The sequence below is a fragment of the Phyllobates terribilis genome, unplaced genomic scaffold (genome assembly GCF_046119375.1).
Source record: "Phyllobates terribilis strain yellow unplaced genomic scaffold, ASM4611937v1 Scaffold_2__4_contigs__length_985480577, whole genome shotgun sequence".
NCBI lineage: Eukaryota > Metazoa > Chordata > Amphibia > Anura > Dendrobatidae > Phyllobates > Phyllobates terribilis.
This window is the reverse complement of record NW_027362762.1, coordinates 465,373,546-465,517,724: the sequence shown is the minus strand read 5'-3', so window position 1 is coordinate 465,517,724 and position 144,179 is coordinate 465,373,546. Positions and strand designations below refer to the sequence as shown.

General features: G+C 44.9%; 1 protein-coding gene across 1 annotated transcript; it reads left to right on the top strand.

Annotated features, from left to right (window-relative positions):
- The first annotated feature begins 52,183 nt into the window (after positions 1-52,183).
- Positions 52,184-130,739, top strand: TINAGL1 (tubulointerstitial nephritis antigen like 1). Its single transcript, XM_073665724.1, has 12 exons — positions 52,184-52,378; positions 76,369-76,697; positions 93,429-93,492; positions 113,350-113,442; positions 115,337-115,451; positions 117,310-117,430; positions 118,371-118,521; positions 119,301-119,484; positions 121,512-121,557; positions 122,151-122,274; positions 126,609-126,654; positions 129,620-130,739. The coding sequence occupies exons 2-12, from the start codon at positions 76,394-76,396 to the stop codon at positions 129,761-129,763; spliced, it is 1,392 nt and encodes a 463-aa protein (XP_073521825.1). The 5' UTR covers positions 52,184-52,378; positions 76,369-76,393; the 3' UTR covers positions 129,764-130,739.
- The last annotated feature ends 13,440 nt before the right edge of the window (positions 130,740-144,179 follow it).

Genomic DNA, 144,179 nt, shown 5'->3' with positions numbered 1-144,179 from the left:
AGGTGCAATTACCGGTAGGTAAGAAATAAACCAGAGCCCTGATAGTGGACTTTGGCCGCCATGATTGCAAGAAATACTTTTATATAGAATAGAGAGACTGTATTGTATGGACAGCATTCTATTGTTAGTGGAACACAATTGAATTTTAACTTTTAAGTGTTATAATAAAATCTAGTTTTAATAATATTTTCCGACTTTTACCAGTGATATTTTCAATATTTGGTGGACAGTACACATCTTGCTGCACGTGTGCTTCATCAGTGATCTTTTTTATAAATATTATATTCTAAACATATGCTGCTCTGATTAGATATAAGTGAATCTTGACATTCGAATTTGTCAGATATGACAATTCTACCAGGAATTTTGATTTGCAGCAAATTGATTTGCTGTGAATCAAAATTGTTCCAAACTTCCAATTTCTTGGAAAAACATGTATGGCACTATTATTTTTTCCTTACCCAGTAATCTTGTTAATTACTGTGCTGTCACTCACTATCTGTATAGTTTCTTCTGTGTTTTAGGGTTTTCTTTTCCTATAACTATGCCTAAGCTGTGAGCTGTGACGTCCTCTCACTTTCCAGATTCACCACAAAATAGCTGCTGCATTTCCTGCTTCTGCTTTTATAAAGGCTATTATAGTCCCTCCAGATTGGCTGTGCTATGACATGATGTGATAACCGCAAACAGGGCCGGCATTAGGAGCAGGCAGACTAGGCATTTGCCTAGGGCCCCCCCTCTCCCAGGGGCCCTGGGCAGGACTCTGCACAGTGGCGTGCCACTAATAGCGGCATATCCCGCAGCCGCTCTGGGGCCCGGTGCCAGGCCCCCCTCCCCCGCATTGCGTATTCAACTGTATCGGTACAGTTCAAAGTAATGATGAAGAAGAGAACGTCATGTGATGCTCCCTCTCCCATCATTCCCCTTCTGCCTCTGACGCAGTGGGCGCGATCACGTCATCGCGCACCACGCTGTGCAGGGCAGTGGAGCTACTGAGACGCGCTGCAGAGCCCAGAGCAGCTGGGGAACAAGGAGGAGAGGTAAGTATTGTATTAAATTATTTTTTTAACTCACTGAGGTCAGAATACTGGAGGACTGGGGGCTGCATTATACTCTATATGGCTGCACTGAACTGTATGAGGGCACTGCATTATATTATATGGAGCTGCATTATACTCTATATGGCTGCATAATACTCTATATGGCTGCATTATATGCTATATGGCTGCATAATACTATATATGGCTGCATAATACTCTATATGGCTGCATTGTACTGTATGGTGGCGCTACATTATATTATATGGGGCTGCATAATACTCTATATGGCTGCATTATATTCTATATGGCTGCATAATACTCTATATGGCTGCATTTTACTGTATGGGGGCGCTATAATATATTATATGGGTCTGCATAATACTCTATAGGGCTGCATAATATTATATATGGCTGCATAATACTCTATGGCTACATTTTACTGTATGGGGGCACTACATTATATTATATGGGGCCGCATTATACTCTAAGGGGGCTACATTATACTATATATACTCTGTGGGGTGGCATTATAATCTATCAAGGACTATGGGCTGTGTATTATACTGTATGTACTATATGGGGGCTGCATTATACTGAATCTAATGCTATGGGGTGCATTATACTGTATGGAGGACTATGGGGAATGTATTATACTATATGGAGGACTATGGAAAGTTTATTATATTATATGGAGGACTATAGGGAGGGTATTATACTATATGAATGACTATGGAGAGTGTATTATACTATATGGAGGACTATGGGGGTGCATTATATTATATGGAGGACTATGGGGTGTGTATTATACTATGTGAGGGACTATGGGGTGCATTATACTAAACGAGGACAGATTGATCTGTTAGTGACTGTTCTGTCCCCATCATTCTGCTGGTGTAAAGAAGTCTGAAAATAAGCAGTGAACGACTTCAATATTGTTGATCACTCTTGTTTAATGGCCTGAACTCAGCGCATGTAAATACAACTAAAATGTTTCTCTGTGATGGTGCAATATGTTAGCATTTGGGGCCCCACTTTTGCCCCCGGCCCTGCTTTGTCTAAAACCGGCCCTGGCCGCAAAGCATTATGGTAAACCCGGCTTAGCCACACCCAAGGTCCAATGATCCTTCTCTGGCTGATGCAATCTTCTGTAATTTGTAAAATGACGGTGGCCATCTTAGACAATTCATGTGATGTGAATCACAGATTGTTCAAATTTGCTCGGTTGAAGGAACTAATAAAAATTCAAAACAAATTTGATTAGTATCAAATCAATCCACTCATCTCAAGCTCTAAACCAACATCCATTAAAAATGGCTGCGTTTGCATGGTACAGAAGGACTTTAGATCTTCTGACTAGAAATAAATGGATGAAGAATCATACTGTAAAAGGGAAAGTCTTTGAGAAAATCATCAGTGGCTAAAAATATCAATAAAACTAATACCAACTCCATCATTTAAGAACTTGCTGACAAGTGTTTAGCCGAGCCTAATTAGTATCCAAGCCATTCACATGCCCTGATGGATTAGTTTTACGTCGGATCACACCAAGCAGCTTTAATGCTTTATGAAATGAGACAGTATCTCATACAAAGAATTCATTGCTGGCCTGCTCCCAGAATTCTCCTCTGCTGCTAAGCCCGTGTAATATCATGTAGTCCAAATGAAAACATGAATTACGGTATGTGAAAGTAGTCCATCTAGTTATTATAGGCAACAATGGTGGCTAAAGATATTTTCATATTACCTTTTTGAATAAAGTTTAGGTCTGATATTTTTTTCTTCCTGAAAGGCGAATGGCCAATGGTATAAAGAGAATCAAATGGGGTGTATGGACAAAATTTACTGTGTTTAACGTACAATTTAGGAATCTTCGTATACACTCAGATATCTGTTCACGTCTATGGAAGTTAGCCAAGTAAAGTGCGATCCACTGATCCTTTGTTTTTGTTAGTCCCATAGAGAAAGTGTGGATATGTTATACACAGCAAGTTTAAAGCTGGTTTACGGAGGTATTTTTGCCCATATTGAGCACTTGATGATTTAACATGCCAATCAGAACTCATTTAAAGGTTTTATCCACTACTAGGACAACCCCTTTTCCTCTCCCATGTTTGCCCCATTAAAATAAAAACACTTATACTCATCTCCCATGCGTCGTTCCAGTTGTGTCAACACATGCATTCCTGGGGCTCACAATAGGTTGTCATGTCACGCGAGCCCTGTGCCCCATCAGCTCCGGCCCCCATCTTTGGACATATCGAACATCAGCAGGAAGCCAGGGCTGCTGTCTGACTTCCTCTTGATGTTCAATTTGTCCGAAGGTTGGGGTAGTGAAGCCGGCGCTGATTGGGTGCAGGGCTCACATGACGGAGCAACCTCATGTGAGCCTGTGACCTCGAGTGTTGACACTGCTGGAACGGGGTCAGCACAGGATTTGAGTAAAGGTGTTTTTATTTTAAAAGGGGGAAACATTCAGATTGAGAAGGGGTTGTCCTAGTATTGGACAACCCCTTTAAGACCAATTTACATAAGTTGATGCAGACTTTATCTAGAGCAGTTGATCATTAATTTGATTGTTTGATTCCCATATTGTTGGCAGCACATCTGTTTACACTGGGAGATGTACCATTGACAACTATGATTTTAGGACGCATAAATGATCCACTTAACTAGCAAATGGGTATTTTGCAGCTCAACTAGCTTGTTCATCTTTTGATTGGTGGTATGATTGCACAAGGATCAGCAAAAAGGGTTCTTATGAACAGTTCTTCAGAAAATTAACAGGCTTTATATGGGAATACCTCTTTGAGATGGCCATACCTATAAGATAAATCTTCTGACTTCCCATTAAATCAGGACACTTTATCGAATTTGGGTTTGTTGCAGATTTGCAACATTTTTTTTCCTTATAACTGTAATGAGAAATAACACATTGGGGCTGATTTACTAAGTTACAGTATATGCACCACAAATTTTACTTCTTTTGTGCCAATTCATGCTTCTTGCCACATTTATTATGTACATGCTAGATATGTATTTTGGCATATGCTCCAAGTTGGCATGGCCTGTTAAGAATTGACTGGAGGAAGAGTGCACCAAAATTGTCCCAAAATTGTAATTCATGGATCAAAGCAAGCTTGCTAACAAATGGATATAGTAAGAGAAAACAATCTAAAGATACACCAGATTTATCAAAAGTTCACCTTGACGTGGTTAGTTGACTTTTGCGCTCTTTGATCAAAAAACGCAAAGTACCCTTACGTTTTTAACATTTGCAGCAATATTGGAGTTCATGTATTCATTAGTCGCAGTGTGCTGACGCATTGTGTATGTATATGTGCATACATTTAATACTAAAGGAGTTTGGTTCCTGTGCGCTGGGAGGATTCCCGAGTACTGTAGCAGGGAGTGGGTGGTCATGTGACTGCAAGTATGCAATTTGCAAACTTCTGGCCACATTCTGACTAGATGTGTCTGGCCTCACACAATACACTTGCAATGAGCGAGGCCACGCACGTCTAGCCAGTACGTGACTGTATGTATGCAAATCACATACTTGCGATCACGTGCCCGCCACTCCTAGTGCGCATGATGTGAGCATTCACAAGTGCACAGTCACATAGAGTGACTTCAGATTTGAAGCTTAAGGCCATAAAACTCATTTAAATTATATAAAAAATAAAAATTAGAAATTTCCATACATGCCACTAGGGATCCATAAGACTCTAATTTACTATTGTTTCAGGAAATCCATGTACATTTGCATCATTGAACAGACTCAAACCCTATCTTTTTTATTGAAGCATCTAATGAGCATGTGTGGCGCCCCTGAGGGTTCAGTCGCCACAGAGGTACTGCATCTCACCCAGAGGTGTGGTATCTCACTCTCAGGTAAGGAAGGAGTACAGCTCAGGACCCTAACTCCTGCATTCACTACACCACATTTCCGGGGGACAGGGCGAGATTGCTCCTACGGGAGAGCACAGTCCCTAGTCCCTGGCTGGAGTGGGGGGGGACCACCTAGAGAGGGGGAACCATGGAGGAAGTAGATCCTGGGAGCACTTGAAAGGAAGCTGTATAAAATATGGAACCATCTTAGATCAGTGTTTAGTCAGAGGAGGAAAGTGACAGGAGCAGAGGCTCTGCATGAGCTCTGCTCCAGAGGCGGGCCTGGACAGTGAGGCCCAAGTCTGAAAGGAGAGGAGAGAGGAGAGGGAGCGGGAAAGGCTCCAGGAGAAGAAGAGAAGTGATCCTAGGGGTACGGGCAGTGCTGGAGGCCACCCGTACGCCCGAATCTACAAGACAGTGGAAGGATCTAGCCACAGAGGGGACCGGCCACTTAACTAGCACGGATACTTCAAGTCCATCTAGCAACCGGAGGTGGCTGTACTTTCAGGGTGCATTTGCCCACTACCACAGTTAACAATCGCCGAAAAGGTGGCCACATAGGGCCCAGGGGACTGCAGGTCGCCCGCCAAGACCCAAGGCCACCGGATTGGGACACTGACTGTGAGGCGCAGGGCAGGAGGGTGAGAGCCAGCGCAGAAAGACGGCTGAGGAAGGCGCATAGAAAGGGGTCCTGTTAAGTGCTCTGGAAATACCTGAGGGTGGACTGAGCCCCACTCTGAGTAAGCGCAGAACGACGTGGGAAGTTATGATCTGCAGTTATAACTTGGAAAGCAATAACTGTGAGTAAAGACCCTGGGGCTGCACTATCTTGTCTCTGTGTTCCTTGCTGCGCCATCCCTCACTGCACTACAACGCCCAGCACAGCCTGCACAACCACCATCATCCACACACTGCCCTGAAGCTAACTCTTCCTGTGCGGAGTTATACCATCATTGCTGCAACAACCACCAACTTCAGAGGACTGATCCGATGCGGCAGCCCCCTTTAGCCGCACTCCACAGGTGGCGTAGTTGGACTCTTTAATAAAGCCCCTATAAATACCCTTGGATTGACTGCCCTGGGTCACGGACCTGGTCACCGCCACAGTGACTACAACCCCCAGCATCTATCGGCGCGGCACCGGGTACCCCACGGCCCAGGAGGCGCGTCAACTTTGGCGTAGTCGGCAGGATACGTAACCCACCCGTTATCATCAGGTATTGTGCGCCTAAAGACTGTTTTACTGTACTGAATGTAGCGCCCGCCCCAGAAGAGCGGGGGCCATTATGTGCGCGACCAAAAACAACAATACCGAACCTCCCATCGTGGGCCGGGTTCCAGAATGGCGCAAAAAGCGGAGCCCGCCCCAAACAGCAGTGATTATGTATGTGGATGTATCCATCGATGTGGGGGGGCTGCCCCTGGGAGTGACCGACAGCAGACTGCCCTGGAACCGCCCCCCGAAAGGGGAGAGGAGAAAGGAAAACTGGGAGACAGGGTGTGGTCTGGACCAGTTCAGGCAGACCGCACCCGGGAGAGGATATGGAGCATAGCAGCACCAGCGCCCCTGACAGCAGCCTGCTGCGGGCCGAAGCACCCTATACCCTGGAGGAGCTAGTGGCCAAGCTCCCCCGGGGGGATACAGAATTGCTCCGCTCCGGCATGGAAGACCCAGCGGGATGCCATCGAGGAATGGAGAAGAGAGATGGAGCAGAGGATGGCGACTCGGCAGCCAACAACGCTGCCCAGCACCGGCAGCATCCCGGCCTCCGAGGACCGAGACCAGCATCAGGAGGCAGCGTGTGACGAAGGAGCGACCGCAGGAGCAGGTAGGAGGAGTCTTCCTGTCCCGGGCACTGCAAGTGCCGACCTGCTCCTGAGTCCCCTGGTGGAACCGCTAACCCCGGCGAAGCCGCTGCCAGCTCACCCCACTCACACCAGAGCAGCCCTGTACCTTCGAGCGCATCCGTCCTAGACGCCCTCCAGACCACAGAACCGTCACCTCCGGGCACCCCGCGACACCGGCCTGCTCCTAGGCCCTCTCCAGGAACCGCCCCCTCCGACACCCGCATGGGTGTACGGGCGTCACCCATGGGACTGGTCCGCGGAAGTAGAGGACCAGCGGCCCTCGCTCCTACCCGCACCGCAGCCCGCCGCCGTCGACCCGAAGCCGGAAGACGAGACCCAATTTGAATGGGATCACTCTGGGGAAGACCTGATGGGGTTTACCCAGGAGTCAAGGGCAGCAGCGGCTCGCAGGAAGGAGTTCTGCCACAAACAGCTCGCCCAGTTAGAAAAGGAGCACAAATTACGGCGCGTGCGATGAGAGAAGTTAGAGGCCAGAAATATGGAGGAGAAGGCCCGGGCCCGCAAAGACAGCAAGCAGCTCGTGGTCCCAGAGTCACCGGGACCGTAGTCAAATTCAATCTAGACGCAGGATGGGGGTTCATCCGGGACCCGCTGTCCGACTTCAGAGGACTGTTCCGCAGCGGCGGCCCCCTTTAGCCGCACTCCACAGGTGGTGTAGTCGGACTCTTTAATAAAGCCCCTATAAATACCCTTGGATTGACCGCCCTGGGTCACGGACCGGGTCACCGCCACAGTGACTACAACCCCCAGCATCTACCGGCCCGGCACCGGGTACCCCACGGCCCAGGGGGTGCGTCACATGTACAAAGGTCATTGTGAACTGGGGGAGAGTAGAGTAACTGTGATCACCTATTGTGATTGGTGGATCTTGCATTATCAGCTGTGTATAAAGGTGTTACCAGACATTGTAATCCTGCCTCTACTGATAAATTTATGTTGACACATTCCCTTTAAACAGGAATATGACTTTAAGCTGGCCATTTCGCTATCATTTAATTTAAATGCATTTGTAAGTGATTGATAGCAGCATCACTGCTTTATTACAGAGCTTTACTGTTGATTTATTACAGAGCTGGCCCCTGACATGTGCATAGTGTGCTCGGCTCCTGAGCGCCCCCCACAATTGCGGACCCCAGCGCTGAAATATAGTTACATCCATTTGCGTTAAGAGGTTAAATCAGAACCTGGTTTGGTTTTGTAGCAATATTTACTTAGTAACTGCAATAAAAAAAAGGAAACAACATTAAAGCAGTTATCCAGGACTTGATATTGATGACTTATCCTGACAACCAGAACCCCCACTGATCAACTGTTAAAAGTAAACACCACAGCGCCACACACTGTGTAGTGGCCATTTTCAGGTACTACAGCTCAGCACCTTTTGAAAAGAAAAGACACTACACAGTGTAAGGCGCTGTAGTGCTCTGGGTCTGTTATCTTCTGGCCACCGCAGGATCTCGTAACAGTTGACTGGTGGGGTTGTCTGACCCCCACTGATCAAATTTGGATGATTTTGCCTAAAAATAGATAACCAGGCAATACCTCATGAATGTACAAAAGCTTTAAAGCATAGCTGTCAGTAGAAAACCATGCCCATCTAAGATCAACACAGTGTCAAATTCAGTATACACTACTCACAGTGCTTGTTGGAATGTTTCTAGACTCCTTCCATCCTTTAAAAAACATTTATTCATGTTTTCTTACAAAATATGTAAATCATATTAAAATGGTGATTCAGCATGCAATTGCTTCATCAAAATTCAGTTTAATCTCTTCCCTCCTATCCTTAGGAATGGGCAAATGTAGCATAGATATAATGTACAGATATGCAGAGTTAGGCTATGTGCGCACCATGCGTATTTGAACCTGAAATTTCCTGAGAGTTTCTGCATCTCCTTGGCAGGAAAAATGCATGCGGATTTTACATGCGCTTTTTTGATGCGTTTTTTTTACATCAATGAATGCTTTTTGGAGCTAAATAAAGTTATTTGGTGGGGCATTGCTTAAACCTTGGATTACCATCAGAACTGGGGTGAGTATATTGGTTAATTTGAATGATTAAAGGATGTGTCTGTTGTATTTCAAATAAAGAGTTTACTCTGTGTCTGTGTGTTTATTTAACTCTTTACTTTACTTTAATTATGTTTGGTCATGAATAGGTCTAATTGACACCTTGTCATAGCTAAACAAAAGAACTAGGTGTCAGCTAGTCCCATTTACCCAATCTTCATCAGCATTTATATTCATGTAATTTATGCGGCGGCTGTGAGCTGGTATTTTTAGCCTGAGAAGATGCCATTTGAAAACATGGTCCCTGGCTATAATTAACATCCCACAGCTGGTTTGTTAGCTGATACATCCACCCGATCAGCAGTCAACAGCGATTTGGTTGCAGCATATTTTTGTTGCGTCCAAAACGCGGTGTTCTAATGCCGCACTTTTGTTGTCGGTTCATGTGAATCCACCGCATATAATGACACTTCAATCGGTCAAAATCTGAAGTGGAGACTAGTGTGTCCGCTACAGAAATTGACACGCTGCGGGTGAGTTTTTCCACGATCAGGAGCCGCTGCAGGTTTCACGCTGCGTGTCGATACAGCGTCAAACCCACAGAGTCCAGATGTTACAGCATAGTGGATGGGATCTCTAGAAATCCCATGTCCACTATGCGTGCATCAGAGGCTGCGAATCACCTGTGGACATTGACATGCGGCGTGTCTTTCAGGACTGCAGCATGTAAAATGTTCTTGCGGAGTTGCTAGTCTGCGCATCAGAAATTTGACTACTAGAAAGTATTGAATGCAGTAAACTGTGTAGTAAAATGGTCGCCACCTTTTCAATAAAAACACGGCCAGAATAAAGTATTCGTTCGCGGAAACACTGAGAAAACACTTGTTAAAAGGTCTGCCATGCATAGCAATGCTAATCCGGATGTGCTGTGCACATGATGCGAAGATTTCCGCTCCGGATTCGCATTGCATTAAAAAACGCAGCAGGACCATTTCTAGCATGATCCCGCAGCGAATTTGCGCCCATTGAGGTCCATTGAAATGCAGCAAACCCACAGGTATATGTGGATTTGCTGTGTTTTAATTAAAGTCAATGGCTGTGAATTTGTGGTGGAAACGCGGTGCGGGTGGTACCCAGGTTGGAGAATAGGACTACAACGCCTCTCATCCCGACAGTCGCTCCGACTGTTATCAGGCTGGGAGGAGCAGTAGTCTTCCCAGCCAAGCTGGCTACCACGCACTGTAAAAGAAAGAAAAAACAAAGTAAAAATTTAAAAAACCTCTATACTCACCTGTCCGGCGGTCCCCGGCGGCGATCATCTCCTCCCGGCGGCCAGCGGTATACTGTTGGGAACGGGCTCACTCCCCACAGTGTACTCAGCTGCCTGGACCTGCGGTGACGTCAGCGATCAGCTGATCGGTCACGTCACCCGATCAGCTGATTGCTCACGTGACCCATCAGCTGATTGCTCACGTGACCGCACCCTGGGAATTTTCAGAAGAAAGTTCCCAAGGTGATGGCGATGAGAGCTCACCGGGGCTGATCAGCTGATCTTCAGCTGATGAACCCCAGTGACCTCCTGCACAGCTATGTATACTGACAGGGGTGATTTTACACCCCTGTCAGTATACAATGCTGTCTTCTACAGCAGTGACAATCGTAATTGTGGATGTCACTACTGTAGAAGTGACATGGATCATCGTGGGACACTCATTGGCGGTACGTGGACTGCACCGTTGATGGTGGACAGGTGAGGAATATGGTTGTTTGTTATTTTACTTATTTTCAGAAGATCGAGGACTTCACGGAGGCAAACAATAATTTTTTTTTTTTTAAAACTGTGTTTTTTATTTCAATAAAATACTTTATTCTGGCCGTGTTTTTATTGAAAAGGCAGTGACCATTTTACTACGCAGTTAGTAATGGGGGCATCTTATAGACGCCCTCCATTACTAACCTGGCTTTACATCAGCCGCCAATACATGGCTGACTCCAACCCCATTACCCCACTCGCCACTGCTACATGGCAGTGGGAAGAGCGGAGGCTAAGCGCCAGATTTGGCGCATCTTATGGATGCGTCATTTCTGGGACTGCTGAGGGGTGATATTATTAGCCGCAGAGGGGGCTAGTATCCATGGCCCCTTTCCTGGCTATTAATATCAGCCCGCAGCTGTCTAGTTTAGCCTTTTCTGGTTCGATTTTATAGGGGGACCTCACGTCAATTTTTTTTCTGGGGTCCCCCTGTAATCCAACCAGTAAAGGCTAAACCAACAGCTGTGGGTTGATATTAATAGCCAGGGAACATTGTTGGCTAATGGCCCCTTCCCCGGCTACTAATATCAGCCTCCAGCAGTCGGTTTTCCCTCTGCTGCTTATAAAAATGATGCGGAAGCCCACGCGATTTTTTACAAAAAATTTCGGCTCTGTGCCCATGTATCAGACGTGGCAGTGCTTTGGACGCATATTTTTTGCTGCGTCCAAAACATTGCATTCTATTGAACGCAGGTAAATCCACATGTGTTCACTGAACCATGCCTGATTTACCGCATTCAATACTTTCTAGTTCTCAAATTTCTGTTGCGCAGACTAGTCACTACTGACTCTGCAAGATAATTTGACATGCTGCGGTCCTGAAAGATGCGCCACATGTCAGTATCCACGGGTGATTCGCAACCTCTGATGCACGCATAGTGTACATGACATTTCTAGAGATCCCATCCACTATGCTGTAACATCTGGACGCTGCGGGTTTGACGCTGCATAAACATGAAGCGTCAAACCTGCAGTGGCTCCTGACCGTGGCCACGTACCCAAACTCACCCGCAGCGTGTTAATTTCTGTAGCGGACACGCTAGTCTCCGCTGCAGATTTTGACCGATTGAAGTGTCATTATATGCGGTGAATTCACATGTACCGACAATAAAAGTGCGGCGTTAGAACACCGCGTTTTGGATGCAACAAAAATACGCTGCGTCCAAATCGCTGCTGAGTGCTGATCGGGGGGACGTAGGGGCTAACAAACCAGCTGTGAGATGTTAATTATGGCCAGGGACCATGTTTGCAAATGGCACCTTCCCAGGCTAAAAATACCAGCTCACAGCCGCCGCATAAGTTACATGAATAGAAATGCTAATAAAGATTGGGTGAATGAGACTAGCTGACACCTAGCTCTTTTGTTTAGTTATGACAAGTTGTCAATCAGACTTTTTCATGACCAAACCTAATTAAAATAAAGTAAAGAGTTAAATAAACACACAGACACAGAGTAAACACTTTATTTGAAATACAACAGACACATTCTTTAATCATTCAAATTAACCAATATACTCACCCCAGTTCTGATGGTAATCCAAGGTTTAAGCAATGTCTCACCAAATAACTTTATTTAGCTCCAAAGTACATTCATTGATGTACAAAAACGCTTAAAAACACACATCAAAAACACGTCAAAAACGCATGTAAAATCCGCATGCGTTTTTTCTGCCAAGGAGATGCAGAAATGCTCAGGAAATTTCTGCTTCAAATACGCATCGTGCACACATAGCCTTAGAGCGCACTTACGCTGGTCTACCATGGCCATTAAACAACCGCTGATTGACTACATGTAAGCTGATCAGCGACATTTAATAGGCTACATATAAGCCAATTAGTAGTCATTGTTTAGACTGGCACTTCCCGTGTTAAAACTTCCATGTGTTAATACAATTGATCTGTACAGAAATAATATCATTGTCAAGAACAATGATTTTTAAAGAAGCAGTCCAACACATTTTTTTTATTCCTTAAACCTGTCTATACACTGTGTTCCAAATTATTATGCAAATAATATTTTCTCAGATTTTCCCAAATTACCTTTATGAATTGCAGTCATTGTAATTTTCCAGTCAAATAACTATTAGAGTACAATTGAAAGGTTTTTGTACAAAATGCCTATGATAACAGTATATTTTAAAAAAAATAAAAAACTCAAACTGCACTCAAAATGCATGTTCCAAATTATTATGCACAGCAGAGTTTTCAACCTTTTCATTTTAATAAAGAACAAAAAAATGTTCATTTTTGAAATTATAAGCATTAGCAGGTGATTATAAACTGAAATCAAACAGTTTTCAACTCAAAACTTTATTCTAGGTGATGTTACATTTGCACATAGGACCGCTTGTTCGAAAGGAGCTTCTGAACTCTCTCGTCCATTGAATTTGTCAGGTTTTGGATGGTTTCTGCTTCCAATTGTTTTGCATGAGGACAGAATACCCTCCCAGAGCTGTTGCTTAGATGTGAACTGCCTCCCGCCATCATAGACACTCCTTTTGATGATGCTCCAGAGGTTCTCAATGGGGTTGAGGTCAGGGGAGCATGGGTGCCACACCATAAGTTTGTCCCCTTTTATGCCCATAGCAGCCAGAGATGCAGATGTGTTATGTGCAGCATGAGATGGGGCATTATCATGTATGAAAATGATCTTGCTGCAGAATGCACGGTTCTTCTTCTTGAACCATGGAAGGAAGTGCTGTTTGAGAAACTCAACATACATTATGGAGTTGATCTTTACCCCTTCAGGGATCCTAAAAGGGCCGACAATCTCTCTCCCCATGATTCCAGCCCAAAACATTACTCCACCTCCTCCTTGTTAGCGCCGTAGCCGTGTTTGCATGGGGTGTCCATCAACCAGCCATCCTCCACTCCATCCATCTGGACCATCGAGATCATTTCATGCATGATAATGCCCCGTCTCATGCTGCACATAACACATCTGCATCTCTGGCTGCTGTGGGCATAAAAGGGGACAAACTTATGGTGTGGCACCCATGCTCCCCTGACCTCAACCCCATTGAGAACCTCTGGAGCATCATCAAAAGGAGTGTCTATGATGGCGGGAGGCAGTTCACATCTAAGCAACAGCTCTGGGAGGGCATTCTGTCCTCATGCAAAACAATTGGAAGCAGAAACCATCCAAAACCTGACAAATTCAATGGACGAGAGAGTTCAGAAGCTCCTTTCGAACAAGCGGTCCTATGTGCAAATGTAACATCACCTAGAATAAAGTTTTGAGTTGAAAACTGTTTGATTTCAGTTTGTAATAACCTGCTAATGCTTATAATTTCAAAAATGACCATTTTTTTGTTCTTTATTAAAATGAAAAGGTTGAAAACTCTGCTGTGCATAATAATTTGGAACATGCATTTTGAGTGCAGTTTGAGTGTTTTATTTTTTAAAAAATATACTGTTATCATAGGCAGTTTGTACAAAAAACTTTCAATTGTACTCTAATAGTTATTTGACTGGAAAATTACAATAACTGCAATTCATATAGGTAATTTGGGAAAATCTGAGAAAATATTATTTGCATAATAATTTGGAACACAGTGTATATGTATGTAATGCAATATAAGTGTATATGTATGAGAGTGTGTGAGAGTGAGTGTGTGTGTGTGTGTGTGTGTGCAGGCAGACATCATTGTGTGATGTCTGTTTATATGTATTTTTGTGTTTCAAATGTGTTTATGCGTGTAAGTATGTGTATGTCTGTATATGTTTGTGTGTGTGCGTGACTGCGTGCGGCCTCCTGCTGAGTATAGATGGTGCCGTGCGGCCTCCCGCTGTGTATAGATGGTGTCATGCAGCCTCCCGCTGTGTATAGATGGCGCCGTGCGGCCTCCTGCTGTGTATAGATGGCGCCGTACGGCTTCCCGCTGTGTATAGATGGCGCTGTGCGGCCTCCTGTTGTGTATAGATGGCTATGTGCGGCCTCCTGCTGTGTATAGATGGCTACGTGCGGCCTCCTGCTGTGTATAGATGGCGCCGTACGGCTTCCCGCTGTGTATAGATGGCTACGTGCGGCCTCCCGTTGTGTATAGATGGCTACGTGCGGCCCCCTGCTGTGTATAGATGGCGCCGTGCGGCCTCCTGCTGTGTATAGATGGAGCCGTGCAGCCTCCTGCTGTGTATAGATGGCTACGTGCGGCCCCCTGCTGTGCATAGATGGCACCGTGCGGCCCCTTGCTGTGTATAGATGGCACCGTGCGGCCTCCTGCTGTATATAGATGGCTACGTGTGGCTTCCCGCTGTGTATAGATGGCTACGTGCGGCCTCCCGCTGTGCATAGATGGCTACTTGCGGCCTCCCGCTGTGTATAGATGGCACCGTGTGGCCTCCCGCTGTGTATAGATGGCTACGTGTGGCCTCCCGCTGTGTATAGATGGCTACGTGCGGCCTCCTGCTGTGTATATATGGCTACGTGCGGCCTTCCGCTATGCATAGATGGCTACGTGCAGCCTCCCGCTGTGCATAGATGGCTACTTGAGGCCTCCCGCTGTGTATAGATGGCACCGTGCGGCCTCCCGCTGTGTATAGATGGCTACGTGCGGCCCCCCACTGTGTATAGATGGTACCGTGTGGCCTCCTGCTGTGTATAGATGGCACCATGTGGCCCCCTGCTGTGTATAGATGGCACTGTGCGGCCTCCTGCTGTGTATAGATGGCTACGTGCGGCCCCCTACTGTGTATAGATGTCACGGTGCAGCCCCCTGCTGTGTATAGATGGCACTGTTCGGCCTCCTGCTGTGTATAGATGTCTACGTGCGGCCTCCTGCTGTGTATAGATGGCTACGTGCGGCCTCCCGCTGTGTATAGATGGTTATGTGCGGCCTCCCGCTGTGAATAGATGGCTACGTGTGGCCTCCCGCTGTGTATAGATGGCTACGTGCGGCCTCCCGCTGTGTATAGATGGCACCGTGCGTCCTCCGGCTGTGTATAGATGGCACCGTGCGGCCTCCTGCTGTGTATAGATGGCTACGTGGGGCCCCCTGCTGTGTATAGATGGCTACGTGTGGCCTCCCGCTGTGTATAGATGGCTACTTGCGGCCTCCCGCTGTGTATAGATGGCACCGTGCGGCCTCCCACTGTGTATAGATGGCTACATGCGGCCCCCTGTTGTGTATAGATGGCACCGTGTGGCCTCCTGCTGTGTATAGATGGCCACGTGTGGCCCCCTGCTGTGTATAGATGGCACCGTGTGGCCCCCTGCTGTGTATAGATGGCACTGTGCGGCCTCCTGCTGTGTATAGACGGCTACGTGCGGCCCCCTGCTGTGTATAGATAGCACGGTGTGGCCCCCTGCTGTGTATAGATGGCACTGTTCGGCCTCCTGCTGTGTATAGATGGCTACGTGCGGCCTCCTGCTGTGTATAGATGGCCACGTGTGGCCCCCTGCTGTGTATAGATGGCACCGTGTGGCCCCCTGCTGTGTATAGATGCCACTGTGCGGCCTCCTGCTGTGTATAGACGGCTACGTGCGGCCCCCTGCTGTGTATAGATAGCACGGTGTGGCCCCCTGCTGTGTATAGATGGCACTGTTCGGCCTCCTGCTGTGTATAGATGGCTACGTGCGGCCTCCTGCTGTGTATAGATGGCTACGTGCGGCCTCCTGCTGTGTATTGATGGCTATGTGCGGCCTCCTGCTGTGAATAGATGGCTATGTGCGGCCTCCCGCTGTGTATAGATGGCACCATGCGTCCTCCCGCTGTGTATAGATGGCACCGTGCGGCCTCCTGCTGTGTATAGATGGCTACGTGCGGCCTCCTGCTGTGTATAGATGGCTACGTGCGGCCCCCTGCTGTGTATAGATGGCTACGTGCGGCCTCCCGCTGTGTATAGATGGCACCGTGCGTCCTCCGGCTGTGTATAGATGGCACCGTGCGGCCTCCTGCTGTGTATAGATGGCTACGTGGGGCCCCCTGCTGTGTATAGATGGCTACGTGTGGCCTCCCGCTGTGTATAGATGGCTACTTGCGGCCTCCCGCTGTGTATAGATGGCACCATGCGGCCTCCCGCTGTGTATAGATGGCTACGTGCGGCCCCCTGTTGTGTATAGATGGCACCGTGTGGCCTCCTGCTGTGTATAGATGGCCACGTGTGGCCCCCTGCTGTGTATAGACGGCACCGTGTGGCCCCCTGCTGTGTATAGATGGCACTGTGCGGCCTCCTGCTGTGTATAGATGGCTACGTGCGGCCCCCTGCTGTGTATAGATGGCACGGTGCGGCCCCCTGCTGTGTATAGATGGCACTGTTCGGCCTCCTGCTGTGTATAGATGGCTACGTGCGGCCTCCTGCTGTGTATAGATGGCTACGTGCGGCCTCCCGCTGTGTATTGATGGCTATGTGCGGCCTCCCGCTGTGAATAGATGGCTATGTGCGGCCTCCCGCTGTGTATAGATGGCACCATGAGTCCTCCCGCTGTGTATAGATGGCACCGTGCGGCCTCCTGCTGTGTATAGATGGCTACATGCGGCCTCCTGCTGTGTATAGATAGCTACGTGCGGCCCCCTGCTGTGTATAGATGGCTACGTGCGGCCTCCTGCTGTGTATAGATGGCTACGTGCGGCCTCCTGCTGTGTATAGATGGCTACGTGCGGCCTCCTGCTGTGTATAGATGGCACCGTGCGGCCTCCTGCTGTGTATAGATGGCTACGTGCGGCCTCCTGCTGTGTATAGATGGCTACGTGCGGCCTCCTGCTATGTATAGATGGCTATGTGCGGCCTCCAGCTGTGTATAGATGGCTACGTGCGGCCTCCCGCTGTGTATAGATGGCACCGTGCGGCCTCCTGCTGTGTATAGATGGCTACGTGCTGCCTCCTGCTGTGTATAGATGGCTACGTGTGCTCCATATTGAGTCATACAATTAATGTAAGGCTATGTGCCCACGATGCAGAAATGCTCCGGATTTATTTTGAGCGTTTCTGCATCTCCCTGGCAGAAAAAACGCATGCGGATTGTACATGCGTTTTTCCTGCCAGAGACAAGCGGAAGTGAAGTGTTCTTCACATGCATTTCCGCATGCGGGTTGACAAGTGCTTTCCAAGCGATTTTAGCATCATTTGGAAAGTGCTTGAAATCTTGGTCACACTATATAAATCCATGCAACCAGCATGGATTTATATAGTGTGACCGTAAAAGAATGGTAAAAAATAAAAAATGTATACTTACCTTCTGATGGCCTGCCGACGTCAGCGGTCGCGTGACCTGTTACATGACTCAATGACGTCACGGCAGGTCCTTTTCAGACCATCACGAGCTGCCGGCAAGCCAGGACGCATCGGATAAAGAGACCGGGGGCCATCAGAAGGTAAGTATAATATTTATTTTTTATTTTGTTCTTTTTTACAGGTTCTATGGTTCCCGGGTCCGGAATAGAGTCTCCTCTTCTCCAAACCTCGCGTACCATCTGCACATTGAAACGCATGGAATCCGCATGTACAGATGCAGTGATGCGGATTCCATGCGTTCCAATGCAAGTCAATGGCAGCGAAAACGCCGCGCTTCCGCAAAATAATTGGTAATGCTGCGGATTTTTCAGCAATGATAATCCGCAGCGGAAATTTCCGCAGCATGTGCACAGCACATGCGGATTATCATTGGGGAACATGGCAGACAGACCTTCTACCAAGCGTTTTTTAAGTGTTTCTGAACCGCCGCTGGGGAAACGCTTACAAAGCGCATAGTGGGCACACAGCCTAAAAAAAATTATTATAATTAATATTGTGCCAAATTAATTTCACGTGAACTATCACATGATCTATCACTGGGGATCATGTGACATGTGATACATCAGGTGTGTGTGTGTGTGTGTGTGTGTGTGTGTGTGTGTGTGTGTGGGGGGGGGGGGGGGGGGGAAGGGGGGCGCCTTCTAAACTGCCCGGGGCCCTTGCTACTTTTAATCCACCCCTGCCCACAGCCCATCTTCCCAATACCTCCTAGTTGGAACTTCAAAGAAAAAAAATATCACAGAGTAGCCGAAAAAGAGAAAACACAGCCATTGGATTAAGGATGATATCATAGATGGTGTCTTTATTTGAACTTCAAGGGCCACAATGCAAACTTTCCAACAGAGACCTGAACTTTCACAGATGTTTAACAGCATGTCCTCTCATATGGACAAAATGTATATTTTGGGCCTCCTTAGGCTCCTGGGCTCAACTGCAAATGAAACCTCTGCACCCATGATATTTACAGCTTTGATCGTAGAGAAAAACATTTGCGAGACCCAAAGTAAATGAAAATATTCTAGTGCACTCCTTTGACACCATTGTCAAGCATTGAAATGTGAAGGTCTGGATGTGTTGATAATGTGGGAACTATAAAAGAAACAAGGAAGGTTCCTATTCCAGGATAGTGATCCAGGCAGTGTTCTGAATTATGCAATATCTATTTTGAGAAGTATTTCAGTATTGTGTGTATTATTGATTGGTGAGCACAGTCACAGGACCTCAAACCTATTGATCTATTTGGGGAGCGACTTGATAGTATGGAATGAAAAGTTATTTCTTTAACTTAAAAGGTTTCTTTCATCTAATTAAAGGGAGTCTCTCAGCCCAAAACATAATTTAAACTGAGCGCATACACTAATGGAGAACTTAGCATTTATAAAAATAATTCATTCACTCTACAAATATACCCCTTTGTTGGGCAAAAAAAATATTTTTATTCCCTCATGTTAATTATGGTGCTTGGTTTACCCTAGACATGGATGAACGGCTTCAGTGCATTATTTCACCCCCTGAATTTGGATACTCCCCACCTCCTTCTCTTGTAGTAGACAGGGCTGTTTTAGGTCTTGTGCGGTCTGACGAGAAATCTGGTGCATTCGTTCACTCACTTTTGGAGTTAACTTGGAGCACAGGCACAACAACTCTCTCCTGCAGCTGCTACACTAAACTGTGCAGCGTGCGGCCGCAACAGAGAGGAGAGAGCTGTGTGCATGTGCTCCAATCTAACTCAGTCTGTGCGTGAGCACAGGCACTAGCTTTCTTCTGAGACAGAGCTGGCCATTATGAAGCCAGCACTATCCATCACCAAAAAAGGGGATGGAAGGTATCCAAATTCAAGAGGCAGAACGGTGCACTGAAGTTGTCGGCCATGTCAAGTGCTTGTAAAAAAAGCAATGTTGCAAGTTACCTCTTAAGAAAAGTGACATTTTTAATTCTATTCTTTACAGCTTTTTGGTAAGGTTACTGTCACCTCAGACCAGCATCAGTGCCCCTGAACTCCTCCAATGCTACGGAAGCAAAGCTTCTTCTGCTAGCAGTATCAGAGAGCTGCCATACCGCTGCTTTGTACCGTCAATCTTCAAGAGCGCATCATCCATGGCAAGAAGGAAGTCAGGACGCTGGGGAGTAGTGCACTCGTGAATAGGGATGAGCGGACCCGTGGAAGTTCGGGTTTTGGTACCCATCCTGAGCTTTAGTCCAAAGTTTGGTTAGGGCACCAGAAATGTACCAGAATTTGAGCCAGAACCCAAACCCCATTGAAAACAATGGAGACCCGAACTTTGTATGTGGAAAAAAAATCTCTTTCTCTCTTTCTTTCTTTTTCTCTTCCCCTGAACAATGGACTTCTGGGAGAAGTTCGGCATTTAGCGCTGGACACTAACTGTTCGGTACGAGCTTTTAACTTCGGGTTCATTCATCTCTACTCCTGAAGATACAACACAAGGGCTCTTGCAGACAATCGTAGTTTCGGTCCGAGTGCAATCCAATAAAACATCGGAACGCACTTAGACCAGTGTTATTCAGTGAATGTCCCATTTTTTTACTTAGACCAGGTGGCCTTACCGAGTTCACTGCAGTTCACAGTTGGCTCACACAGAGGTTACCATGAGAACTGCCAGCTGTGACCTGCGTTAACCTTAATGACGTCACCGCTTGTCACTGCCGCTGGTTCTCACGCTACTCTCAGTGTGTTTGGGTGGCCATGGTGAGCGGTAACAATACTGATGTCACCGCCAATCACAGGCTCCAGATGTAGCAGAGTCGGGATCATCATGGGGTGTCCATATTAGGGATTATGGCAGACCCTGTGGATTATTTTTTTTTGCTAACAAATGGGTAAAAGAGGGTAATTTTCGGGGAGTGCTTTTTACAATTAAAGGACTATTGTATGTGTGTGTGTTTATTTCTTTTGACTACACCTCTCCATTACTAACCCATGGGCTTGATGTCAGCAGACATTACACAGCTAACATCAACCCCAAAACCATTACCCAGATTGCTATCGCACCAGGGCAATCGGGAAGAGCCAAGGCTAAGCGCCAGAACTGGCGCATGTAATGGATACGTCATTTCTAGGGCGGCTGAGGATCACAGCTGTCTGCTTTCCCTTAGCTGGCTATTAAAAAAAGGGGGAATCCCACACCAATTTTTTTATTAATTATTTATTTAATAGGTTAAATAAGGTTAAACACCCTTTAGTGCCACATGAAAGGCAATAAAGGGTGCTAGTTTATTATATATAAAGGACTTGTGACATTAAATATCTACAGGACATCTATCCTATTTATTCTATCTATTCTATCTATATCTGTATATAAGATTACTTTATTAGTTTGTAAATAGTGTTGAGCGAGTATGTTCTGTTAACCCTTTCGCCGAGTATGCTCGGGCCGAGCTCCGAGTATTTACAGCTGCTTGGTGATATGTTTGAATCCCTCCCGTGTGCATGATTTGCAACTGTTTGACAGTTTTATTACATGTGAGGAATGTGTAAGAAATAGACATTCCTCACATGTAATAAAACTGTCAAACAGTTGCAAATCATGCACACAGGAGCGATTCAACCTTATTACCGAGCAGCTATAAATACTCGGAGCTCGGCCCGAGCATACTCGGCGAAAGGGTTAACAGAACATACTCACTCAACACTATTTGTAAACTAGCTTTAAATGACATAGACTATGACAGTATGTAAAAGCTGATGTTAAAAACGCATTGCATACGGATTGCATCTACATGTCATACGAATGTCATATGGATGCTAGGTGAGGAAAAAATCACACGCTTGCATAGCACTCGCATGACATAGGTTGAAACATACGGATTCCACTCGTCCAACTTTTCAGGAGCAACATCGGAACTATTTTTTATATGCTAATGTGAGCAAGCCCTAAAACAAAGCTTTTAAGGACTGGAGGAGAAAGGAAGGAATCCGGCAGGACCATTCAACGTTAAAATTCCAGTTCATTCACAAACAATTAAAAACAGGGATCCAAGGAAACCAGGTTAAAACCTGACACATTTCTGGCTCCCTTGATCAAATGATATAAGTTTAAATCACATACTAGATATAAATACAGGTGAATACCAATCGCGTGTAAAAATACTAATTGCATTGAAAAGCAATGTGTGCTGCATCTGTGGCGCCCCTGCGGGTTCAGTCGCCACAGAGGTACTGCATCTCACCCAGAGGTGTGGTATCTGTTATGTTCTGCTACCAAAGCTAAGGAAAGAGAGGAGATCTGTCCCTACTATAGGACTCAGCTGAATCCCTACGATGTAACAGGGAACCTGATCCTGCGATCAGACCTGCTAAAGTCCTAATCTAGTCTGTACGGAGACCTATAGATGTGGGGAGGGAATCCCTACAAGTACTAAGGACTGGGAGGAATATGGGACACCTCCTAACAGAAATAGTAGCAGACAGACGAACAAACAAAATAGATAGAACAAAGAGGTCCGTAGACCAAGCAAACTAACAGAGTTAGATACAGAGCACAGGCTAGCTAGAAAGTAGATATACAATGAAGTCCAGCAAAGCCAGAAGGGCGGAGCAGGATTAAATAGGCCAACAAGGTCATGTGACCAGCAAAGGAAAAAAAACCTAACAGCAAGGTTCTAACAGTACCCCCCCTTCTAAGAGGATCCTCCGGATCCCCTAGGACCAGGCTTATCAGGAAATCTCCTGTGAAACGCTCTGATAAGTCTGGACGCGGAAACATCATCTGACCTCACCCAAGAGTTATCCTCGGGTCCGAAACCTTTCCAGGCCACAAGATACTGCAAACTACCTCTATACCGTCTAGAGTCAAGGATGCGAGAAATTTCATATTCCCCGTCCTCCACCACCGGAGGAACAGAGGCAGAGGCGTCACCATCCGACACAACAGCTTTTTTTAACAGAGAGACATGAAAGACCGGATTAATTCTCCAGGAGGTAGGAACCTCCAACCTAACAGCAGATTGGTTGACAACCTGAAGCACCTTAAAGGGCCCTACAAACTTGGGACCCAATTTCTTAGAAGGAATCCTCAACCGCAGATTCCTAGAGGACAACCAAACCATGTCACCAACAGCGAACAAAACCTCCTGTCGTTTCCTATCAAAGTAGTCTTTAGATTTTCTGTTGGCCTCCTGAAGATTACCACGCACATCCGTCCAAACTCTTTCCAAATCACCGGAAAAATTCTCCTCCTCAGGCACGGCAGATCCCAACTTGGAGAACGACCCAAACGACGGATGTCTCCCAGAACAACAAAAAAAAGGCGAACAACCAGCAGAAGAAGATGTATGATTGTTCAGAGCAAATTCGGCAAGTGGCAGAAACTCAGACCACCCCTCTTGATTGTCTGCCACAAAACAACGCAAGAACTGCTCAACATCCTGGTTTTTCCTTTCTGTCTGGCCATTAGATTCAGGATGATATCCGGACGAAAACGACAAATGAATTCCCAACCTGTCACAAAAGGCACGCCAAAAACGAGCCACAAACTGAGGACCCCTATCAGAAACAATGTCAGTAGGAACGCCATGAAGTCTGACAATTTCCTTGACAAAGGCCTTAGCGAGAGTTTTAGCGCAGGGCAGTTTGACGAAGGGAACCAAGTGACACATCTTGCTAAAACGGTCCACGACCACCCAGATGACAGTAAAACCCTCAGAGGGGGGAAGGTCAGTTATAAAGTCCATAGCCAAATGTGTCCAAGGAGCACTGGGGACCTCCAAAGGACAAAGCAACCCCGCAGCAGGAGTATGTGAGGACTTAGATCTAGCACATATAGTACATTGGCGCACCCACTTAATGACTTCCTTCTGCCATCCAGGCCACCAAAAACTGCGACCCACCAGTCTCTTGGTCTCAGAGATTCCGGGATGACCTGCCAACCGAGATTCGTGACACTCAACAAACAAATCTCTCCTAAAGGTCCCAGGCACAAACAACCTCCCATGAGGAGTGTTAGAAGGGGCATTCTCCTGAGCTTTAAGAATCTCATCTTCCAAAACGGAGTCTAAAGCAGCTATCACAACACCTTCTTGTAAAATGTTTTCCTCTTTCTCAGCACCGACTATGGGAGAAAAACTGCCAGACAAGGCATCCGCCTTAACATTCTTAGTACCAGGGATGTAAGTAACGGAGAAATTAAACCGCGAGAAAAACAGTGCCCACCTAGCCTGACGGGCATTCAGGCGCTTGGCAGCATCAAGATATATCAGATTTTTATGATCCGTAAGAACCTGAACGGGAAATTCCGCACCTTCCAAGAAGTGGCGCCAGTGTTCAAATGCGAGTTTAATAGCCAATAATTCCCGATTACCAATATCGTAATTCAATTCAGTCTCCGAAAATTTTTTTGAAAAAAAGGCACAGGGATGTAATCCATCCCCGTTATCCTGAGACAATACTGCGCCAACCCCCACAGAGGAAGCATCAACCTCAACCAAAAACGGCCTAGTAACATCAGGCTGCATAAGGATGGGAGCAGAGGTGAACCTCTCCTTGAGATACACAAAAGCTTCAATGGCCTCAGAAGACCACTGAACCGCATCAGCACCTTTCCTGGTGAGATCAGTCAGAGGTTTGACAATACTAGAAAAATTTTTTATGAATTTTCTATAGTAATTGGCGAAACCCAAAAACCTCTGTATCGATTTCAAACCAATAGGCCTAGGCCATTCCTGCACAGCCTGAACCTTAACCGGATCCATCTCAAAACCTTTGCTGGAGATAATGTAGCCCAAAAAACTAATTCTCTGTACAGCGAACTCACATTTCTCCAGCTTAGCAAAAAGCGAATTGTCCATTAATAACTGTAATACCTCACGCACGCTCCGCCAATGAGACTCCAGATCTGGCGAATAAATCAAAATGTCATCCAAATACACAACCACATTTTTACCGATCAAAGGTCTAAGGATGTCATTAATCAGATTCTGAAAAAATGCAGGAGCATTAGTAAGACCAAAAGGCATAACCAGATTCTCAAAATGACCCACAGGAGTGTTAAAAGCAGTCTTCCATTCATCACCCTCCTTCATGCGCAACAGATTGTATGCCCCCTTAAGGTCAATTTTAGAGAACCACTTGGCCCCCAATAACTGGTTAAACAGATCAGGAATCAATGGCAGTGGGTAAGGATTGCGTACCGTAATTTTGTTAATCTCACGAAAATCCAGACAAGGACATAAACCGCCGTCCTTTTTTTTTACAAAAAAAAATCCAACCGCCACAGGAGACTTAGAGGGCCTAATGTGACCGGCGGCCAAGCTTGTCTGTATGTATTCCTCCAAAGCCTTCCTCTCAGGAATAGTAAGGTTAAATAAACGACTCTTAGGAAGAGTCGCTCCAGGGACAAATTCAATAGAACAATCATAGTCTCTATGGGGAGGCAAAACCTGCGATTCTTTCTCAGAAAAAACTCTCCAAAAATCCTGAATAGGAACAGGCAATTCTCCCCTATCCAAAGCTGCAATACGCCCGTTACAACACTTGTCATAACATTTATGGCTCCAGGATTTAATTTCACTGGTAGACCAATCCAGTACAGGATTGTGAAATTTTAACCAGGGCAAACCCAATATTACTGGAGAAGGCAAGTTATTCAACACTACCAAATCCAATTTCTCATGGTGAACACCATTAATAGTGAGAGGAAATTCACTGACCTTGAGAGTAATATTCTTCAAAGGGGAGCCATCCACAGAAACCACAGCAATGGGGGATGATAAAGGTTCAGGTTTTAAATTGAGTTTTTCCACGAATCCCCCATCAATTACATTCAGTGTAGACCCGCAATCAACAAACACCCGAAATTCCATTAATTTTTCCTGAGCAATCGTGGAAGCAGCTAAAAATATACCCTTGGAATTTAAACAGGCAATACGGGCGTGACTGACCATTTCTTTTTCTTTCTTCATACGAAGCTCACAGCCTTTAATCAAATGACCAGATTTTCCGCAATAGAAACACAAGCCTTCCGAAAAACGACGGTCTTTTTCTTGAGAGCGAGGTGCCACCGATCCAATCTCCATTGGTTCACCACTGTTAGTACACACATTATCATAACCAGAAACTGACATAGCAGAGGATTTGCTCTCATTAACCCTAGCACGCAGTCTTCTATCCACCCGTATAGCTAATTGCATAGCCTGTTGCAAATCCTCAGGTGTAGGATAAGCAATTAGCAGGTCTTTAACCCTTTCACTGAGCCCAGCAAGAAATAGACTTTTCAGAGCAGAATCGTTCCACCCTGTTTGAGTGGACCAACGACGAAAATGTGTACAATATTTTTCCACATTACCTGATCCTTGTTTTAAACGTCTCAACTCAGTCTCAGCTGATGCGACACGGTCAGGATCATCATATAATAGTCCCAAAGCAGAAAAAAAACTATCCACTGATCTGAAGCATGTATCACTAGGTTGCAAAGAAAAGGCCCACTCCTGAGGCTCTTTGCGCAAAAGTGACATTATGAACCCTACGCGCTGGGATTCATCCCCAGAGGACTTAGGTCTCAAACGAAAATACAATAAGCAAGCATTTTTAAATGAAAAAAATTCTCGGTGTTCACCAAAAAATAAATCCGGCAAACATACCTTAGGCTCCAAGAAATGTGCTCCAGGACAGTTACTCACGTGCTGACGGAGCTCGGCCACCTCCAGAGAGAGTCCCTGCAGGCGATGAGCCAAATCCTGAACCGACACCATGATGGAACAGAAAAATCTTTCCTTAGAGAATTTGCTGGCTGGACTTACTGTTATGTTCTGCTACCAAAGCTAAGGAAAGAGAGGAGATCTGTCCCTACTATAGGACTCAGCTGAATCCCTACGATGTAACAGGGAACCTGATCCTGCGATCAGACCTGCTAAAGTCCTAATCTAGTCTGTACGGAGACCTATAGATGTGGGGAGGGAATCCCTACAAGTACTAAGGACTGGGAGGAATATGGGACACCTCCTAACAGAAATAGTAGCAGACAGACGAACAAAGAAAATAGATAGAACAAAGAGGTCCGTAGACCAAGCAAACTAACAGAGTTAGATACAGAGCACAGGCTAGCTAGAAAGTAGATATACAATGAAGTCCAGCAAAGCCAGAAGGGCGGAGCAGGATTAAATAGGCCAACAAGGTCATGTGACCAGCAAAGGAAAAAAAACCTAACAGCAAGGTTCTAACAGTATCTCACTCTCAGGTAAGGATAGAGTGCTGCCCAGGCCCTAACATCTGCATCTACACTACTCCAGACCAGCAGGAGGGGCAAGATGCGCTGCTCCTCTGCTGAGCCCTGTCCCTGGCTAGAGTGGGGGGAACCAAGAGAGGGGGAACCATGTAGTGGGTGTGGGTGGAGGAAGGAGTTTAGGGGAGCATTTCAGCAAGTGTATAAAAAGGGATGGAACCATCTAGAAGGGGTCCAGTCAGAGGAGGAAGAGTTGGGAGCAGGAGCTCTGCAGGAGCTCTGCTCAGGGAAGCGCGGGCCTGAGTGAGAAGGCCCAGGAGAAGGCCCAGGAGAAGGAGCGGGAGCAGAGGGAAGGCTCCAGGAGTGAAGAAGGGATCCCAGGGGTACGGGCAGTGCTGGAGGCCACCCGTACGCCCGAATCTACCAGGCGGTGGAGGGATCGAGCCGCAGAGGGGACCGGCCCCTAACTAGTGAGAATTACAACTAGAAACCGGAGGCTTCTGTACTTTCAGGGTGCAGTTGCCACATCCGCACTCAAGTCGCCAAAAAGGTAACCACATAGGATCCAGGGAACTCCAGGTTGCCCAGAAAAATCCGAGGATACCGGCTTGGGACACTGTTTTTTGCGACGCAGGGCAAGAAGGGTGAGAGCCAGCGCAGGAAGACAGCTGAGAAGGGCATATAGAACGGGGTCCTGTCAGGCACTCTTGAAATACCTGAGGGATTGCTGAACCCCTGCCTGGTGAACGCAGCACGACGTGGGAAGTTATGATCTGCAGTTGTAACCAGGGGCAAAGTGAGAACTGTGAGTAAATCCGGAAGACTACACCCCACTGTCTCTGTGAATTATTACTGCTGCGCCATCACCCCCCCTGCACTACACTGCACCACGAGCACTAACTTGATATCTACAACATCTACACTGCCCTGGAGCTAAGCTCTACCTGTGGAGAGCTAAACCAACTCTGCAGCATTAACAACAGCTCCAGAGGACCTGCTCCGCAGCGGCGGCTCCCTTTAGCCGCATACCACAGGTGGGGTCACGAACATTAAAAGAACTTTAAATCCCCTTTATTAAATCATTCCCCTTTTCATTGACTGCCCTGGTTCACGGAGCGGGTCACTGCCACTGTGACATCCCCAGCCCCAACGACCGGCCCGCTACCGAGTACCTCACGGCCCAGGGGGCGAGTCACATCCACCAGCCCCAATGGTTGCTAAAGATGCGAACATAGAAAAAATCATTAAAAAACTAACATACTGGCACAAATGGAAAAGATATATAACAACTGTCAAATTAATAAATGTAAAATAAATCATGTTTATAATTCATTCAACTGGGAAACTTTGTATTTAATTTCAAAATTAAGCTTCTTAATGCCAAACGTTTCTGCCAGTTACCCTCTGTGGGCGAACAAAGCACCCTTTCTATACCATAAAAATTAAAGTGTGATAATTCACTGTTATGAATGGTAGTAAAGTGTTTGGCGCACCTGAGTAGGTACTGTTCTTGATGTTGGCGTAACTAGAGTCTGATGGGCCTGCGGTGCAATATTTGGACTGGCCCCCCCACATCAGGAATAAATTATATATACAGTACAGACCAAAAATTTGGACACACCTTCTCATTTAAAGATTTTTCTGTATTTTCATGAATATGAAAATTGTACATTCACACTGAAGGCATCAAAACTATGAATTAACATATGTGGAATTATATACTTAACAAAAAAGTGTGAAACAACTGAAAATATGTCTTATATTCTAGGTTCTTCAAAGTAGCCACCTTTTGCTTTGATGACTGCTTTGAACACTCTTGGCATTCTCTTGATGAGCTTCAAGAGGTAGTCACCAGAAATGGTCTTCCAACAATCTTGAAGGAGTTCCCAGAGATGCTTAGCACTTGTTGGCCCTTTTTCCTTCACTCTGCGGTCCAGCTCGCCCCAAAACATCTCGATTGGGTTCAGGTCTGGTGACTGTGGAGGCCAGGTCATCTGGCGTAGCACCCCATCACTCTCCTTCTTGGTCAAATAGCCCTTACACAGCCTGGAGGTGTGTTTGGGGTCATTGTCCTGTTGAAAAATAAATGATGGTCCAACTAAACGCAAACCAGATGGAATAGAATGCTGCTGCAAGATGCTATGGTAGCCATGCTGGTTCAGTATGCCTTCAATTTTGAATAAATTCCCAAGAGTGTCACCAGCAAAGCACCCCCACACCATCACACCTCCTCCTCCATGCTTCACGGTGGGAACCAGGCATGTAGAGTCCATCCGTTCACCTTTTCTGCGTCGCACAAAGACACGGTGGTTGGAACTAAAGATCTCAAATTTGGTCTCATCCAACCAAAGCACAGATTTCCACTGATCTAATGTCCATTCCTTGTGTTCTTTAGCCCAAACTTGTCTCTTCTGCTTGTTGCCTGTCCTTAGCAGTGGTTTCCTAGCAGCTATTTTACCATGAAGGCCTGCTGCACAAAGTCTCCTCTTAACAGTTGTTGAAGAGATGTGCCTGCTGCTAGAACTCTGTGTGGCATTGACCTGGTCTCTAATCTGAGCTGCTGTTAACCTGCGATTTCTGAGGCTGGTGACTCGGATAAACTTATCCTCAGAAGCAGAGGTGACTCTTGGCCTTCCTTTCCTGGGGCGGTCCTCATGTGAGCCAGTTTCTTTATAGCGCTTGATGGTTTTTGCAATTGCACTTGGGGACACTTTCAAAGTTTGCCCAATTTTTCGGACTGACTGACCTTCATTTCTTAAAGTAATGATGGCCACTCATTTTTCTTTACTTAGCTGCTTTTTTCTTGCCATAATACAAATTCTAACAGTCTATTCAGTAGGACTATCAGCTGTGTATCCACCTGACATCTGCACAACACAACTGATGGTCCCAACCCCATTTATAAGGCAAGAAATCCCACTTATTAAACCTGACAGGGCACACCTGTGAAGTGAACGCCATTTCCGGTGACTACCTCTTGAAGCTCATCAAGAGAATGCCAAGAGTGTGCAAAGCAGTCATCAAAGCACAAGGTGGCTACTTTGAAGAACCTAGAATATAAGACATATTTTCAGTTGTTTCACACTTTTTTTGTTAAGTATATAATTCCACATGTGTTAATTCATAGTTTTGATGCCTTCAGTGTGAATGTACAATTTTCATAGTCATGAAAATACAGAAAAATCTTTAAATGAGAAGGTGTGTCCAAACTTTTGGTCTGTACTGTATATATATATATATATATATATATATATATATATATATATATATATATGCGTCTTCCATCCTGGTATATATGTCCGTCATCCTAGTATATATGTCCCTTATCCTGGCACCATTCTGTATATATATATCGCCCATTTTGCAATGTGTCCCTTATTCTGGGCCCCATCCTGGTAAACGGTGTATCCCCCATCCTGGTATATATCCCCCATTCTGCCGCTGTTATTTAATGTATAGAAGACAATAAACTATTATACTCACCAGGGGTGTAAAAAGAAGTCATAGGGCTCCATAGAGAAAGTATAATGTAACTCCCATAGTCCTCCATATAGTGTAATGTATCCTATAGTCCTCCATATAATATACTGCACAGCTCATAGTCATCCATGTAGTATAATGCACAGCCCATAGTCATCCATAAAGGATAATGCATTCCTATAGTCATCCATAAACTATAATGCACCCCATAGTCATCCTATAAAGAATAATGCATCCCCATAGTCATCCATAAAGTATAAAGCACCCCCATAGTCATCCTATAAAGTATAATGCACCCCCATAGTCATCCTATACAGTATAATGCACCCCATAGTCATCCATAGTAGTATAATCGACCCCATAGTCATCCATAAAGTATAAGGCACCCCATAGACATCCATAAAGTGTAATGCACCCCCATAGTCATCCTATAAAGTATAATGCACCCCCCGTAGCCATCCATAAAGTATAATGAACCCCATAGTCCTCCATAAAGTATAATGCACCCCCACAGTAATCCATAAAGTATAATGCACCCCACAGTCCTCCAAAAAGAATAATGCACCTCCATAGTCATCCATAAAGTATAATGCAATGTAAAATTAAAGGTATAAAATGCAGTAAAACAGAACATAAAATAGTTGCATTCGCAGATGATGTCCTCTTCTACCTAACAGATCCATGGAAACCTATTGAATCACTACTCAAAGAAATGCACTCAGTCTTGTGTCAAAGTTTAAAATAAACTTTTCCAAATCTGAGTTACTAAACATTAACATAAATCCAGAAAATTGTTCACTTATCCAAAATAACTCCATTCAAAAATAATTGTTCCCATATTACATACAGTACAGACCAAAAGTTTGGACACACCTTCTCATTTAAAGATTTTTCTGTATTTTCATGACTATGAAAATTGTACATTCACACTGAAGGCATCAAAACTATGAACTAACACATGTGGAATTATATACTTAACAAAAAAGTGTGAAACAACTGAAAATATGTCTAATATTCTAGGTTCTTCAAAGTAGCCACCTTTTGCTTTGATGACTGCTTTGCACACTCTTGGCATTCTCTTGATGAGCTTCAAGAGGTAGTCACCGGAAATGGTCTTCCAACAATCTTGAAGGAGTTCCCAGAGATGCTTAGCACTTGTTGGCCCTTTTGCCTATACTCTGCGGTCCAGCTCACCCCAAACCATCTCGATTGGGTTCAGGTCTGGTGACTGTGGAGGCCAGGTCATCTGGCGTAGCACCCCATCACTCTCCTTCTTGGTCAAATAGCCCTTACACAGCTTGGAGGTGGGTTTGGGGTCATTGTCCTGTTGAAAAATAAATGATGGTCCAACTAAACGCAAACCGGATGGAATAGCATGCCGCTGCAAGATGCTATGGTAGCCATGCTGGTTCAGTATGCCTTCAATTTTGAATAAATCCCCAACAGTGTCACCAGCAAAGCACCCCCACACTATCACACCTCCTCCATGCTTCACGGTGGGAACCAGGCATGTAGAGTCCATCCGTTCACCTTTTCTGCGTCGCACAAAGACACGGTGCTTGGAAACAAAGATCTCAAATTTGGACTCATCAGACCAAAGCACAGATTTCCACTGGTCTAATGTCCATTCCTTGTGTTCTTTAGCCCAAACAAGTCTCTTCTGCTTGTTGCCTGTCCTTAGCAGTGCTTTCCTAGCAGCTATTTTACCATGAAGGCCTGCTGCACAAAGTCTCCTCTTAACAGTTGTTGTAGAGATGTGTCTGCTGCTAGAACTCTGTGTGGCATTGACCTGGTCTCTAATTTGAGCTGCTGTTAACCTGCGATTTCTGAGGCTGGTGACTCGGATAAACTTATCCTCAGAAGCAGAGGTGACTCTTGGTCTTTCTTTCCTGGGGCGGTCCTCATGTGAGCCAGTTTCTTTGTAGCGCTTGATAGTTTTTGCAACTGCACTTGGGGACACTTTCAAAGTTTTCCCAATTTTTCGCACTGACTGACCTTCATTTATTAAAGTAATGATGGCCACTAGTTTTTCTTTACTTAGCTGGTTTTTCTTGCCATAATACAAATTCTAACAGTCTATTCAGTAGGACTGTCAGCTGTGTATCCACCTGACTTCTGCACAACACAACTGATGGTCCCAACCCCATTTATAAGGCAAGAAATCCCACTTATTAAACCTGACAGGGCACACCTGTGAAGTGAAAACCATTTCCGGTGACTACCTCTTGAAGCTCATCAAGAGAATGCCAAGAGTGTGCAAAGCAGTCATCAAAGCAAAAGGTGGCTACTTTGAAGAACCTAGAAAATAAGACATATTTTCAGTTGTTTCACACTTTTTTGTTAAGTATATAATTCCACATGTGTTAATTCATCGTTTTGATGCCTTCAGTGTGAATGTACAATTTTCATAGTCATGAAAATACAGAAAAATCTTTAAATGAGAAGATGTGTCCAAACTTTTGGTCTGTACTGTACCTAGGAACCAAGATCAGTAATTCCATTTCCTCTATGATCTAAATTTTGTACCACTACTCCATAAATTAGAACGCAATATCTCCTTGTGGAAAGAAGCCCCCATCTCCTGGTTCGGAAAAATGATCACCCTACCCAAAATCCTATATTTTCTTACAGTCTTACCTATCGACATCCCACAATCCTTCTTTCAAAAAACTAAAACCTTAATCTCAAAATTTATCTGGCAAAATAAAGGTCATAGGGTTAAATATTCCACACTGATAAAAAGAAAAAACAAAGGGGGTCTGGGACTCCCAGACTTCAAAAAATATAGACTCGCTACACTACTGGCCAGAACTAGGGAGTGGCGCATATCCCCATCTAGAAAATTGTGGGTTGACATGGAACTCAGCTCCCTTAATGGAAACATTAATCAATATCTTTGGTCAACACCGTACAATAAATTCAAATATTGCAAAGTAATAAACCCACTCACTAAATTAACTATAAGTCTCTGGAACAAGACTAATAAAAACTATAACCTAGTCCCTAATATTGGTACTCATACTCCATTATTATATCTGATTCCAAATAGAGACAAAGCTATTAAAAACAAAATTAAAACTTCTGAAAAAAATTTTAGCATACGAATCGGCCAATTAATCCAAAAAAAACAATATTCTTTCCACAAGCAAGTTGAAAGCTTTATTTAATAATATTAAACTAACAGACCCTGAATTTGTAATTATCAAAGAAATAATCAGAGTTCATCTACCATATCAATCAGATATCTCTAATGGGTCAGCCGATAAGCCAATACAAAATCTTTTTATAAAAACGAACGAAAATAAAAGAATAATCTCCAAAATATACAAAATCCTCTGTGATTCAGGGTAAATTTACCAATTTATCAACAAATGGGAAAAATAATTAAATATAACCCTTAAGCCAGAGGAAGTCACAAAATTACTAAAGGACATACACTCCATCTCCCCCTCAATTAAGCACCAAGAGCTAAATTACAAGATTACATCTAGATAGTATAAAACCCCAGATATTCTTAATAAAATTGACAAAACTTACTCACCTAATTGTTGGAGATGCAATTTGGGACCTGGAACAACTTCCAATAGTTGGTATAATTATACTAACATCACACCTTTTTGGGAAAAATCCATAAACATATAAGAAGAGCTCTCAACATCTCATTCCCCCGAACTCCCCCACTAATCCTACTTAACCTACATTCTCAACATCAACTTATTAATACTTATATTATAATATCTCAACTCCTTAATGCAGCTAAAAGCCTTATTGCAAGACATTGGAAAGATCCTGACCCCCCATCCCTTTCAGAATGGGATAATGAATCCAATATCATATATTCATTCCAAAAAAACTCGCCTGACTTATTCTAAGCAAGATAAGCTCCTTGAACATTGGCACCAATGACACGAATACCAAAATAGGATTATACTATAAAACATGCAATCAACCAACAAATTATGTTTATACTGCATATATCTTTACCTCTTTTAGTTCCTCCATTATAAATGTAAATTATTTGCCAGTTCTCAACAGGACTTCCCCTTCCCCACCCTTCCTCCCCACTGCTCCTCCCCTTGTTTAATACCCCTCTTTCCTATTTTGTTCCCATATCCTCCCAAGTTTTTGTCCCTCATATATAAAACCAATGTTTTTCTGTTACACTCAAATGTACGCAATTGTTATTATCTATGCTTCTGTTTTTCCTTACAACATTCTTAAATAAAGAATTTATAAAAAAAAAATATAGTGCACCCCCATAGTCATCCTATAAAGTGTAATGCACCCCTATAGTCATCCTATAGATTTATAATACACCCCATAGTCATCCTATAAAAGTATAATGCAACCCCATAGTCATTCTATAAAGTATAATGTACAGCCCATAGTCATCCATAGTAGTATAATGCATCCCCATAGTCATCCTATAAAGTGTAATGCACCCCCATAGTTATCCTATAAAAGTATAATGCAACCCCATAGTCATCCTATAAAGTATAATCTACAGCCCATAGTCATCCATAGTAGTATAATGCACCCCCATAGTCATCCATAAAGTATAATGCTCCCAATTATCACCCATAAAGTATAATGTACAGCCCATAGTCATCCATATACCAGTATGGCCCCTTATTTTTAAATAAATAAATACTTACCTTCCCATCGCTCCCCCGCCTGACGTTGTTACGCGGTCATTACACCGTTGTTATTTATATATTCCGATATTCGCTTCTTGAGCTTCCTGGCTGCACATTTCACGTTGCACATGCGACATTCGCTGCAGTAAACCACATGGTGGGAATCACAAATTATGAAAGATTCTAGAACATGCTTCTCACCATGCGGTAAAGTAAAGAATTTTTTTCTGTCTATCGCAAATGTGCATATGTTGTGTTAGTTCCCTGATCATTTGTAAAAATCCCTTGGCCGAAAGCCAAGTGGACATTAGCTGCTAAGACCGCATTAAGCTCGGAGACAGCATATTGCCTGGCAGGCAACCATGTCTGGCAACTATTTTACAGAGGACATCATCCTGGTTAATAATGGGTAGATATTTAAATATAATTTATTTAATCTGGTTGTATTGAGGACTGTATAGTGTGGAGAAAATTACAGGATAACAATCATTTTGTAAACTGATATGGCGATTGGCAGGACTGTACAAAAGATCAAAGCGCTGCGGAATATGTTGGCACTATATAAATAAACATTATTATTATTATTATATCTAGATTTACTTTTAATATGGTTAAATGACCCATTTCATACTGGATCTGCCATATTCCCTGCCTATAAGTCTGTTGCCAATGACGGCACCCTCCCGTTGGAAGGTGTCGTCACTGGAACAGATGCGGTGGACCTGTATAAATTCACCATGTGGAGTGGCGTTAAAATTCCTCTAAAGACTGATCTATGTTTAAAGGTGGTTGTCCATACCAGGGCTGTGGAGTTGGAGTCGGTGTCCATTTTGGTGGAGTCAGAGTCGGAATCGGAGTCGGTATAAAATGGACCAACTCCGACTCCTAAAATATATAATAAATTGGGTACAGTAGTTCAATGCAGTTTGTGGGGAATATTTTTTTCATAAGAATTTAGGAAAGTTCTGAAATGTCCTATAAATGTCTGTCCTATTCCTGATCTGAGGGTCTAGACTTTTAGCTGAGATTAATCTGTGCTACAGTAAATTTATCACTTAAACATGTGCCGTGTATGAGGGTGTCATGGAAATTGAGGAGTCAGAGTTGGAGTCAGAGGTTGGCTTACCGACTCCACAGCCCTAGTCCATACACTTTGATAGAATACTGAAAGCCTGCAGCTGATCAACTGATGCTAATTAGCTGCAGCGGTCACAAGACACTATATGTCATGTGACCGCAAGGAGAAACAGAGTCAACATAGCAGTAATGGAATCGGCATGGGAGGTGTATATTAAGTTTTTTTATTTTGTTATGTGCTGCAGACCCTTTAAGAAGGGCTTGTTCAGTAGTGGACAATCCTTTTAATTATCTATACTTTCCTGCACTGTTAACATGGGTGTATCTACCTGGATCATAGGCATGGGTTCAACATCCAAGGGTGCATAACGTACTTAAAGCATATGTAAAGTTATGAAATATGACGCCCCATTTAAATCTTTCTATGGAGCCCCAAGATTAGCTCTGCTCCACAACATTATTTTTTGCATTATTACTAGGCTGTGACATTACTGCATTATTCCTCCCTCATTTGTGCATTATAAACGCTCGTGACTACAATATATAGTGTTTTTTTCTGTACTATGATATTATTTCAAAGCTATGACATCACTGTTTGAATAATATGTGTGTTATAACAATAGTGAGCAGAATATTCTTGCACTGTCACATCAGTGTGCACATTTGATTCATCGCTGTTGGCATTATCTTTGTACTATGACATCACTGTGTGCTTTATCCCTGTATGGTAACTTGTTTGTCTACATTATCCATGTACTGTGACATCACTGTGTCCATTATGCTATACTGTGAGATTGCAGTGTGCACTATCCCTGTACTGTGACATCACTATGTTCATTATCCCTGAAGTGTGACATTACTTTGTGCATTATCCCTGTACTGTGACTTCACTATGTTCATTATCCCTGAAGTGTGACATTGCTTTTTGCATTATCCATGTACTGTGACATCACTATATCCATTATCCCTGAAGTGTGACACTGCTTTTTGCATTATCCATGTACTGTGACATCACTGTATCCATTATCCCTGAAGTGTGACATTGCAGTGGGCATTATCCCTGTACTGTGACATCACTATATCCATTATCCCTGAAGTGTGACATTGCTTTGTGCATTATCCATGTACTGTGACATCACTGTATCCATTATCCCTGAAGTGTGACATTGCAGTGTGCATTATCCCTGTATTGTGACATCACTATGTCCATTATCCCAGAAGTTTGACATTGCTTTGTGCATTATCCATGTACTGTGACATCACTGTATCCATTATGCCTGTACTGCGACATTGCAGTGTGCATTATCCCTGTACTGTGACATCACTGTGTCCATTATGTCTGTACTGCAACATTGCAGTATGCATTATCCATGTACTGTAACATCACTATATACATTATTCATGTACTGTGACATCACTGTTTACATTATCCCTGTACTGCGACATTGCAGTGTGCATTATCCTTGTACTGTGACATCACTGTTTACATTATCCCTGTACTGCGACATTGCAGTGTGCATTATCCTTGTACTGTGACATCACTGTTTACATTATGCCTGTACTGCGACATTGCAGTGTGCATTATCCTTGTACTGTGACATCACTGTTTACATTATGCCTGTACGGCGACATTGCAGTGTGCATTATCCCTGTACTGTGACATCACTGTTTACATTATGCCTGTACGGCGACATTGCAGTATGCATTATCCATGTACTGTAACATCACTATATACATTATTCATGTACTGTGACATCACTGTTTACATTATCCCTGTACTGCGACATTGCAGTGTGCATTATCCATGTACTGTGACATCACTGTTTACATTATGCCTGTACGGCGACATTGCAGTGTGCATTATCCCTGTACTGTGACATCACTGTATCCATTATGCCTGTACTGCGACATTGCAGTGTGCATTATCCCTGTACTGTGACATCACTGTATCCATTATGCCTGTACTGCGACATTGCAGTGTGCATTATCCATGTACTGTGACATCACTGTATCCATTATGCCTGTACTGCGACATTGCAGTGTGCATTATCCATGTACTGTGACATCACTGTTTACATTATGCCTGTACGGCGACATTGCAGTGTGCATTATCCCTGTACCCTGACTGCACTTTCACACTGCATAAAGGAGATCCATCATCAGCTTTTCTAGGGCTCCATTCCACATTTTGATATGGGGCCTGATGGTTACTTTTTATGCTCTAGTTATGAACTTTAAATTTTAAGCATTCATATATCACGTTTTTTCTGTGCAAAAATGTCCTATAAATACGTCATAAAATCATTTACCAGCACATGCTAAGCTGATTCATTAGTATTGCATAAAAAATAGGGAACTGTATACAAATCAACGTCATCATTAAGTAATATCTACATTCCTCATTCTAGGCACTTTCCTCTTTCTAACCTTGTCTATGTCAGCTTTCTACACTGGAATAGCTTTAGGAAGTTCAGAGGTAGCGGCCACTACTGGACCCTGTAATAGAGCATTTTCTATAGGGAAAAATGGGCAACATGAGCATTTAACTCGCGCTTCGAAGCGTCATTGGCCCCGCCCATAAGCGACATCGTCACATGGTCGCAGGTCGCCGATGGGTTGGCATGACAATCCGGGGTCTGCAGGAGACCCCTGTAGTTATCACTGCCAGATTGCTAGGAGCGCCGCCCAGTGTGCAGCAGAGGTGATCAGACAAATGCTGCTTCTAGTCTCCTATGGAGGCTATAGAAGCAAGCAAAAAGTAAAAAAAAGTTTTTAAAAATATAAAAAAATAAAAAAAAATCTAAATTTAAATTACCCCCCTTTCACCCTATTCAAAATAAAACAAAACCACACATACACATATTTGGTATCACCATGTTCAGAATCGCCCGATCTATCAATATGAAAAGTGAATTAATCCGATTAATAAACGGCGTAACGAGAAAAAAATTAAAAAAGCCAAAATTACTTTTTTTGGTCGCCACAACATTGCAATAAAATGCAATAACGGGTGATGAAAACATCAGATCTACCCCAAAATGGTATTAATAAAAACGTCAGCTCAGCACGCAAAAAATAAGCCCTCACCCGGCCCCAGATCCCAAAAAATGGAGACGCTAGAGGTCTCGGAAAATAGCGACTTTTTTTTTTTTTTGGATTTTTTTTTCACCACTTAAATAAAAAATAACCTATACATGTTTGGTGTCTACAAACTCGTAATGACCTGGAGAATAAGAATGGCAGGTCAGTTTTAGCATTCAGCGAACGAGGTAAAAAAAAAAATTAATATGGATTTGCACTTTTTTTGCAATTATACCGCACTTGGATTTTTTCCCCCGTTTTCCAGTACACGATGTGGTAAAACCAGTGATGTTGTTCCAAAGTACAACCTGTCCGGCAAAAAATAAGCCCTCACACGGTCATATTGACTGAAAAATAAAAAAGTTATGGCTCTGGGATCATGGGGAGCAAAAAACAAAAATACAAAAAGGGAAAATGCTCCGGTCATGAAGGAATTAAAGGGGCCTGTCCACGTTAACCCTCCGTCACATACAATATCGGTTCTAACGAGTTCACATACAATGTGACTGTCAGGCGCAGGCTAGAAAAATACCTATAATATCTAATGTTTGCAATTTCAGTGCTCTAAAAGTGATCAGTGACCTTCATAGGGATGTAATAAAAGAGACTACACATAATCAGGTGCAAAAAAAAAACATTTACTTAACATAAAACTAATAATTCTGAAATACAAACATTTCAAAACTCCCGCCAAATAGTCCCCAGTTCGACTCTGTCAAAAAACTCTACAAAGAAAATTTATGGAAACAAACTTAATTTTAAGTTACCTTAAGTACTATTAAACACATATTCAATCAGAATTAGATCCTGAAGTTTCCCCAGAAAAATTACACTTGCAGAGCAAAGAGCAAGAATTACACATCATTTTTGCATGTGTCAGGCAGATTGCATTATGACATTTGTGACATTCATAATTAGAAAGCCTTCTGATTCCGCTTTCCGTGGTGCAGGTGGTGCATCTCCTTCTTTTGGGAGGTGGTGCAGATGGTGAATTTTCACTATCATCTTCTAGGCGGAATCTTTTGAGCTGAACTTGAAGGCGAGAGGGGATACCGATTGTTTTCATACTTCTCCTGCGTATCTCTCCAAGCACTAGTTCATGGGCCAATTTTTTTCAGATAGAATCGTCTACGGAGTGGTTCAAGCTTGTTTTCAAGGTAAATGACTTGTGAATTTATACCACCCAAATTCAACATAGCAAAAAATATGACCATTGGCCAGCGTTTTGTGTTTCTGCTGACGTTGAAAGTTGAGCACATCTGATCAGCTGTATCAACACCCCCTTTGGTTGCATTATAAAATGTAATTATCTCCGGGTTTTTTTGTGCCTCAGTCCCAGGATCGATGACATCATCATCATGGAGTGTTGATAGAAGAAGTACAATTTTTTTTGCTTGTGGTACATAGGAAACCAAAACCTTTCCATTATGGAATGCAAACATACTGCTGTACTGTTGTCTCCCTTTCACACTTACAAACTGTGTAGGCAATTATTTTTTATTTTTTATTACAGTTCCGACATATGAAAGCTTCTGCATTTTCAGATAATCAATCAGATCACAATTTGAAAACCAATTGTCAGCTGTTATATTGCGACCCGATCCAAATAAGGGCTCAGCCAGTCTTTTTACAACATCACTGGGTTTGTAGCTGACACAGTAAGGACCTTCTGGTTGTTTTCCTGCATAAACTTCCAGGTTGTAAGTGTAGGTCTTACTGGCATCAACAAGGGCATACATTTTTATTCCATATTTGTTAGGCTTTGATGGAATATATTGACGAAAGGCACATTTACCACGAAAACCAGGGAGCATTTCGTCAATAGTGAGATTCTCCCCAGGGAAATAGCTTTTTTTACAGTTTTCAACAAATTTTTGGAATATATCACGAATTGGAGCAAGTCGGTCATGTGTTTTACGTTCGGTTAGGGTAGTTCTGTCGTCAAACCGAAGGCAACGAATTAGAAGCTTGAATCTGTTTATGGACATAACAAGGCCAAATTTTTCAACTCCATCCCCATCTTTACTCCAAAGTTCCTCCAAACTTTGTCTATTTGCCCTATAAGCTCCTGCAAGGTATAATAATCCAAAAAAAGCACGCAGTTCTATTTCATCTGTGGCCTTAATGGTTCTGTTGCAGATGAACTTGTCATTTATAATGTCTATATATTGGTTGGTATATGTGACAATAGAGTCCAGAATGTCATCTGTGAATAAACTATTCCAGCATTCAACTGCAGCTTTTGCATTACTTGCAGTTCCTATAACTGCAGGAAGGTGAGTAATAATGTTTTGAGGTTCCCTACGTTTTTTCTGGAGTGGCTTCTTGTTCCATTGTTTTTTTTTATCTTTTCCCATATAATAAGATTCTACAACTTCATCCTCATCACTGTCACCATCTTGCTCTGTTTCAGAATCCACTTCACATACTTCCACCTCATCATGAGAATCAATCTCACTTTCCTCTCCTAAATCCTCATTCAGTGTGGGGTCTGCATCATCTAACAGCATGTTTGTTACTTCCTCAACATCAAGGTTTTTTGATAAATTGTACATTTTCCTCTCCATTTCAGCAGATAATCTGAAGCAAGAGAAGGAATATGTGTTAGGGAACTACTGTATATGCCTGAGCAGCACACTTTCTTTTTTAATCTGCCTTATTTCTATGAAATATCCTCACACTTTGTGCTATACATTCATAAAACCAGCTAAATAAACAATTGTGATGAATAAAAACATAAAATACCAACCTTATTGAGTGTGACGTGTTCACATACAATGAGCCTGAGAGATTAGCGCAGTTATATCTGTCCTCCTGAAGCTCTGCAATCCAACTGTGGTATGAGGTTTCACAGAGCTGCTAGAGACAGGAGACTACCTGGAGGGAGGGGATTTCCTCACAATCTGATGAGGAAGGAGAAATGAAAGTAAAAGAGATGTGCCTGTCAGGCCTATTGTATGTGACGGAGGGTTAAGTGAAAAGCTATCCATGGGCAGCAATACTGCTAAAATAATTAAATAATATATACTCACTCTCCAATGCCTCATTGGATATGCCATAAATGTCTGATAGATACAGGCCCCCATGAGACTGGGGTTGGTTTGAGTGCCATCTGAGAGGTCGCTGCACAGAAATCTACACTTACTTGCTTGGGAATTCTTTAAATTGCCAAGAACAAGCTAAGAAAATGTAGGAAATCAAATGCAAGTGAATGGAGAAAGTTGGGCATGAGTTGCCACCTTTCCATTCTCAGAGGCACATGAGAGACTGCTATTCTTGAGATGGATCCAAGTGTGTGACCTGCATCTATCGGACATTTCTGGCATATCCTGTTTACATGTCATAAATGTGTCAGATGGGAATAACCCTTTAACTGGGCTAAATTCTCAGTGCAACTGGGCCATAAGTTAGTAATATGTGTTAGGGAAAGATGAATACTCATGGAATGACATGAGCATATCATCTATGTATTTTCTATAGATCAGTCAAACATTTTTATAATCACATCCAGATGACAATTGTTTGATGGCTCTGTAGTCTTTTTTTAAAGGGGAAATTTTGTTTGCCTATTCTCTTTAGAATTGACCAAAATATACTATCCATACATTTATTCATACAGCTGTCTCTGTCTGCCATTGACTTTCAGTACAGAAGATGTATATATGCATTTAACTTTCTACATTTTTGTGTACTGCACTGAACTTTCCAACTGTGAAAAACAAGGCTATTGTGATAAATAAGTGGACCCTTTCATAAGTCTGTCCCACAGGATACAGGATGTCTCGATAGTTTATATTTTTCAAGAGTATATTCCTGACCTATTGGCCAAATGTAGTATAACTAGAATCTAATCTGCAGTGCATCTAACAGAATAGGCACCCAGTTATGTATTTGGGGTTCAGGCAGAGTCTTTTCCATTATCAAAAAGAACTGACATTGTCCGAGAATCACCCTGAGTTACAGTACAGACCAAAAGTTTGGACACACCTTCTCATTTAAAGATTTTTCTGTATTTTCTTGACTATGAAAATTGCACATTCACACTGAAGGCATCAAAACTATGAATTAACACATGTGGAATTATATACTTAACAAAAAAGTGTGAAACAACTGAAAATATGTCTTATATTCTAGGTTCTTCAAAGTAGCCACCTTTTGCTGTAATGACTGCTTTGCACACTCTTGGCATTCTCTTGATGAGCTTCAAGAGGTAGTCATCGGAAATGGTCTTCCAACAATCTCGAAGGAGTTCCCAGAGATGCTTAGCACTGGTTGGCCATTTTGCCTTCACTCTGCGGTCCAGCTCACCCCAAACCATCTCGTTTGGGTTCAGGTCTGGTGACTGTGGAGGCCAGGTGTAATGGGTCTGGGAGGTGGAACCTCTGAGCTACGATACAAAGGGGCAGTCCTTGTAAGGAAGCGGGTGGCTCCCAGGGTAGGCGGGCAGGTAGTCACGGCAAGTGACGGGGACAGTCTCTGGGTAGAAGGGCAGGAGGTCACGGCAAGTGACGGGGACAGTCTCTGGGTAGAAGGGCAGGAGGTCACGGCAAGTGACGGGGACAGTCTCTGGGTAGGGGGGCAGGAGGTCACGGCAAGTGACGGGAACAGTCTCTTGACAGGCGGATGGTCACGGCAAGTGACGCTGAAGCCTCCAGATAGGCTAGCAGGCAGGTAGCAGGTGGACGCTCCCAGGTGAGCGGGCAAGAGTCTCTGGACAGGCAGGTGGTCACAGCAAGTGACGACAGAGCCTCCAGGTAGGCTAGCAGGCAGGTAGCAGGCGGACGCTCCCAGGTGAGCGGGCAAGAGTCTCTGGACAGGCAGGTGGTCACAGCAGGTGACGGCAGAGCCTCCAGGTAGGCTAGCAGGCAGGTAGCAGGCGGACGCTCCCAGGTGAGCGGGCAAGAGTCTCTGGACAGGCAGGTGGTCACAGCACGTGACGGCAGAGCCTCCAGGTAGGCTAGCAGGCAGGTAGCAGGCGGACGCTCCCAGGTGAGCGGGTAAGAGTCTCCGGGCAGGCAGGTGGTCACAGCACGTGACGGCAGAGCCTCCAGGTAGGCTAGCAGGCAGGTAGCAGGCGGACACTCCCAGGTGAGCGGGTAAGAGTCTCCGGGCAGGCAGGTGGTCACAGCACGTGACGGCAGAGCCTCCAGGTAGGCTAGCAGGCAGGTAGCAGGCGGACGCTCCCAGGTGAGCGGGCAAGAGTCTCTGGACAGGCAGGTGGTCACAGCAGGTGACGGCAGAGCCTCCAGGTAGGCTAGCAGGCAGGTAGCAGGCGGACGCTCCCAGGTGAGCGGGTAAGAGTCTCTGGACAGGCAGGTGGTCACAGCACGTGACGGCAGAGCCTCCAGGTAGGCTAGCAGGCAGGTAGCAGGCGGACGCTCCCAGGTGAGCGGGTAAGAGTCTCCGGGCAGGCAGGTGGTCACAGCACGTGACGGCAGAGCCTCCAGGTAGGCTAGCAGGCAGGTAGCAGGCGGACGCTCCCAGGTGAGCGGGTAAGAGTCTCCGGGCAGGCAGGTGGTCACAGCACGTGACGGCAGAGCCTCCAGGTAGGCTAGCAGGCAGGTAGCAGATGAGCGCTCCCAGGTGAGTGGGCAATCAGATCCATAGACAGACTGGCAGGGCTGGTAGGCAGACTGTCGGACCGCAGGAATCCAAGTAGATAGACAAGTATCAGGCAGGTGTCAAGCAGGAATCTGGCAGGTAACTGGCAGGTAACTGGTAACGGGACCTGAGGGCTGAAGCAGAGTGATAGACTATGCAACAACATTGCTCGGGCACCTCCATTTTGGAGGAGGTGCCTTATATATGGTGAGGTCCTCCGGCCATTGGCCGGGGACTCCTTAGGACGGCGCGCGCGGCCCCTTTAAGAGAGGGGGAGTGTGCGCGCGCGCGCCCTAAGCACAGTGGCCAGGAAGCAGTGCACGCTGCCAGCAGAGCTGGAGGAGGATGCCGGGCACGGAGCGGAGAGGTGAGGGGAACAGCGTCCCTGCCTAGCAGGAGGCAGGGATGCCGACGCTACAGTACCACCCCCTTTAGGCCCCCCCTTTTTTAGGCCAGACAGAAATTTATCAAGGATGAGAGGGGCATGGATGTTCTCCCGGGGCTCCCAAGTTCTCTCCTCAGGACCAAACCCCTTCCAATCCACTAGAAAAAAGGTCTTTCCTCTTACCCTTTTGGTGGCCAGAATGTTCTCTACCTCAAACTTGTTTTCAGTGGAAACCGGAGCAGGAGGCGTACCTGTAGACTTGGAAAAATAGTTAAGTACCACGGGTTTGAGGAGAGATACATGGAAGGAGTTAGGGATCCGCAAGTTGGCCGGGAGTTTCAATTTATAGGCCACTGGGTTGATTTGTTTGATAACTTCCAGTGGGCCGATGAACCGAGGCCCTAACTTGTAGGAAGGAATCTTGAGCCGGACATACTTGGACGAGAGCCAGACTTTATCTCCAGGACGGAATTGTGGAGGATCCAGGCGTTTTTTGTCAGCGTGTTTTTTCATCCGCTCGGACGACTGAAGGAGTGCGGATCGGGTACTCTCCCAAATGGAGGAGAATTCGCTAACGAGAGATTCCGCAGCTGGATTGTCCACCGAGGAGGAGACGGGAAATGGGATCCGAGGATGCTGACCGAAGACTACAAAAAACGGGGATTTGGAGGAAGATTCGCTCTCGTGATTATTGTAAGAGAACTCGGCCCATGGTAGGAGATCCACCCAGTCCGAATGGTGGGCATTAACGAAGTGCCGGAGGTAACTGGTCAGGATCTGATTGATCCGCTCCACTTGACCATTGGACTGTGGGTGGTAAGCGGAGGAGAAGTCCAGGGTGACGTCCAGCAGCTTACATGTGGCTCTCCAGAAGCGAGAAGTGACTGAACCCCACGATCCGACACGATGTGGAGGGGCAGGCCATGGAGACGGAAGATGTGGCGGATAAAGTCTTTAGCCAGCTCGGGTGCAGACGGGAGGCCCGGCAGGGGAATGAAGTGAGCCATCTTGGAAAAGCGGTCAGCGACCACCCAAATGACCGTACAACCGGCAGAGACAGGGAGATCCGTTATAAAGTCCATAGCTATATGCTGCCACGGGGCAGCAGGTACTGGAAGAGGAAGGAGGCGACCGGCTGGCAGATGTCTCGGAACCTTGTTGCGGGCGCAGGACACACAGGCTGAAACAAAGTCTATTACGTCCTTGTGCAGGGTAGGCCACCAGTAATGCCGGGTAATAAGCTGGAGGGTCTTTTTCTGACCGGCGTGGCCAGCTAGCTTAGACGAGTGACCCCAGTGTAGGATCTTCTTCCGATCAGGTACTGTTACGAACGTCTTACCGGGAGGGAGACGATTTAGATTCACGGGGGCCACCTGCATTACTCTGGCGGGATCAATGATGTGCTTATGCTCCTCCTCTAGATCAGACACCAGGAAGGATCGGGACAAGGCGTCAGCTTTGATGTTTTTGTCTGCCGGGCGAAAATGAAGAACGAAATCAAAGCGGGCAAAAAACAAGGACCACCGGGCTTGGCGCGGGTTAAGTCTCTGGGCGCTCTGTAGGTAAGCCAAGTTCTTGTGGTCTGTGTAAATAATTACCGGGTGAAGAGCCCCCTCGAGCAGGTAACGCCACTCCTCCAGTGCCAGCTTAATGGCCAATAACTCTCGGTCTCCTATAGAATAATTGCGCTCAGAAGGGGAGAAGAGTTTGGAGAAGAAGCCGCAAGTTACCATTCTTCCGGAAGACGACTTTTGGGTAAGTACCGCTCCGGCTCCAGAGGAGGAGGCATCCACTTCCAGGAAGAATTGTTTGTTGCCATCCGGACGATGCAGCACCGGGGCGGAAGAGAAAGCCTGTTTTAAGGAAAGAAAGGCTTCCTCTGCTTCGGGCGGCCATTCTCTGGGATTAGTGCCCTTACGGGTGAGAGCAGAGATTGGGGCAGTCCGGGAAGAGAAGTGCGGTATGAAGAGGCGGTAGTAGTTGGCGAAGCCCAGGAACCGCTGAATAGCCTTCAACCCCTCTGGTCGGGGCCACTTCTGGATGGCAGACAGTTTCTCAGGATCCATTCGTAGGCCGGTCTGAGAGATTATGTAGCCCAAGAACGGAAGCGAGGTCTGCTCAAAGAGGCACTTCTCATATTTAGCGTAGAGGTGGTTCTGCTTGAGCCTGAGCAGGACCTGACGAACATCCCTCCGGTGAGTGAGAAGATCCGGAGAGAAGACCAAGATGTCGTCCAGGTACACCACTACGCAGGAGTAGAGAAGGTCCCGGAAGATGTCATTGACCAACTCTTGAAAGACGGCGGGAGCGTTACAGAGACCCAAGGGCATTACCAGATATTCATAGTGGCCGTCCCGGGTGTTGAATGCCGTCTTCCATTCATCCCCCTGACGGATACGGACCAGGTTATACGCCCCACGGAGGTTGATTTCCGGATAAATCCCCGGGCCAGATTCTCCTCAATATATTCAGACATGGACCGGGTCTCAGCAGCGGACAAAGGGTAAATACGCCCACGGGGAGGAGTAGCGCCGGGCATCAGGTCGATTGGGCAGTCGTATGGTCTATGAGGGGGTAATGTCTCTGCCTCCTTTTTATTAAAGACGTCCGCATAAGACCAATAGGGAACCGGAAGACCAGGTAGATTGGCTGGGGTAGGAGAAGGACGGACAGGATGGACGGGAACTAAACAAGTCTTATGGCAGTCCTGTCCCCAGCGAAGGACTTCTCCGGTCTGCCAATCAAGCAAGGGTGCATGTTTCTGAAGCCAAGGTAGGCCTAGCAAGAGGGCGTGAGAGAGTCCAGGCAGAACATGAAAGAAGATGCTCTCTGAGGGCAGCATTCCCACCTGCAGGGTTATGGATTCGGTGATGAGTTGGATGGGATGTGGTAAGAGGCCCCCATCTACGGCAGCGACAGACAAGGGTACAGCTAGAGGTTTGGTGGGAATGCGGTATTTCTCTACCAGGGACTGAGAAATGAGATTTCCGGCAGCTCCAGAGTCAAGTTGGGCTAGTTCAAAATAACGGTTCTCCCCGCAGATGATAGAGACCGACAGCAACAGAGATGGAGAGGGTTTACTCTTGTCTAGGACGACCTCTCTGAGCGATCCTAGACACAGGCGTTTCCCGACCTCTCCGGGCAGGAACGGATCCGGTGCTCCTTACTGCCACAGTAGAAGCAGCTCCCCTCGGCTCGGCGTAACTCTTGACGGGTCTTGACCATCTTGGTCTGGTCGACCTGCATAGGCTCGGGTGAGTGCGCCTGGGGAGTAGCGGGAGAAGTGACAGGTTTCTGAAAGGTAGGGGCTAGATGTGGAAACCTCCTCTCACGGGTGACCTCTTTGGCACGTTCCTGGAACCGGATGTCAATCCGGGTGGCAAGAGTTATTAAGTCGTCGAGAGTGGTAGGTATGTCCCGACCGGCGAGTTCATCTTTAATACGGCCGGACAGACCCTCCCAAAAGACAGACACCAGGGCGTCGTTATCCGAGGCCAGCTCCGAAGCAAGGGTACGGAACCGTATGGCATATTGGCCCATGGTGAGATTTCCTTGATGGAGGCGTAGCAGAGATGATGCGGATGAGGTCTTCCGTCCGGGTTCGTTGAAGACTTTCCGGAAAGCCGTGAGAAAGGCTGGCAGGTTGGACACCAGGGGGTCTCCTCTCTCCCATAGAGGATTTAGCCAGGCCAGTGCCTCCCCCGTGAGATGGGACATGATGAAGGCTACTTTGGCCGGGTCGGAGATAAACTGGTGGGACAGGAGTTCAAAGTGCAGGGTGCACTGGTTTATGAAGCTTGAGCGGGGTCGCCTCCGAAGCGAGGAGGTGCAGAAAGCCGGGGTCCGGGGCAGGATGCCATGGTATTGGTGGGCAGCGGCGCTGCCGGGCTGCGAGTCATGACACTAGCGGTGGTTGCTGGTGGAGCAGTCAGAGTGTCCAGGCGAGAGTTGACATTCCGCAGATGACTCAGGATGGACTCCTGTTGGGACCTCTGACGGGACAGTTCATGACATAGGTCCGAGAGCGAGGGAGCTTGGGTGCCACCGGGTTCCATGGCCCGAGCAAACTGTAACGGGTCTGGGAGGTGGAACCTCTGAGCTACGATACAAAGGGGCAGTCCTTGTAAGGAAGCGGGTGGCTCCCAGGGTAGGCGGGCAGGTAGTCACGGCAAGTGACGGGGACAGTCTCTGGGTAGAAGGGCAGGAGGTCACAGCAAGTGACGGGGACAGTCTCTGGGTAGAAGGGCAGGAGGTCACAGCAAGTGACAGGGACAGTCTCTGGGTAGGGGGGCAGGAGGTCACGGCAAGTGACGGGAACAGTCTCTTGACAGGCGGATGGTCACGGCAAGTGACGGCGAAGCCTCCAGATAGGCTAGCAGGCGGGTAGCAGGTGGACGCTCCCAGGTGAGCGGGCAAGAGTCTCTGGACAGGCAGGTGGTCACAGCAAGTGACGGCAGAGCCTCCAGGTAGGCTAGCAGGCAGGTAGCAGGCGGACGCTCCCAGGTGAGCGGATAAGAGTCTCCGGGCAGGCAGGTGGTCACAGCACGTGACGGCAGAGCCTCCAGGTAGGCTAGCAGGCAGGTAGCAGATGAGCGCTCCCAGGTGAGTGGGCAATCAGATCCATAGACAGACTGGCAGGGCTGGTAGGCAGACTGTCGGACTGCAGGAATGCAAGTAGATAGACAAGTATCAGGCAGGTGTCAAGCAGGAATCTGGTAGGTAACTGGCAGGTAACTGGTAACGGGACCTGAGGGCTGATGCAGAGTGATAGACTATGCAACAACATTGCTCGGACACCTCCATTTTGGAGGAGGTGCCTTATATACAGTGCCTACAAGTAGTATTCAACCCCCTGCAGATTTAGCTGGTTTGATAAGATGCAAATAAGTTAGAGCCTTCAAACTGCAAACGAGAGTAGGATTCATGAACAGAAGCATAAATCTTACAAACCAAAAAGTAATGTTGCTCAGTTGAATTTTATTAAATTTTAAACATAAAAGTGTGGGTCAATTATTATACAACCCCTATGTTTAATATTTTGTGGAATAACCCTTGTTTGCAATTACAGCTAATAATCGTCTTTTATAAGACCTGATCAGGCCGGCACAGGTCTATGGAGTTATCTTGGCCCACTCCTCCATGCAGATCTTCTCCAAGTTATCTAGGTTCTTTGGGTGTCTCATGTGGACTTTATTCTTGAGCTCCTTCCACAAGTTTTCAATTGGGTTAAGGTCAGGAGACTGACTAGGCCACTCCAACACCTTGACTTTTTCCCTCTTGAACCAGGCCTTGGTTTTCTTGGCTGTGTGCTTTGGGTCGTTGTCTTGTTGGAAGATGAAATTACGACCCATCTTAAGATCCTTGATGGAGGAGCGGAGGTTCTTGGCCAAAATCTCCAGGTAGGCCGTGCTATCCATCTTCCCATGGCTGCGGACCAGATGGCCAGGCCCCTTGGCTGAGAAACAGCCCCACAGCATGATGCTGCCACCACCATGCTTGACTGTAGGGATGGTATTCTTGGGGTCGTATGCAGTGCCACCCAGTCTCCAAACGTCACGTGTGTGGTTGGCACCAAAGATCTCGATCTTGGTCTCATCAGACCATAGAACCTTGAACCAGTCTCTCTGAGAGTCCTCCAAGTGATCATGAGCAAACTGTAGACGAGCCTTGACATGACGCTTTGAAAGTAAAGGTACCTTACGGGCTCGTCTGGAACGGAGACCATTGCGGTGGAGTACGTTACTTATGGTATTGACTGAAACCAATGTCCCCACTGCCATGAGATCTTCCTGGAGCTCCTTCCTTGTTGTCCTTGGGTTAGCCTTGACTCTTCGGACAAGCCTGGCCTCGGCACGGGAAGACACTTTCAAAGGCTGTCCAGGCCGTGGAAGGCTAACAGTAGTTCCATAAGCCTTCCACTTACGGATGATGCTCCCAACAGTGGAGACAGGTAGGCCCAACTCCTTGGAAAGGGTTTTGTACCCCTTGCCAGCCTTGTGACCCTCCACGATCTTGTCTCTGATGGCCTTGGAATGCTCCTTTGTCTTTCCCATGTTGACCATGTCTGAGTGCTGGTCACAAGTTTGGGGAGGGTCTTAAATAGTCAGAAAAGGCTGGCAAAAGAGATCTTTAATCCACACATGTGAAGCTCATTATTCTTGGTGCCTGAACTACTTCTTAATACTTTAGGGGGACCAAACAGAATTCTTGTGGTTTGAGGGGTTGAATAATAAATGACACTCTGAATTAACTTTTAACGTTTTAAAAAAAAATTAAAAATAAAAATAAAAAACAATATTTGCTGCAGTGCATTTCCCACTTCCAGGCTGATCTACAGTACAAATGTCACAATGCCAAGTTAATTCCGCATGTGTCAACCAGCTAAATCTGCAGGGGGTTGAATACTACTTGTAGGCACTGTATATATATATATATTTTTTTTGCAAAGCTGTAAATTTTATTTAACTACTAAGGCATTACAATACAAGTTTTGGAAGTTGGAAGAAAGGTAGGACAAAGTTCATGCGCAAAATGGAAAAATTGCCTGATCATGAAGAGGTTAATAAAGAATAGCCAGAGCGGCTACCTACCGCTGGTACGTTATAATGAGACTATGAACGCTGGTCACACAATAGCCCAATATCTATACTGACAACAGGTGAACAGGAATATTTCATGCACTGGGATGACTGGGTAGAACAATCGTCCTGGCCACCATAAGAAGTAACGTGTAGTGCACACAATGGCCAGTGCGCAGTACCAGGGACACTGACACCCAGCGTCTGCGGAGTCACCCGAGGCTATAACGGTGACACAAGGGTGACAGGTCGTGGCTAATATGCAGATTACTGGGCCTGGCCCTGCTGCATTGTGGGAGTTACCACAGCGCCGCTGCCTGATACATAAGGAGCGTCCCAGGGAGGATTCCCAACAAGTGCACGATCGCGGCTCCTACCTCCAGGGTGACTGACGATCGCGGCTCCTACCTCCAGGGTGACTGACGATCGCGGCTCCTACCTCCAGGGTGACTGACGATCGCGGCTCCTACCTCCAGGGTGACGGACGATCGCGGCCCCAGCAGCTTCCAGGTAACGACAACTTTGTATCACTTACAGAATGGCAGAGTTACATGTATCTGTAGGGAAATGGTACAGCAGGTGTAATGGGCATCTAGTGATTGTACAGAGCTGGGGAGCCTGAGAGGTCACTGCAGTTATCGGAACTTTCACTTAACCCCCTCACTGCTCCAGGACTCGGAGAAGGCAGCTGGTGACCAGAGGTGGCAGAGACCCATCACTACTGAGGAGTCAGGAACACTTTTCCTTCAGAACTTCTTATGATTCCAAGACTCCGATCTGTAGTAATGATTGTGGGAAAAGTCTAGAAAGTAGAAGCAAAGTGTCCAGACTGACGTAAAAGTTACTTGCCAGGAGTTACTTTGTGTGACATAGATGACAGCTCTATAAAATGATGTATTAAAGGGGGTTGGGACTATTATCTCTGCATCCACTATAGCTACATCTCCTATAGCCCTCAGTAAGTACTAGTATCCCCATGAAATAACAATGCAACTGTTCTTACAACTCTGTGTTTTCCCATTCCTCTATTATGTCTCCTGGAAATGTTCTCTCTGTCATCAATTCAGCTATTTTTAATAAAGCATTCATGAGTTGAAAAACTGATCTAAAGTTATAGCAAAAGAAGTGCCATGTTCATTGATGTGATTATCACTTGAACACAGGGCAGGGAATTGGAAGGACGGGTTTACATGAACATGTGTCATTTTTTTGCTATAATACCTACATCTACTATCACACCTATGTAACGTGGGCATATTTAAGCATCTACATTATGTCCACAGTACCTGTACCTCCCACGGCACGGCTGACTCGGTCTTGGCATCCCATGATGATCCAGGTCCGGTTCAGTAGATCCGAGCCTTGTAGACACAATTCAGACACTAAAACGCACCTGTATTATAGATGTGAAATGGTCTAAAAAGGATAGAAACCGTTCACATATATCACTGCAATGGTAAATTGTGTGTTAAATACATAGTATGCAGAGAAAATATCTATTTCTATTGTCTCTATGTCTCGGGTGTGTTTGCAGGTGTTGCATGTGCATATTGCAAATTCCATGTGTATTTTACGTCACGATCCAAGGTAGAAATACAAGGTTTACTGCACATCCACATGGGGTGAAAAAAATCTGCTCTGGATATTTCTGAAAAATCTTCAACAAATCCATGGTGAAATGAAATCTGTAAGACTAAGGCCGCATTCACACATCCGTTTTTCACGTACGAGTGCTGCACTATTGTTTTGATGGATAGGATTCGTACCTCGTCCTCGGATAGGACTCGTGACAGTCTATGAGGCTGTTCACATGTCCGATGTTTCATCCTCGGGCTGAGCAAAATCACGGAAACATGTCCGATATTGATCCAAGTGTCAAATCAAAATCAGCAATGGAAGTCTATGGGTCCATGAAAAAATTGGACAACATTCGGATGCCAGTCCGATTTTTACTGACTCATAGGAGAAGGTAGAGAAACTTTTTCTTTTTTTTCAGTGAAAAAAATCTGATGAAAATCACTGACGAAACTCTGTCAGTTTTTCTTGTACGTAAAATAAAAAACTGAAGTGTGAATGAGCCTTTACATGCAGATTTGTTGTGAATTTTGCCATAAATTTGCCTTAGATTTGACCATATGAATTACAATTAATTCCTGATGAAATTCTGCAAAATAAATGGGCACTGCAGATTTCCATTCGGAATATGCATTCACATTGAAATCTATGTCTTATTGTCAATGTGTGCATGCTTTCTTCATACTACCACTGCTTTCCATGCCAGCGTTCAGCCCATACAGCTAAGGAACCCAGCAGCTTTACTCGCTCAGTCTGACTTGTACCTATCTGAGAAATGTCTATTAGATTTCACATTATTACCAATATTGAATGTGTGTAAAAGCTCATCAGACGTCGTTTTTTCACATACGAGATCTGCGTTTTTTACCGATAGAACTTGTACCCAGTATAGTTTATGGCGCTGTTCACATGTCTCTGTAACTTTGCGGACTGAGAGCTTTTCACCAAAATCACAGAGACCATTTTGATCCTAGTAACAGATGAAAGTCAACAATGCAAGTCTATGGGTGTGTGAAAAAAATCAGGCAGCACTCGGATGCATGTGTGTGCTGTCCATTTTTCACGGACTGTTTGGAGAAACTTGAGAAACTTTCAACGAATTAAACTCTAATGGTAAAAACTGACACAAATTGATGAAACTCAGACTGTTTTTTTTTGCGAACGAGAAAAATTACTTGCATCAAAATGAGCTTTAAAGGCATTATGCGCTATTAGGACAACCCCTTCTCGATCTGAATGTTTGGCCCCATTAAAATAAAAACACCTATACTCACCTCCCGTGCTGGTGCCATACCAGCAGTGTCACCACTTGCGTTCCTGGGGCTCCCGTGAGGTTGTTACGTCACCTGAGCCCTGCGCTGTCCCCTCCTTTGGACATATAAGTAATCAAGAGGAGGTGAGGGGGCAGCTGCAGCTCTCAATACCTCTTGGTTACTTGCACGTCCGAAGGCGGGGACAGTGACACCAGCGCTGATTGGGTAAGCGAGTGCCGACACCGCTGGAACGGTGCCGGCACAGGAGGTGAGTATGAGTGTTTTTATTTTAACAGGTCCAAACATGAAGAATGAGGAGGGGTGTCCTAGTAGTAGACAACCCCTTCAACAAACATGCATTATTCACTGTAATGTCAGCAAGGTTATTAGAGTAAGAGATTTGCGTGTGTTTCAAGGTATTTTGTAATCGTTATTAGAAATATGTTCAATTAATTAATATTTACCCACACAATGGTAATATGTGTTTTTATCGGCCATGAGTATGATTCATGTCTTATACGTACCTGCACATTCACAGTTTTATGGCTTAGAATTATAGTAGTTGTGTTTATGGTGTCAGCTTGTTCTAGTGACTTCTGCATGACACTTGAAAGAATAAATGAACGAGGCCGATCTGCAGTAATACATACGACTCAAGGATATGGGTAGTGCTGTTTCTAAAACCTCATTCAGATTTCCATATTCTATGTTTCTCATGAAAGACGCAGTCTATGAGCATTTCTACATGTCTGTTTCTTTTGTGGACAATCAGTCCACAAAAAAAAAAAAAAATTGAGACATGTTTTGTTATGAATATGATCCAATGTCCAAATCAAAATCTCCTATGCAAATCATTGGGTCTGTGAAAAGATGAACAGCACACAGAAGCAATTCGTATGTCTGTTTATGGCCAGGAGTAGCTTAGAAAACGTAATTGTTTTTACTTAAAAAAATGCCATTCTGACGGTAAAAATGGACACAAGGACCAAGAATGGATGAAAATTAGATCTAGCATACTGATGAAAAATGTAAGCAAAAAAGAGGATTTCTATGAGAAATATGTCAAGCGATTCATGCTGCCAAAACCATAGGTAGCAGAAATGCAGCCAGGTGTAATATTCTCTGAAATTCGTCTCCGTTTCAGAGAAAATATACTTTGAGGATCCGGTCCGAGACCATAGACAGAGACAAGAATAGTCCGGCATCGCGTACAGCCCCCTTCTCCCTGCGCCACAGTAGGTAATTGACAGGTCTCTCCTTATGTACATGTGAGGGAGAGACCTGTCAATCACATGCAGCGGTGCTAGGAAGAATTGGCTGATGGTACCACTTGCGCACAAAAAAGGACCGGTTTTATCAGTGTTTTGCATCAGAGTTTCAGCTTTTACCATCTGAGTTTCATTATTTTTTTTTTTGCATTAGGAAAAGCTTGAGAAAAACTTTTCTGTCAAACAGTCATGAAGACAGGACAGCACATGGATGGCATCCAAGTGCTGTCTGATTTTCTCATACACCCATAAACTCCATGTTTTAAGACCACTTGGTATTCCCCATGAAATAGCAATGCAACTATTCCAACAACCCTGTGTCTTACTTTACCTCTATTATTCACCCCTCGATATGTATAAATAACAATTGGGCAAAACACTGTATCCCATGTTAAAGAGGCACGGATTGCCACTGGGAGCACTGATTGAACAGACTGTAATGACAAGGGATGAGCGGACCAGTGGTTCGTGTTCTTGTACTCGACCCAAACTTTATTCTGTTCGGATACCAGGACTTTACTCGAACTTGACCCAGAACCCGAACCGCATTGAAACAATGGAGACCCGAACTTTGGGTCTGGGTAAGAAAAAAACCCTCTCTCTCTTTCTCTCTCTCCACAACGGACCTCCCCCGGAACTTCGAACATTGTAATGGACTTCCAGGAGAAAATCAATGTTCGGGGTTTAGCACCAGACACTAACAGTCCGGTACGAACGCCGAACTTTTAAGTTCCAGTTCGCTCATCTCTAGTAATGGCACAAGCCTAACTGGTTATACCCAGGTGTATTTTTTTTATACATTTCTAGGAGGAATAACAGAGGAAACGATACAGTTAATTTTCTAAGAAGACTAATAAGAGGTAGCATTGGTGAAGAATGCAAGTAATTACTAAAACAGATATTTTAGGAGATACGACAGGTTCTCTTTAACAAAATGCTGGTTTTATCCTGTATTATTAAATTAGCTTTACAATTAGCTGTGTGTAAGCTATATTCGTATTTATATAGAGTATAGATTGTGCATCAACAGCTTGAATAAATGGACTGAGATCAACCAACGTAATATTGGGAGGAGAATCTTCTTGCCATAATAACAAATGCAGGTTTAGATGACCCTGAAGTACATGACATGCTGTACACGGATTTGCAATTCTATATCAGTTCCTGTTTCCAGTAACAGTTTCATCCTTTAGCTGTAGATAAGGAAGAAGAATTCCAAACACTGTCTATACCCTCCACCAAGATCCTGGGTCAGAAAAAGCATAACGTTCGAAGATACTAAGTTGGAATTTCTGATCTCTATAGCATTATGCCTAAAATGACTCTTCTACTTGTCCAGTGAAACATAACTAATCAGCAAAAATTCTAATAGTTCAGAAAATTTATATTTACACTTTGGGCTAGTATTTTTAGTCTGGGAACGGACCCTCCCAGCCTGATAATACAAGCACGCAGCTGTCTGCTTTACCTTGGCTGGTTATCAAAAATAGAAGGGACCCCACATTTTTTTAAATTATTTATTAGGTTAAACCAGGCTAAAACACCTGCATATACGCACTTACAATGCATGTGCTTTTTTTTAACTGTCGATTTTCTGCATCTAATGTAAGTCTATGGGGAAATTTCGTACAGAAGACTGAGCAGTCCCGCAAGAGAAATTGACATGCTCGGAAACCCGCACCATGGGTGATTTTACACAGGGTAAAAAATAAGCACAGTGGACATGGGATTTCTATTAACCCCATCCACTGTGCTTGTACTGTACAACACAGCATTTTGGACACAACGAAACTACGATGGGTACTGAACGCTAGTATTACTAATTGTGCGCACGCAGCCTAATAGGTGAGTCTCATCCCACATACTGAAGAAACTAATGCAAGATGCTTTTTTTTTCCATACGCAGATTCAGATAAAAAAATGCACATCTGAAAAGCCAACTCAATAACATTGGTCCAAGTGCTGTCAGTTTTGACAGCACTAGGACCGAAAATCCAGTCCTGTGAACTTGGCCTAGGAATGTCACCCTTTGTTTGCTCAGTGAAGTACAGTAACCATAATCCTCCCAAGTGTTAATATGTAACATACACATGGGGTAAGAAGTGCTTTACTGAGAAGGTTCCAGACATTCCTGGAATAACATGTAAGTCTTGTCATCTAGTCACCTGATGACGATGGTTGCATTGTGATTTTCAGGACGGCAGAGTGTAACCTGCTTTATAAGGCTTTGAGGAATTGCATTGGCAGAAAGCATGTTTGTATGTTTACACAGGTAATCCTAAAACTATAGCCTTGAGGAGAATTCCCCCACAACACATTGTATATACAGTATGTTCTACATAGATGCATTTCCATAGCGTTGGTTGCTTTTTTAAGCCACCCACTCACGTCAAAATAAAAAAATGTCTTAAATGCCTTCTCACTGTAATCAATTTCCTGGCAGAGATAGAATCAGTAATATTTGTACCTGCTGAAACACATCTCACTAGTGTTTCCCAGTGTGACGCTGGTCACTGGTGGCACTGGAGCATTTATTATTGCGTGTGAGAACAGAGTGACGTCCCAGATTTTCAGCATTATTATGTTTATCCATGTCATTTAGGCTGTGGGAGTTTTTAAAACTGGAATTTGCACATTTAATCTGTGTGAGCGCTCATACACGCAGGCTACAAGACTGCTGAACACAAGTGTATGGAGACATTAAGAGTAGGATTTTGTATGGACAGAAAATCTGTGGCAAGCTCCATCAGATGTTGCATGTATGGAGGTATCTGTAGCATTGATGTCCATACTGGATGGTATCAATGTAAAGGGTTATTCCCAATGTTAAAAGCTATCAACGATCTAAAAGGATAGTTTTGTCCTATGTCTGTCCTGCTCTTTTCCAATGGAGCACTTCATCCAGCAGTTGGATAACCACAGATCCTCAAGTTATCACCCATCCCTCAGATAGGACAATCTCTTGCCCATTCTTTAGATAGAACCAGGCATGGACTGGCCCACAGGAGAACAGGAGAATTCTCCAGTGGGCCCCTATGCAGGAATATGCCACAACCCTCCTATAAGAGCAGTACTTGGCACAATATACTTGAGTCACTATGTACAGACAAAGGCAGCATCTTATTTATTTAACCATATACCCAGTTCATTGTTATATACAGTAAAATTGTAATTGAGGATAATATCACATTTGCATGTAGCTGAAAAGAGGGGCCCTGGAGTGGGTTACTGGTGGGCCCTTGGCATCCCAGTATGACACTGGATAGAACAATCTTTTTGTTAGAAGGACCCTTAGATGATAAACTGAACTGAGCCCTTGACATATTGTAGTCCTAGAAATGAACTAGGAGCCCTAGAAATTAGGTATAATCTGTGGGGGAACGCTACATCAAGTGTTCAATTCCACAGATCTCATTGAAAGCTCAGGGCCATATGTGTAATACTTGGAAATACCAGGTCAAAGTGGCAGACAATCTTTGCTACTGCTCTCTGTTCTGAGTAATAGATGATGATCTTAAATTAAAATTCTCTACAGTTAAGTTGCCCACGATGAGTTTTTGATGAATGTTTGATGGTGCGTATTTTCACTGCACAAAAAACGTAGCGCCTTACAGTTCCAGCAAAGTGGATGAAATGTCCACAAATCTCATGCCCTCTATATATATATATATATATATATATATATATATATATGTTTTTACGCAACATAAACTGACCTGCAGTGCGTTTGAAATCCACCACATGTCAATTGGTCAAAAACGGTGGTGAATTTTGATGTTGCTGCATTTCTGCACCTATTAGGTGAATTGGCTTACTGGCAGCTTTTTTAAAAAAAAAATTACATTTTTGACACTGTGATTTTGTTTCTTTTTAGTATATCTTGTTTTAAATAAAGCTGTTTTGTTTTTGATACTTCTCAGGGTTTGGCTTTCACAAAACATTATTGATACAGTGCAGATTACATGTGCTTTTGATGCGTTTCCACAGTGGAAACACATTAAAAATGCTAATGCATTTTATACCTGCGGATTTTACACATCTAATACAACTCTATTGGGAAAATCTGCACAGAAAACGCCGCGTTCCTGCGAGTGAAATTGACTTGTTGCAGAAATGAAACCTGCACCGCAGGTCAGTTTACACCACATAAAACAGCACAATGGGCATAAGATTTCTATAAATTCCATCCACTTTGCTGGAACTGTAACGTTGCGTGCAGTAAAAATATGCAGCGTCATAACCTCATTTTAGGAACGTAGCCTTAAGAATATTTCTTTCACAATACAAATAACATCTCATTTATGATGGAGCTATCACTGGTTTTCCTACCAATCACTGGAATAGAAATCCCGAGCCCCCCTGCTCCCCCTCACTGACGCTCTATACGACTGACATTCGACTGTCTGTCATCATAGCTACTGAATTGGTTAAATGTCAGGTGTGCATTGTATGCTTGCACACTCATTGGCATTTAGCGTGCAGTCCTACTACACACTCTTTGAACCTTTGAAGAAAGAATTTTTGTTATTACAATCTAGGAAATGAAGCAAATAATTTGGCTTCTTATTTGGAAGGGCGATTTGAGATCATTGAACTTTTCGGGGATATTTTATATAATTCTGGCAAAACACAAATCAAGGATATCATGTGCTATTGCTTGTTCAGGAAATCCGTGGTACAGTTCACTCATTTCTCAAGAAATGAACCTGTTTGTGTTGTCCTTCCTTGAACAGGTGCTTTGATCAACCAGTTGTGTTATGTGAATGTGTATGCCATAGAAAGCAAGAATTTAGTCCTTTGAGAGCCCTTCTTAACTTTCATTTCATTATTGCTGGTCTCATGTTTTATTCTGAACTACTGCTGGTTTAGACTTTTTTGTAACTTAAAGGGATTGTCCTATAAACATCATTTATCAGCTATTAACAGGACAGATGATACATGTATGACTGAGATTCCTGCCCATGATTGTAAGATAAAGGGGCCCAAAGTCTGCTGTGTGAATAAAGCATTGGAGAGGTGGTCCACTACACTGTATAATGCACCCATCAATTTACACCTTTTAAATAAATATTATTGTAAATACCTTATGTTGCCATATGTACCTGTGAGCGGCGCTATTGCTGCTCGCTCAGTCCGCATCATGTGATCCAGGCTGCAGCCGCCGCTGATGTCACGTCAACTTCCGGATTTTCTTGATTCCCCCAGGTGTGACCCAGTCGCACGCACCCCCCGATTGACTGGGCTGTGGGCGGTGTTTCACCGCACGTCACAGCCCAGCATCCAACACGCGCTTGTGGCCAATGAAAGCAGAGGAGAGGGAAAGTGCACGCTGGATGCTGGGCTGTGATGTGCTATGAAACACCGCCTACAGCCCAGTCATCCAGCGCACGCTTTTCCTCTCCTCTGCTTTCATTGGCCACAAGCGCGCGTTGGATGCTGGGCTGTGACGTGCGGTGTAACACCGCCCACAGCCCAGTCAATCGGGGGATGCGTGCGACTGGGTCAAACCTGTGTGAAATCTGTAAGTTGATGTGACGTCAGTGGCGGGTGCAGCCGGGGGTCATGTGATCGAGACTGAACGAGCAGCAATGGTATTTACAAAAATATTTATTTAAAAGGTGTAAATGATGGGCGAATTCTACATTGTAGTGGACCACCTCTTTAATGAGCATGTGCGACCATTGCCCCAATAACTGCCTATTAGGCTAGATTCTTACATCCGTGTAACTAGGTGTCATCCTAGTTGCACAGTTATTCAGTTTTTTCTCACTGAAGTAGGTAGGCTGAGCTTTTTTAAAAATTGATTCTTAACCATATATTAGTTAAAAATGGATGAAATTCAGTTGGAACTCTGAAATACAAAGTTTGTCTTCATAGTTTTATTTGTGTCTCATAGACTTTAATGGCAGAGTCTGCGCCGTAGGACGGATGATAGTAAGACACGCTCGTAGTCTCGTGCACCAGAGGCACAGATCCGTTTTTAAATCTGATGTGTGTATGGATCAATGAAACTCGGTGGGTCAGTGTTCAGTCTGAGAACAAAACGGACAGCACTAGGATGTGTCACACAGATGTGTGAATGTAGCTTAAGGCCACGTTCACATGTTCAGTATTTGGTCAGTATTTTACATGAGTATTTGTAAGCCAAAACCATGAGAGAACAATCAGTGGAAAAGTATAATAGAAACACGTCACCACTTCTGTATTTATCACCCACTCCTGGTTTGGGCTTATAAATACTAAGGTAAAATACTGACCAAATACTGAACGTGTGACCGTGGTCTAACTCCTAAAGACCGATAATGGAGAAAATCCAAAGAAAAGAACATTGAAATGAGTTTATGGTATTGCATTATTGTTGGATTCATAGAAAGCAAAGAAGAGCTCTCCGTTCAGCCTGAAGGCAACAGTTTTCACCAATATCTTAATTACTGTAGAAAAATGGCTATCTGCCACTGGAATGCTACATTTTGGCTTTCTGTACATTGTAGAATGTACAGTAAAGTTACCTGATGACCGCTCCACATTTATTATAGCTACAAATCTGTATCCAAAAGTATCTGCCATATTTCAGTGTTATTCTGTAGGGTAAATAAGCCAGTCCACGGGACAAGATGAGCAGATTCCTCCTTGTGCTTAGGAAACATTCGGCAAGGCTTGCTGTGAATTTCCAGCTTCTTATCTCTGTAGTTACAAGTTTGCATCACCATGACATTAATGTGATTTCCGCAACGTTCATGTCAGCCACTGTTCATTTATGCAGACCTCCCAGAACAGTCCGACACTTCTGTTGTCTGTAATTGTTATTATAATTGTAAAATAATAGAAAGGACTTTATTTTTAAGTTGGAGCAACATAATTCTTAACTTTGTTTCAATATCTAATTTTTTGATACATCTGAACTGTATATGTTTTGTATGCATTTTATAGTGTAAGTTATATTACGCCAGTTAAAATAGTTCATATGGTATTGAAATAATGGCAAAATAATAAAAGCTGTGCAGAACTGAAGGGAAGGTACATTGGGTGTTGCATAGTTGTCTACCTGCAATCGCCCTGAGTTGCCTGTACTTGCTACTTTCTCTAAAGGTCCCTCGCTGCCCTGCAGCTGGTCATTGCCTTCTCATTCCTTACATTCTGAAATCTCACCTGTGGCATCCCACTTATTACTGCGTGTCTTTGCCCGGCTTAAGCTTTTTGTCTGTAATTTTTTCAAGGGTAATTTTCTGTAAATTTACACTTGAAAAAAACGTATAAATGTCCAGTGTCTCCTTTTTTGAAACAACATTGTGTTGCTAAGAAATTGTCCCAGGTACACGGACATGTTAGTGGGGAAGAGAGCAATAATGACTACTCTGCTTAATCACCTTAGGCCATGGCCTCACTATCAGTATTTGGTCAGTATTTTTTCTTAGGAGTGGGAGCCAAAACCAGGAGTGGAACAATCAGAGAAATATAATATTATATTATATATATAAGTATAATAGAAACAAGTCACCAATTCTGCATTTATCAACCACTCCTGGTTTTGTCTCCCACTCCTGAGAAAAAATACTGACCGAATACTGACCATATACTGATAGTGGGGCCGTGGCCTTATAGTTACTTTATGCAACTGACGCGCCCCCTGGGCCATGTTGGGCAGCGTTGCGCATGCGGGGAATACCCGGAGCCGGATCTGATAGGGGTAGTAGTCCTCGTGGCGGTGACCCGGTCCGTGCCCAGGGTGTCAAACCAAGTGGTAGAACTTAGAATAAGATGTTATAGAGTTCGACTACGCCACCCGTTGAATGCGGTTATGAAACCGCCGCTGCAGGGCAGACCGCTGAGGCCGGTGGTACGGTTGTGCAGCGTGGATAGTATAACCCCCAACTTGAGGGGTATGGCCTCAGGGCAGCGGACGTGGATGATGGGGGTAGCAGAATTGCACGCGGGCACCAGGAACCACTCAGAGACGGTGCGGTGTAGTTCAGGGTCTTTACTGGTGGCAAAGGTAGACCCTCCCGGGAGTACTGGCTAGCGATCGGGGCCTGGTCAGTCTGTGAGCAGATAGGATCTCCCCTGGCCAGGCGGAGTTGTAGGCCTCCCCAACTATTGTACTCTTCCTGGCTACCTTGCTAGAAGCGGGTAGAAGTAGCCCACGTCCCTGAGTGTACCGTGTGGTGCTCACCCGTATGGCCGGTGACTCGGGGCCTTCTGGTAGCCTCCGCTCCACGCCGGCGGTGCTGGTCCCCTTGCGTGTGACCGTGCCTTCGGGTTTCTTGGCCAGAGGACCTGAAATCCCCTGCCGGTCGGTTTCTGCTGCTGGGTATGGATCAGTCCCCACAGCCTCGGACTCCGTGTCCGGTGAGATCTCTTCAGTCAGGATGAGCTCTACAGCTTCCAGTCTCTGACCCCTTTTATCACTGCTCCCACAGAGCTCCTGATATTGCTCTCCCTGTATCTGCTCCACTCCAGACCAGACTGTGTCTCTGTCTGGGACTCCTCTTCTTCCTCCCTAACACTGCCTCAGCCCCCAGTTTTTATAGGGGAAGTTCTTCCCCTCCCAGGACTGGGCAGGAAGTGTTGCATGCTTAGGGTTCCTGACCAGGAGACCTCCCACCTGCTCTCAGACGTAATATTGCTATTACTGTGGTAACCAGACCCCTGGGGTGCCACATTCCCCCATAGTAAAATTTAGTACTCCGGGACTAAACATATTTTTGAAAACATAACAGGGTATAAACAGGAACAATACAATAAGGGAAAACACGTTAGGGCGGTCACAGCGTGTCCGCAACCGGGTGCAGTTTTTGAAGCAATAAGGGTGTCCATTTCACCAAAGAACAGGGAGCCGTAACCAGGTGGGGGTCTGTCCTACCCCGAGTCTTTAGCAGTCTTAGTCCATTCCTGGGTTACGCTCCAAACATATATACAAAGAATTCCGGTTAATCCACAGAAGACACCTATAAACTAACTGGAAAAACATAATTATTTACAAGCAACCATAAACAGGTAAATACCAATAAAACAGTCTGAACACTTTAGATCCTCCAACGTACTGGCAACTGGCCTCTAGTGGCCCTAGTAGACCTACGGAGCTTACTGACCGGTCCTAAGCTACAGGGTGTAGGAGCTGTCAAAGGTAAGCTGGGCAGCTGTCTACGGGTTCTTTGGCTCACTAGGGGCACGGCAGGCTCACTATAAGCAGAGGGTCGATTCTCCTGGTCTGCTTGTGTGGGGTCTTCTGCCTCCTGGACCGGCTGCTCTTCCAGCTCTACCTGTTTTTCCGTAGGCACTTGGGATGCTGGCTGGAGGAAGGTGAGGACGGGTACCACAACAGCGCCATTTACTTGTGTCCAAGACCGAGGGAAGTCTCCGAGTACAGTACTGACCATTTCTTCCCTTTCCTCTGCGGGTCGAGGGTTTTCTTGATCTTCTTCAGGGTTTCGTAGCTGCTCGGGACACTTCTTCAGGTGATCTCGGGAGACAATGGCTGTGGTTTCTCCTCCATCCTTACTGATTGTGCAGATTTTTGGGTTTTCATGGCTTGATGGCAGTACGGTGTACGGGTCCTTCTCCCACTGGTCGTCCAACTTGTGGAGCCGTCTCTTCCTTTTCAAGACCTGCTCTCCAGGTACCAGGGGAACAGCGGGAGCATACTGGTTGTAAGTCTTCTCCTGTCTTTCTCTTGCTTGACAGAGACTTCGCTCAACGCTCTCCTGTACTTTCCGGTACTGCTGCTGCCTCTCTGTGTCCCAGTCTGCTTCTGGTGAAGTGTCCTCGGGTGTCAGGACTCCCATATCCAGATCAACAGGCAGCTTACCAGGTCTTGCTCTCATTAGGTAAGCCGGGGTACAGTTGGTAGAACCCACAGGGATGTGGTTGTACAGGTCCACCAGATCAGGCAGTTTCTCAGGCCACAGACTGCGTTCTTCCAGGGGCAACGTTTTCAGAAGGTCTATCACCACCTGGTTCATCTTCTCGCAGAGTCCATTGGTTTGCGGATGATAGGGTGTTGTTCTTATCTTCCGGCAGCCATACAGAGTGCAGAACTCCTGGAAGACTTCCGCTTCAAAGGCAGGTCCCTGGTCCGTCAGCACCTGCTCTGGGTATCCGTGTGGACGGCAGAAGTGCTGCTGAAAGGCTCTAGCTGCTGTTTGAGCCGTTAAGTCCTTGACGGGGACTACAACCAAGAACCGGGAGTAGTGATCCACGATGGTTAACGCATAGACGTAGCCACTTCTGCTGGGGGTCAGTTTTACATGATCCAAGGCTACCAGTTCCAACGGCTGCCTGGTGACGATGGACTGCAGGGGAGTCTTCTGACTGGCACAGTCCTTCCTTCTTAGGTTGCATGGGCCACAGTCTCTGCACCACCTCTCGATGGTTCCTCTCATGCCTACCCAGTGGAACCGCCCGCGCAGCAGGAACTCCAGCTTCTTCCATCCGAAGTGCCCAGCTCCGTCGTGGTATGCCTCCAGTACCATAGCCGCGTCTCTTCTTGGCACCACTACTTGCCAGATCAGTTCATGCGTCCGGGAGTTAACCATTCTACGGCACAACTTCCCCTTGTAAAGGAACAGTCGACTCTTCTCAGCCCACAGTTGCTTGGTTTCCTCCGGAGCGTCTGGGTCAAGGCGAGCATCTGGCTGAGTCAGCATCTCCTTCACCAGTCGGACGGCGGGGTCACTGTCTTGCGTTTCCGCCCAGTTGTAATGAGGTAAGGGGTTGAACGTAGCGGATTGCTTACCCCTTACACGGTGGGAATACTGGGTAGTCCCATGACGGTGGAACGCGGGGAGTTCAACTTCTTCCAGTTCCTCTGGATCTTCCCCTATGTCCGGTAGGTTTGGCATTCTGGACAAGGCATCCACGTTGGTATTGGAGCGTCCTGCCCGGTATTTGATCGTGAATTCATAGTTGGACAGGCGGGCCATCCATCTCTGCTCCAGGGCACCGAGTCTTGCAGTGTCCAGGTGTGTCAACGGGTTGTTATCCGTGTACACGGTGAACCAGGAAGAGGCGAGGTAGTGCCTAAAGCGTTCGGTGACTGCCCACACCACTGCCAGGAACTCTAGCTTGAATGAGCTGTAATTCTCAGGGTTTCTTTCGGTGGGTCGCAGTTTTCGGCTGGCGTAAGCAATTACCCGTTCTCTTCCCTGCTGGATCTGGGACAGTACGGCTCCTAGCCCGATGTTACTTGCGTCGGTGTAGAGGATAAAGGGCTGGCTGTAATCAGGGTACGCCAGGATTTCATCCCCCGTGAGGGCCATCTTCAGCTGGCGGAAGGACTCTTCTTCCAGCTTCTCCCATCTGAAGGGCGGCTTCTGGTTCTTGGCCTTCCTGGACTGGCCTATCAGGAGGTCCTGCATAGGAGCTGCCTTTTTGGTGAAACCGGGAATGAATCTTCGGTAGTAGCCTACCAACCCGAGGAACTGCCGTACTTCCCTTACGCTGGAGGGTCTTGGCCATTCCTTAATCGCGGTGATCTTATCAGGGTCGGGAGCCACTCCGTCAGCACTCACCACGTGTCCCAGGTACTGCACTTTTGGTTTTAGCAGGTGACACTTCGACGGTTTCACCTTCAGACCGTAGTTTGCCAGGGCTTCAAACACTTCCGCCAGGTGTTTCAGGTGGTCCTCGTAGGTTTTGGAATAAACTATAACATCGTCCAGGTACAGCAGGACCGTCTCAAAGTTCCGGTGTCCCAGACAGCATTCCATCAATCGTTGGAAGGTTCCTGGTGCGTTGCAGAGTCCGAACGGCATGCAGGTAAACTCGCTAAGTCCCATCGGGGTGGTGAATGCGGTCTTCTCCCGGTCCGCCTCTGCTACAGGAACCTGCCAGTACCCGCTAGTGAGATCCAAAGTGGAGAAGAAGTTAGCAGATTTTAAAGCAGCCAAAGACTCCTCTATCCTTGGTAAGGGGTACGCATCTTTGTGTGTGATACGGTTGATTTTCCGGTAATCTACACACATTCTCATGGTGTTGTCTTTCTTTTTAACCAAGACTAGTGGAGCTGCCCAGGGGCTACAGCTATCCCTGATTACCCCAGCCTCCTTCATGTCTCTAAGCATCCCCTTGGCGTGTTGGTAGTGTGCAGGGGGTACGGGTCGGTATCTCTCCTTTATGGGAGGATGGTCTCCCGTGGGGATGTGGTGTTCTACCCCCTTTACTCGCCCGAAGTCTAGCGGGTGTTTACTGAACACTCTCTCGTATTCCTGGATCACCCGGTAGACTCCCTGCTTGTGGTGAGCGGGTGTGGAGTCAGTACCCAAATGCAGTTGCTGACACCAGTCCTCCATTTGTTGCTTAGAGCCGTTACCTTCCTCTGGATGAGATGGAGGCAAGGGTTCCACGGACTGTACAGAATTTTGGTTGATGGTATACAATTTGGCTAGCGTAGCATACCGGGGCAGGTACACTTCCCTCTTCCCGATATTTATTATGCGAACGGGCACCCTCCCATTGCGTACACCAACCACCCCCCGTGCTGTCAAAATGGTGGGCCTACTGTCTGAGTAGACTGGTTCTACCATTGCCTGGTAATCTCTACCTCTCAGACCAATAGCTGCCCGGCACCAAATCATCATTTCACTTTTCGGGGGCATGGCAATAGGGAAAGGGTCACACTTTCTCACGCTACCAATCTCACCACCGGAGAGTTCCACCTGTTGCCGTCGCATCAGTGCCCGGATCTCTTTTTCGAGCACTCGCTGCTGGCCGGAGCTGGCGTTCTTGGCAACCTGCTGTAAAATGAGAATCACCTCTGCAAGACAATTTTCAATCACATTAGTTCCTAGAGTTATCTTTGGGTGACTCTCGCGCTTGTCAATGTCCACAATGATCAGTCCCTGTGCTGCCAGTTCGACTTTACCGATTTTAATGGTCACCTCTTTAAATCCGATCTGTGGCACGGGCTGACCATTGCTGGCGATGATACTCAAGTCGTCGTCAGGGTAGCGAGTTATATCCGAGTCATTCCAGTACTGCTTGAAGAGCACGTACGGGATGGTGGTGACCTGTGACCCGGTGTCCAGTAGGGCACTCATAGGAATGCCATCCAGTACCACAGGCAAGACTGGACGTCCTCCCACATATTTGTCACGCCAGTTCGATGGGCCTGGTGATCTTATTCCTAGGGGTTGGCCCTCTACCCCAGGTTGTGCCAGTTTAAAGGACAGTACCTTGCCATATGTCCGGGTTGATTGCAGCGGCGGCAGATGGGTTGTCCGTCCTCGTTGTATCGGTCGCCGGGTCTTCCTCTGGCCGGTGGGGTCCTCCTTGGTCGTCGCCACGGGATATCCTCCGGTCCGGATGCCAGCTGAATCTTCCCTGGAGTAGAAACCTGTAAAGACTGCACAGTTCGGGTTAGCGCAGCAACGCTTTTAGTTAGCTCTTGGACCTGATGGTGCAGGTCTGTATCTGGGTCATTGTTTAAAGCCTGCGCATCAGCTCCCACAGGCCCTGCCGACAAGGGCGCCGTCTCCTGGTGGTAAGTGGTAGTAGGGCGTCTGTGGGTCACAGCGCCACCTGGTGCCGGTTCTCGGAGCACCCGGATGGCTCTGTCCTTGAACTGTGCAAAGTCCAGATGAGGGTCCTGTAAGGCCATTGCCCGCAACTGGGTTCGGTAGGCATTGCAATGTAGACCCTCTATAAATTGTTCAGTCAACAACTTGTCTTCGTTTCCCACGCCGTCAGGGTCGGCCTGCTTAATGGCTCTCAGGGCCTCTTGTAGGTTTAGTGCATAGTCCCTTATATTCTCATGTGCTCGCTGCTTGCACCCGTAGAATCTAAGCTTGATCTCGGCTGAGGTACGGGTATCAAAGGTGTCCTTCAGCCGGGCTAGTATCTCTGCGACAGTCCTCCTCCTCCCAAGTGGCCAGGACTTTACCTCCCTTTGGAAGAAGAGAAAAAAGAGAGGGGTCGCTCACTGGTCTATTCGGGTGCTCTGAAGAAAAAAGTAATCTCAATTGCAAAAAGAACTTCGGCACTCCATACATGAAAATATAAGAAATATTGTATCTGGACTAGTGTCACTTTGAAAAATGAAGGTTTTTTGCGCATAATTTGGCCAATTTATGTGTGCCCATCAACCACGACAAGGTCACCTTCGTATGATGGGAAACTACGCTACACTACCACTGGATATGCCACTCTTGGGCTGTAAGCCTGTATGGACAATATGTCTCTGCTTGGGCTTTTAACCTACAATGTATGGGCTGGTAGAGCTAGTTAAAACCACCTGTGACTGAATGGGAGGGACACATGGTCAGAAAAAAGGCTGTCAAACTTCTAATAGTGTGAACACGTACCTGCTGCAATGCTCCAGGAGCGGGATCCCAAAAATGATTAATAGAAAAAAGAGAGGGGTCGCTCACTGGTCTATTCGGGTGCTCTGAAGAAAAAAGTAATCTCAATTGCAAAAAGAACTTCGGCACTCCATACATGAAAATATAAGAAATATTGTATCTGGACTAGTGTCACTTTGAAAAATGAAGGTTTTTTGCGCATAATTTGGCCAATTTATGTGTGCCCATCAACCACGACAAGGTCACCTTCGTATGATGGGAAACTACGCTACACTACCACTGGATATGCCACTCTTGGGCTGTAAGCCTGTATGGACAATATGTCTCTGCTTGGGCTTTTAACCTACAATGTATGGGCTGGTAGAGCTAGTTAAAACCACCTGTGACTGAATGGGAGGGACACATGGTCAGAAAAAAGGCTGTCGAACTTCTAATAGTGTGAACACGTACCTGCTGCAATGCTCCAGGAGCGGGATCCCAAAAATGATTAATAGAAAAAAGAGAGGGGTCGCTCACTGGTCTATTCGGGTGCTCTGAAGAAAAAAGTAATCTCAATTGCAAAAAGAACTTCGGCACTCCATACATGAAAATATAAGAAATATTGTATCTGGACTAGTGTCACTTTGAAAAATGAAGTTTTTTTGCGCATAATTTGGCCAATTTATGTGTGCCCATCAACCATGACAAGGTCACCTTCGTATGATGGGAAACTACGCTACACTACCACTGGATATGCCACTCTTGGGCTGTAAGCCTGTATGGACAATATGTCTCTGCTTGGGCTTTTAACCTACAATGTATGGGCTGGTAGAGCTAGTTAAAACCACCTGTGACTGAATGGGAGGGACACATGGTCAGAAAAAAGGCTGTCAAACTTCTAATAGTGTGAACACGTACCTGCTGCAATGCTCCAGGAGCGGGATCCCAAAAATGATTAATAGAAAAAAGAGAGGGGTCGCTCACTGGTCTATTCGGGTGCTCTGAAGAAAAAAAAAGTAATCTCAATTGCAAAAAGAAATTCGGCACTCCATACATGAAAATATAAGAAATATTGTATCTGGACTAGTGTCACTTTGAAAAATGAAGGTTTTTTGCGCATAATTTGGCCAATTTATGTGTGCCCATCAACCACGACAAGGTAACCTTCGTATGATGGGAAACTACGCTACACTACCACTGGATATGCCACTCTTGGGCTGTAAGCCTGTATGGACAATATGTCTCTGCTTGGGCTTTTAACCTACAATGTATGGGCTGGTAGAGCTAGTTAAAACCACCTGTGACTGAATGGGAGGGACACATGGTCAGAAAAAAGGCTGTCAAACTTCTAATAGTGTGAACACGTACCTGCTGCAATGCTCCAGGAGCGGGATCCCAAAAATGATTAATAGAAAAAAGAGAGGGGTCGCTCACTGGTCTATTCGGGTGCTCTGAAGATAAAAGTAATCTCAATTGCAAAAAGAACTTCGGCACTCCATACATGAAAATATAAGAAATATTGTATCTGGACTAGTGTCACTTTGAAAAATGAAGGTTTTTTGCGCATAATTAGTGGTAGTGGTAGTGTAGCGTAGTTTCCCATCATACGAAGGTGACCTTGTCGTGGTTGATGGGCACACATAAATTGGCCAAATTATGCGCAAAAAACCTTCATTTTTCAAAGTGACACTAGTCCAGATACAATTTTACCTCCCTTTGGGCTACCCCTGTTAATTGAGCCACCAGGATGCTCACTTTTTGCTCTTCTGTGAGGGGGTACACCTGGAAGAGGCTATCCAGCTTTTCTCTGAAGTCAGTTAGGGTATGTGACTCCCCTGAGTACTGGGGTAGCCAGGCTGCCCCCGGGATATGGGGCATAGTGAAAGGCATGACCGCAGCAGCGGTGGCGCTGGCGGTGGCTGTGGCAGTGAAGCTCTCCTCTGTATCCGACATCCTCCTCCCCCCTAGTGGACCGTGGCCTACCTTGCGATGATCCTCTTCCGTAGGCCGCGGCTCCACAGTGGATCGTCAGGGTCGAGGACCTTCCGTCGCGCTCCTGTGACGTCGGCGTCTGCTGGGCTCCTTCCAGGACCTTACGCAACGTCCGGACGTGAGGCGGAGCTTCAGTTCTCGCGCGCTTTCGGAGTCCACGCCCCTCTTCTTCCCGCGCGGCGTCCTTAAGATGGCGTCCAATGGCGGGAAAACTCCACGGATGGCGGGAAGAAGGCAGAAGATGGCGTCGGATGGCGGGAAAACTCCACGGATGGCGGGAAGAAGGCAGAAGATGGCGTCGGATGGCGGGAATCTTCACCACAGGTAAGTTTAACAGTCTTTTTCAGGCACGCAGTACCCGGTGGTTGCGGGCACGAAATCCTGCCGACTACGCCAAAGTTGACGCGCCCCCTGGGCCATGTTGGGCAGCGTTGCGCATGCGGGGAATACCCGGAGCCGGATCTGATAGGGGTAGTAGTCCTCGTGGCGGTGACCCGGTCCGTGCCCAGGGTGTCAAACCAAGTGGCAGAACTTAGAATTATATGTTATAGAGTTCGACTACGCCACCCGTTGAATGCGGTTATGAAACCGCCGCTGCAGGGCAGACCGCTGAGGCCGGTGGTACGGTTGTGCAGCGTGGATAGTATAACCCCCAACGGGAGGGGTATGGCCTCAGGGCAGCGGACGTGGATGATGGGGGTAGCAGAATTGCACGCGGGCACCAGGAACCACTCAGAGACGGTGCGGTGTAGTTCAGGGTCTTTACTGGTGGCAAAGGTAGACCCTCCCGGGAATACTGGCTAGCGATCGGGGCCTGGTCAGTCTGTGAGCAGATAGGATCTCCCCTGGCCAGGCGGAGTTGTAGGCCTCCCCAACTATTGTACTCTTCCTGGCTACCTTGCTAGAAGCGGGTAGAAGTAGCCCACGTCCCTGAGTGTACCGTGTGGTGCTCACCCGTATGGCCGGTGACTCGGGGCCTTCTGGTAGCCTCCGCTCCACGCCGGCGGTGCTGGTCCCCTTGCGTGTGACCGTGCCTTCGGGTTTCTTGGCCAGAGGACCTGAAATCCCCTGCCGGTCGGTTTCTGCTGCTGGGTATGGATCAGTCCCCACAGCCTCGGACTCCGTGTCCGGTGAGATCTCTTCAGTCAGGATGAGCTCTACAGCTTCCAGTCTCTGACCCCTTTTATCACTGCTCCCACAGAGCTCCTGATATTGCTCTCCCTGTATCTGCTCCACTCCAGACCAGACTGTGTCTCTGTCTGGGACTCCTCTTCTTCCTCCCTAACCCTGCCTCAGCCCCCAGTTTTTATAGGGGAAGTTCTTCCCCTCCCAGGACTGGGCAGGAAGTGTTGCATGCTTAGGGTTCCTGACCAGGAGACCTCCCACCTGCTCTCAGACGTAATATTGCTATTACTGTGGTAACCAGACCCCTGGGGTGCCACACAACAAATGGGGATAGTGATAACGCACTGTCCATAATAAAAACTGCACAGGAGGGCAATGCACTCTGCAGATAAGGATTACAACCACATAGTACTCCACCAGTCGGCAGTCACATGACAATTGGCCAAGGTCATCTCCACTTTTAGGTTAAGTCCCCATGATGATTTTTTGGGGAGTTTTTGATGCTGTGTATTTTTTCTGTGCAAAAAACTCTGCGTCTTACAGTTCCAGGAGAGTGGATGGTATTTATAGAAATCTTATCCCCACTGTGCTTTTTTTTATGCTGCGTAAACTGACTTGTGGTGCTTTTTTGAATTCCTCAACCTGTCAATTTCTCTTGTGGGTACAGTGAGTTTTCTGTGTGGGTTTTCCCCATAGAATGTCATTAGATGTGGATATTCTGCAGGTGCCACACATGGACTTTATCAATAAAGTTTTGTCTTAGCCATATATCAGGAAGAATCAAAAACGCAATTAAAACGCATGTAAAAAAAGTACTCAAAACGCAATGAAAAAACACAAGTAGCCTAAAGTGCAGAAATGGTGCAGAAAATCTGCAACATCAAAAACTCACCAAAAGCTCATCATGTTTTCTACAAGTGTATATATTTGTGTTTGTGTAAAATATATATGATCACTTGGTCAAAGTCACATCCTGACCCCATCCTGCCTAATTGTATATTCTAGTAAAACTGCTATTTTCTAAGTACCTGTCACGGGTGTGTCAGGTGTGACAGACAATCGTTCTGGAGCTGGCTGCAGAAGGTCACTGCGCTTGGCATTGCAGATGCCTTCTTGATCCTCTCATCTCTTTAGTATTGTTTTATCATTCTTCCTTTAGTACCCAGCAGCTACCTCCACCTCTGCTGCTGATTGACACACCCTTGCTTGGTAGCTAAAAACTCTCAGTTTCTCCAGAGAGGCGCCAGTGATAGTTCTATGTACCTCTGTGTTGGCTTGGAGCACTAGCAGTCGGCTAGTTTCTTCTCGGGTTCCCTTGGAGGACAGTTGACGTTATCTCTCTGGTGTCTGCTAAAGCTAAGTGTATCCCCTTTGTTTGTCTACCTTGTTGTCTTTAGTTTGTAGTAGGTCTTGACCAGTGCTCACCCTGTCCCCTCCCTATCTAAGGCCAAGCTCTAGGGACATTCAGGGCTTAGGTTCCTGCTCGGCGATAGGTGTGGAACCTATATAGGAGCGATAGGGTAGGCAGGGTAATATTAGATCTGCCTAGGGGTCTCCACTCCCCCTTTCTCTAGTGTTTGGGCTTACTTCCTCTCTTCCCTTCGTGTTGCACTTAGTCGTTCCCTGACCTAGTGTGACAGTACCAACAAGAAACAATTGGAGCACTTTAATTCAATAAATTGCAAATTTTATTTAAATATTAAAGTACAATTAATCACAATGAGAACAACATATAAAGGAGGTAAAATCTAAGAAGACCACAATGCAGTCCATAGCGGTATGCAGACTAGTAAGTGCGTACAGAGTATATACAAGAGGGTTGCTTTGGATACGATGTTAGGTAGTATTCAGTTGGGAAACCCTATAGATACTCGTATAAATACAAATCACACAGGAAATAAATCCCGAAAAAGAATAATAAATAAATAAATCGGTGTACCAAACAGACATTGTAAGATTAGTGGAGTGGAGCGACACACATGATCCAAATCCATAGTAGGTCAATTATGAAGAGATGAGTCAATTGTAAATATGGCTTTACATATCATGTGTACGCATCACATCCATTTATAGACTGACCAAGTAATATGACTCATAACAACATAAATGAAATATTACCCATAATAAAATATTGCTGCAGGGACCAGGGAAGGAACCTTGTTGAAGCGCGTTTCGCATTAGCTTTCTCAAAACAAGGTCATTTATATGTCCAATATATCATTCCCACTTGGGTTGACTAATGGGGGTTCACATGTTTTCTTAACATGATGCTCCTCACTCACTTTATGTTATATCCTGTGAATTTGATAATGCTTCTGAGTGTCTGACTTATGTATAAAGCCTATTTTATAGTTTAAAATGACAGAAATCCTTTCGTACAAAAATAGGATTATTTAATAATACCAAACCAGAGGAATGCAGCTGTGGCGGTTCACTGATTTGCATGGCTTGTCATTGGAAAGGCGCTATGTACTAGGGTATGTAATGCTACAGGAGTATTTCTAATGGATGAAATAAGTATTTTGACCACGATTCATGAATACTGGAATTTTACCTGCCAGTCTTCATGACTAGTGCTCTGGAATAACATGCGCCAAATTCATTAAGAGGTGTGCACCTGTTCAGGAATTTGGCGCATGCTTCAGCTGCCATGGTGTAAGATATGTACTCCTGAGGCAGTTTTACGACCCTTTTGTGGCATAAATTATAATGAATTTGCTGACCGTGCATGGTCACATCTCGTCTGGCAAAGCTCTGAAAGTTGTCTGAGCTGGCTGGGACTAGGCGTAAGAACGGCAATATCACAAAAGTTTTTGCTTTCGCGCTACAACAAGTTGATTAAAAATTTGCTCCATTTCCCACTGTTTTACGCTAGAATGCTGACAAAAACCTAGGCTTTTTTGTCTTTTATCTATGTAATGTAGGAGAGCAAAGTTTTGTGAAATTTCCATTACTTGTAGGGATTCCAGAAAGTAAAATTATATGTGACCATCTTGTCATTCATCTCTTTATAGGGAACTTTGACAGCAATATCCAAGGATGAAGCTGATTCTGCTGCCTCTAGTTTTTCTGGTTTTAGGGGAGATCAACAATGTCACTGCTTCTAGATCTCGTACCAAACGTGAGCTAGCCCCAGGACTTCACCGCCTTGGCATGAGAGATGCAGGGGGCTCATATTGCCAGCAGAGAGAATCCTGTTGCCCGGGCAGAGATGATGCCTGCACTGTGCCCTATCTGGATACTATCTGCTACTGTGATCTGTTCTGCAACAGAACTGTGTCAGATTGCTGTCCGGACTTCTGGAGATTCTGCTTGGGCGTCAGTCCCCCAAACATCCTGAAAGGTGAATATATTTTAGTGCTGGAACGTATTAGATTTAGAACAGAATTGTTTAAAAATATTGTAAATGACTTTAATATACAGTATTATAAATAATAATTTCATTTAATGTATTGTAGATTGATTGCCATTATGTAGCCTTGTGACATCACCATGAATTAGATTACTTAGGCTATAGCTCAGATTTTAATTCCGAGATACATTTTAAAATAAACAGTCTTTGTTAAAAGGGTTTTCCCCTTTCAGAAAATCTTCAGCCCCGGCTGCAAATTGTTATAAAATGACAAAGCGCTCATAACCTCCCATGGTCACTTGCTGAATCTCTGGCACTAGATCCTGGTGTCCGGTCATGGTTGTGGCCCATACGCCACGTTGACAGTTCAACAATCGATCAGTGACGTCCGCGGCTCTGTGAGGGAGAGGGGGATCCCGTCTACATGGACAGAGCCACTGAACTTACTGATTGGCTGCCACACTGTTGATGTAATGTCAGCAGCACAGCGAATACCGAACTCCAGGACCAGAGACCCACACGGGATAGCGAGTAAAGGTTGTTACTTTTTAATGGACTACAGCTTGGGACAAAGATTTTCTGAAAGGGAACAACTCCTTTCTGGGTTAGTCCCACCTAAAAATGTTGTGGCACATCACTCGGATATGACATTACATTGTGATTCATAGCAGTCCAGAAAACCTATAAACCCACACAACACTCCATGCACACACTCATGCAGGAGCCCAGTGCTTCCACGAGCTGAGCAGAGCACTCCGCATGAGCCAAACTCCCACCGATCAGCAGGACATGGAGGTTATGAAAAATATATATATTAAAAAAGCTACATTTAAGACTCTATTCCATTCATAAGAGAAAGTACAGCACATTGTTGTTTCCATTTTAGAGACGACACTACGAGCGCATGATGAACTCTAAAACTCACGTAGAATAATAGCATGATCATGATGTAAACCTTTATACGATGGCATGTGTGACAGAGTCTGATACTGTTTTAAACATCGCCTAAGGCTACATTTAGATAACTTTGTCCATTCGTGTCCGTTTTGTTAAAAATGTTTGGCTTCCGTATAGTATAGGTTTTAATGGTGCCTCATATACTGAGTGGAGGATTTAATCCGCAAAAAAACAGATCAGAAAATCAGAGGCTTGGAACAGACACATGGATCTTTATAAAAAAGAAAGTGTGAATAGTTCCAACAAAATGGTTTTTCTATTTCTTTCCATAGGAAATGCCATAAATGTATGACATGAGGACACTCCTTTGAATTGTATGGGTCTGTTTACGGTCCTTTTTAAATGGACAGCAGATGGACATGACAAATGACCCAACATTAACTATGAAAGTTTAACCATAAAGAACAAAGTCGATGACCTGCCTGCTATTGTATAAAGTGTGAAAACAAGCCTTCTGGATTATGAATTCTTGAGCCAGGCATGTACATGCATGCAAGCTGTGAAAGTATAATAACTGACCATGTCAAAGACACCGAGTTAGGAATGACGATATTAACGGACGTCTCCCCATGTCTACACTTGCATTCCTCTTTTAATTGTTATTTGCTGAGTGTGAACCTGTCAGAACTCTTAAGATAGTGCATTAGTCTCCTGCATTGCTGTCCCTCTAGCTGGTTTGACCAGGACCAATTCATTATACTGTTCATTGATATTAATGGTTCCACTATGACAAATATGAGGATTAAAATGTAAATGCAAGTGAAGGCCTTGTTCACAGTTTTTTAGGGTAAACCAAGCAGTAAATCAAAAAAATATACTCTGCATTAGTCTTTCCTTTTTACTGCCTTAGAATCCAGACTGTTCTGTGTAAATCTGGTTTAGGAAGAGTTTCTGGAGTTATGTAAATAATTCAATGTATAAAGAAAACCTAACGCAACTATCAAATTACTCAGTGTTTCCATTACTCGTAACATTCTGTTCCATTCACCAGGCTCACTACCAATCCTCTGTCCCCATGATAAGTATCAAAAAGTAGATACATGAACATGGCTATATTTATTTTAAAGAACGTCTTAAAGTCTCCTTTAAACCCCTACGCCCTCCCATTACCCCCACCCCCCACAAAGCTGGCTATATATCATGTTGTTTGGCTGACTGCTATCTCTCCTGACTCCCCCACATTTATTAATACCTGGCTCAGCCAACAATTACTGCGTCTTTTATAGAGGGAAAGAGAAAGCGCTATTTGGCAGTAGCTTCCCTGTCTACAAAACAAAAGGATCAAACTGATCGACCCTTATCTCCCTTGACTTAATTTGTCAATAGAGAGTCAGGGGGCTCCCCATGTACATTAGATGGTTGGCCGATCACACCGCAAATCAGCGCGTTTGGCCAACTCAACTTTAATTTGAATGTCCAACTTAAAAGGAAACTGTCAGCAGGTTATTGATTTGTAATCTGAAGACAACATGAGGTAGGGGGTAAAACACAGAATCCAGTGATGTGTCACTTATGAAGCTCTGTGCTGTTGTTTACGTACACTGAAGGTTTTATCACAACAATATTATCATTGTGGTGGCTAGCTGGCAAGTGAGCAGTGGTCTGACCATGCCCCCTCCTGTTGTGATAAGACTGTCAATAGACAATACTCTTTTGTAGCTTGTTCTGAAACTATTTTGGGAAGATAGATTGTAACAGACTGTTCATTGGACTTTACACTGATATACTAGAAGCCACATATACACCAAAACCATTTGCATGAATACACCGTTACCAATAAAGAATTACAAAATCTAATTAGATCTGGTGCATAATTGTTGTGAGACATATTGTCCTTTAATGGCGACTTCGCTGTCCTACTGCCCTCTTGTAATTTTTATTTCTTTATTGAGTTTGGGGTACATAGATTTACAACTTTGAGAAACCGGTACCAGATCGCTATTAGTGACAATTAAATGGGTTTTCCGGCACAATTTTATTTTTTTCCTATTGGGCTAAGTACTGACAGGCAGATTGTTGTGAACTACCTGCCTATTGTACCTGACTCTGGCTTATAGATGTCACTGACTGCTCCTGCCAGCAATTCTACTGCTTATGTCAACAGAGCAGCTCTTCTTCTTCGGGCTGCTCTGTCAACAGGATGTAACTGCTAACGTCCTGCTGATTGACAGCCGGCTCCTTGCTGTTATGTAGTGGGGAGCTGGCTGTCAATCAGCATAACATCGGCAGCCACGCCTTGTCAACAGAGCTGAGCGGAAGAGAAGCAGCTGATTTATTGAGGGTGCTTTCACATTGCGTTCTGTGTCACCGTCGGGTCCTACATCCAAAATCCCCCACAAAACGGGAATCCGAACTCATACGCCAATGGGGCCAATAGACTGTAGACTGCAGAGCGAACATGTGCTGTGCCGTGCACTTTTTCGGGACTGTATGCCTACAGAAGGCGGACACTCAGACGTAGTAGACTGCACCTTAGTGTCCGCCTCCTGTAGGCATACGCTTGTTTGCTCTGCAGGCACCATTATAGTCTATGGCCCCGTCGGCGCATGCGTCCGGATCCCGACGGGGACACAGAATTCAATGTGAAAGTCCCATTATAGAAACACATCACCGCTTCTGCATTTTTTACCCACTCCTGATTTTAGCCTACAAATACTGAGATACAAAACCCACCAAATACTCAACGTGTGCACGTGGCCTTAAACATGCCAAAATACTGTAAGCTGCAATTTTTTTTCCCACTCAGATCATTGGTTCATGAGGAAAATTGGCTATAATGGAACAATGTGCTTACTGTGTTTGGGATGTGGCGCACAGACCAATGACATTACTCAATACATTACTTACACCTTATCTGTACAGTGAATAAAAGAAACATCCTGACATGTTGACTTGGTGGATAAAATTGGCCACCGCCTTTCTTTAAAATTATTAATCAAACACACAGAACATTTTCAGAAAACTCTCTAGGCTTTCCATATCCAACAGATTACCACCAATCACCACAGCTTAGCAAAAGCTTAAAGAAGTTGTACACTACTTTATATTACCCACCCAATGTATCCCCCCCGGGGCCCCTAAGACTTTTTGTAAATACCTCACGTTGCTGATAATGCCTGTGAGCTGCGCTATCGGTGATGATGCCTGGTTCTAGCCTTAAACTGAGAAAAAAATCTACAAAAATACTTCAGGGGGTAGTAGAGTATGTTTTAATAAAAAAATAATGATTTTTTAAGAAGTTGCACATGATGAAGGCAAAACCATCTACAGTAGAATTTTCTAACTACACCTACAGTAACAAACAAACAAATGGAAAGTGACAAAGAGGTAAAAAAAATCACCATAAAGGCACAAAACTGATAATTAATTAGCAGAATAACAAAAAACAAAAGTGCAAAAAGAATTTAAAAACACTCAAAAAAATGGGCAAATGCAATGATGAATCAGCAGCTTGGCATTTAAACTGTGCGCATTTATAATTTATTTCTAGTATTTACAGCTTATTTAGGGAAATATAGGTTTCTGGAACCAGTAGTAAAACCAATTACGGTACATTGTCTAAAGCTTTAAAATGCTTGGTTAAGCTGAATAAAAGTAATTTGCATTTTGGTTACATGTGCAGCTTTTAGAAAGGACATTGCATAAATTCTTTCCCATGAAGTAAGAACTGAACTAAAACATTTCAGCCTCAGAAGCCTTTCATTTTCGGGAGAAATAGATTTTCATTACATTTAAAGGTGTATTCACAGACTTTTTAAAACAACTAATAGCAGATGCTGCAACCAAAACAAGCTCCATTAAAAATAATCCACCTCAGGGTATGTTCACATTGAGTTTTCTTTTCTGCTGAGTTTTCTGAGCAGAAACTCTCAACTCAAACCATGTGGTTTCTGAACTCCTCATTGTTCTTAGAGTTTCTGCAACCGAAACTCCTGAAGAAATAAAACTCAGTGTGAACTCACCCTGAAGATATTATTATTATTATTATTATTATTATTATTATTATTATTATATATTATTATAGCCCCATTTATTCCATGGTGCTTTACATGTGAAAAAAAGGGGGTATACATACAAAAACAATTACAATGATCTTTAACAAAACTCGACAGCGACTGGTACAGGAGGAGAGAGGACCTTTCCTGTGAGGGCTCACAATCTACAAGGGATGGGTGAGGATACAGTAGGTGAGGGTAGAGCTGGTCGTGGAGCTGTATGGTGGAGCAATGGTTCCTGACGGTTGAAGGCTTGTCGGAAGAGGTAGGACTTCAGATTCCTTTTGATGGATTCCACAGTAGGCGAGAGTCTGATGTGTTGGGGTAGAGAATTCCAGAGAAGGGGGGACGCATGGGAGAAATCTTGTATGCGATTGTGGGAAGAGGGGAGTAGAGAAGGAAATCTTGTGAGGATCGGAGGTTGCGTGTAGATATGTACCGGAAGACTAGGTCACAGATATAAGGAGGAGACAGGTTGTGGATGGCTTTGTATGCCATGGTTAGGGTTTTGAACTGGAGTCTCTGGGCAATGGGGAGCCAGTGAAGGGATTGACAGAGAGGAGAGGCCGGGGAATAGCGGGGGGACAGGTGGGTTAGTTGGCAGCAGAGTTTAGGATAGATCGGAGGGGTGCGAGAGTGTTAGAGGGGAAGCCACAGAGCAGGAGGTTGCAGTAGTCGAGCTGGGAGATGATGAGGGCATGCGCTAGTGTTTTTGCTGATTCGTGGTTGAGGAATGTACGGATCCGTGAGATATTTTTGAGTTGGAGTCGGCAGGAAGTAGAAAGGGCTTGGATATGTGGTTTGAAGAAGAGATCAGAGTCCAGGGTTACCCCAAGGCAGCGAGCTTGCAAGACTGGGGAGAGTGAACAGCCATTGACATTGATAGAAAGGTCAGATGGGGGATGAGATAGTGGACAGACATTGTGGAATTTTGGTTAGTAGGGGGGAGATATCGGGTCCAGAGAGGTAGATTTGTGTGTTATCAGCATAGAGGTGATCCTGAAAGCCTTGAGACTCTATGAGCTGTCCTAGGCCAAAGGTGTAGATGGAGAAGAGCAGGGTTCCTAGAACTGAACCTAGGGGTACACCGACAAATAGTAGGCGAGATGAGGGGGTGGTGTGTTAGTGGAAGACACTGAATGTCCTGTCTGTTAGGTATGAAGAGATCCAAGATAGGGCCAAGTCTGTGATGCCGAGAGATGAGAGAGTCTGTAGTAAGAGGGAATGGTCCACTGTGGCGAAGGCAGATGACAGGTCAAGGAGGAGGAGGACAGAGTAGTGTCGCTTGGATTTGGCAGTTAGTAGGTCTTTGGTGACTTTAGTCAGGGCAGTTTCAGTAGAATGGTGCGGTCAGAAGCCAGATTGGAGGCGGTCATAGAGAAAGCAGGAGGAGAGGTGGGAGAACAGTTCAGAGTGGACATGTTCCAGTAGTTTTGATGCATAGAGGAGGAGTGATATGGGACGGTAGCTTGTCAGACAGGATGGGTCAAGGGAGGTCTTTTTGAGGATGGGTGTGATCAAGGTTGAAAAGGTGGGTTAGGGTTGAGATGAAGATAGTGGTAAGGTTGGGGATAAAGTGGGACGGGATTGGGTCAAGTTCACAGGTGGTGAGGTGTGATTTGGAGAGTAAGGAGGAAAGTTGATCTTCCTTAATGGTGGAGAATCTGGTTTTGGAGGAGGAGGATTGAGTAGGTGTGAGGAGGGGCTGTGAGACTTTAGACAAAAGCTTTGTCTGATGGTGTCAATCTTCTGCTTGAACAATGAGGCAAAGTCTGCGGCTGAGATTAGAGGAGAGGGAGGAGGCGCTGGGGGACGGAGGAGGTATGTGCACACAATGTCTTTTTCAGGTGGATTCAGCCTTGAACCCGCCTGAAAAAGCTCCCAATAAACATTAAAAATAACAAGCCTATTCACACCAATGACTTGCTGTCCATAGGTTCCGTCTTTTCTAACTTCTATTAATCGCTTAAGGGTTCAACAGTTGTGAAAAGTGACCTGACCAGTCTTCAGGTGGCTTCCGCTTGAAGAATAGGAGCCGCCACTATTTTTTCTTTGAAATTTTAAAATAAAGTTGCCTGCTGAATTGCGGCTGTAAAAACAACTTATAAGATGACAAAGAAGACACTTCAGGAAAGACACCGCTGGCGTTTTCCTGAAACGTCCTCTGCTTCATAAACTATGTGAGTATACTGGCTTCCATAAGACGACATGTGCATTCACTCTAAGGGAGGTTTTTCTGAATATACATTAATCATCAGGTATTAAAAATGGCGCCCCCTATTGTTCTTTTTATTCTCTCTCAGTATGTCCACCTAATGTGTCCTGTGTTCATGGTCGCACATGCCCAATAGCTCTGTGTCACTTCCATAATCCTAATGGGGAACAGAGCTATTCGTGATACTAAGGTGCAGCAGTTTCTTATCTTCACCACTGAACACGTTAGGGATACATTTTTTAAAAATATTTAACTGATATGGCTACACAAGGCTTTGTCTTATTCATGTAAAATTTGATTATTATTAGTATTTTTTTTTTTACAACTCCGACATCGAAAAAACAATGTATTTCATATATATTACTGTTCACGATTCATACCAAACAACTCGTCGAATGAAGTCTCCAGGTTGTTACTGTTCGTTAGATATCTGGTATGTGTGGGCTTTTTTTTTTTTAAGGTTTTTATAAGCACAGTTATATAGATGCAAATAGTTATATGGATACCATCAGTCACATGTACATTAGAATAACAAGATACTTAGCTTTTTATGGTCAATTTCCAAAAATATCACTTAGTTTTAAATTCCCAATTTAGAATATATAAATTATATATTATAATATATAAGTATATAAATATCCTGTTGGTATCGACCTGATAACCTGTGGAGGGTGGGAAGATTTTGCCATCAAAATGGCATTTACTGCCGTTTTCTTTCTGTAGATATTGGTAGTAATGATACTCCCTTCCTCCTTCCTAATTCTCAAGTCCAGGAAATCTATTTCCTCAGGGCTCGATGCATAGGTCAACCTGATGTTGTGCGAGTTGGTATTTAGTCCCTGAGGGAATGTATTCAGGAGGTAAACTTCTCCCTACCATACGATAAACAAATCATCAATAAACCTTTCCCACATTTGGACCTCTCCTTTTTCTTCTTCTGGTTAAATGATGTTCTGTTCCCAATAGTCAAGAAAGAGGCACGCATATGAGGGCGCACAAGATGCCCCCATTGCAGTCCCTCTCCCTAGTATATATGTTGGACAGCACACTGCCTCAGTACCCCCCCGATGAAGCAACATGGGAAACACGCGTACGGGTTCTGGGCTGGATGGGTATTGACAACATGGCACTTGGTCAGTATTTCTTATGGATATTATTGGTTAATAACTTGCCTATAGTTATTGTTGTACATGTCTAGACATTTAAATATTATAAATTAGGAATTTAAAACTAAGTGATATTTTTGGAAATTTACCATAAAAAAGCTATGCATCTTGTTATTCTAATGTACATGTGACTGATGGTATCCATATAACTATTTACATCTGTATAATTGTGCTTATAAAAACCTGTGTCGTAATACTACTATGTGCCCATCAGTTTTAATGGGATTTTTAGGGGCATAATTTTTAATGATTTCTTGCTTGCTGTGTTTAATAAAGAATTGTTAAATTTCGTAACTATCTGACTATGTCATACATATGACTTTCTATATGATAATGGGGGTAAATCTATGATTCTGATTTAGTTTGGGATACTCCCTTCAAAATTGTTAAATGGATCTGTATATCCAAATACTGTTATTGAGTCTTAGGATTTTTTACTAAAATACTTTTCTACTTTATTTTTGCACGTGTTATATGTACAATATAGATTTTTTACATAACATGTTCTCCAACAGTTTTTCCCCAGTATAATTGGGCAATCCATAGGAGCCCCAATTAAAGGGGAAAATAGCATGCTGTAGTGACAAAAGTGACTGCTATGATCTGCCAATCAGATCTGCTATACAGGCTGACTGTGATCATGTGATTGCCGAATCCTACAAAAGTATTGTCACTAACAATGCTTTTTTTTACATTGCATAGTACTCATTGAGCGCTATGTAGCAGGCAAAATGGAAGACAGAAGAGATAATAAACCACTTCTGTCTTCTCCCAAGGGTCTCCAGATGAGTCTGACAGCCAGAGACTTGACCTGCTCCTTCTAGAATGAAGGAGCTTTAGCCAAATAAATTTAGAATAATACAAGGTTAAAACCCAGGAATAAGCACAATATATTTTCTGCACTAGGCTGTGATAAGGCTATAAAAAAAAACAACAAAAAAAACAAACAGCACGATGGGTTTGAGATTTATATAAATCCGATTCACTTTGCTGTAGCTATAATATTCTGTGTTTTAGCCATACGAAAATATGCATCAGAAAAAATGCACCAAATACTCATCTTGGGAGCTTAGCCTAAAGATGAACTATATCTGGTATAAAATGAATGATAAAATGCAGTGGCCACTTAAGAATTGTTGTGGTTAACCCACACCAGTCTCGTATGATGGCGTATCTTTGCAACATGCTGTATATAACTATTAGTAAAAATTATTTTTAGGCAGGTTTCTGTCAGCTATATTTTATTTTACTGCAGGCAACAAAGCATCTTCAAAGGGACTCTGTCACCAGCGTTTTGCTTCCTCATCTGAGAGCAGCATGGTGTAGGGGCAAAGACTCTGATTCCAGCGATGTATCACTTACTTTGCTGGTTGCTACAACTTTGACTAAAAAACTGTTTTATCTCTGAATGCTGAGTTCTGTATAACCCCACCCACACCTCTGATTGGCAGCTTTCTGTGTACACTCTGGATAGGCAGAAAGCTGCTAATCAGTAATGGATGCAGGGTAGTAGAGAGTTCATGAATATGGAGGACTAAATGACAGTAGGTTTATTACTAGTCCTCTATTGAGGATGTGCTGATAAAACAGTGATTTTTTTTTTTCAAATTCACAGAAAGCAGCCCAGTAAGTTATGCATCACTGGAATCAGGGTCTCTGACTCTACATTATGGTGTTCTCAGATTAGGTGGAAAAAACCAACTTGTGAAAAAGTAAAAAGCTGGATTAGTTTTTAGCCAACATAAAAATTATGTTACCATTACTCTATTTGGGGAAAAATTTATTTTTGCCCTTTTGAGCCTGCACTGCCACTTTTTTAAAAGTGGGAAGCATTTTATAAAAGAGGACGAGGTCTACTAATGTACTCGAGAAAATGTCCATACATTGTAGCTGTAATCTATGCCATAGATGTTATGTGCTGGTGTGTGGACAACTCCGAGATCTGTCATATATATTAGGAGGCATGTACCTCTTAATAAATTTGATGAATCTTACTACAGCGAGCTATATGTTCAAGACCAGTGTTAAAAACAGCAGTCGGGAAAAGTCTCCCCAAAGTCTAGCATATCAATATGACATTAGTTATTGTGACCTTTTTCTGAGCACAAGGACATATGCCGCAACTTTGCATTGTCATCGTAGTATTCTGCAATGTAATAACAGTTTATAGGTCAATACCGGTTACAGTTTATATGAAAAGGTTACAGTGCAGGAATGCTGGCGTATATGGAGAATTAAAGTGCTTACCTAGGAAGGGGGTAAACCTTAGCATGTCATCGCATGTAGCCTTTATTGCTTTTTTTTTTATACAGAGAAAATACAGAAGTCGTGCGTGAGGATAAAGAGTACATGAAGCTTTCCTGATATATTTGTTTTAGTTGACAATTTATATCCCCCATTAATCTACAATTCTGAAGTTTCTTACTTTGAAGTATATATTGTACCTTTCCTCCTAGTAATGCCTGAATATAGTAATCGGCAACTTTGTGTTACCTTGTTTGCAGAGTGCTCCTCCATACTTTGATGGCAAAGCATTGCTGACAGCGTCAGACTATTTAGAGACACACCGTATTGACTGGATGATTAGTAGTGTCAAGTCGTTAGTTTGCAGCCGGTTTTCATGACTCATATATGGACCGCAACGCCCAGACTGACCACGGGTCTTCTGAGTCTAATAAATGCATATGGAGCTGTAAGTTCAGGGCAAGAGACCCTCGGTTAGTCCAGGCTGTGACACAAGGATGTTAGTATCCAGCCTTAAAGGAGCTGTCCGGTCCAAATCGATAAGTCTGCAGTCACTTTGTGTGACGCACTGTGCGCTACCGGGATTTGCTGGTTTCTGACCCGGGATCAGAGGGTATGTATGAATTGTACATACTCCCGACCAGAGCCTGTCTAGTTGATGCGCTATAAACTTGTATAAAGCAAGGCCGCGCCTCGACTAGTGAGGCCGCCATCCAGTGGGTGTGGCCTGCTAAAGGGTGTGGCCTCTCTTCATACAAGTTTATGGAGCAATGCTGCGCCCACTAGACGGGTCCTGGCCAGAAGTATGTACAACAAATACATACCCTCCGGTTCCAGCTCAGAAACCGGCGAATCCCCGCAGTGCACAGTGCGTACGCTGGGGGGATTTATAAGTCTGCAGTCACACAGAGTGATTACAGACTTATCAATTTGGACCAGACAACCCCTTTAAGAATTTAGAAAAATTTTCTTCTATTAAAAAAAAAAAAAATGGAGCAAGCTGTGAATCTCTCACCCCCACTTGGCTTTAGAAGAGTGTCAATATCTAACCAGACTTGTTTTTTGTGTATGTCTGGCATACAGTACAGACCAAAAGTTTGGACACACCTTCTCATTTAAAAATTTTTCATGACTATGAAAATTGTACATTCACACTGAAGGCATCAAAACTATGAATTAACACATGTGGAATTATATACTTAACAAAAAAGTGTGAAACAAATGAAAATATGTCTTATATTCTAGGTTCTTCAAAGTAGCCACCTTTTGCTTTGATGACTGCTTTGCACACTCTTGGCATTCTCTTGATGAGCTTCAAGAGGTAGTCACCGGAAATGGTCTTCCAACAATCTTGAAGGAGTTCCCTGAGATGCTTAGCACTTGTTGGCTCTTTTGCCTTCACTCTGCGGTCCAGCTCACCCCAAACCATCTCGATTGGGTTCAGGTCTGGTGACTGTGGAGGTCAGGTCATCTGGCGTAGCACCCCATCACTCTCCACCTAGAGGTGTGTTTGGGGTCATTGTCCTGTTGAAAAATAAATGATGGTCCAACTAAACGCAAACCGGATGGAATAGCATGCCGCTGCAAGATGCTGTGGTAGCCATGCTGGTTCAGTATGCCTTCAATTTTGAATAAATCCCCAACAGTGTCACCAGCAAAGCACCCCCACACCATCACACCTCCTCCTCCATGCTTCACGGTGGGAACCAGGCATGTAGAGTCCATCCGTTCACCTTTTCTGCGTCGCACAAAGACACGGTGGTTGGAACCAAAGATCTCAAATTTGGACTCATCAGACCAAAGCACAGATTTCCACTGGTCTAATGTCCATTCCTTGTGTTCTTTAGCCCAAACAAGTCTCTTCTGCTTGTTGCGTGTTCTTAGCAGTGGTTTCCTAGCAGCTATTTTACCATGAAGGCCTGCTGCACAAAGTCTCCTCTTAACAGTTGTTGTAGAGATGTGTCTGCTGCTAGAACTCTGTGTGGCATTGACCTGATCTCTAATCTGAGCTGCTGTTAACCTGCGATTTCTGAGGCTGGTGACTCGGATAAACTTATCCTCAGAAGCAGAGGTGACTCTTGGTCTTCCTTTCCTGGGGCGGTCCTCATGTGAGCCAGTTTCTTTGTAGCGCTTGATGGTTTTTGCAACTGCACGTGGGGACACTTTCAAAGTTTTCCCAATTTTTCGGACTGACTGACCTTAATTTTTTAAAGTAATGATGGCCACTCGTTTTTCTTTACTTAGCTGCTTTTTTCTTTGATAATACAAATTCTAACAGTCTATTCAGTAGGAATATCAGCTGTGTATCCACCTGACTTCTGCACAGTGTGAATGTACAATTTTCAAAGTCATGAAAATACAAAAAAATCTTTAAGTGAGAAGGTGTGTCCAAACTTTTGGTCTGTACTGTATACATCGGAACAATCATATAGACCCCATCTGTATGAATGTGAATATATAGTATGTAACTCTATGTACAGTGGTGCAACTTGAAGCTCATGGACCCCAATGCAAAATCTCCAACAGGGCCCCCAATTATCGCAGGTCTTTAATATTAAAAGTCTTTTTAGATGGGTCAAAGGGAACTTTTGGGCCCCCTAGGCTCCAGGGCCCGGGTGCGATTGCATCCCCTGCACCTATTATAGTTACACCCTTATCTATGTAAGAAATACAAACATTGCTCATAACTGCCATTATTACTATGCTTGTCAATACACTACAATGCTATGTCTTTGAATGTTTGACTATTGTGGAATATGTCAGATCTGGCAGAGATTTGGCATAAGAAAAAATGGCAGCATGCTGCAAGTTGCTGGGCAAATCGGATCCCACTACCCATTCAAGTCTATGGGTGCGTGTAAAACATCCGACTGCACATGGATGACATCAAAGTGCAGTCTGATTTCCGCAGAATCACACAATAGAAAAGATGACACTCGGCTCAAACTCTGATCAGAGTTTGATCCAAGTGTCATTTACATAATCGATCTGATTCTCTTGCATGAGAGAATCTACGCTTGTGTGAACCCGGCCTTAGTGTGCTAATGGGAATATTAAAAAAATATTAATAATCATTTTATTTCATAAAAGTCCCCAAAAGTAATAAAAACGCATATTAAGTGTCTATTTTTGCAGTAACCCATAAAATAAAGTTCTAGTATAATTTGAGCTAAATAAAATGGCAAACTGCAACATAGACATAAAAATACCAATATAGTCCTATAAATAAAAAAGCTATGGCTAAAGGAATGTAGCCAGTCAATAAATGTTCTAAAAAACTCTTGTCTTTAGCAAAAGAATTGACTTTGTCCCAAGGGACTAAATGGCTGAAACTATATAATAATGTATAAATCTGTCACTAAACTTTCAACTTGACATAGGCACTGTTTCCAAAACGGATATTTTCTTTAAGTAAAAGTGTAATGTCAGCCACATAACAGGATACTTTATGAAAAGACTATACAAAATCAGGAAAAGTTAATTATGACCCTGCCCAAACGATATTACATATCATCTACACTAATAGCCAGGATATTACTGAAAAGCAGGATAAGTCTATAAAAACCTAACCCAACATTCAGAGCAACGATGTTGATAAGCAGAGAGGTCAAACATACTCAGCAAAGAGCAATGAAGAACCTTGACATAACCCAATGACTTACTATTGAAAATCTAAGGAAGCTGGAAAAGTGGAAAACACATAAATGGCCTTGTTGTAGTCATATAGGTTGATTCAGAGGGGGGATACAGTGATTTTCTCAAGGCTGAGATGAGACACTCCCATTCTTGATCAGCGATTAAGCAATATGGGTGGCTAAGTTGTATTTGATTCTAATATCTAATATTTACCTTCCTTATGAGTGGTGAAGTTCCATAATAAGAGTTCTGCTCGACCCAGGGGTTGGTAGAGAGGGATTTGTTTCTTTTTTATTAGCATTTTCTTTAGCATCTTCTTCATATGATTGTGTCCTCCTTTCATCCTAAAAATAATTGACTCCATTGTAAATAAATATAGCATATATTCAAATTATTGTCGTATAGTAGCGAAAGACCACATAAGTCTTAAATAAAGATAAGGATAGGGATCGTATTAATTTCTATAGAACTAACTATCATAACGTGAGTAAGTACCACATAACTGATTATGATGGTGACCAATTACTACCATCATACATGGGACTGGTGAATAAACTACTGATTAGAGACCCTCAAAGGCAGAAAAACACAATCATTACACTTCCATAAAGCCACCTGAATGTTAAACGTCAATTAGCTACTTTTTTTTGCTTATTGTTGGTCATTTAATAGTCTGTTTACAGTTTGACCACATTTCCAATTTTTAGAGAACAATTCATAATTAAAAAGATTGTCCTTTGCTCACTGACAGCCATTGTTCTCGGCTGGACGATGTGCTGCCGAGAACAAAGATATTTAAGCAAGCTTATAGATCATTTCACCCAAAAAAATGCTCAATTTTTGGGAAATGAACTTTCCTTGGAACGCTCATTCATGATAATCAAGCAGTGTAAGGGCTCGTGCGGATGACCGTATTTTCGGTCCGAGTGCGATCCTACAAAACATCGGATCACACTCAGACCAATGTTATTCTATGGGGCTGTGCACATGTCTGATATTTTTTCCTCGGATAATTAGTCTGAGGAAAAAAATTGCGGCTTGCACAATTTGCATCTGATATTCAGATCACACTCGGCCATACAAGTTAATGAGTCCGTGGAAAACATCAGTCTGCACTTTGATGACATCTGAGTGCAATCCAATTTCCAACATCCTACAGAATGGAGAAGATGGAGAAAAATTTTTTCCATCTTATCCTCATCCGAGAAAATCGGATCAGTGTGGCTGGTGTAATTTGCATAGTCGGACTGATTTTCTCTGATAGAAAATACGGTCGTATGACCCTAGCTTAAGGCCTAAGGCTAAAGTTAGCAGTGGCATATCATGGTTTGCCAGCACCTGGGGCAAGGCAAGACATAACATTTTAAAAATAAAGTTATACATTGTTATAATATTTTTCTTTTTTAAGGGAATCTGTCACCACATTTGGCCTACATAAACTATTAATATGGGCATACAGATTATAGACTGCTGAACTAAGACCTACTTGTATGTCTCATATCAGATGGCTTGTTATTGAGAAATCATCTTTTATCACTTCATGTAAATGACCTCTTCCAGGCTATTGGGAGGATCCTGCCTGGAAGATGACTCTACCTCCAGAGACTATATTACACGAAGGGAGAGTTACCAATGTGAGACAAGTAACTACCACAAAGCTGGAGAACTGAAATTTGTCTTCTTGTTCTTTCAAACACATTTTTTGCAGCTCTCTGAGCTCTACTGTATTGCAACAATATTGCAACACTGTCTGTATGTGAGATGGAAGCTGAGAGGAACCTGCAGATGTGTCAGGTATAATCAAACACAGCTCCGCAGTGATATCAGGAGTGCAGAGAGTGGCCATTACACATCTCATGGGTAACTTCCCCCTCATGTATAATAATCTCTGGAGGCAGAAATATCTTCCAGACAACATCCTCCACATAGCCTGGAAGAGATCATTTACATAAAGTGATAAAAGATGATTTCTCAACAACAACATCTATGCCGAATGCAGCAGTCAATGACAAATTCATCTCCACTCTGCATAGTATTCTGTGGCGCTGACTTACACATCAAAGCAGCCCCTGTCTGCTTTAATCCACTAGTTTGCTGTTTTGTGGGTAGGATCTCATTGACCCCCTGTGCTATTCCAAGAAAAAGTGGCAGTGGCTGTGGGGGCGGGGGATAAAATGTTGCACCCCCATAGAATTTGGAGAAACAGCCCCTGTTTCCTCCCACATGCTATGCCACTGTGTGTTATGTGTGGATTTTTACCTGTGGATTTGATATGATTTTCATTCATTAATTGAATAAATTTATTCCGTTAATTTGGTCAAGTCTCCTGTTTTAGTTACAAGAATGTGCTTCTCAATCAGTGCACTGCAATGTGACGTGTTGCATTTTCAGCCATTTTGCTTTTTTTGATTGGTAAAATCTTGCCTTTTAATTTGATTAAAAATATCTTGTTATTCTACTACTGTCTCGTCAATAATCAGTCCAATTAACAGTGACTCTTTTCTTCTAGTATGTATCAGAAATGGCAAGAACTATCCAAATGGAGCAACATATCAAGATAACTGCAATCGATGGTAAGAATGTAGCTGGGGTTATCGTGACTGGAAGGATACCTGTCCTTCTGAATCAGATGCAGAAATTATAGTCATGTACCATGGCAGGCTATGGGCTTTCTATTTAGTATCTCTGTAGAGGGGATCTTAAAGAAGTTGTCCACTACTTTTTCATGGATTCCTTATCCATAAGATGGGGCGTCAATGTTTGATTGGCCAGGGTCCCGCACCCGGAGCCCCTGACAATCAGCTGTTATTGGTGCCGGCGGCAGCGACCGCCGGCTGGAAGTACTTGGCCGTCTAGCTGTAGTGGCCGCTATTCAATTCAATGGGAGGTGGCCACTACAACTAGACGGCCAAGTACCGCAAGCAAGTACTTCCGGCCAGCAGCCGCCGACACCGATAGCTGATTGGCATCAATGAAAAAGTAGTGGACAACTTCTTTAAGTATGGCAATGTGCATGAGGTCTGCTGCAACTCTGTCCCATTCCAGCTCCACCTATTTAGCCAGAGTTAGGCGCAACTGGCTTGGAAATGGCAAAAGTCACAACATTTTTGCACAACTCAGTGCTAAGCTAAAAAAAATATGACTTTTCAAAGCGATTTACATCAGAATTCTGGCGTAATCACTTTGATGAATCAGGACCAAACTGTATTAGTAGAAAGCTCAATAGATACCAGACTACAAACAGGAGAAGTCAGGCTCTCCATACAAACTCCCATGAACACATATAAAAGTATCAATCGAGGAGTTCAGTATAACTTAATAAGCCAACTGGAAATGTTAGCAAAATCACATTACATACAGGTATATTGCCCATGCAAACAGCACCACTCTGTACTACTGCTCTCTGCACATCACATGAGTGACTCACTGTCTGCACACAGGTCTAAAAGAACAAGAGGTACAAAGTATAACATGAAAGTAATTAGTATCTGGTGTCTGATGGATATGTTCTATCAGAATGTCCTATGTCGTACATAAGTATAATATTAAACCCCTCGTTCCGTCCTACCGCATACTGTGACACTGGTTATTTTAGATCTGCTTTGTACGGGACATTCGCCTCTCCCCCACATCATTTTCTCTAGAGACAGAGATCTAATTTGATTTGAAATGCTGGCACGCTGACAGAGGGGAAAACTCACAATAATGTTCTTTCTAACTGTAAGGAGGACAAAGTCTCCTCATCCGTAACGATATGGCACAACATACCTGCCACCTATACAGAGAAAGTACAGCCGCGTGACAATCCGATCAGTCGGAGAACAACAGTTACTAAAAAATGCTGGTCAATTAAGAAATTATTGGCATGTTGAGTCAGAATAATACATTGAAAAATACAGTTTCCATATTAGATAAATAATAACTTTGCACTTTTTTCGTGTTATTAAAAATCCTGTCTGTTCTCAAGACAAATAGCAAAATTGACCAGCACATCCAGACTAGTGTGAACAGGAGCAAACTAAAAAAATTCAAACTATGAAAAAACATCAAAGTTGCATCCTACATTGCTAAGAGTGATTTCTCTGAAACATTGAAACTGCATTGCTGCTATAGAAAAATAGGAAAGCGCTACATAATGTACACATTAAATATTTTTTTACATTTTTTTTCTCTAATATAAATATGAAAAATTACGGTAAGAGGGAAGTACTTAGCACATAGACTGGCCAATATATGTGTGCCCAACAGCCAGCATCAAGGCGTCCTTCATTGTTGGGTCCCTGTTCTGATTTGTCACCTCTCCTGGGCAAAGGAGGACAGGGACCCAACAATGAAGGATGCCTTGAAACTGGCTGTTGGGCACACATATATTGGCCAGTCTATGCACTAAGTACCTTCCTTTTACTGTAATTTTTCATATTTATATTACAGAATTTAAAAAAAAAATATTTCATGTGTACATTATGTAGCGCTTTCCTATTTTTCTATAGCAGCAATGCAGTTTTAATGTTTCAGAGCAATCACTTTAGGATGTAACTTTGATGTTTTTTCATTGTTCTCAAGAACAGTCATATTATGATTGTTTCTTGCCTAGGTTACAGGCCACTGATGAAGTCCATCAGAGGTGGCTAGACTCCTAGGCAAGAGCTGCAGTGCTTTCAAGCTCTTTTCTATGGAGCATGCAAGCGCAGCTTTGAACCTGGGTAAATGAATGGCCATGGATTTGGCCAACTTCAGCACCCCTACACTCTTGATACGCAGAGGCAAAGCTGCCACTGTGCACAGTTCGGACCAGCGACATGACAACACGCTGGTCCTCCCCTGTCAATTAAGCAAGCAGGAGTGTGGTGCCCCCAACAAGCAGGAATTAGGAGGCAGGAGAGCGGTGCGCTCCAGAAGACAAGATCTTTTGGTCCGACTGTAATGTAGCTCAGGTAAATAGTAGAAGTAATTAATGGTACCACTGATGGACACCACAAGTAGACCAAAATCTAACATTTTTTTCCGAGAGTACTTTTCAAATTATCAGCTGAAAAGAATGTGTGATGTAGTTTAAAAAAATATAGGATAGTCAAGATGTCATGACTGGTGTTTTCTTTTAGTTATCTCATTGACTAACCTAATTCAACAAGGATATCATAACACAAAGGCCGCAGGCACTGACGATGAATGATCTAGACATCCTCTGTAGACCGCATCATCGGAGTGAGCTCATTATCCGCACTTCACCAACTCACCCACAGGGAAAGCGTATGATTGCTGCGTAGAGCATATTCTCCTGGCAGCGCGCGGGAGTCTCCACCCCAGAGACAGATCTCGAAAAGTAACTTTTACAAGAATGGGATTTATTTCTGAAACTAGAAAACCTTCTTTAGAAATCTGTCGTTTTTCTAATCATATTAATGACAATGCGCTGAAGGTGACAACACTTTTCACATGACACAATTAATACAAGACGGGCTTGTGAATGATTATATAAGCAGGAATATTATATTAGCTGCAGGAATTATATGTGCTCGGTTGTTGACTATACCTATGACATATTATGTACCCCTTTGAGCATATTTACGGTATCTCTTTAGAATTGTTACTACAAATGTCAACCAGGGTCAATAAGGGTTAATACCTAATTATATAATCCTCTGTGTTCTGGACGAACTGAGGCTGATTATTTGAACCCTATATACTTGGGACTTGGCATTTTTGAGGTGTGGTATGCATGCACGGCTATTAGCTGGTGATGGTATTCAGAAGACCCAGAGTTCAATATACTTCTTTTTGGTCTTGCCAAATAAATTTTAATATATATCTATTAAACGTTATATTTTAACTACTTTGCTTATATAATTTGACTATTTTGGTGGTTATCCCCGATAGCTTTCTACTACGGACTTGTGAATGAACTGACAGGTTACGATGAGTCCTTAAAGTTGTAATTGGAACAAGTCTAAAGTCATATTTTTACAAAAGTAATATTCAGCCTGAGGTGCGACAACTGACCTCAGGCTCAGATGATAAGTTTTGAGATGCTGTGAATCAGTGGGAAAATCAGTAGGGCTTAAATGATGAGATTCCCAGGATAATTCTTCTGCTAAACTTAGACTCCTGTGTGCAGCCTTAAAAGGAAGCCGGAGTCTTAAAACGCATAGCAAAGAACAAGTAATCCACATACCCTGGAGTTTGTCTGCCACGTAGTCAACTGTCTGCATGCAAACACGGCATATTGTGCGTGTTTATATGGCACTTCCATCCACACAGACATGCAGAATTCCCAGGGTCATTCTACATGTATACCTCCTTTATACTAGCAACTTTTTATATAGCAGAGGAACCTTGGGGTCTAATAAGGAACCAGGTCCTGTTTAGCAATTGATACTCCTATAGTTACACAAATAGAATATACAATGTTTTTTAAGAAGTTGAGAAATGTAACAACATAACACTACTTACTGTATGTTATGCACACGCCCGGGCTGAGCGGCGTGTGCGTGTGATTGTAGTGATTCCACTGGACCATGAACCAGAGAGTGCCTGGAGGGGCGTGACTAAGTATCTGGCCGATCCGACCAAGATGGCACGACGGCATACGACGCCAGTGCACCAGGGAGAAACCGGGCAGAGGGACCAGGTGCTACTCCAGGTCAAACTCCGGACACGGGGGTTGACCCACACAGGGATTACTGGATCAGGCTGGTTAGGCTGGCGCACAGACTGGAGGGTATAGGCAGGCACGACTGGTATGCAGGCAGGCGGGTAAAGGCAAGCGCAGCTAGAGTGCAGACAGGGAGGCACTAGCAGGTAGGAACACAGGCGGGATAGGACCCAGTACACACTGGGACTCAGGAACAATACAGGTAGAGGGGTACAGGCAAGCACAGCTAGAGTGCAGACAGGGAGGCACTAGCAGGTAGGAACACAGGCGGGATAGGACCCAGTACACACTGGGACTCAGGAACAGGCAGGTTAGGCTGGCACAGACTGGTGGATATAAGCAAACACGGCAGGTATGCAGATGGGTGGATACAGGCGAGTATGCAGGCAGGGAGGTACTGGCCGAAAGGACGGGCTGGAGCACAGAAAGGTTAAGACCCAGTACAGACTGGGTCACAGAACCGCAGATGCGGTAGACAACCACAGCAGAGAGGGAACGCCCGAAGCGGTGGGCAAGAACAGAGCAGGACGGGGCTGCAGGAGCAGCGAGCACAAGCAGGGCAGGACAGGACTGCCGGAGCAGCGGGCAGAAGCAGGGCAGGACAGGACTGCCGGAGCAGCGGGCAGAAGCAGGGCAGGACAGGACTGCCGGAGCAGCGGGCAGAAGCAGGGCAGGACAGGACTGCCGGAGCAGCGGGCAGAAGCAGGGCAGGACAGGACTGCCGGAGCAGCGGGCAGAAGCAGGGCAGGACAGGACTGCCGGAGCAGCGGGCAGAAGCAGGGCAGGACAGGACTGCCGGAGCAGCGGGCAGAAGCAGGGCAGGACAGGACTGCCGGAGCAGCGGGCAGAAGCAGGGCAGGACAGGACTGCCGGAGCAGCGGGCAGAAGCAGGGCAGACTAGAACCGCCGGAGCGGTGAGCAAAGGAGTCAGAGCAGGCTAGAACCGCCGGAGCGGTGAGCAAAGGAGTCAGAACAGGCTAGAACCGCCGGAGCGGTGAGCAAAGGAGTCAGAGCAGGCAAGGCTGAGTAGGGGGGACAGGGCTCTGTTCACACGGAACAGACAGGAAGGGAAAGGCAGAGCCAGACACCCACAGGGTACTAGCAGAGAAGTAGCGAGTGGACCACAAACTCACAAACGGGAGTACAGAGACAACAAGCAGGAGTTAGGTACAAGTTCAGACTCTGCAGAAAAAGGAAGGGAACGGACATAGAGGCAAAACAGGTAAAGGATAGGAGAGAGTTCAGACTGGAACTGAGTGTACGGAGGAGACCGACACTGCAGCGGAATACAGGAGCGGGTCTGGGAATACGGCCCCCAGAGAGGCAGGACGAACAGGCAAGGAGCGTGTTCAGACAGGACAGACAAGATACAGGAGCGGGTCTAGGTAATCAGCCCCTAGAAGGCGGGAGGAACAGGCTAGGAGCGTGTTCAGACAGGTCAGACAAGATACAGGAACAGGTCTAGGTAATCGGCCCCTAGAAGGCAGGAGGAACAGGCTAGGAGCGTGTTCAGACAGGCCTGGAAATACAGCCTCCAGGATAGGCAGACAAGAGAACACAGAACGGGACCTGGCACCTTCAGAGTGCAAGCACACACTGAATGAAACACTATGCTCAGGCAGGGATAGATGGGAGCAGCTGAGCTATATACCAGGTGACAGACAGCAATAGGCTGAGGACGCACAAGGGGTGTGACCCACAGCAGGTACAAAAAGCAGGAAGTGATCGGGCGCCGCCCTTAAGCAGCAGAAACAGACACAAACAGACAGCATGGAGGGAAGCCAGAGAGACATTCTGGACAGGAGATCAAGTGCGCGCTCTTGCACAGTGGGAGATGGACCACTATGCAAGGACGCCGCCAGGTATGTTACAGTACCCCCCCCCCCTTACGCCCCCTCTTCTTCAGGCCTGCCAGAATCTTCCGCAGGGAATTCGAGGGCCAATTCTTCACTTCGAAGAGATCACTTCCCCTGTCCACCGGAAAAACTGGTCTCCTCTGGGTAGCTAGGATGCTACCTCCCATCCAGCCACCCTTAGCAACAGACGAAACGGGTGGAGTACCAGGAACAGCACACAAGGAAGTCTCTCTCCACATATTTTCAGGTGGCACCCCAGAGGGTACAGGAGACAACTGGAAGTCCTCCACCGGGTTGGAGGGGGACAGAGACTTGGGGGTAATCTCTGCTTCGAGGTACATCTTGTCAAGCTCACAGGAAGAAATAGACGGGTTATCAGGTACATAATGAGGAAAAGTCACTGTCTCTTTGTTTTCTGGTGGTACCCCGGAGGATTCAGGAAACAACTGGAGGTCCTCCGCCGGGTCAGAAGAGTGCAGAGGCTCAGAGAAAACATCTGCTTCAGAGTACACTAGGTCGGACTCACTGGACGAAGCAGGCGAGGTATCGGGTACCGAGTATAGGAAAGTCTCTGTCCATTCTCCACCAGGTGGCACCCCGAAGGGTTCTGGAGACAACTGGCGGTCCTCCGCCTGGTCAGAGGGGTGTAGAGACTCACGGGTAACCTCTGCTTCAGAGTACACTAGGTCGGACTCACTGGACGAAGCAAGCGAGGTATCAGATCCAGGATATAGGAAAGTCTCTGTCCATTTACCACCAGGTGGCACCCCGAAGGGTTCTGGAGACAACTGGAGGTCCTCCGCCTGGTCAGAGGAGTGTAGAGACTCGGGAGTAACCACTGCTTCAGAGTACACTAGGTTGGACTCACTGGACGAAGCGAGCGAGGTATCAGGTACAGAGTATAGGAGAGTCTCTGTCCTTTCGCTACCAGGTAGCACCCCGAAGGGTTCAGGAGACAACTGGAGGTCCTCCGCCTGGTCGGAGGGGTATAGAGACTCGGGAGTAACCTCTGCTTCGGAGTACACTAGGTTGGACTCACTGGACGAAGCGAGCGAGGTATCAGGTACAGAGTATAGGAGAGTCTCTGTCCTTTCGCTACCAGGTAGCACCCCGAAGGGTTCAGGAGACAACTGGAGGTCCTCCGCCTGGTCGGAGGGGTGTAGAGACTCGGGGGTAACTACCACTTTGGGGTACCCATTGTCAGGCTCACAGGACGAAGCGGACAAAGTATCGAGTACCGGGTGTAGAGAATTCTCTCTCCATTTGTCATCGAGTGGTATCCCGGAGGATTCAGGAGGCAACAGGGGGTCCTCCGCCAGGCAGTAGAGGTGCACAGACTCTGAGGTAACCACAGCTTTGGAGCATCCTTGGACATGCACACCGGTTAAAGTGGGTGAAGCATCTGATGCCGGGTGCAGGAAGTTCTCCTGTGTGGAGTCTGGATGGGCAGAAGTCTCTTCGGGCAGGAGAACTGGTGCACTACCCACGCACATTACCCGTTGGGGCTTCTCCGGGATACAGGGAGATGAAGCTTCAGTAGGGACTTCAAGGTTGGGGTCAGGAGGTCTCAGGGAGGACAGACCCTGGCGTGACGGCTTGCCTCTACGTCTGGCACGTCTGGACTGCCTCTTGAGGTTGGGAGAAGTATTCCGGAAAGCGTAGTCACCCTGTGAGGATTCCGGGTGGGCAGTAGTCTCATTGGGCTGGAGGACTATTGCGCTACCCACACACATTACCCATTGGGGCTGCTCCGGGATATTGGGAAGTGAAGCTTCAGCAGGAGCCTCCGGGTTAGGATCATCGAAGACCATTAGAAAGGCCACCAGGAAGGCCATTAGGTCCAGGAGGATCGGATCCTGTGTTTCATATAGGGGGTTGATCCATTCCAAGGCATCACCCGCCAGGTAAGACATAATGAATGCCACCTTAACCCGATCGGTGGGAAAACATAGAGGGTAGAACTTGAAGTGTAGCATGCATTGCTCCACAAATGCACGACTTTGTCTAGGATCCCCATAATAACGTAGCGGATCCGCGGGAACGAGAGCAGATAGATCCATCTGGACGGGTGCGTAATTCGCCTGGAACTCAGCTAAAGGAAAAAAAAAATTTATTTATTTATTTTAATGCATGTATTCGCTGGAAAACTTCTCAGAGAGCGAAGGCCGTGGGGCTCAACGGGAACCATGGCCTGAGCATGCTGTTATGCACACGCCCGGGCTGAGCGGCGTGTGCGTGTGATTGTAGTGATTCCACTGGACCATGAACCGGAGAGTGCCTGGAGGGGCGTGACTAAGTATCTGGCCGATCCGACCAAGATGGCACGACGGCATACGACGCCAGTGCACCAGGGAGAAACCGGGCAGAGGGACCAGGTGCTACTCCAGGTCAAACTCCGGACACGGGGGTTGACCCACACAGGGATTACTGGATCAGGCTGGTTAGGCTGGCGCACAGACTGGAGGGTATAGGCAGGCACGACTGGTATGCAGGCAGGCGGGTAAAGGCAAGCGCAGCTAGAGTGCAGACAGGGAGGCACTAGCAGGTAGGAACACAGGCGGGATAGGACCCAGTACACACTGGGACTCAGGAACAATACAGGTAGAGGGGTACAGGCAAGCACAGCTAGAGTGCAGACAGGGAGGCACTAGCAGGTAGGAACACAGGCGGGATAGGACCCAGTACACACTGGGACTCAGGAACAGGCAGGTTAGGCTGGCACAGACTGGTGGATATAAGCAAACACGGCAGGTATGCAGATGGGTGGATACAGGCGAGTATGCAGGCAGGGAGGTACTGGCCGAAAGGACGGGCTGGAGCACAGAAAGGTTAAGACCCAGTACAGACTGGGTCACAGAACCGCAGATGCGGTAGACAACCACAGCAGAGAGGGAACGCCCGAAGCGGTGGGCAAGAACAGAGCAGGACGGGGCTGCAGGAGCAGCGAGCACAAGCAGGGCAGGACAGGACTGCCGGAGCAGCGGGCAGAAGCAGGGCAGGACAGGACTGCCGGAGCAGCGGGCAGAAGCAGGGCAGGACAGGACTGCCGGAGCAGTGGGCAGAAGCAGGGCAGGACAGGACTGCCGGAGCAGCGGGCAGAAGCAGGGCAGGACAGGACTGCCGGAGCAGCGGGCAGAAGCAGGGCAGGACAGGACTGCCGGAGCAGCGGGCAGAAGCAGGGCAGGACAGGACTGCCGGAGCAGCGGGCAGAAGCAGGGCAGGACAGGACTGCCGGAGCAGCGGGCAGAAGCAGGGCAGGACAGGACTGCCGGAGCAGCGGGCAGAAGCAGGGCAGGACAGGACTGCCGGAGCAGCGGGCAGAAGCAGGGCAGGACAGGACTGCCGGAGCAGCGGGCAGAAGCAGGGCAGGCTAGAACCGCCGGAGCGGTGAGCAAAGGAGTCAGAGCAGGCTAGAACCGCCGGAGCGGTGAGCAAAGGAGTCAGAGCAGGCTAGAACCGCCGGAGCGGTGAGCAAAGGAGTCAGAGCAGGCAAGGCTGAGTAGGGGGGACAGGGCTCTGTTCACACGGAACAGACAGGAAGGGAAAGGCAGAGCCAGACACCCACAGGGTACTAGCAGAGAAGTAGCGAGTGGACCACAAACTCACAAACGGGAGTACAGAGACAACAAGCAGGAGTTAGGTACGAGTTCAGACTCTGCAGAAAAAGGAAGGGAACGGACATAGAGGCAAAACAGGTAAAGGATAGGAGAGAGTTCAGACTGGAACTGAGTGTACGGAGGAGACCGACACTGCAGCGGAATACAGGAGCGGGTCTGGGAATACGGCCCCCAGAGAGGCAGGACGAACAGGCAAGGAGCGTGTTCAGACAGGACAGACAAGATACAGGAGCGGGTCTAGGTAATCAGCCCCTAGAAGGCGGGAGGAACAGGCTAGGAGCGTGTTCAGACAGGTCAGACAAGATACAGGAACAGGTCTAGGTAATCGGCCCCTAGAAGGCAGGAGGAACAGGCTAGGAGCGTGTTCAGACAGGCCTGGAAATACAGCCTCCAGGATAGGCAGACAAGAGAACACAGAACGGGACCTGGCACCTTCAGAGTGCAAGCACACACTGAATGAAACACTATGCTCAGGCAGGGATAGATGGGAGCAGCTGAGCTATATACCAGGTGACAGACAGCAATAGGCTGAGGACGCACAAGGGGTGTGACCCACAGCAGGTACAAAAAGCAGGAAGTGATCGGGCGCCGCCCTTAAGCAGCAGAAACAGACACAAACAGACAGCATGGAGGGAAGCCAGAGAGACATTCTGGACAGGAGATCAAGTGCGCGCTCTTGCACAGTGGGAGATGGACCACTATGCAAGGACGCCGCCAGGTATGTTACAGTACCCCCCCCCTTACGCCCCCTCTTCTTCAGGCCTGCCAGAATCTTCCGCAGGGAATTCGAGGGCCAATTCTTCACTTCGAAGAGATCACTTCCCCTGTCCACCGGAAAAACTGGTCTCCTCTGGGTAGCTAGGATGCTACCTCCCATCCAGCCACCCTTAGCAACAGACGAAACGGGTGGAGTACCAGGAACAGCACACAAGGAAGTCTCTCTCCACATATTTTCAGGTGGCACCCCAGAGGGTACAGGAGACAACTAGAAGTCCTCCACCGGGTTGGAGGGGGACAGAGACTTGGGGGTAATCTCTGCTTCGAGGTACATCTTGTCAAGCTCACAGGAAGAAATAGACGGGTTATCAGGTACATAATGAGGAAAAGTCACTGTCTCTTTGTTTTCTGGTGGTACCCCGGAGGATTCAGGAAACAACTGGAGGTCCTCCGCCGGGTCAGAAGAGTGCAGAGGCTCAGAGAAAACATCTGCTTCAGAGTACACTAGGTCGGACTCACTGGACGAAGCAGGCGAGGTATCGGGTACCGAGTATAGGAAAGTCTCTGTCCATTCTCCACCAGGTGGCACCCCGAAGGGTTCTGGAGACAACTGGCGGTCCTCCGCCTGGTCAGAGGGGTGTAGAGACTCACGGGTAACCTCTGCTTCAGAGTACACTAGGTCGGACTCACTGGACGAAGCAAGCGAGGTATCAGATCCAGGATATAGGAAAGTCTCTGTCCATTTACCACCAGGTGGCACCCCGAAGGGTTCTGGAGACAACTGGAGGTCCTCCGCCTGGTCAGAGGAGTGTAGAGACTCGGGAGTAACCACTGCTTCAGAGTACACTAGGTTGGACTCACTGGACGAAGCGAGCGAGGTATCAGGTACAGAGTATAGGAGAGTCTCTGTCCTTTCGCTACCAGGTAGCACCCCGAAGGGTTCAGGAGACAACTGGAGGTCCTCCGCCTGGTCGGAGGGGTATAGAGACTCGGGAGTAACCTCTGCTTCGGAGTACACTAGGTTGGACTCACTGGACGAAGCGAGCGAGGTATCAGGTACAGAGTATAGGAGAGTCTCTGTCCTTTCGCTACCAGGTAGCACCCCGAAGGGTTCAGGAGACAACTGGAGGTCCTCCGCCTGGTCGGAGGGGTGTAGAGACTCGGGGGTAACTACCACTTTGGGGTACCCATTGTCAGGCTCACAGGACGAAGCGGACAAAGTATCGAGTACCGGGTGTAGAGAATTCTCTCTCCATTTGTCATCGAGTGGTATCCCGGAGGATTCAGGAGGCAACAGGGGGTCCTCCGCCAGGCAGTAGAGGTGCACAGACTCTGAGGTAACCACAGCTTTGGAGCATCCTTGGACATGCACACCGGTTAAAGTGGGTGAAGCATCTGATGCCGGGTGCAGGAAGTTCTCCTGTGTGGAGTCTGGATGGGCAGAAGTCTCTTCGGGCAGGAGAACTGGTGCACTACCCACGCACATTACCCGTTGGGGCTTCTCCGGGATACAGGGAGATGAAGCTTCAGTAGGGACTTCAAGGTTGGGGTCAGGAGGTCTCAGGGAGGACAGACCCTGGCGTGACGGCTTGCCTCTACGTCTAGCACGTCTGGACTGCCTCTTGAGGTTGGGAGAAGTATTCCGGAAAGCGTAGTCACCCTGTGAGGATTCCGGGTGGGCAGTAGTCTCATTGGGCTGGAGGACTATTGCGCTACCCACACACATTACCCATTGGGGCTGCTCCGGGATATTGGGAAGTGAAGCTTCAGCAGGAGCCTCCGGGTTAGGATCATCGAAGACCATTAGAAAGGCCACCAGGAAGGCCATTAGGTCCAGGAGGATCGGATCCTGTGTTTCATATAGGGGGTTGATCCATTCCAAGGCATCACCCGCCAGGTAAGACATAATGAATGCCACCTTAACCCGATCGGTGGGAAAACATAGAGGGTAGAACTTGAAGTGTAGCATGCATTGCTCCACAAATGCACGACTTTGTCTAGGATCCCCATAATAACGTAGCGGATCCGCGGGAACGAGAGCAGATAGATCCATCTGGACGGGTGCGTAATTCGCCTGGAACTCAGCTAAAGGAAAAAAAAAATTTATTTATTTATTTTAATGCATGTATTCGCTGGAAAACTTCTCAGAGAGCGAAGGCCGTGGGGCTCAACGGGAACCATGGCCTGAGCATGCTGTTATGCACACGCCCGGGCTGAGCGGCGTGTGCGTGTGATTGTAGTGATTCCACTGGACCATGAACCGGAGAGTGCCTGGAGGGGCGTGACTAAGTATCTGGCCGATCCGACCAAGATGGCACGACGGCATACGACGCCAGTGCACCAGGGAGAAACCGGGCAGAGGGACCAGGTGCTACTCCAGGTCAAACTCCGGACACGGGGGTTGACCCACACAGGGATTACTGGATCAGGCTGGTTAGGCTGGCGCACAGACTGGAGGGTATAGGCAGGCACGACTGGTATGCAGGCAGGCGGGTAAAGGCAAGCGCAGCTAGAGTGCAGACAGGGAGGCACTAGCAGGTAGGAACACAGGCGGGATAGGACCCAGTACACACTGGGACTCAGGAACAATACAGGTAGAGGGGTACAGGCAAGCACAGCTAGAGTGCAGACAGGGAGGCACTAGCAGGTAGGAACACAGGCGGGATAGGACCCAGTACACACTGGGACTCAGGAACAGGCAGGTTAGGCTGGCACAGACTGGTGGATATAAGCAAACACGGCAGGTATGCAGATGGGTGGATACAGGCGAGTATGCAGGCAGGGAGGTACTGGCCGAAAGGACGGGCTGGAGCACAGAAAGGTTAAGACCCAGTACAGACTGGGTCACAGAACCGCAGATGCGGTAGACAACCACAGCAGAGAGGGAACGCCCGAAGCGGTGGGCAAGAACAGAGCAGGACGGGGCTGCAGGAGCAGCGAGCACAAGCAGGGCAGGACAGGACTGCCGGAGCAGCGGGCAGAAGCAGGGCAGGACAGGACTGCCGGAGCAGCGGGCAGAAGCAGGGCAGGACAGGACTGCCGGAGCAGTGGGCAGAAGCAGGGCAGGACAGGACTGCCGGAGCAGCGGGCAGAAGCAGGGCAGGACAGGACTGCCGGAGCAGCGGGCAGAAGCAGGGCAGGACAGGACTGCCGGAGCAGCGGGCAGAAGCAGGGCAGGACAGGACTGCCGGAGCAGCGGGCAGAAGCAGGGCAGGACAGGACTGCCGGAGCAGCGGGCAGAAGCAGGGCAGGACAGGACTGCCGGAGCAGCGGGCAGAAGCAGGGCAGGACAGGACTGCCGGAGCAGCGGGCAGAAGCAGGGCAGGACAGGACTGCCGGAGCAGCGGGCAGAAGCAGGGCAGGCTAGAACCGCCGGAGCGGTGAGCAAAGGAGTCAGAGCAGGCTAGAACCGCCGGAGCGGTGAGCAAAGGAGTCAGAGCAGGCTAGAACCGCCGGAGCGGTGAGCAAAGGAGTCAGAGCAGGCAAGGCTGAGTAGGGGGGACAGGGCTCTGTTCACACGGAACAGACAGGAAGGGAAAGGCAGAGCCAGACACCCACAGGGTACTAGCAGAGAAGTAGCGAGTGGACCACAAACTCACAAACGGGAGTACAGAGACAACAAGCAGGAGTTAGGTACGAGTTCAGACTCTGCAGAAAAAGGAAGGGAACGGACATAGAGGCAAAACAGGTAAAGGATAGGAGAGAGTTCAGACTGGAACTGAGTGTACGGAGGAGACCGACACTGCAGCGGAATACAGGAGCGGGTCTGGGAATACGGCCCCCAGAGAGGCAGGACGAACAGGCAAGGAGCGTGTTCAGACAGGACAGACAAGATACAGGAGCGGGTCTAGGTAATCAGCCCCTAGAAGGCGGGAGGAACAGGCTAGGAGCGTGTTCAGACAGGTCAGACAAGATACAGGAACAGGTCTAGGTAATCGGCCCCTAGAAGGCAGGAGGAACAGGCTAGGAGCGTGTTCAGACAGGCCTGGAAATACAGCCTCCAGGATAGGCAGACAAGAGAACACAGAACGGGACCTGGCACCTTCAGAGTGCAAGCACACACTGAATGAAACACTATGCTCAGGCAGGGATAGATGGGAGCAGCTGAGCTATATACCAGGTGACAGACAGCAATAGGCTGAGGACGCACAAGGGGTGTGACCCACAGCAGGTACAAAAAGCAGGAAGTGATCGGGCGCCGCCCTTAAGCAGCAGAAACAGACACAAACAGACAGCATGGAGGGAAGCCAGAGAGACATTCTGGACAGGAGATCAAGTGCGCGCTCTTGCACAGTGGGAGATGGACCACTATGCAAGGACGCCGCCAGGTATGTTACAGTACCCCCCCCCTTACGCCCCCTCTTCTTCAGGCCTGCCAGAATCTTCCGCAGGGAATTCGAGGGCCAATTCTTCACTTCGAAGAGATCACTTCCCCTGTCCACCGGAAAAACTGGTCTCCTCTGGGTAGCTAGGATGCTACCTCCCATCCAGCCACCCTTAGCAACAGACGAAACGGGTGGAGTACCAGGAACAGCACACAAGGAAGTCTCTCTCCACATATTTTCAGGTGGCACCCCAGAGGGTACAGGAGACAACTAGAAGTCCTCCACCGGGTTGGAGGGGGACAGAGACTTGGGGGTAATCTCTGCTTCGAGGTACATCTTGTCAAGCTCACAGGAAGAAATAGACGGGTTATCAGGTACATAATGAGGAAAAGTCACTGTCTCTTTGTTTTCTGGTGGTACCCCGGAGGATTCAGGAAACAACTGGAGGTCCTCCGCCGGGTCAGAAGAGTGCAGAGGCTCAGAGAAAACATCTGCTTCAGAGTACACTAGGTCGGACTCACTGGACGAAGCAGGCGAGGTATCGGGTACCGAGTATAGGAAAGTCTCTGTCCATTCTCCACCAGGTGGCACCCCGAAGGGTTCTGGAGACAACTGGCGGTCCTCCGCCTGGTCAGAGGGGTGTAGAGACTCACGGGTAACCTCTGCTTCAGAGTACACTAGGTCGGACTCACTGGACGAAGCAAGCGAGGTATCAGATCCAGGATATAGGAAAGTCTCTGTCCATTTACCACCAGGTGGCACCCCGAAGGGTTCTGGAGACAACTGGAGGTCCTCCGCCTGGTCAGAGGAGTGTAGAGACTCGGGAGTAACCACTGCTTCAGAGTACACTAGGTTGGACTCACTGGACGAAGCGAGCGAGGTATCAGGTACAGAGTATAGGAGAGTCTCTGTCCTTTCGCTACCAGGTAGCACCCCGAAGGGTTCAGGAGACAACTGGAGGTCCTCCGCCTGGTCGGAGGGGTATAGAGACTCGGGAGTAACCTCTGCTTCGGAGTACACTAGGTTGGACTCACTGGACGAAGCGAGCGAGGTATCAGGTACAGAGTATAGGAGAGTCTCTGTCCTTTCGCTACCAGGTAGCACCCCGAAGGGTTCAGGAGACAACTGGAGGTCCTCCGCCTGGTCGGAGGGGTGTAGAGACTCGGGGGTAACTACCACTTTGGGGTACCCATTGTCAGGCTCACAGGACGAAGCGGACAAAGTATCGAGTACCGGGTGTAGAGAATTCTCTCTCCATTTGTCATCGAGTGGTATCCCGGAGGATTCAGGAGGCAACAGGGGGTCCTCCGCCAGGCAGTAGAGGTGCACAGACTCTGAGGTAACCACAGCTTTGGAGCATCCTTGGACATGCACACCGGTTAAAGTGGGTGAAGCATCTGATGCCGGGTGCAGGAAGTTCTCCTGTGTGGAGTCTGGATGGGCAGAAGTCTCTTCGGGCAGGAGAACTGGTGCACTACCCACGCACATTACCCGTTGGGGCTTCTCCGGGATACAGGGAGATGAAGCTTCAGTAGGGACTTCAAGGTTGGGGTCAGGAGGTCTCAGGGAGGACAGACCCTGGCGTGACGGCTTGCCTCTACGTCTAGCACGTCTGGACTGCCTCTTGAGGTTGGGAGAAGTATTCCGGAAAGCGTAGTCACCCTGTGAGGATTCCGGGTGGGCAGTAGTCTCATTGGGCTGGAGGACTATTGCGCTACCCACACACATTACCCATTGGGGCTGCTCCGGGATATTGGGAAGTGAAGCTTCAGCAGGAGCCTCCGGGTTAGGATCATCGAAGACCATTAGAAAGGCCACCAGGAAGGCCATTAGGTCCAGGAGGATCGGATCCTGTGTTTCATATAGGGGGTTGATCCATTCCAAGGCATCACCCGCCAGGTAAGACATAATGAATGCCACCTTAACCCGATCGGTGGGAAAACATAGAGGGTAGAACTTGAAGTGTAGCATGCATTGCTCCACAAATGCACGACTTTGTCTAGGATCCCCATAATAACGTAGCGGATCCGCGGGAACGAGAGCAGATAGATCCATCTGGACGGGTGCGTAATTCGCCTGGAACTCAGCTAAAGGAAAAAAAAAATTTATTTATTTATTTTAATGCATGTATTCGCTGGAAAACTTCTCAGAGAGCGAAGGCCGTGGGGCTCAACGGGAACCATGGCCTGAGCATGCTGTTATGCACACGCCCGGGCTGAGCGGCGTGTGCGTGTGATTGTAGTGATTCCACTGGACCATGAACCGGAGAGTGCCTGGAGGGGCGTGACTAAGTATCTGGCCGATCCGACCAAGATGGCACGACGGCATACGACGCCAGTGCACCAGGGAGAAACCGGGCAGAGGGACCAGGTGCTACTCCAGGTCAAACTCCGGACACGGGGGTTGACCCACACAGGGATTACTGGATCAGGCTGGTTAGGCTGGCGCACAGACTGGAGGGTATAGGCAGGCACGACTGGTATGCAGGCAGGCGGGTAAAGGCAAGCGCAGCTAGAGTGCAGACAGGGAGGCACTAGCAGGTAGGAACACAGGCGGGATAGGACCCAGTACACACTGGGACTCAGGAACAATACAGGTAGAGGGGTACAGGCAAGCACAGCTAGAGTGCAGACAGGGAGGCACTAGCAGGTAGGAACACAGGCGGGATAGGACCCAGTACACACTGGGACTCAGGAACAGGCAGGTTAGGCTGGCACAGACTGGTGGATATAAGCAAACACGGCAGGTATGCAGATGGGTGGATACAGGCGAGTATGCAGGCAGGGAGGTACTGGCCGAAAGGACGGGCTGGAGCACAGAAAGGTTAAGACCCAGTACAGACTGGGTCACAGAACCGCAGATGCGGTAGACAACCACAGCAGAGAGGGAACGCCCGAAGCGGTGGGCAAGAACAGAGCAGGACGGGGCTGCAGGAGCAGCGAGCACAAGCAGGGCAGGACAGGACTGCCGGAGCAGCGGGCAGAAGCAGGGCAGGACAGGACTGCCGGAGCAGCGGGCAGAAGCAGGGCAGGACAGGACTGCCGGAGCAGTGGGCAGAAGCAGGGCAGGACAGGACTGCCGGAGCAGCGGGCAGAAGCAGGGCAGGACAGGACTGCCGGAGCAGCGGGCAGAAGCAGGGCAGGACAGGACTGCCGGAGCAGCGGGCAGAAGCAGGGCAGGACAGGACTGCCGGAGCAGCGGGCAGAAGCAGGGCAGGACAGGACTGCCGGAGCAGCGGGCAGAAGCAGGGCAGGACAGGACTGCCGGAGCAGCGGGCAGAAGCAGGGCAGGCTAGAACCGCCGGAGCGGTGAGCAAAGGAGTCAGAGCAGGCTAGAACCGCCGGAGCGGTGAGCAAAGGAGTCAGAGCAGGCTAGAACCGCCGGAGCGGTGAGCAAAGGAGTCAGAGCAGGCAAGGCTGAGTAGGGGGGACAGGGCTCTGTTCACACGGAACAGACAGGAAGGGAAAGGCAGAGCCAGACACCCACAGGGTACTAGCAGAGAAGTAGCGAGTGGACCACAAACTCACAAACGGGAGTACAGAGACAACAAGCAGGAGTTAGGTACGAGTTCAGACTCTGCAGAAAAAGGAAGGGAACGGACATAGAGGCAAAACAGGTAAAGGATAGGAGAGAGTTCAGACTGGAACTGAGTGTACGGAGGAGACCGACACTGCAGCGGAATACAGGAGCGGGTCTGGGAATACGGCCCCCAGAGAGGCAGGACGAACAGGCAAGGAGCGTGTTCAGACAGGACAGACAAGATACAGGAGCGGGTCTAGGTAATCAGCCCCTAGAAGGCGGGAGGAACAGGCTAGGAGCGTGTTCAGACAGGTCAGACAAGATACAGGAACAGGTCTAGGTAATCGGCCCCTAGAAGGCAGGAGGAACAGGCTAGGAGCGTGTTCAGACAGGCCTGGAAATACAGCCTCCAGGATAGGCAGACAAGAGAACACAGAACGGGACCTGGCACCTTCAGAGTGCAAGCACACACTGAATGAAACACTATGCTCAGGCAGGGATAGATGGGAGCAGCTGAGCTATATACCAGGTGACAGACAGCAATAGGCTGAGGACGCACAAGGGGTGTGACCCACAGCAGGTACAAAAAGCAGGAAGTGATCGGGCGCCGCCCTTAAGCAGCAGAAACAGACACAAACAGACAGCATGGAGGGAAGCCAGAGAGACATTCTGGACAGGAGATCAAGTGCGCGCTCTTGCACAGTGGGAGATGGACCACTATGCAAGGACGCCGCCAGGTATGTTACACTGCAGCAATCCAGCATTGATGCCCCGGTGGTCTTCCCAGTCTGAAGTTCTAGCAGTACGCCTGATCGATGTTTAAAGGTAACAGCGTGAATAATAATAATAATAATGTGACCTGTGCAGACTGCAGTCAATTAGTGAGGACAGCAGTCACATGCTGGCCACAAATACCAGAAGCACCTGTCACGCAAGGTGTGGGAAAGACTTAGTGCAACACAAAGGGAAGAGGGAAAGGGAGCCCAGACTCTAGGGAAAGGGGGGAAGTGGAGACCTTGCACGCGTACCTCGTCCTGACTTTCCCTGGCGTATGGCTAAGGCTAGGGAAGGGAGGAGATGAGCACTAGTCGATCTCCACTAAACTCTATTGATAACAGGGGTGGACAAACAAGGGGAAATTGCTTAGCATTAGACGAACTCCAGACAAATGAACACACACATCCTCAAGCTCCAGAAAGGATGAAGTACTGCTCTTGCTAAAGCTTTCACAAGTAGTAATGTATATCGCCGGCACCTCTCTCTGAAACACAGCAGGTATTTATACATCCAGGCAGGGTGTCAATTAGCCAGAGGGAGGTAGCCGCTGGGTCCTAGAGACCGCCTCTAAGAAGATGTCTGTAATGCCAAACGTAGATATCTCCTGCAACCAACTGCAGGGCGACTGTCTGTCACCTCTGACACACCCGTGACAGCACCGCTAGGACTTCAGCACTAAATTGCTTAGAGGAAAAAAAGGTGACTAGTGTTTTTTTGTTTCTCATTTTTGGATAAAATTTGCTTTTGTTATATCTAATTTTCTAACACTCACTATACCTCTGTTTCATCATCTGTCAAATAGTGTCTCGGGTGTAGTTCTTATAATTGGGCTCTCTTCAGCAAATCTTTTAAAGAGGTTACCTTGTCTCAGATTTTATTCCAATAAGTCACCAAAATTAATGTATATATAATGTATTCCACGTGTAGAAATAATTAATAATCTATTTGAATCCCTTAACCTTCCTAGCACATGCACCCCTGATGGTAACTGGCACTGTGAGCAGAACTCCTGTCTTATAAACCCAAGAATCATTGATGCCGTCAATCAAGGTTCCTATGGGTAAGATAAATACTATGTCATTGTTTATATTTTTTATTCTGTAACCTCGGCCCCTCAACATAATTAGTGGAATCAATTTAGTATTTTGTATATCGTATCTCATATTTTTTATCTATAAATGAAAACAATTCTGATGCTGTATATTTTCAGAATAATTCTTCATTTCCTTGTACAGAACCTCAGATTTCCTGACAGTCTTTCCAAAGTTATAGAGATTTTCCCACAATGGAGATGTATGACCTATTCACAGAATAGGTAATAAATGCCTAATTGTGGGGCATCCCACTGTGCGGACCACCACCGATTGCTAGAACAAGAGTCATGAGTGCGCGATTCCTTATTGTATTCAACTCTTATGATTACATGATGAATGTCTATTGTGGGAAAACCTCTCTAAATGGTAACATTCTGGCTACCTACAGCCACCATTAGGGTAAGCTTAGACACTTTCTCCATAACAATTTATAATTTTATTTAATGAAAGCTGTTTAAAGGGAATCTGACACCAGGTTTTTGCCACCTACTCTGAGAGCAGTATAATGTAGAAGCAGAGACGCTGATTCCAGGGATATATCACTTACTGGGCTGCTAAGTGCAGTCTTGATTAAACACTGTATTATCCAAAGGAGATTGTCATTAGAGGACTAGTAAACTTGCTGCCAGGTTGTCATCCATATTCATGAGCAATGTATAACCACAGCCTCATCATTGACTTATTTCCATGTATATTATAAATGGGCAGACAGCTACAAATCATTGATGTGGGCAGGGTTATACAGAGCTTAACATTCAGAGAACTGCTAGATCTGCAGCAGAGAAAACTGTGATTTTATCAAAACTACAGTAAGCAACTCATTATGTGACACATTCCCGGAATCAAGGTCTCTGTCTCTACATTATGCTGCTCTCAGATGGGATAGCAAAAACCTGGTGGCAGATTCCCTTTAATTCTGCATAATGTAATAGACTCCCCCTAGAAGTTTACGTAGGCCACTAGAATTTTTAGGATTCAAAGTTCTGTTTCAAAGACACGGAGCATTGATGCCCATGAGTTGTGAAATTATCAGCCCAGAATTTTAGACCTTTGTAGATAAAGGAACAAAACAGTTCAAATAGTAGAATCACTTTAAATCCAATTGAATGGGGTTGTCAGGAATTTTTAAACTGATGACTTCTCCTTAGGAAAAACCATAATTATTAGATTGATGGGGTTCTGACCATTGGCTGGCATCCCCTCCTATCTGCTGTTTAAAGAGGCTGCAACACTCGTGCCTTTTCAATGTATACATCAGCTTCAGGCTGGTTTGTATTCACATGTACTGTATTTTTTAACTAGTTATTCAAGATGTTGCGCAGCCTAACCATATCTTGAATGACAACTGCAGCCTCTTAAGATAGCTAATCAGAGGGGTGCCAGTAGTCGAACCCCAAATGATCTAATATTCATGGCTAATCTTAAGGGGTATTCCCATCTCCGTGATCCTATCCCAATATGTTGTAAGTGTAATAATATTAGCAAATGCCTCCAATTAGAAATGTAGTATAGTTCTTTTGATAAGCTATATTGCTTATCCCATGTGCAGGGCATTGCAGTAGCTTAGGTATCCATGGTTATGACCACTAACAACTAACTGTCACCATATGAGTCATCATAAACATGGATACCTAAACTACTGCACTGCCCTACAAATAGGGTAAGTGACATAGCGAATCAGAAGAACTATACTACATTTCTAATTGGAAGTATTTGCTAATAGTATTATTATACCTACTACATATTGGGATAGAATCTAGGGGATGGGAATACCTGTTTTGCTATTAATTTTTAAAGTCTGAATAACCCCTTTAAGGCATAACTTGATGATAAACATTGATGTTGCTTTTATTTCTATAGATGGAAGGCTGGTAATTATAGCCAATTTTGGGGTATGACGCTGGGTGAAGGAATCCAGTATCGACTAGGAACAACAAAGCCTCCTTCTTCTGTTATGAACATGAATGAGCTACATGTGAGTATATTATCCACATTGATAGTATTTAGTTAAGAAGCCAAAACACTAAGCAGAATGTTAGGAAATGTGAAAAAATAATAGTCATATGATGCAATAAAGATAATTTTTGCATAGTTGCATAGAAATGAACCATAATAATAAAATCTTTCCCATGGCCCCATAGCAGTAGAGTGCTGTCTCCCAATGTTACATGCAGTTGGAATGTGCCCATTCTTCTTCTGCCGGTCACAGTTCTTTCCTGAGATTGGGGTCAGCGTGTAATTCTTGGCAGATCCCAAGAGAAGAAGCACAATACACATGTGATTAAGCCAGTTTTTTTTTCAGGGAACTTCCACTCAGGAAGTCCGGAGCCCACTCCACTCTGAATAAGTGGTAATGAAAAAAAGCATTGCTTGCTACTGTTGCGTGAACCCCCTCCTTCACCGTTCCTTTGGAGTAGAGAAAGGACAAGAGACTGGAAAATTCCTTGAGCTGGGAAAAATGAGGTCACACAGGACCCATAGGACTAAACCTTCTAACAGTCTGCCTATTTAGGAAATCCTTGTCTTTCCAAGTATATACGTCAGCGTAAATCGTTGGGATTTTATTAGACTTGGGCAGATTTATTTTTATATCTGATGGACTGAAGTGAAAGTGAAGATTTTTATGTTCTACAGAATTTGCAAGAAGACTTTAATGAACATTGGGGGAAATGGATCAAGCTAAGCACACCAGAATTCTGACGTAATTTGCGTCTATAAAGTGCATTTTTTTTGTGCCTTGCATTTTTAGATATTTTCGGTGCATTGGCCAATTGTCCAATGTGGTCCCATTGAAGAGCATGTGGCTTAGTGGAAAGAGGCATGACGTAACATGCAACACCATGCACTAACATTTTGCCACAAATTTCTGGTACAAAGTAAGCCAAGTAATAGGTGGTGTACACCTAGGCCCTGATTCATTATTCTTTCGTTGCCTTTTTGAGGTGTTGAAAGTTTTGATTTGAGGCTTTTTTAATTTTTGTGCCAAATTTTTTAGGGCTTCTGCACCATTTTTGCGCTAGTCTCTTCAGCCCTCTTTTAAGATTTTTTTTTTTGTCTCCTTTTTTTTAAGTTATCTTGCTGTTTGTCTTCATGTTTTCACTAGTACGTTGATGAATTTCTGCAATTTATTTTATGAAATTTTGCGCCTTTTTAGAATAAACTGTTGAATCATTTTATTAAGCTTTTAAAATAACACACATTAGTCTTCAACAGTGCAAAAAAGTGTAGACAGATTTTGCAGTCCACTAGTTTTTTTTTCTCCTTCAGTGCATGTACTTGGGGCAAAAAATAATTTTTGCTATTGGGTTTCATTAAAAATGTTGCACCGTTTGGCTTATACAGACCTTTTTGTTTCCTTGCACGTTTAACTTTGATGTGGTCTGTGGCCCTAAATCAGACGGGAGGAGCACAGGAAAGGTAGAGAACAGTTACAAACTCTGTCAGACCATCAGAATGAGCTCACTGATGGACTCTCAGTTTACTCATTCTGCAGCCGGCGATAGGCAGTGCCACACAGGGGCTACGGAAGGCAAACACTGCAAAATTTTTAATGAAAACCAATTGCAAATATAATACTTTTAGGCCAAGTTACATATACAAAAAAGGCCCTAAAGGTGGACATACCCTTTAAGTAATGTATATTTCACAGTAGCACGTGCCATGAATAAAGAGTGAGCTGTTTCCAAAACGTTTAGGATATAATTTGCTGTGGAATTGTACCTGGATTTTTAAAATAAAGATGATGCTTTTTTTCCATAAAAATAACAGCTGCCATTTAGTAATTCTCTACAAGTATATGTATTTATTTTTGACTTCTTGTCTCTAATCTGCAGGTGAACATGAACAATGACTTTCTGCCTACTAACTTCAATGCTGCGGAGAAGTGGCCAGGGATGATCCATCAACCACTTGATCAAGGCAACTGTGCTGGCTCCTGGGCTTTCTCAACAGCAGGTAGGCCGCTATAATATTCCAGCTCAACCAGGACCATAATTGGTAATTTTCACTTTCTAATAAATAGAACTTGATTCTTTTTTTTATTCTTGTCTAGAAATGGTTAGGTAAAATGTTGCATATATATGGATTTTTTTATTGTTTTTGATGACATGAGCAAATAAAAAAGTAACATTTAGGGGAATAAAAGACCATTCAGGAAAAGAAAGGTGTGGCAGTTATCTGGAATTACATAATATACTATTAAAAAATATAAAAAATGTCAAATGCTTAGTGATATTAGTGAGAGCATAATTTATGGTACATGTTCCACCTCCTCTTCTTCTTATAAAACCATGTATACACTAGACCAGAGGTGTACAGCTTGTCAGGAGCCAGATGTCGCCAGCCATGTTATTCTTTGCAGCCCCCAACCAACTGATCACATACATACTGTTCTGTGCTCTTGTGTATTCTTCTGAAAGTGGCGCTGAAACCTATTAGACATTGAACGAAACCTATCAACTTCACAAACTGTTAGTGCTTTAACCATTTTTTGCCACAAGGAGAAAATTAAGTTGTAACCTCTATGTAGCTGCTCATTACCAGCAAGCAGCTGAAGGGAGAATATAAATTCATTTTCTCCCTGTAGCCACTGCTCCAGTAAGGCAGTCAGGCATGATTTAAATTAAATTTACCTCCAGATTACCATCTTTGGAGTTGACAGGTTGGAGTTGGCACTTTCGATATGCCATAAATTTCTCAGATAGTACCCGTGGCATTGGATAGTATTCAGGCCCCTAGCACTGGTTCAGTCTGACAATGTCGCTGACCTAGACAGTGTCCTACTGTATAAGCTAATACCCAAAGTGATGTGATATCTACACTGGTAGTAAAATCCAGATTTTAGATAATATAACTATATATTATTATAAAGGCATGTATATCTTTCTCTTCACAGGTGTTGCCTCTGATAGGCTCTCCATTCAGTCTATGGGGCACATGACTCCTGCTCTGTCCCCGCAGAATCTACTGTCATGTGACACCAAAAATCAGCAAGGATGTCGAGGAGGACGCATAGACGGGGCATGGTGGTATCTGAGAAGGCGAGGGTGTGTGAACCAAATAGATCTTAATTCATTATATGTGGTTGTGCATGTTTTATGATCTTAGAGTAGTCTAGCCAGGTGTATTAGCTATAATCATATTATATAGTTATCCATGGATCGAATAGGAAGAGGGAGAAATAAAATAGACCCTAACAGCAGGACACGTCGCTGAATTGAGAGAGTTATCAGAGCGGTATAGTTTAATGGGCTAAAGTGTACAGTAGACCTAGTGCATCGAGATGCATAAGCCATGGTTGCTAAATTAGTAAAAAGGCTTCCAAAGGATGAGTTCAAGTACCATGTACTGTTTCATACAGAATCATATTGGAAACCTGGACTATCATTGTACAGGTCCACCACTAAGTCACAATATGTATACTTGCAGCCATGCAAATATATTGTGAGAATCTGTGTATTTGATTGCGTTGACCTCTTCAGTTTATCTCCAAGAAAGGCACTGTGGGATTCAGTGGGAAGGTGGATTTTGGGACGGTTCTTCTTCATAAGTAGGCTAGGTTGATATTGTGCTGAGTTATATAGCGCCATCATGCAGCGCTTTACAGACATTGTCACCGCTCACTTTCCCCATTCTAAATTCCCTATCCCTGCTTTTATTATTGTGTAGGTGTATAATGTTTGTATATAGGATTTTATCTCTTGTGGGGTTTATAGATAATAGGTATTCTTCTGAAGAGATTTCTCATAGGATGAGAATTTTAAACAATAGATAAACGTTTCTATGGTTTGAATATTCTGGTATGTAATTAAATTTTATCGTTCAGGATTGTAACAGAGGACTGTTATCCATTTGTGGCACCAAATACAAATGGGCCTCCTGCATCTTGCATGATGCATAGTCGTTCCATGGGGCGAGGGAAAAGACAGGCTACTAACAGCTGCCCAAACCCATATGCGTCTTCCAACGAGATCTACCAGTCCACACCTGCTTATCGCTTGGCATCCAGTGTAAGTTGACTTTCAGTGATTTTCAGGATTGGTACAGTGGATACGGAAAGTATTCAGACCCCTTTACATTTTTCAATCTTTGTTTCATTGCAGCCATTTAGTAAATTCTAAAAAGTTAATTTTTTGCAAATTTATTAAAAAATAAAAACTGAAATAACACATGGTCATAAGTATTCAGACCCTTTGCTCAGTATTGAGTAGATTCACCCTTTTGAGCTAGTACAGCCATGAGTCTTCTTGGGAATGATGCAACAAGTTTTTCACACCTGGATTTGGGGATCCTCTGCCATTCTGCCTTGCAGATCCTCTCCAGTTCCGTAAGGTTGGATGGTGAACGTTGGTGGACAGCCATTTTCAGTTCTCTCCAGAGATGCTCAATTGGGTTTAGGTCAGGCCTCTGGCTGGGCCAGTGAAGAATGGTTACAGAGTTAATGTGACCTAGAGTGTTTTGGGGAGAAGAAAAGTCTACATGAATTTAGGGCAAACTGGGTTGTTTCACTGTCTGTGTTACACACGTGGATTTTGTACCCACTGTGCCACGAGCCGTGCTTACCCAGGAGGGTCATGACTAAGCGGCTACCTGGTCTTCGATAGAGCTCCTGATGGTGGAGTTAGGCTTGTGCTGCAGGTAGCCACTAGGTACCACTCCTGGGCAGTCCCTGGTACTGCAGCAGGTGACCCCAAGGATCAGGATCGCAGTTACGAATATGGACTCAGAGTCACTGGCAGGACAGGATTCAGATACTGGTATAATAGATATTGGAGCCGGTACAGACGGTACGGATTCTGCATCACCAGACAGGATGGACACTGGTCCTAGTTCAGACAACACGGGTTTCAGGAACAGGTGCCGGTTCAGACAACACGGGTTTCAGAAACAGGTGCTGGTTCAGACAACATGGGTTTCAGAAACAGGTGCTGGTTCAGACAACATGGGTTTCAGGAATGGATTCAGGTTCAGACAACAGGGATCTTGAGAACAGATTCAGGTTCAGACAACACATGACTCAAGCACAGCGACCTGGCAACATAATAGTTGCACACACACTAAGTAGGGAAGCTACAGGGGTTGCTCAGGCACCTCCCTACTGGGGAGGGTGCCTTATATACTTGATGCCTCCCAGCTATTGGTTGGGGGCATTTCTAAAGTGCATGTGCTGCCCCTTTAGGAATAGCCAGGTGACGTGTGCAGGCCCAAGGGAGCAGGAAGTCACAGCAGTTAACGGAGACACCGCCGAGCTGCGAGTATGTTGGTGTCCCTGCCAGGAGGAGAGAGAGGGACCATGCAGGGATGCCAGCATTGGCATTACAGTCTCCTTATAGAAATCATTTATAGTTTAGCACGTTGTATACAGTATCATGCAGATTAGTAAAAATCACTTTTGTGTGTATAAAATAAGACTGGGTACCCTGGTAATTATCTGAGTGATGCTATACTTTTTGGGGTAAACACTGAGCAAACGCTTATTTGCCAGAGGCTAATGGTGCCCATATACATTAGATAAAAGTAAGCCGAAATGGCCAATTTTGACCATAACTAAAGATCATTGGCTGTTACAGTGAAACAAATGTTGTTTTAACAGATAACCAACCAATAAATGTCTGCTATCGTTCAAAACACTAGTCAGTCATGTTGGATTTTTCCACCAATGAGAAGCATTGGCTGCATCATCCGGCTGAAAAAATCCAACATGACTGATGCAGTCTGAGATTTATTTCTCCTGCTGCCAAACAACCACGCTTCTGACCGATGCATAGTCAGTCATCAATCCCTGATGGTCTCATGTCTGCGGAGCCTTAAACATTGGACTGGGTGTTTTTGCATCACAAAGAAAGGATGCTAATAAAATAAATATATCACCAGGAGTGAACTGTCTATGGAAAAGTAATGAAATGAGAACTACCAGTGATTAGCATGATGAATCCTGTGGTAATAGACAATTTGTATCGATAAAACAGTAAATACAATATTACTTGTGACAATATTGGTGCAATCATGAACTCATTACCCCATTTATTTCTGGCAGGAAAAAGAGATAATGAAAGAGATTTTTGACAATGGTCCAGTACAAGGTATGTAATGTACAGGATCAGTGCTGTCCAATAAAATACTAAGAGCTATTTCTATTTTATTATGTGCAAGTATATGAGTGTAAATTAGAATAATATTAGTACAACCATAGCTTGCACTGTATTGGTGCTTTGTGGCTGGCATTTTATAAGATTATTTTGGCTCGCAAGCCTTATATTGATGAGGAAACAGTTCATGATAATTAGTGACAATGTCAAAAGGAGGTTCTGCAGCAGCGGAGGTGTGAGCTTGTTGCTTTATATGGTCCTTCTGAACAACTGCTAATATTCTCATAATTTACAGAAAATGTTACATTACAGTGGTTTTGGTATGCGCAGACATTTCTACATAGACATGAAGACAAGATGTCCTCCTAGTTTACATCAGGGACATTATTGCCTGGAGAAAAACAATAATGAAGGTTATATCTACCTGTTTAAGTTAATATTTGATAACTTTAGACTTATTTAGTTTTATTAGCTATGAAGGGTCCAACCATTTTATTGATTATATAAAATGCGTATAAAGTGCACCATAGTTTGTGCTAATAACATAACAATTAACCTCATTCATGTGATGTTCTCTAATTTTATAGCAATTATGGAAGTGCATGAAGACTTCTTTATGTATCAGAGTGGCATCTATAGACATACGCCAGTGATGGCTGGAGAACCTGAGCGATTCCGTCGTCATGGCACACATTCAGTCAGAGTTATTGGGTATGTAGGGGGTTTAATCGTTTCGATTGGTGGTTGTAAATGCTATCATTGTTTTGTATGACATTTGTAGGGAACTGTTTGCAGTGAATATAGACAATAGATCGTGCTACAAACGTCATATTTGTGGGATTGGCCTTTTCAGTGAGTCTTTCATAAAATCTTGAGACACATATTCCCAGATGTTTAATTGTCTGTAAGGCCATACAAAGCCCGCTCTGTGATAGTAACAGATAGTAGCAGATTTTGATTCACAGCTGATAATACATCAATCAATCTTTCCTGACCTTGCAAAAGTACAGTACTTGGATAATTTCCTGAAATTAGTTTCCTGCACTTTCCCATTTTATAAACAAATGGCATATTCCTAGGACCCCCAACTTCTAAAACCCTCTCCAATCCTATTATTATCTTTATAACAATGTCTGTGTGACAGGAGCAGCTCTTCACAGCTCCCCTCTCCTGTCTGGAACAATACGTCACACAGCAGCGTGAAGCTCCCCACTCTTAGTAACAGACAGTTCAAGAAGAGGGGGAATGGCCAAGCCCACTGTTCTTTGCGGAGAAACCGCTATTATCAGGAGACTGGCTGATAGTTACAGCATGAAGCTGCACATTGCTGTAACGCTCCTGTTATGCCAGCCCCCTGATAATGTCTCTAATGTCTCCTTGTCTGCAGTCTGAGGTGAGGGGGCGTAGTGGGGGCATGGCCTGATCCTGGTTTTTAGTAGCAGCCATCCCCATGATAGTCTCCTACACTGCAGCAAGAGATGAGGAGGCATGGCAGGGTAGAGGCCTGCCCACCGGCTTCTAGTAGCAGCCAGTCCCCTGATAATGTCTCCTTCACTGCAGGGCTACTAGCAGGGAGCAGGCCATGCCCCCTCACCTTGGACTGCCGACAAGGAGACATTATCAGGGGGCTGGTGTGACAGGAGCGTTACATCAGTATGCAGCTCCATGCTGTTACTAACGCTCCTGTCACTCCATCACCCTGATAATGTCTACTTGTCTGCAGTCTGAGGTGAGGGGGCGGGGATTGGCTGCCCACCGGCTTCTAGTAGCAGCCGGCCCCCTGATAATGTCTCCTTGTCTGCAGTCGAAGGTGAGGGGGCGCGGGCTGCCCCCTCCTAGTAGCCCTGCAATGAAGGAGACATTATCAGGGGGCTGGTGTGACAGGAACGTTACATCAGTGTGCAGCTCCATGCTGTTACTATCAACCAGTCTCCTGATAATAGCTGTTTCTCTGCAGAGACGTCCCCCTCTTCTCAGAATGGCTGTTAGCGGGGAGCGGGTAGCTTCACACTGCTGTGTAACGTAACGTCCCAGATGGGAGCGGGGAGCAGCTCCTGTCACACTGATTTATAAAGATAATAGAACTGCACTGGACATCTCATCTTTATAGTTTATGAGGGCAGGGACAGTACTTTTTTTTTTAATATCCCTGTAGTACCCCTTTAAACATAAAACAGAATTTCCTGTTTGTAAGGAAACATTTGCTTTGCTGTCCTTTTGTTAGTAAATTTTGATGCAGAATAATTAGCCTGAGGATACTGTAGTACAATCTCCATGGAGGCTGCTCAGCTTTGATGATGGAATGTATCAAGTATTTGGGAAAATGAGAAATGGGAAAGTAAACTTGGCTAGGACCATGCACTGTGCCCCCACTGAATACATAGCAGGATGCACAACAGTACCGTGTACGGCATTTATTTATGGATATGTATTTTCACTAGGGGATTAACAAAATAAGCTTTTTACATTTTTTTAAGCTTCAAGAACAGTATGCTGAAACATAAAAAAAAACAAAACATTTAAAAAATTAAAGTGGTATTCCCAGAACCAAAATTATCAGCTATCCATGGGATAGAGGATAGTTTACTGATTGCTGGTGTTTCGAGCTCTAGGACCCTCAATGATCCTGAGATTTGGCTCCTGCAGAGCCCCATCTTGGATGTAGCATGGATGCACATGCTCATCCTCTGCTCCTTTCATTGTCTATTGGACTGCTGGAGAAGGCCGAGTACAGTGCTCAGCTATTTCATGCAGAACAATAGTCAATCCCAGCTCTTGAATTGCTGAGGAGCCAAGCAGTCAGAACTCCAGCAATCAGTAAATGAACTTTGTCTGCATGGCCGTTTCTAACAATGCCTTTCCTGGCTTTTTTTTAGGTTGCTACCACCTAATGGGTACTAAGATCCAACCAACCTAAATTCTGCCCTTCCACTTCATAAATCCCACTAATGACAACCTCTAGAACTATTGAGCTTAGAGATGATATTTCCTGACAGCAGAGTGTTTGTATCATAAAGACAAACCAGGTGCATATTGGCTACTATGGCTTGAATGTCATAGAGGGATGTGGTCTAAGTGCAAGGGTTGATTGATATTAATATCCCTGGTGGTCTAGAATAGTGAATGGGTCCAGCAGATAACCCCCCTCCCCAAGGTCCAGTAAAGGGACTGCCGCCTTTAGTACGTGTGACATTTTCAGCACTAAACTGTTGGAATGCCAAGTTACTCCGGCCATACTCAAGCAAAATTTGTAGAAATTACATTTTTAGTTATTATGCTACATTTTAGGATTTAATATTTCATCAAATTTAGTTCTTCAAAATGTATTTAAAAAGCATTTGTATACAAGTAATCTTGGTGTCCCTGAATCTAGAGGAAGGGAGAGGCAGGAAAATTAAAACAAACTCCTGATGGGACAAGGGGACATGTAGTGCCTTGTTCTGAACTCTTCTCTCCACCCAAAGGAGACTCCTGTACATCCTGTACTACCCTTTCTGTGCTGGACCCGGCTGGTGCCAAGTTTGTGATGTCTAGCCGAAGATAGTAGTGACAGTAAAGGGCAGGTAGGGTAAGCAACACAATTAATAAGGAAAGGGGTGCTGGTCCAATACAGTGAACAGGATGAGACTTGTAGTGAAACATGTATACAGAATGTGTCTGAGCTGTATGTATCATTCTGATAGCGGAACGGCGGAAGAATTACCAGACGACACATTATTTCTGGACTGACCTTGATAATTTGTGTCTCAGTAAATTCCACCCACTGCTCAGGAATGCAATCTTACCTCTGGCCCAGATCTTGATCATATCATTAGCTGTGCATGTTACTATAGGGGCATGGTGGCCTCTTTCTGTACAACCATCTCATTTCTACCGGTAGTAGTTGGGGTAAAAAATAATAATTTCTATATAAATAAAGCTAGAAGTATGTCTTAGATGGTCACAAACAAAAAATGCATCTTTATAGAGAACTGCATCCAAAAAATATCTGTCCCCATCTAAATATCATGGTGATGCTGAAGGACTGATGTTGAAATTCTATTAAAAAAGCACAAGAAGAATAACTGGAAAGCCATCAGAACCAAAAGCAAATCTGCCAGGTCTACAAAGCTCATTGACCAACCATGTGAAGACTTTTTGTCGATTGACTTTCCACTTTTAATTGCAAGCCCCAGCATTGAGTTGCCTTCATTACCATTTGTGATAATTGGAAAGTCACACCCAGAAAGTCTCCATGGATCTCCAGCCATAAGGTGCATTTCCACCTGCCAATGCGCAGCGTTAAGGTACCACTGATTGGCAACATGTTTGCGGGTTGGCGGCCATTTAATAGACTGTAGACTGCTCCTGGTGATGCACATAGAGCTGTCAGAAGTATAGATCATTCTGTGCGCACAGACTGCCAACAGACCAGTAGCTGATTACTATGGACGATGTGCTGCCGAGGATGATGATGTTTTGGGCAAACCCAAAGATCTTTTCACCCATTTTTGATTTGCTATTTCATCGGATGATTGGAAGCCTGTTTACATTGCATCATTATCAGGATTGCTTTTTCCCAATAATCGTGCATTGTTAATGCCCCTTTAGACCTCATTCAGACATAAGATAAAACAATGTTTCATCAGTGTGCTGGATTCAGTTTTCATTTTTGGTCCATGTGTCTCTTTTTATTCATCATTGTGGCATCCATTTTTTTTTCTCGCATGCAAACAATTTAAAATTTCAAGCCACTCCTACCCATTAAATAGTAAAAAGCAGACCGCGTGTGCTGTCCATTTTATTCACGGACCCATTGATTTTAATGGGCAAGTTTGATCCATGATTAAGATAAAAAAAAAAAAAATGACCAGGTCTCTGTTTTTCTGGCAGACACTCAAAAATGTGGTTGTGTAAACAGTCCCAAACAATATAAAGGGTATGTGTTTTATCTGAGACAAACACATTACGCAAACAAGTACACAATATGTACTTTGGCAAGAATATTGCATATGGGGCTCAAAAAAATATATATTTGACTCTTTATTTTCTTCTGTCTTTACCAGGTGGGGAGAAAATATGACTCTTAATGGACGTATGCAGAAATACTGGGTAATATAACTTATAGCAATTTATGTAGATATACAGTAAGTGCAATAGATGACGAGTTGATATAATTTCTCTGAATGTACACTGCTCAAAAAAATAAAGGGAACACTTAAGCATTACAATGTAACTCCAAGTCAATAACACTTCTGTGAAATATACCTGTCCAGTTATGAAGCAACACTGATTATGAATCAACTTCTCCTGCTGTTGTGCAAATGGAACAGACACCTGGTAGAAATGATAGGCAATTGGCAAGATACCCCCTATAAAGGAGTGGTTCTGCAGGTGGTGACCACAGACCATTTCTCTGTTCTCATCCATTTTGGCTGTTGTTTTGGTCACTTTTGCATTTTGTCATTGCTCTCAGCTCTAGAGGTACAGTAGCATGCGGTGGTGTCTACAGTACAACCAATAGAAGTTGCTCAGGTAGTGAAGCTCATCCAAGATGGCACATCAATGTGAGCTGTGGCAAGAAGGGTAGCTGTGTCTGTCAGCGTAGTGTCCAGAGCATGGAGCAGATACCAGGAGACAGGCCAGTACATCAGGAGACGTGGAGGGGGCCGTGGGAGGGCAACAACCCAGCAGCAGGACCACTACCTCCTCCTTTGTGCAAGGAGGAGCAGAACCAGGGCCCTGCAAAATGACCTCCAGCAGTCCACTAGCATGCATGTGTCTGCTCAAACTGTGAGAAACAAACTCCAAGAGGGTGGTATGAAGACCCGACATCCACAACTGGGTTTAGGGCTTACAGCCCAACACCGTGCAGGACGATTGGCATTTGCCAGAGAACACCAACATTGGCACATTCGACATTGGCACCCTGTGTTCTTCACGCATGAGAGGAGGTTCACACTGAGCACATGTGACTGACGTGACAGAGTCTGGAGATGACGTGGAGAACGTTCTGCTGCCTGCAACATCCTCCGGAATAACTGGTTTGGCAGTGGGTCAGTAATGGTGTGGGGCAGCATTTCTTTGGAGGGCCGCACAGCCCTCCATGCATTAGCCAGAGGTACCCTGACTGCCATTAGGTACGGGGATGAGATCCTCAGACCCATTGTGAAAAGAATATACAGGTGCAGTGGGACCTAGGTTCCTTCTGATGCAGGACAATGCCAGACCTCATGTGGCTGTAGTGTGTCAGCAGTTCCTGCAAGATGAAGACATTGATGCTTTGGACAGGCCTGCCTGTTCCCCAGACCTGAATCCAATTGAGCACATCTGGGACATCATGTCTCGCTCCATCCACCAACGTCACGTTGCACCACAGACTGTCCAGGAGTTGGCGGATGCTTTAATCCAGGTCTGGGAGGAGATCCCACAGGAGAACATCTGCTGCCTCATCAGGACCATGCCCAGGCATTGTAGGGAGGTCATACAGGCACGTGGAGGTCACACACACAATACTGAGCATCATTTCCTTGTCTTGAGGCATTTCCACTAAAGTTGGATCAGTCTGTAATTTGATTTTCCACTTTGATTTTCAGTATCATTCCAAATCCAAACCTCCATGGGATATTAATTTTGATTTACATTGATCATTTATATGTTTTATTGTTCTCAACGCATTCCACTATGAAATGAATAAATATTTGCAACTGGAATATTTCATTCAGTGATATCTAGGATGTGGTATTTTAGTGTTCCCTTTATTTTTTTGAGCAGTGTATAATGTACGCAGCAATGAGTCTGCGTACATTATCTACATATCTACATCAGTAGATATATCTAAGTAGCTGTCATCACTCCTTAGTTTCTGGATAGTATTGGTAATCTTGGATTTGCTGCATTTAATAGACACAAGACTCCAATTCATCAAGTGAAGTCTGGAGTAAAACACTTGAGAAAGTCACAACATTTTTGCACAACGCAAGGTTGCACAAAAATGTTGCAACATTTGGTGTTTTCATGTTAGTTTCGGCCAGCTTCGCCAAAATGGGTGGAGCTGAGATGGGGCGTGGTGATGCCCACTAATCTAATTCATGATGAGCTGTAGCATACCTCTCTCTAGTCACTGACTTGAGTAAGATTTGTAGCGAGGCACACGCCACTTTTCAGCAAACTCCTGATTTATTAAGAGGTGTGCTCCTCTTAATGAATCAGGCGCCTCTGACTCCACCACACTTCCTCATCAAGACTGGGAGCTGTTACAGTCACCTCTCGTTATAAAGTGAGTACACTTTAATCAGTTCCTGGCACTTTAATTAACAGCGTGCTCTGCAGTGTATGTGCACAGCGTGTGTGTGCAGAACAGGCTGTCAATCAGTGTGCCAGGGAGTCATTATAGCACACTCACTATATAGTGAGCTATGACTGTAACTGCTCCCAGCACCACTCTGAAGACTAGAAGCAAGTGGCATCAGGGAGAATAAAATGTTTTCTTCTCCCTGTAGTCGCTGATCCAGTAAGACAGACTTCCATTATTTAAACGCTATTTACCTGCAAATTACCACTATTTCTGCTGGTAAGTAGCATTTTTGGAGGAGACAGGTTCTCTTTAATAGGTAAAGTGTCTCCTTTAGGAGACCGCCAAGTTTGCGTTGGATGACTTGTAGGCCATGCAATGCTCCCTGGGTAATAAAACATGAAAATAACCTGTTCAGATTTGGACAAAGTTCACACAACCGTATCAAAAAATCTTCAGTTTCATCCAGAAAATTTGGCATTTTTTTTCTCACTTGTCATCCATGTGCAATCTGTTTTTTTTTTTACAGCAGTAGCTATTAATTAAGTCTTGGAAAAAAATAGTGCAAGCTGTGATTTTTTTTTCCACACTCTGGTTCGGTCAGTGAGAAAAAAAACCTCTCATTTATCCATGGACTATCCATTTTTTTTCACGGACAACACTTAGATCCAAAATACACTCTTGTGAACCTACCCGAAAAGAAAAGTGTCTCTAGTGCCAATTCTGTCCTATTATCTTGTGTAGTTCATGTTGCTCACTTATGTCCCTTTTTGTCCTACTTAGTTGGCTGCTAACTCCTGGGGCAAGGACTGGGGAGAAGATGGATATTTCCGTATCGCACGTGGCGAAAATGAGTGTGAAATTGAAACTTTTGTAGTTGGAGTTTGGGGAAGAGTCAGTATGGAAGACGTTTCACACAAGAAATAAGGGTATCAGCAAAACTGTAAGACTGTTAATATTGTAAGAAGCAAACAGTGGGATGTATGTAACTCTTTACCTCCAGATATTTCCACTGCCCGATAAGTGGATGTCCTAGGTGGCTGGGTGTGTAGTCAACACAAAAGGGGGTGTATTATCAGCTTGATGTGGGGATATGATTTCCGGGCCATCTACCCATAATAATCATAGCATGCGGACACTGGAAACATGATGATATAGTAATACATCATTAACTATTTCACCCACCATTCAGATGTTCTCCCCAACACATCCCATACACACCTGAGGTATCACCTGAGGAGCACCTTCTCTATCTATAATTCCTGCTGCCCACACATCAGTTTGATCACTATTCTCTAGATAATGGCCACAGCTCAGGATGAGGGCAGGACATAATTACACTGACCCTGTGGTGCTGACACAGGGGAGATTCACAGCCTGTGGCTTTAGAGGGGATAACAGTGCACATAATCCTATAAGCTCTACGGGGATCAAAGGCGTATTGTTTGGGGCTATATACCGGGGGCAAGCAGGCCTGTGAACCTGTCATAGACAGACATTCCCCGCCGGGGCCAAAACTGCGAGAGGATTGAGGCTTCCATATAGAGGTCAGTTCACTTAATAAATAAAGCTAAATATTATTAGGCCCAATGATCTGTTGATCTGCTCTGTATATACATCTGTAAGATACCGGATGCTTTCTATGCCACGTAACCATTCACATTCCACTAACCCCCAAATACTATTTTTGTAATTCAAAGCTCACTTTTTATTAGAAGCCTAAATTGTAAATGTATAAAAACCTGAAATGTGAAATCTATTTATTAAAATGTTTATATATAAAGATCGTTTCTATCTATGCTCCCCCGTACAATTGGATTTCTATCACATATCAGGCAATGATATGATAAATGATGACATTCTCAACATTCCAGTCTGAATAAAAATATTGTTTTCCACCAAACGTGCACAGTGGTGTCCTTAATAAAAAAAAAATACTACAAAATAACATTTCGAGGCATATAACCAAGGCTGGTTGACCCAGTAAGATTAAATCTGATCATGCATACTGGTTCCTTTCATGTGATCCTCCGATACTTTGTGATGTGTGTAGATGCACAGGCATTTCTGTGTTCATATCCTGAGCACTGGTCTGTGAAATATCGACTTTGCTTCATACACAATTGGTCACTTTGATGAGTAACCTCTGTGTTTGGTGTTAGAAAGCCCTAAAGGTCACTTGCCACCCTTTGTGGCATCCCACGGCCCATCCTTGCTATCTTTTGTGCTTTGCCGTGCCAGACACTTCTATGACAAGACATGCACGGACAGTTTATATCATCTCCCTGGAATTTTCTACTAGCTCTACATTGCTCGGCACTACTTTTCCCAGAAGGAGGGTTCAATATTTCAATTTTCCTCTTTTTTTCACTGTTATTAGATATTAAGTGGCAAATATAGTAATGTACAAGGTTCAAGTAGTAACAAATCTTCACGCTGCTACTGGAATAATGGCAAATCTTGGTATTTTCTGGGAAACTCCTCACCAGCGTACAAAGGAGCCCTGGTTCAGAAACGCTGACTTAAATGGAAACAGAGATGTATATCCCAAAGCTCAGAAAGATGCTAAGGCCATGGGCCCACTATCAGGGGCCATAAAACCAGGAGTGGGTGATAAATGCAGAATTGGTGACTTGTTTCTATTTTACCTTTTCTCTGATTGTTCCTCATCTGGTTTTGGCTCCCACTCCTGAGAAAAAATACTGACCGAATACTGACCAAATACTGATAGTGGGGCTGTGGTCTTAGTCAGAAACTTCACAGATAAGTCCAAACTCCGGCCCAGCTACTACTATCGAAGCACATATAAATCAGCAATATAATATGGAACCCAGTAATTCAGAAGCAGAAGACTGACCTGAGGTAAAAATAAAGTTACTCCGATTAAAACCAAATCCATTTACACTATAAGATTATTGTGAACAAGCTCTCCTAGGAATGCTTGTTTCACAATCATGATGCCGCCTATAAAAAGGCTGCACAACAGATCATGGTCCTCGGCAGCACATCGTCCTGAGGACCTGTGCTACTGTACACAATGGCAGCTTATGCGCTCTGACCGATCAATCACAAATCGTTTAGTACACATCTGAAGCTGGTTCAGCCTGTGAAAACAATCTATTAAACAACTACAGACCGGCCAATATGTTGCTGGTTCCCAGTCGTTTAATAATGTAAACCAGCCATATCACACAATCCACTTCTTAATTTGGGTTGCTTTCTTAACTGTTCTACAATAGGGGGAGGGTATGTGCACACTGTGTGTACATGAAGCAGATAATGTCACTAATGGGGTTGTGTATGTACAGTACATACTGGGTGTACAGGCAGCAGATAAAGCCACTAATAGGAATAGGATATGTGCACATAGGGTGTACATGCATCAGATAAAGCCACTAATAGGAATAGGATATGTGCACATAGGGTGTACAGGCAGCAGATAAAGCCACTAATAGGAATAGGATATGTGCACATAGGGTGTACAGGCAGCAGATAAAGCCACTAATAAGAATAGGATATGTGCACACATGGTGAACATGCATCAGATAAAGCCACTAACAGGAATAGGATATGTGCACACAGGGTGTACATGAAGCAGATAAATCCACTAATAGGAATAGGATATGTGCACATAGGGTGTACATGCATCAGATAAAGCCACTAATAGGAATAGGATATGTGCACATAGGGTGTACAGGCAGCAGATAAAGCCACTAATAGGAATAGGATATGTGCACATAGGGTGTACAGGCAGCAGATAAAGCCACTAATAAGAATAGGATATGTGCACACATGGTGAACATGCATCAGATAAAGCCACTAACAGGAATAGGATATGTGCACACAGGGTGTACATGAAGCAGATAAATCCACTAATAGGAATAGGATATGTGCACATAGGGTGTACATGCATCAGATAAAGCCACTAATAGGAATAGGATATCTGCACACAGGGTGTACAGGCAGCAGATAAAGCCACTAATAGGAATAAGATATGTGCACACAGGGTGTACATGCATCAGATAAAGCCACTAATAGGAATAGGATATGTGCACATAGGGTGTACATGAAGCAGATAAAGCCACTAATAGGAATAGGATATGTGCACATAGGGTGTACATGAAGCAGATAAAGCCACTAATAGGAATAGGATATGTGCACACAGGGTGTACAGGCAGCAGATAAAGCCACTAATAGGAATAAGATATGTGCACACAGGGGGTACATGCATCAGATAAAGCCACTAATAGGATATGTGCACATAGGGTGTACATGCATCAGATAAAGCCACTAATAGGAATAGGATATGTGCACATAGGGTGTACATGAAGCAGATAAAGCCACTAATAGGAATAGGATATGTGCACACAGGGTGTACATGCATCAGATAAAGCCACTAATAGGAATAGGATATGTGCACATAGGGTGTACATGCATCAGATAAAGCCACTAATAGGAATAGGATATGTGCACATAGGGTGTACATGAAGCAGATAAAGCCACTAATAGGAATAGGATATGTGCACACAGGGTGTACATGCATCAGATAAAGCCACTAATAGGAATAGGATATGTGCACATAGGGTGTACATGAAGCAGATAAAGCCACTAATAGGAATAGGATATGTGCACACAGGGTGTACATGAAGCAGATAAAGCCACTAATAGGAATAGGATATGTGCACATAGGGTGTACAGGCAGCAGATAAAGCCACTAATAGGAATAGGATATGTGCACATAGGGTGTACAGGCAGCAGATAAAGCCACTAATAGGAATAGGATATGTGCACACATGGTGAACATGCATCAGATAAAGCCACTAACACGAATAGGATATGTGCACACAGGGTGTACATGCATCAGATAAAGCCACTAATAGGAATAGGATATGTGCACATAGGGTGTACATGAAGCAGATAAAGCCACTAATAGGAATAGGATATGTGCACATAGGGTGTACATGAAGCAGATAAAGCCACTAATAGGAATAGGATATGTGCACACAGGGTGTACATGCATCAGATAAAGCCACTAATAGGAATAGGATATGTGCACATAGGGTGTACATGAAGCAGATAAAGCCACTAATAGGAATAGGATATGTGCACATAGGGTGTACAGGCAGCAGATAAAGCCACTAATAGGAATAAGATATGTGCACACAGGGTGTACATGCATCAGATAAAGCCACTAATAGGAATAGGATATGTGCACACAGGGTGTACAGGCAGCAGATAAAACCACTAATAGGAATAAGATATGTGCACACAGGGTGTACATGCATCAGATAAAGCCACTAATAGGAATAGGATATGTGCACATAGGGTGTACATGAAGCAGATAAAGCCACTAATAGGAATAGGATATGTGCACACAGGGTGTACATGCATCAGATAAAGCCACTAATAGGAATAGGATATGTGCACATAGGGTGTACATGCATCAGATAAAGCCACTAATAGGAATAGGATATGTGCACATAGGGTGTACATGAAGCAGATAAAGCCACTAATAGGAATAGGATATGTGCACACAGGGTGTACATGCATCAGATAAAGCCACTAATAGGAATAGGATATGTGCACATAGGGTGTACATGCATCAGATAAAGCCACTAATAGGAATAGGATATGTGCACATAGGGTGTACATGAAGCAGATAAAGCCACTAATAGGAATAGGATATGTGCACATAGGGTGTACATGAAGCAGATAAAGCCACTAATAGGAATAGGATATGTGCACACAGGGTGTACAGGCAGCAGATAAAGCCACTAATAGGAAAAAGATATGTGCACACAGGGTGTACATGCATCAGATAAAGCCACTAATAGGAATAGGATATGTGCACATAGGGTGTACATGAAGCAGATAAAGCCACTAATAGGAATAGGATATGTGCACATAGGGTGTACATGAAGCAGATAAAGCCACTAATAGGAATAGGATATGTGCACACAGGGTGTACATGCATCAGATAAAGCCACTAATAGGAATAGGATATGTGCACATAGGGTGTACAGGCAGCAGATAAAGCCACTAATAGGAATAAGATATGTGCACACAGGGTGTACATGCATCAGATAAAGCCACTAATAGGAATAGGATGTGTGCACACAGGGTGTACAGGCAGCAGATAAAACCACTAATAGGAATAAGATATGTGCACACAGGGTGTACATGCATCAGATAAAACCACTAATAGGAATAGGATATGTGCACATAGGGTGTACATGAAGCAGATAAAGCCACTAATAGGAATAGGATATGTGCACACAGGGTGTACATGAAGCAGATAAAGCCACTAATAGGAATAGGATATGTGCACACAGGGTGTACATGCAGCAGATAAAGCCACTAATAGGAATTGGATATGTGCACACAGGGTGTACATGCATCAGATAAAGCCACTAATAGGAATAGGATATGTGCACATAGGGTGTACATGAAGCAGATAAAGCCACTAATAGGAATAGGATATGTGCACACAGGGTGAACATGCAGCAGATAAAGCCACTAATAGGAATAGGATATGTGCACATAGGGTGTACATGAAGCAGATAAAGCCACTAATACGAATAGGATATGTGCACATAGGGTGTACATGAAGCAGATAAAGCCACTAATAGGAATAAGATATGTGCACACAGGGTGTACATGCATCAGAAAAAGCCACTAATAGGAATAGGATATGTGCACATAGGGTGTACATGAAGCAGATAAAGCCACTAATAGGAATAGGATATGTGCACACAGGGTGTACATGCATCAGATAAAGCCACTAATAGGAATAGGATATGTGCACATAGGGTGTACATGCATCAGATAAAGCCACTAATAGGAATAGGATATGTGCACATAGGGTGTACAGGCAGCAGATAAAGCCACTAATAGGAATAGGATATGTGCACATAGGGTGTACAGGCAGCAGATAAAGCCACTAATAAGAATAGGATATGTGCACACATGGTGAACATGCATCAGATAAAGCCACTAACAGGAATAGGATATGTGCACACAGGGTGTACATGAAGCAGATAAATCCACTAATAGGAATAGGATATGTGCACATAGGGTGTACATGCATCAGATAAAGCCACTAATAGGAATAGGATATGTGCACATAGGGTGTACAGGCAGCAGATAAAGCCACTAATAGGAATAGGATATGTGCACATAGGGTGTACAGGCAGCAGATAAAGCCACTAATAAGAATAGGATATGTGCACACATGGTGAACATGCATCAGATAAAGCCACTAACAGGAATAGGATATGTGCACACAGGGTGTACATGAAGCAGATAAATCCACTAATAGGAATAGGATATGTGCACATAGGGTGTACATGCATCAGATAAAGCCACTAATAGGAATAGGATATCTGCACACAGGGTGTACAGGCAGCAGATAAAGCCACTAATAGGAATAAGATATGTGCACACAGGGTGTACATGCATCAGATAAAGCCACTAATAGGAATAGGATATGTGCACATAGGGTGTACATGAAGCAGATAAAGCCACTAATAGGAATAGGATATGTGCACATAGGGTGTACATGAAGCAGATAAAGCCACTAATAGGAATAGGATATGTGCACACAGGGTGTACAGGCAGCAGATAAAGCCACTAATAGGAATAAGATATGTGCACACAGGGGGTACATGCATCAGATAAAGCCACTAATAGGATATGTGCACATAGGGTGTACATGCATCAGATAAAGCCACTAATAGGAATAGGATATGTGCACATAGGGTGTACATGAAGCAGATAAAGCCACTAATAGGAATAGGATATGTGCACACAGGGTGTACATGCATCAGATAAAGCCACTAATAGGAATAGGATATGTGCACATAGGGTGTACATGCATCAGATAAAGCCACTAATAGGAATAGGATATGTGCACATAGGGTGTACATGAAGCAGATAAAGCCACTAATAGGAATAGGATATGTGCACACAGGGTGTACATGCATCAGATAAAGCCACTAATAGGAATAGGATATGTGCACATAGGGTGTACATGAAGCAGATAAAGCCACTAATAGGAATAGGATATGTGCACACAGGGTGTACATGAAGCAGATAAAGCCACTAATAGGAATAGGATATGTGCACATAGGGTGTACAGGCAGCAGATAAAGCCACTAATAGGAATAGGATATGTGCACATAGGGTGTACATGAAGCAGATAAAGCCACTAATAGGAATAGGATATGTGCACATAGGGTGTACAGGCAGCAGATAAAGCCACTAATAGGAATAGGATATGTGCACACATGGTGAACATGCATCAGATAAAGCCACTAACACGAATAGGATATGTGCACACAGGGTGTACATGCATCAGATAAAGCCACTAATAGGAATAGGATATGTGCACATAGGGTGTACATGAAGCAGATAAAGCCACTAATAGGAATAGGATATGTGCACATAGGGTGTACATGAAGCAGATAAAGCCACTAATAGGAATAGGATATGTGCACACAGGGTGTACATGCATCAGATAAAGCCACTAATAGGAATAGGATATGTGCACATAGGGTGTACATGAAGCAGATAAAGCCACTAATAGGAATAGGATATGTGCACATAGGGTGTACAGGCAGCAGATAAAGCCACTAATAGGAATAAGATATGTGCACACAGGGTGTACATGCATCAGATAAAGCCACTAATAGGAATAGGATATGTGCACACAGGGTGTACAGGCAGCAGATAAAACCACTAATAGGAATAAGATATGTGCACACAGGGTGTACATGCATCAGATAAAGCCACTAATAGGAATAGGATATGTGCACATAGGGTGTACATGAAGCAGATAAAGCCACTAATAGGAATAGGATATGTGCACACAGGGTGTACATGCATCAGATAAAGCCACTAATAGGAATAGGATATGTGCACATAGGGTGTACATGCATCAGATAAAGCCACTAATAGGAATAGGATATGTGCACATAGGGTGTACATGAAGCAGATAAAGCCACTAATAGGAATAGGATATGTGCACACAGGGTGTACATGCATCAGATAAAGCCACTAATAGGAATAGGATATGTGCACATAGGGTGTACATGCATCAGATAAAGCCACTAATAGGAATAGGATATGTGCACATAGGGTGTACATGAAGCAGATAAAGCCACTAATAGGAATAGGATATGTGCACATAGGGTGTACATGAAGCAGATAAAGCCACTAATAGGAATAGGATATGTGCACACAGGGTGTACAGGCAGCAGATAAAGCCACTAATAGGAAAAAGATATGTGCACACAGGGTGTACATGCATCAGATAAAGCCACTAATAGGAATAGGATATGTGCACATAGGGTGTACATGAAGCAGATAAAGCCACTAATAGGAATAGGATATGTGCACATAGGGTGTACATGAAGCAGATAAAGCCACTAATAGGAATAGGATATGTGCACACAGGGTGTACATGCATCAGATAAAGCCACTAATAGGAATAGGATATGTGCACATAGGGTGTACAGGCAGCAGATAAAGCCACTAATAGGAATAAGATATGTGCACACAGGGTGTACATGCATCAGATAAAGCCACTAATAGGAATAGGATGTGTGCACACAGGGTGTACAGGCAGCAGATAAAACCACTAATAGGAATAAGATATGTGCACACAGGGTGTACATGCATCAGATAAAACCACTAATAGGAATAGGATATGTGCACATAGGGTGTACATGAAGCAGATAAAGCCACTAATAGGAATAGGATATGTGCACACAGGGTGTACATGAAGCAGATAAAGCCACTAATAGGAATAGGATATGTGCACACAGGGTGTACATGCAGCAGATAAAGCCACTAATAGGAATTGGATATGTGCACACAGGGTGTACATGCATCAGATAAAGCCACTAATAGGAATAGGATATGTGCACATAGGGTGTACATGAAGCAGATAAAGCCACTAATAGGAATAGGATATGTGCACACAGGGTGAACATGCAGCAGATAAAGCCACTAATAGGAATAGGATATGTGCACATAGGGTGTACATGAAGCAGATAAAGCCACTAATAGGAATAGGATATGTGCACATAGGGTGTACATGAAGCAGATAAAGCCACTAATAGGAATAAGATATGTGCACACAGGGTGTACATGCATCAGAAAAAGCCACTAATAGGAATAGGATATGTGCACATAGGGTGTACATGAAGCAGATAAAGCCACTAATAGGAATAGGATATGTGCACACAGGGTGTACATGCATCAGATAAAGCCACTAATAGGAATAGGATATGTGCACATAGGGTGTACATGCATCAGATAAAGCCACTAATAGGAATAGGATATGTGCACATAGGGTGTACATGAAGCAGATAAAGCCACTAATAGGAATAGGATATGTGCACACAGGGTGTACATGCATCAGATAAAGCCACTAATAGGAATAGGATATGTACACATAGGGTGTACATGAAGCAGATAAAGCCACTAATAGGAATAGGATATGTGCACATAGGGTGTACATGAAGCAGATAAAGCCACTAATAGGAATAGGATATGTGCACATAGGGTGTACATGAAGCAGATAAAGCCACTAATAGGAATAGGATATGTGCACATAGGGTGTACATGAAGCAGATAAAGCCACTAATAGGAATAGGATATGTGCACATAGGGTGTAAATGAAGCAGATAAAGCCACTAATAGGAATAGGATATGTGCACACAGGGTGTACATGCATCAGATAAAGCCACTAATAGGAATAGGATATGTGCACATAGGGTGTACATGAAGCAGATAAAGCCACTAATAGGAATAGGATATGTGCACATAGGGTGTACAGGCAGCAGATAAAGCCACTAATAGGAATAAGATATGTGCACACAGGGTGTACATGCATCAGATAAAGCCACTAATAGGAATAGGATATGTGCACATAGGGTGTACATGAAGCAGATAAAGCCACTAATAGGAATAGGATATGTGCACACAGGGTGTACATGCATCAGATAAAGCCACTAATAGGAATAGGATATGTGCACATAGGGTGTACATGCATCAGATAAAGCCACTAATAGGAATAGGATATGTGCACATAGGGTGTACATGAAGCAGATAAAGCCACTAATAGGAATAGGATATGTGCAAACAGGGTGTACATGCATCAGATAAAGCCACTAATAGGAATAGGATATGTGCACATAGGGTGTACATGAAGCAGATAAAGCCACTAATAGGAATAGGATATGTGCACATAGGGTGTACATGAAGCAGATAAAGCCACTAATAGGAATAGGATATGTGCACACAGGGTGTACATGCATCAGATAAAGCCACTAATAGGAATAGGATATGTGCACATAGGGTGTACATGAAGCAGATAAAGCCACTAATAGGAATAGGATATGTGCACATAGGGTGTACAGGCAGCAGATAAAGCCACTAATAGGAATAAGATATGTGCACACAGGGTGAACATGCATCAGATAAAGCCACTAATAGGAATAGGATGTGTGCACACAGGGTGTACAGGCAGCAGATAAAGCCACTAATAGGAATAGGATGTGTGCACACAGGGTGTACATGCATCAGATAAAGCCACTAATAGGAATAGGATGTGTGCACACAGGGTGTACAGGCAGCAGATAAAGCCACTAATAGGAATAGGATATGTGCACACAGGGTGTACATGAAGCAGATAAATCCACTAATAGGAATAGGATATGTGCACACAGGGTGTACATGCATCAGATAAAGCCACTAATAGGAATAGGATATCTGCACACAGGGTGTACAGGCAGCAGATAAAGCCACTAATAGGAATAAGATATGTGCACACAGTGTGTACATGCATCAGATAAAGCCACTAATAGGAATAGGATATGTGCACATAGGGTGTACATGAAGCAGATAAAGCCACTAATAGGAATAGGATATGTGCACATAGGGTGTACATGAAGCAGATAAAGCCACTAATAGGAATAGGATATGTGCACACAGGGTGTACAGGCAGCAGATAAAGCCACTAATAGGAATAAGATATGTGCACACAGGGTGTACATGCATCAGATAAAGCCACTAATAGGATATGTGCACATAGGGTGTACATGCATCAGATAAAGCCACTAATAGGAATAGGATATGTGCACATAGGGTGTACATGAAGCAGATAAAGCCACTAATAGGAATAGGATATGTGCACACAGGGTGTACATGCATCAGATAAAGCCACTAATAGGAATAGGATATGTGCACATAGGGTGTACATGCATCAGATAAAGCCACTAATAGGAATAGGATATGTGCACATAGGGTGTACATGAAGCAGATAAAGCCACTAATAGGAATAGGATATGTGCACACAGGGTGTACATGCATCAGATAAAGCCACTAATAGGAATAGGATATGTGCACATAGGGTGTACATGAAGCAGATAAAGCCACTAATAGGAATAGGATATGTGCACACAGGGTGTACATGAAGCAGATAAAGCCACTAATAGGAATAGGATATGTGCACATAGGGTGTACAGGCAGCAGATAAAGCCACTAATAGGAATAGGATATGTGCACATAGGGTGTACAGGCAGCAGATAAAGCCACTAATAGGAATAGGATATGTGCACACATGGTGAACATGCATCAGATAAAGCCACTAACACGAATAGGATATGTGCACACAGGGTGTACATGCATCAGATAAAGCCACTAATAGGAATAGGATATGTGCACATAGGGTGTACATGAAGCAGATAAAGCCACTAATAGGAATAGGATATGTGCACATAGGGTGTACATGAAGCAGATAAAGCCACTAATAGGAATAGGATATGTGCACACAGGGTGTACATGCATCAGATAAAGCCACTAATAGGAATAGGATATGTGCACATAGGGTGTACATGAAGCAGATAAATCCACTAATAGGAATAGGATATGTGCACATAGGGTGTACAGGCAGCAGATAAAGCCACTAATAGGAATAAGATATGTGCACACAGGGTGTACATGCATCAGATAAAGCCACTAATAGGAATAGGATATGTGCACACAGGGTGTACAGGCAGCAGATAAAACCACTAATAGGAATAAGATATGTGCACACAGGGTGTACATGCATCAGATAAAGCCACTAATAGGAATAGGATATGTGCACATAGGGTGTACATGAAGCAGATAAAGCCACTAATAGGAATAGGATATGTGCACACAGGGTGTACATGCATCAGATAAAGCCACTAATAGGAATAGGATATGTGCACATAGGGTGTACATGCATCAGATAAAGCCACTAATAGGAATAGGATATGTGCACATAGGGTGTACATGAAGCAGATAAAGCCACTAATAGGAATAGGATATGTGCACACAGGGTGTACATGCATCAGATAAAGCCACTAATAGGAATAGGATATGTGCACATAGGGTGTACATGCATCAGATAAAGCCACTAATAGGAATAGGATATGTGCACATAGGGTGTACATGAAGCAGATAAAGCCACTAATAGGAATAGGATATGTGCACATAGGGTGTACATGAAGCAGATAAAGCCACTAATAGGAATAGGATATGTGCACACAGGGTGTACAGGCAGCAGATAAAGCCACTAATAGGAAAAAGATATGTGCACACAGGGTGTACATGCATCAGATAAAGCCACTAATAGGAATAGGATATGTGCACATAGGGTGTACATGAAGCAGATAAAGCCACTAATAGGAATAGGATATGTGCACATAGGGTGTACATGAAGCAGATAAAGCCACTAATAGGAATAGGATATGTGCACACAGGGTGTACATGCATCAGATAAAGCCACTAATAGGAATAGGATATGTGCACATAGGGTGTACAGGCAGCAGATAAAGCCACTAATAGGAATAAGATATGTGCACACAGGGTGTACATGCATCAGATAAAGCCACTAATAGGAATAGGATGTGTGCACACAGGGTGTACAGGCAGCAGATAAAACCACTAATAGGAATAAGATATGTGCACACAGGGTGTACATGCATCAGATAAAACCACTAATAGGAATAGGATATGTGCACATAGGGTGTACATGAAGCAGATAAAGCCACTAATAGGAATAGGATATGTGCACACAGGGTGTACATGAAGCAGATAAAGCCACTAATAGGAATAGGATATGTGCACACAGGGTGTACATGCAGCAGATAAAGCCACTAATAGGAATTGGATATGTGCACACAGGGTGTACATGCATCAGATAAAGCCACTAATAGGAATAGGATATGTGCACATAGGGTGTACATGAAGCAGATAAAGCCACTAATAGGAATAGGATATGTGCACACAGGGTGAACATGCAGCAGATAAAGCCACTAATAGGAATAGGATATGTGCACATAGGGTGTACATGAAGCAGATAAAGCCACTAATAGGAATAGGATATGTGCACATAGGGTGTACATGAAGCAGATAAAGCCACTAATAGGAATAAGATATGTGCACACAGGGTGTACATGCATCAGAAAAAGCCACTAATAGGAATAGGATATGTGCACATAGGGTGTACATGAAGCAGATAAAGCCACTAATAGGAATAGGATATGTGCACACAGGGTGTACATGCATCAGATAAAGCCACTAATAGGAATAGGATATGTGCACATAGGGTGTACATGCATCAGATAAAGCCACTAATAGGAATAGGATATGTGCACATAGGGTGTACATGAAGCAGATAAAGCCACTAATAGGAATAGGATATGTGCACACAGGGTGTACATGCATCAGATAAAGCCACTAATAGGAATAGGATATGTACACATAGGGTGTACATGAAGCAGATAAAGCCACTAATAGGAATAGGATATGTGCACATAGGGTGTACATGAAGCAGATAAAGCCACTAATAGGAATAGGATATGTGCACATAGGGTGTACAGGCAGCAGATAAAGCCACTAATAGGAATAGGATATGTGCACACAGGGTGTACAGGCAGCAGATAAAGCCACTAATAGGAATAAGATATGTGCACACAGGGTGTACATGCATCAGATAAAGCCACTAATAGGATATGTGCACATAGGGTGTACATGCATCAGATAAAGCCACTAATAGGAATAGGATATGTGCACATAGGGTGTACATGAAGCAGATAAAGCCACTAATAGGAATAGGATATGTGCACACAGGGTGTACATGCATCAGATAAAGCCACTAATAGGAATAGGATATGTGCACATAGGGTGTACATGAAGCAGATAAAGCCACTAATAGGAATAGGATATGTGCACATAGGGTGTAAATGAAGCAGATAAAGCCACTAATAGGAATAGGATATGTGCACACAGGGTGTACATGCATCAGATA

Excerpts from the sequence above, each read along its gene's own strand:
- TINAGL1 (XM_073665724.1), top strand. The coding sequence starts at position 76,394 with ATGAAGCTGATTCTGCTGCCTCTAGTTTTTCTGGTTTTAGGGGAGATC. Across the intron at positions 113,443-115,336 it reads GTCAATCAAGGTTCCTATGG|ATGGAAGGCTGGTAATTATA; the intron begins GTAAGATAAATA and ends TTATTTCTATAG. Across the intron at positions 121,558-122,150 it reads TGACAATGGTCCAGTACAAG|CAATTATGGAAGTGCATGAA; the intron begins GTATGTAATGTA and ends CTAATTTTATAG.